This window comes from Vipera ursinii (genome assembly GCF_947247035.1).
Source record: "Vipera ursinii genome assembly, chromosome: 2".
Lineage (NCBI taxonomy): Eukaryota > Metazoa > Chordata > Lepidosauria > Squamata > Viperidae > Vipera > Vipera ursinii.
In genome coordinates, this window is record NC_139513.1 from 40,167,719 (window position 1) to 40,311,897 (window position 144,179).

At 40.4% G+C, this 144,179-nt stretch overlaps 1 protein-coding gene across 1 annotated transcript; it reads right to left on the minus strand.

The window, feature by feature from the left end:
* Positions 1 to 33,857: 33,857 nt before the first annotated feature.
* RYBP (RING1 and YY1 binding protein) lies at positions 33,858 to 91,105 on the minus strand. The gene is made up of 5 exons (XM_083354316.1): positions 90,541 to 91,105; positions 89,280 to 89,405; positions 49,883 to 50,059; positions 49,248 to 49,343; positions 33,858 to 39,052 (listed from the first exon to the last, which is right to left on the minus strand). The coding sequence occupies exons 1-5, from the start codon at positions 90,570 to 90,572 to the stop codon at positions 38,800 to 38,802; spliced, it is 684 nt and encodes a 227-aa protein (XP_083210442.1). The 5' UTR covers positions 90,573 to 91,105; the 3' UTR covers positions 33,858 to 38,799.
* Positions 91,106 to 144,179: the final 53,074 nt, after the last annotated feature.

Here is a 144,179-nt window from a genome sequence, read left to right on the forward strand (position 1 = left end):
CATTTGTCTTCAAATGAAACCAACTCCCAATAGCTCCCCAAACACAGTATTTTAGTAAACCTGCTCTTTCCGTGATATAATGGAAACTAATGAAAACTATCAGACTTGGGGAGGGGGGGGAAACACTCTTTTCCCATGAGTTTCAGGAGATTCATGTTGACTGACGGCAGCCTATTGTAATTTTTTATTTTTACTTTGGAGAAGGACCCTGCTAAAGAAATTTTATCAATAACCAGCTGAATTGGTTGCCTCTGATTTTTTTTTTGCTGCTTTTATGTTGCTTCCTTTGTATGTATTACTTGACTGTAAGTATCAGCAGATGCTGTTTTTACAATATATGTTATGCCATAGCTAAAATGTTGGCAGCCTATTTACCAGATGGATTTTGCCACATGATATTGACTGTTATAGATTTTACTTTACTTTTATTTGTAGACCTGCTATGCCATTAATCTCCATTAGCAGATTGGCAATAGTTCTTCCTTCCTTTCATCATATCAGCTTTGCTATAGCTCCAACATTGCCATCCACAGTACTAAGGCTGTGGTCTACCATTAATCTCAGTATTATTAACATCAGTGCTTCCATGTGATTTAAATATTTTACAAGAATCTGTCCAGATATTTGAAGCTGAATTGAATTGAGAAATATATTTCTAAATAAAACAAACAAATAAATTGTTTATTTCAACAAAATAATACAACCCAAAAACTACAGTTGGTGTAAAACTGTAAAATACAGTTCATCTTGCAATTGCAACTCTGGGAGGCAAATAGGATTAAAACTAACAGAACAAGAATAAATAAAGTAATAAACAACAGCAACACAATAGAACTATAAAGTCTACATGATGTGGGAAGAATCCAGAGAAAGAAATATTTTGGGGGATATTAAAAAGGCAGAATATATTTCTCCAAAGGAATAATGGAGAAGATTTTTAAAAAGGCAGAAACTTTTCCCTCCCCCAAGTCAGAAAACTAGGCAGCGGCCAGCTTTTAGGAATGCAGATGTAATAATCCATTCAGGAAGGTTGGAGCCTTCCAGATAGAAGCTGAAGAGATTAGTAAAACAAAGACCCTTAAAATCTACATACCACACCCAAACTCTAAAACAGGACATAATAGGATTAACCCACCAATGTCAAAGGGGCACACCCAGACTCAGGTTAAAGTACATGACACAGGAAATACAAAGCCTCAAACAGAAAACAACCTCAAGAGCCCCAGAAGGTATAAAAACCCACCACTCCCTGCTACATGTGGTCAGTTTTCCCAGAACAATCTTTCTGTCTGGCTCTCCTCTTAAACTGCAACTTTCTTTCTAAAGCAGTCTCCATCTTGTTTATTCCCAGCTTGGACTGGACCCTGATGAAGAGTTTTCTTTCAACAAAATGTAGCTCAAAGACACCAAAACAATCTTTTCAAGTGGAAATTGCCTGGGCCATGAGTGCTTGTATGGAGTTAAGGCTTCAGGTCCTTTACTTGCAATTGATCAAAGGGACATGGACCCAAGGAAAGCACTTCGGTGTAGTGAATCCTGTGCTTTGGAACACTCTGACTTCAGAGAAATGCCTTGCATCCTTTCTGCAAGGATTTCATAAACCAGTGAAATCCATATTATTTAATCAGTTGTTTGATGGATGTCTTTTGTTGTTTTAGTATCAAAGAATTGTGTATAAACGTTTGTGTGGATGTGTGGGTGTGTTTCAATGTTTCCAATATCCCAGAATATGTATTCATGCAATAATATATATTTCTTTATAATTGTTGCTTCTGCTGCATATTACATTCAAAATGTATGCAGTTTTATAGGCAAAAGCTAGAAAATATTTTGAAGAAGAGATAGAAGTACTGATGCTTTTGATTTTTGTTTGGAGAAGAATATAATAGAATAGAGCTGGAAGGGATCTTGGAAGTCTTCTAGTGCAGCCCCCTGCTCAAGCAGGAGAACCTATGACATGTCTAGCCTCTTTTTAAAAATCTCAGGTAATGAAGCACCCACAATTTCTGAAGGCAAGCTGTTCCACTGGTTAATTGTCCTCACTGTAAGGAAGTTTCTCCTCAATTCCAAGTTGCTTCTCTCTTTGATCAGTTTCCAGTCATTGTTTCTTGTCCTGCCCTGTGGTGCTTTGGTGAATAACATGACCCCCTCTTCTTTGTGGCAGCCCTTCAAATACTGGAACACTGCTATCATGTCTCCCCTATTTCTTATTTTCTTTAGATAGCCAAGCCCAAGTCCTGCAGCTGTTCTTCGTATGTTTTAGTTTCCAGGCCTTTGATCATCTTAGTTGCTCTTCCCTGAATTTTTTCCAAACTCTCAACATCTTTTTTTGTGAAACGGTGACCAAAATTGGCTGCAGTATTCCAAGTGTGGTCTTACTCCTGGGAATATCATGAATAGCAAGGAAACAAACAAATGTATCATTGAACACAGCAGTGCAGAGTTCTCACTGAGAGCACAAATAAGTAAATACATTTTGGAAACATTATGCAAAGACCTAGCTTGTTTGATAAGTACCAATAAAGGAGAATATTTGCATTTTTCTTGCAGACCTTTCATTGCCCAAACTGAGTAACATCATCAGTGTCAATAAAGAGTGGCTTTGATGATTTTGTTTGAGGAATCTGAGGGGGGTTCAGCAATGATTGGGTGGGGGAAGAAAAGATACTGTATTTAGGCTAATAATGCCATCTACAACATTTGGGAAACTATGTATCCTCAAAGAGACAAATAATCTCCATTCACTTCCCCATTTAACTCTTTATTTTATAAAGCTGAACTAGTTTGAGCCAGTTACCTGTTTCATAACATATATTTGGAAGTATTCAAGAAGTATACATGAATGATTGAATGTTTGTCCATGTTTCTTACAACGGAAGTGTTTTTTGCTATTGCATCATACCACATCTACATATATGATACTCAGTTTGCTGTAGTGGTTAAAGCATCAGGCTAGAAACCAGGAGACTGTGAGTTCTAGTGCCACCTGAAGCAGAAAGCCAGCTGGGTGACCTTTGGCTAGTCCCTCTATCTCAGACCTGGGAAGGAAGCATTGGCAAACCACTTCTGAAAAACCTTGCTAAGAAAACTACAGGGATGTTTCCAGTCTCTTAGAAACGAACATGATTGAGTGGAAGAAAAAAAAATCTATGAAAGGAAGCCAGCTTTTATTTGTCTAAGTTTTGCATAAATAGTAAGAGATAATCCTGTAAAAATGTTGATTTCATTGGCACTTAGAGAATCAAGTGATCAATAATGATTTTCAAGGGGCAACCTTTTTTGGATCTGAAAGTTAAAACCCAATCAAATGAAATGAAATTAGCTAAATCATATTTACACCACTGATTTTATCTGAAAGCCTGCATATACTTTGCTGGTTTTGGCCTATTCTCTTTCTTCATGAGTAAACATGAACTTATTCATATGGATAAACAGCTAGGTTACCTTGTTTTAATTTTTTTTCCTGGACTTATTCCCTAAAATTTCCATTTAAAACCACATACTTTTATAGAATGAAGCAGTAGCATAAGCTTAAATGGAATCCAGAAGATGGTAGAGGACAGGAAGGCCTGGAGGAATGTTGTCCATGGGGTTGCGATGGGTCGGACATGACCGCAACTAACAACAACTGTTATAGAAATATGTCGTACTGTTTGGTAAAACTGTCTCACCCCGAGTTTAAGAAAATGGAAGTGTGGATTCTTTCTTTTTCATTAATTCTAATGCCGAACACCTTCAAAACAAGAAAAAAAAATTTCTCTCCCCTGTAAGGGGGGAAACTTTAGGATCAACCAGTGAGACTATTCTATCACTTCTTTTGGAAGCCACATTACACCTTGCTTCCCCAAGAAACAAATAACTTCCTCCAGGATCTGTTGTGTTCACTTCTCTTTCTCTGGAGATGAAATTTTGTTCCACTGCCTTTATATTTCATTAGTTCACCTGTGATGGATGGATGGATAAATAAATGTGAATAATGGTTGCAGAAACTACCTTAAGATTGGATCCACCCATTTAAGTTGTTACTAAATCTGTAAAGGCTGAAAAACACTCCTAATATAAAGAGGGTTCTTCCCCTACACATTTTCCATCACATTTTCATGCCATGCTGTTCTCTTTCATTCATTACTGAATAGTTCATGCTAATCGTTGGGCCTGCTTTACATTACTCTTGGTTCAAAAGCTGCTAAAAATAATGCCATGATTAAGGAACCTTAATAGACTGCCTTAAACCAATAAGCATCACAGCAAACAGCAGGGCATTGTCTAATTATAGGTAGGATGACGGCTGTGCCCTGCTGCAGTATCCTCTCATCTTATATAGAAAAGGAGAAGATTCCGGTCTCCAAGCCAGCTGTTAATGACATGACATTTCCACACTGTAACAGCTACACTGCAAAAAAACACCCAGGTTAATTGTGGCATTCTCACAGCAACAGGAAAAGAATGAGTTACTGGGCTGCTGGATAGTGAAATAACAGCAATAACCTTCTACATTACTCATCACCTGAGGCTGAGCTGAATTTCTTTGGAAGAAAATTGCCGAAATAATTAGGGTTAAGAAAAAGTGCACAAACAAACCTACTACACTCACTAAATCATCAATTTCTAACTCTTTTTGCATTCTTTCAGAGAGGTTCAATGCTAATTCTCAGTAACAGTTATTGTACTATATCATCATGTCGGGGATAGTTGAGATATACCAAGCTTGTATTAATTTGTCTGTATGTACCTGTTAAGATCCATTTGCAAACAGTTTTGATTTGCTGGGGATTGAATGATTCATTCAAATTATTTGTACAAAATGTGATTTCTTATGTACATACTTCATTTCTTATTTTAGCTCCCAAACACTTACAAAATGTAAAATCCAAAACGGGAAAATGTTGATTAAAACAGTAAAGACATAAAAAGACACATGGAAAGGCCAATTTAAAAAGTTAATTAAAAAATGTAAAGTGATCTTTCTGCCCAATACTTCAGAGGTAGTAAAGCCACAGAGCAGATGAAGCTCTACCAACGCCTTGTTGTCAAATAGAATCTGCCAATTATGGCAGTTGTGAAAATGGGGACTTCATCAAAAGAGCATCAGGATCTGAGTGGCTAAGCCATGGAGAAATCAATTTTGGATCAAGAGGGACCAAGCCTCAAGTGGGTTCACATTGCCAAATAAATAAAATAATAGAATAAAATAATAGAATAAAATAATAGAATAAAATATAAATAAAATAAATCTGCATTTCTTTCTAGCAGTTCTCAAACTGATTAAATAAATATTACTTCCAAATTATTAAGCAGGAGAGTTCTGTGAAGTTCTTATAGACGGAGAACAATGAACTTTAGAAGTAGCCACTGCCCTGATTGCCACCACACCATCATCTCTCCGTGGCCTACAGCTTCTCAGTCTTCTCAAACTGCAGTGAAATCCCAAGGAAAGAGATCCTGAGGAAATTTGTCTTGTTGTCCTGTGTTAGGTGGAGAATAGAAGAAGCTTCAAAATTATGAATGAACTTGCATTAGAAAACACCAGCACTCTGCCTGCCGCCTGTAATAATAAATGCAAAAAAATGGAAAGAAATATCACAAGAATCTAAAAAAAAGTATTTTTGAAGGGGAAAATCTTTTTAGGAAAATGAAAATACATAGATCAGTCCAGCAATATTTCAGATCCTCTCTAAACTCATTTCCTTTAATATGCTAGTACTACTCATTTCAACAAACAAGTACCACTCATTTCAATCAACAAAGTGACTGGAAGCTAAAACATATAAAGAATGGTTGCTGGAATTGGGTATGTCTAGTTTAATGAAGAGAAGGACAAGGGGTGACATGATAGCAGTGTTCCAATATCTCAGGGGCTGCCCCAAAGAAGAGGGAGTCAAGCTCTTCTCCAAAGCACCTGAAGGCAGGACAAGAAGCAACGGATGGAAATTAATCAAGGAGAGAAGCAACCTAGAACTAAGGAGAAACCTTCTGACAGTTAGAAAAATTAATCAGTGGAACAACCTGCCTCCAGAAGTTCTGGGTGCTCCAATACTGGAAGGTGTTAAGAAGAGATTGGACAACCATTTGTCTGAAATAGTATAGGGTTTCCTGCCTGAGCAGGGGATTGGACTAGATGACCTCCAAGGTCCCTTCCAACATCATCATCATCATCATCATCATCATCATCATCATCATCATTATTATTATTATTATTATTATTATTATTATTATTATTATTATTAAACTTTTATTCATAAAACATGAAACTCAGTCAACTGAACACTCAAACTGACTGGCACTAATGGTTGACATGGGTTGCTGCCATAGGTATCAACCAGGTATCTCCTTAAAATGTAAGATGTTCCGAGTAGCGCAGTTTTTTGTAGCTTTGCTGGAGTTATTGCAGGAAGCTGCAATTTCTTGATGTATTTTGCAAAGTTTTTGGACATAGTTCCCAAATGCATATCACTGTTACACGTTTCATGCATAATCGCGCAGTTTCGATGGCCAGGTCGTGGTATTTTGTAATTTTTTCTAGTTCTTTTTCTTCGACTCTGGCATCTCCTGGTACAGCGATATCAATCAACTGTACACTTTGGTTCTCTATGACTGTGATATCTGGTGTGTTGTGTTCCAAATGGTGATCTCTCTGTATTCAGAAATCCCACAAGATCTTCACCCTCTCAATCTTGACAACTTTTCCCACCCTATGTTCCCACAACTTTTCAGACACAGGCAAGTCATATTTTTTACACAATGCCCAGTGGATTAGTTTAGCAACCCAGTCATGTCTAGCTTTGCAATCAGTTTGCGCGATTTTGCTGCACTCACATATTAAATGTGAAACAGTTTCAGCTTTGTTGTTGCAAAGTCGGCAATTTGGATTGTCAGTAGATTTTTGTATCTTCGCTTTCATGTCATTAGTTTGTAGTGATTGTTCTTGAGCAGCCAGTATTAAGCCTTCTGTTTCTTTCTTGATGGTTCCCACCTTAAGCCATGCCAATGTCAAGTTGTTAGCACATTTTCCTTCAATGTTTTTCAAATGCTGTCCATGCAAAGCTTTGGTTTTCCATTTATTTAATCTGTCATCCAGCCATTTTTCCTTATATTCTGTCTTTGTTTCTGTTATTTTATAATGCTCTCTGTTTTCACAGCCTGCAGCAATTTTTCTGTACTTTGATTTACATAGTCATTCAAACTTCGTTTTCTTCTTCTACAGTTTGGTGGATATGCAGTAGCCCTCTGCCCCCTATTCTTCTTGGCAGATACAACCTGTCAATGTCACTTCGTGGATGTAGAGTGTCGTGCATATTCAAAAGTTTACGTGTTTTCCGGTCTAGGTGTTCCCAATTCAGCCAATGTCCAGTTGATAATTCCAGCTGGGTAGCGTATCACTGGGACTGCACATGTATTAATGGCTTTAATTATATTTCCAGCATTCAGCTTTGATTTTAGTATTTTGCGGACTCTCCTGATGTATTCTTTTTGTGTTGACTCTTTGACTTTTCCATTCAAGATGTTATCTGCTTCCAATATGCCTAGGTATTTGTAACCATCATCCTTTGCTAGTGCTTTCATAGTACTTCCATTCCCCAGTTCTATTCCTTCTATTTTTCCCACTTTTCCTTGTTGCATGGATAATATAGCACATTTTCCAAGTCCAAAGTCCATTCTGATGTCGCTGATAAATAGTTGAACTGCGTTGAGTATTGATTCAAGTTCAGTGTGGCTTTTCACATACAGTTTTAAGTCATCCATGTATAGTAGATGGTTTATTTTGCCATGCTGGCTTGAGATGTGGTATCCCAGTTTTGTGTTTCGTAATATTATTGTCAATGGAAATAATGCAATGTTGAATAGTAGTGATGAAAGTGAGTCCCCTTGGAAGATTCCTCGTCTGATGTTGATTTCACCAATGTTCTCCCCATTTGCTGTTAGAACTGTTTTCCATTTTTGCATATTTGCTTGCAAAAATGTACAGATGTTTTTGCTGATTCCAAAGTTTTCCAAACACACATTAATCCAACTGTGGGGTAATGAGTCAAATGCTTTCTTGTAATCAATCCATGCCATATTTAAATTTGTTTTTTGTCATTTTGCATTTTTAAGTACCATTTTGTCAATGAGCAGCTGATCTTTTGTTCCTCTTGATTTTTTATAATTTCCTTTTTGTTCTGCAGGATACAGATTGTTTTCCATCAGATGATTGAATACTGAATTTGCCAGTATTCTTGTAAAAAGTTTGAACATTGTTGGCAGACAAGTAATTGGGCAGTAGTTGCTTGGTTCTGTGCTCTTTTCAACGTCTTTCATTATCAAGTATGTTCGACCAGCTGTTAACCATTTTTCACTTATGGCATTTTGAAGCATTTCATCAAACTGGGTAGCCATGCGGTGATGGAGGCTGGTGAGGTGTTTCAACCAGTATCCATGCAGCTCATCCAGGCCAGGTGCACTCCAGTTCTTGACCTTCTTTACTTGTTTTTCAACCATATCAGTGGTTATTACAATATTCTCCATTTTGTTTTGTGTTGCTTGTTTTTGGATGTCTTTGATCCAGGAGGCAGTTTTATTATGTTCCACTGGGTTTTCCCACAGTTCTTTCCAAAAGTTTAAGGTTTTTTCTTTACATGGTAGAACAGTAGTTTGGACTTTAATCTATGACTGATAGAAGATGTGCTGGTTTCTTCTGAACTGGACATTTTCACAATATTGTTTTATGCGTCCTTCATATCTTTCCACTTTCTTTGCTGTTGCTATTACAGGCTGTTTTAGGTTTTCCATGATTTCCGCTATTATTTTTTTCTCCAGGTTATATTTTTTGTATAAACTACTTTTCAGCTTTTCATTCTTTAGTTTTCCTTCTTTCAAGTCTTTCAATTTGCTGACATCTCCTCATAGTTTTTTTGTTTTATTTTCAAGTCGAATTTTCCACTTTGGTGTTCCAGTGGGTTTCTTTTTTGGCATTTTATAACCCAATTCTGTTTGATGGTATTACAGATATTGTTGCAGGATGGAAGCAGTTACTAGTAAGGCCGCCGACGCGGTGGCTCAGTGGGTTAGGACGCCGAGCTTGTCGATCAGAAGGTCGGCAGTTTGGCGGGTCGAGTCCCGAGTGCCGCGTAATAGAGTGAGCACCTGTTACTCGTCCCAGCTTCTGCCAACCTAGCAGTTTGAAAGCACGTAAAAATGCAAGTAGAAAAATAGGGACCATTGCGGTGGGAAGGTAACAGTGTTCCGTGCGCCTCTGGTGTCTAGTCATGCTGGCCACATGACCACGGAGATGTCCTTGGACAAGCGCTGGCTCTTCAGCTTTGAAACGGAGATGAGCACCGGCCCCTAGAGTCAGAAACGACTAGCACGCATGTGCGGGGGAACCTTTACCTTTACCTTTAATGGTGAATTTATCAATGCCAATGGTATTCAAGTGGTGCTCCAGTTGTTTTGGGATTGCACCCAAGGCGCCTATTACTTTTGGTACTACCCTTGCTTGCCTTTGCCACAGTCTTTGTATTTCTATTTGTAGGTCTTTGTATTTTGTTATCTTCTCCTGTTTTTGTTTTTGTTTTTGTTTTTGTTTTTGTTGTTGTTGTTATTATTATTATTATTATTATTATTATTATTATTATTATTATTATTCCTTTGAAGGTGTCAATTGTCTTGGCTTACTCTTGAGAAAAGGACTCTTCCATTATATGAACTTTTCTTAACTTTTAACTTTACAATAGTAAAACTAAATCACTGAAATAGAACTGTTTGAATTTCCCCACACATTCCCATTTAGTGGGCTACAGATTTCAAAGAAGAGGAGGATTTATAAGATTTATACTGAGAAAGATGCCCAGGGAAGAAAGAACAGCTGAAAATGAACTTATCCTCAACTATTAGGACCATATGGAAAGGGTTAAATAGTCCTGTAGCTCTAATCAAAATCAGCCCAGCCTTCCAGCAATATATCAATCTTGCTCCCTCTCACCAAAGCCCAAGGAGCTGGAAGAGAAACTTGTCTTCCTATTGAGGCAGCTGTTTTTCATGTTGTTTTGTATTCGGAGTACTTTTTTTCTCCTTCAAAGTTCGGGGAGGGGGGGGTTGGATTTGGCAGGAGGGTGTATTTGGCTGGTCTGCAAAGAAAATCAGAACCCTGAATGGAAGACTGAACATAAACTTGAACTACGACCCCCATGCTGCCAATTTAACCCAAATACTTTGGGAACCAACTTTAAAGAATGATTGTGATGATTAAACATATTCTGGAAGAAGATTGAGGTGCCAGCTGGCAGGACTTATAATGGGACCAAGATGACATTTTATTTTATAATTGTTTTCTGCTTTGACCGTTCAACTATTTTTCTCTCTTAAGATTATTCTCGATGCTAGGTGGTTTGATGAAAACAACATGAATTCAGCACTACAGTATACTGTATATACTTTTAAAAAACAGACAAGGGAGGGAAAGATAATTGAAATATGACCCAGTTCTTATTTAAGAAGGAAGACGTAGGAAGATTACTAGCACTTTCTCCTTTCATCCAAACTGTCCCCTGGTCTTTTCAAGGTGTTTGAAAAGAGAAATATACAACAGTGGCAACTTCATGACAATCCCAAAGGCAAATCTAAAAAGTCGTTTATGCCACTGCATTGTCCCCAAAACTCTGCCATGGATGTTCCTAACACACTGCAGCAACCCTGAACATCAGGAAAATGAAACAGATCATCTATACATCTTCCAAAAGGGATGCCCATGCAATTTTATCAACTCCATCTGCTACAGCACAACCAATACAGCCATTAAATGGATAACACTGCCATACATCAACACCCCCAATTAAGGAAATACCACCTCATACAAGCAATGCAACAGTAAACAATATTCTAATCAGGAACCATCCAGAGCACTTCCACAAATGCTGAAAGGGAGAGCCACTTGTACATAAACAGAGAGTAAATCCCACTCCCTTCTAGCACTGATGTTGTTACTTAGTTGGGTATTGGGTGATGGATGGGTAATGAAAATCTGTAAGAAAACAACCAAGCTCAGAGAGTACCAACTACTCCACAGTTCAGTACTGAGCTACAAATGTTATTTTCTATTGACACCATTTCCAAGAGGCAATGCATATCAGCTCCTCTACCTTTCAAAAATACTCTCATCTTACTTTTCCTTTGGGGCACATGGTGGTGGCAGATTTATAAATCTATTGTGTTAGCACCTAAAAAAGCCTCTAAAGTCTACACTGGGCCCTTGTATTATTAGGGAGACAGATCATGCCAAAAGGAGATGTCTGGTTTTGTAATATGTCAACTTTCCATTTGCTTATTTTTATCAATTAAAATAATCTTCATGAAATTCAAAGCTAATTTTGACAGGAGGAAACTACAAAAATAATTATCAATCCTTTCAAGTGCTATGCTGAGAATTCAGAAGCACTAAAATGTAGACATGTGCAACACTTTGCATTCCAAGGCAAAAAGGTGCTTAGGACAGACTGGACTGTGAATATAGCCCCTGTCAGCAACTTCTTACACCAAGCATATGCAATCCTGGGAAAAAGACTTTTGCAGGATCCAAACATCTGACAAGCACATCTGAGCCCTTTCTCCTCAGCCCTTTTCCAATTGTCTCCTTTTAGCTCCAGGCCTCCCTGTCTTTTTTTTTTCTAATGCAAGATGTAAATCAGAAAGGAGAAGTGAGTGATTGCACTAGCCCCCACCTAAGCAATTGGAGTGCCATAAATCAAGCCAAGCTAAATAAATAAATAAAAAGTGGATGAATGATGCTCAGCAGCTGGAGCTTTTGCCTGATTGCTATCAACTTCTATAATTCAAATCAGATGCCTACCACTTTTCTCAGCTTTTACTCTAATGGCTACCTGAGCTTCCCAGTCTCACAGAGGAGAAAATCTAAGAGAACTTTCATCACTGCAGCAACGGGGACCTGTTACTTTTGGTCTTCCAGCATTCTGATTTATACTGAGACTGTGTGTGCAAAACCAGAAAATGAGTTTGTTTTCTGAATCTCTCAGAGGGTACATGCCCCTTGGGATTATGTCTCCTGGAAATTTCTTGTATTTAATACCTAACTTCAAGGTGAAGATTGCAAAACCTTACCCTGTGGTGTCCAGGCAAATCCCAGAGCATACTCTCAAGAGACAATATCTCGTACCTACTCAACTATGGTGGTTTAAGACCAGACATGAGCAAAAACATGAAAATCCACCAGGTGTTCATTTAATTATTATTTTTTGTCACTTGTTGAATATTGGAAAATATGAAATGCTTGGAAATTGTGCTCTTGCCAAAGCTGAAGCTTCCCTGAGATTCTTTGGGAGTTTATTTTCTTGTTAGAGTCTTGTCCCAGCAGGAAGTCAATGCTAACTATGCCTTTAACCTCGAGTCAACATCTGACAGAGTTAGCTGCCACATATCTAGCTTCAAATTTGAGCACATTCAGTGCTAAATCAGCTGAAGAAAAATATTTGTAAAGGCATTTGGGGAGAGACATCTGGGGGTGGGGGAAGGGTCTAGAACAGACATGTCAAACACAAGGCCCGGGGGCCAGATCCGGCCCGCGAAGTGGTTTCATGCGGCCCGCGAAGCCATCCTGGAAACAGTGAGGGAACGGCCCCCACTGCCTTGGCCCTGGCCCAGAGACCCTCCTTCTGCCAGAGACCCTCAGATCTGTCCCACTCCTGCCCAGGCCCCCATAGGCACCCTTGATGCGAACGATATAGAGCTGGCCATGCCCACCCAGTAGGCCATATGCACTCTAGCCACGCCCACCCAGTAGGCCATGCCCACCCAGGCCATACCCACCCGGCCCCCTGAGGGCAACCGCAATGCTGATGCGGCCCTCAATGAAATTGAGTTTGACACCCCTGGTCTAGAACAACTTGCTGCAACCAACTTGCCATTACTGCCAACATGCCATGGCCAACTTGCCATGGGACAACTCAACTCGCAGGACAACTTGCCATGGGACAATTCAATGCTGCATTGTTTTCATTCAGTTATTTTTTTATCATTGGTTACCATGTTTTCTTCAAAATTGTAACTATTGTATTTCTGGATTGATTTTATTTTAGTATTGTTGACCACAATTCCATCAAAATTAGATTTTGTATTTGTTGAATTGTCCTGTGGCAAGTTGGCTGTGGTGAGATGGTCATGGCAATTTGCCCCACTGCCCACTAAACATGGTTTATTAAAAGAGGAGCTGTCAACTAGGGGAGAATGAAGAGCTGGCATGTAGGCTAATTCTTCATAATTCCTCTTGGTACAAATAAATGACTTGAGATTGTCCACTAGTGCACCATACAGTTGTTCCTCATGAGGAGACTGCAAGACAGTGGTCTCCAGCAGGTTTAGATGAGGAAAAGCTTTTCTTTGCACAAACTACAATCAATATTTCCTTTTCTAATTGATTTTGGAAATATTTTGTTAACTGTTTTTCAGCTAATAGAAACCTTTGGATACACATGTTTTATAGCACTAAGTGAATTTCTTTGTTTAAAATACAAGTTTAAGTACTTTATAAAAATCTTTTTTGGGGGGGGAACAGCAAAAATGTGATTAGTACTACTATAGTATTCTGCATAGTAGTAGGATCAGCTCAATAGCTTTCTCGCTTTTAAATGAACTTGGACATACTCAAGTAGTTGAAAAGCTCATTAAATGCATGAATTTTTAACAAGCAATCTATCAACATATAGTCCAATATGACCACACTCTTTTTATGGAACCTGAGATATATTTTTAACTTTTCAGTGTTGTTCTGGCTTTTTGTACAATTGCTTATTTGGCCATTGTTCTATTATTTTCCATTTGGTCAGGATAGTTTCAAATGGGAGATCCATAGTTTTAAAAGATTTTCACTGCTGAAAATCTTTTTTTTAACACACTGTACAAAGAATAGCTTTTTGAGACATCTATCTAACATGTCCACCCAATAATAAAACAACTTTCTTCAGATATTTTAGACTCTAATCACCCATATGATTGTGCTGACTAGGGCCAATGGAAGCGAATGTACAATGCACTTTAAAATGCTAGATAGGCTAGAACTGGAAAGTTCATTCATTAGCTCTGCAGGCTGTCCCTGGTGTCTGCACACGTAAACAGTATGATACTGTGTGGCAGGCAAGTTATGCAAACACACATGCAACAGACTTGAAAATGGATATAGAACAGGGGTGTCAAACTCCATTTCATTGAGGGCCGCATCAGCATTGTGGTTGCCCTCAGGGGGCCGGGTGGGTGTGGCCTACTGGGTGGGCGTGGCTAGAGTGTGTATGGCCTACTGGGTGGGCATGGCCAGCTCTACATCGTTCGCATCAAGGGTGCCTATGGGGGCCTGGGCAGGAGTGGGACAGATCTGAGGGTCTCTGGCAGGAGGAGGGTCTCTGGGCCAGGGCCAAGGCAGTGGGGGCCATTCCCTCACTGTTTCCAGGATGGCTTCGTGGGCCGGATCTGGCCCCCGGGCCTTGTGTTTGACATGTCTGATATAGAAGGATGCCCCTTTACCTCTTCAAGCAGCAGTGCTTTGCAAACCACCTTTTTCTGATGCTTTTCACAACCATAATGCTTATTGAGAATTAGGACACTGTCCAAAAGTTTAATGTTTTCCCAAGTCCTAGACTTAGAAAGCCACTCTGAGGCCATTGAGTTTAACTTTCTGCCCAGTAAAATAATTGAAATGAAAGCATTGGTAACAGTGGCTGTTCAGCCTCTGCTTGAACTCATCCTGTAAAAAAAAAAAAGCTCAATATTTCCCTTGTTAATTGGCTCCCCTAACAGCCCCTTCAGCTGAAATCTATTTCCCTGTAAGTTCATTATTCTATATCCTGCACTCTGAAAGACAAAGAACAGGTTGGCTTTTTTGAAAGGGCTCTTTTCTCACTCTTCAGCTGCCTTTTTCTCAAAGTTGAGCACCCCCAGTTTCTCTTATTTTTCTTTATAAGACTTAGTTCCCAATCCACTCATCAACCTTCTCACCTATCTTTGAAGCTCTACTAAAGGGCAATGGCCAGAAGTAGACACAGTACTTGAAAATGGAATCTGATCAGTACAGGATGTTCATGAAAATAAAGCATTCTGTGATTTTAAAAATAAAGGTCTTTTTCTTAACCTGACACGACATAGGTGCTGGTAATGACCTATAAAGCCCTAAATGGCTTGGGTCCGGACTATCTAAGGGAACACCTGCTGCCGGCATCATCTTCCCATCGTCCTGTGCGCCCCCACAGGGAGGGCCTTCTCAGGGTACCGCCGGTTAATGAATGCCGGCGGGTTATTCCCAGGGGAAGGGCGTTCTCTGTGGGTGCGCCTGCCCTATGGAACCAACTACCCACAGAACCTAGGACTGCCCCCGACCTTCGCTCATTTCGCCGGGACCTAAAAACTTGGCTCTTCGATCTGTTTGGTCCAGACTGTGGGGTTGTTAATTTAACTGGGTTTTAGATTTACTCTTGGGGCTTGAATTTAATTTAATTGTTTTATTTGTTTTAAATTTTTTGTATTCATGGTTTTAACTGCCCTGTAAACCGCCCTGAGTCCTACGGGAATAGGGTGGTATACAAATCCAATAAAATAAATAAATAAATGTTGTATAGGTAGATTAGTAGGGGAGTGGTTTCCCACCGGCGGGAAATCCACGACCCTGGGTTGGGTGTTGTTTCTTTGGCAGGAGATTCTCGGCCGGGGGTTGGCTAGCGTCCAGCGGCTGCTGGACATATATTGAGCCACCCGGACGGGGATCCCCAGTTGGCTCCACGTGTATCAATAAACATCACTGTTGCAAATACCTCGCTGTGTGTGTCGTCGATCCGAACACAACAATAAACAAATAAATTTAAGAGTGTGGGGTATGGTATGGCCAATATGCAGAAGATAGCTATCTGTACATTGCTACCCCGAGCTGCAAGGGAGATGCTATTGATATCCTTCTCGCTAAAGGTTTGGATGGGAGAGAACAGATTGAAGTTGCTGCTTGTACATTAGACTTCTCTATTGCCACAAGGATTGTTTCTTGACAGGTAAGCACCCTCTCCCAATGGTGCTTTTCAAGAGGCAACTGGACTTCCTTGTTTTTCTTTGAAGACATTTCACTTATCATTCAAGAAGCTTCTTCAGCTCTGACTGGATGGTGGGGAATGGAAGGATTTATATTCCTTGCAAACAGCTGCTCATTTGCATTCTTTGAGAGAGTCATTCAGGCCACTTGGAGGTTTGTCTGTGTCCTCAGGATCACCTGAGTAGTGAGGTGTGGAGCACCTTCTGTGAAAGAGCAGGTCTGTAATTTGGGTCTATGACAATTTGCCACGGCCAACTCGCCACAGGACAACTCATTGATGCACAAAAGTTACACTAATAACAAAGAAAGGATGAAAAAGGAGGGACAGAATGAAATGTGATTGACAAAAATTAATTTTTAATCTTTTTTGAATAATTGAATAGAATTGTTAAATTGTTCCACAGTGAGTAGTCCCATGGCAAGTTGCCTGTGGTAAGTTATCCTGTGGCAAGTTGGCTGTGGTGAGTTGTCCCATTCCCCTGAAATTTGGAAGTCCTTCATACTCATGACTTCTGCTTGAGTGGCAGCAGAAGCCATGGTCAAAGGGGCTTATGTCTATCTTCATCTAGTGTACTAACTGCATTGCCAGCATGTTGGACTAATGAGTTCTACATTGGGGTGCTCTTTAAAGTCTACTCAGAAACTGCAACTGATTCAGAATGCAGCAACTTGTTTGTTTATTGTCTCTTGCTATTGAGGCACATAACATCAATTATGTGGACCCTGTCCCTGTCAATTTATTTCCAGGTACAATTTAAGGTGCTGGTTTTGATCTAGAAATCCATCTATGGTTTGGCATCCTACTTTTAGCATTTCTCTGAATTTATTAAAATTGGTATTATTGAAGTCCGGGATGTCCTTAATTGCACTCAACTATAGTATCTCTTAATATCGTATTTTAACTGACGTGATATTTGTGCCACATAGAATTGGTTGCAATGGTTACAGTTGATTTTGTAGATTACATTGTTTCTTTCATCCTTCTGTATCTTGTCTTTGGTGCTGGATAATTCCTGTCAGAGTGTGACTATGAGTTTGTTGGTTATTGCTATTCCTAGGGGTTGAAGAATTCTGGTTGTCATTTCTGACACCCCTTGTATGTATGGTAGGGTTAATTTTTGTGTGGTGGTTGGCTATGTGGTGTGTTGTGGTTTAGGTGCTGTATGTCAAAATATGAAGTATTTTGGATACCTGTTGATCAGCAATTTATCTTCTGCTTTTCTTAGTGTTGTGGTGCTGCAGTGTGTCCTGGCCCTTCTGAAGAGAGTCTGGACACATTTTCTTTTGTGTACAGTGGGGTGGTTACTTGTGAAGCTGAGGATCTGGTCTATGTGCATGGGTTTGCAGTAGACATGGGTTTCCAGTTTTCCATTGTCTAGTTTCCTTATGTCAGTAACACCCCACTAGGAATTATCCAGCACCAAAGACAAGATAAAAGAGGAAGAAATAAACAATATAATCTACAAAATCAACTTTGACCATTGCAGCCAATTCTACATGGGACAAACATCATGTCAATTAAAAGCTAGGATCCACGAACACTGGCTGGCAGTCAAATGCCACGATCCCAAGCCCTTAATCTCTACCTACACTGACACCTAACAGCACCAGTTTGATTGGAGCAACACAAAATCATTGGCCATGCTACCACCCGCCATGCTCATGAGTTCATCAAAGCCTGCCAGACAACAAGCAATTCCCCCAACAGACACATTGACCTGCAACCGGCCTATGAACCCCTCAGAATCTAAATCAATTGCACAGCCAATCAGACACAGCACCATTGCTCAACCAACCCATGTAAGCCCCCATCCCCCCACCAGTAGTTCACCTCCCAATGACACTAATCTGATGTAACCTCCTCATCACAAAAGCCATCACAAGACTCTCTGATGACTCACACCTGACCCATCACAAGACCCATCACAAGACACTTACTTGACACACCCACACCTGAAGGCCTTGTAAACTGAACAACACTGAAATCCCTTAAACTCTGCTAAAGATGTTACCTAGCCTGGTAACGAAACATTCAGAAACCAACCCACAAGCTTGTAGAACAAACGTCAGTTTGATTGTTTTCATTTTTTTAAAAAAAATGGGAAGTTATAAGTTCACTAGCCTCAAGCATCAAGTTGTTTTTAAGAATACCTGAGCCCTAGTTTGATTCCAGAAACCTCCTTAGAAGATAGATACTGTATAATAAGTGACTGTGGCTCAGTATTTTGCTAGCAAATGGGTCATTTGCCTAAACTAAGGAATATAAAAGTAAGAGATAGCAGAGAACAAAGAGATGGCAGTCTCCTGATAAATCTGTGCTTTTTGGCCATTGTGTTAAAGTCCCCTAGATATGTTTTGAAAGTTTCAAAAATTCCCACAGGCCCCCAAAGTAGTAATTTTCAGAAAGGGTGCTAGGATTGACTGTTCCACTATCTTTGGTACCTAGTGGGTTAAGACATATTTAATCCATTTTTTTTGCCTATATTGATTTTGTAAAAAAAATAATCAGGACAAAGGGATGTAATGAAAAGTCATAAATCAAAATATCGTTTGGCTAAACCACATTTCCATTTCATTTTCTCCAAATCTCATTCTAAGCTTCTAGTTATTTGAGTCATGGTCTATATACTAAGATTAAAAGTTATACAGCCATACAGTGGAGATGCCACATGGGCAGATGCCGATCAGAAATGGTTGTAGGACATCTGGAAGACAATGGCAAGCCATCCTTAGCTCATGTTTGTGCTGAGATAATGTGCTGTGGGAGGCTACATATAACTCTCACCATTTATCATTCATATCCTTCAGTCCTAATATGCTCATCTTTGCTCTGTTCTTTTTTCATTCCATTTTCCAAGGAGTGGGACTGACAGCTCTCCTATTTTCTCCTTTTCCTTTAAGTTTTACAAGATTTTGCTTGAGTTCTTGTTTTCTTCCATAACCTGAACATAGGGAAGGGAGTTTACTCAATTTTTTCTCTCTTCTTCTCTCTTGGCCAAAATAATATACAATCAGAGAGCCTAGTAACTTATAAGAACTATAGTACTTTATGGATAGCAAACAATAACTCACAGAATCACTGACCCCTAAAGGGGCTGATCTGTTGTTGTGTCCTGGTAAGGTTCAACTTTTTGTTGTAATAAGGTAGAAAAAGAAATAGTTTTTAACTGCATATATGCAGTATTTTACTATTTGAAGTATACTCATCTCATTTGCAGATATGTGATCATTTTTTTAAAAAAAGAGTCTTGATTACTCTTTTTCATTAATTGATTTAACAGGCATATAGGTATCAACTCGGGATTTTGGCTCTTTTGAGAAAGCACTGTGGTGTATAAGGCAAATCTGTAGTTTAAAAACAAATCTACAAAGTGGGATCACTTTGTGAACAGAATACATCTGTTCTAGGTAGGAACAATTGGTAGAGGTTTATGCATGGATTTCTTTCTGTGAGACTCTCGAAGCAGCAGTCAAGTTGTCACTGTAAAAGACGATAATAAAACATACAAATTAAAATATTCATGATGTGAAGTACCTTGTAACTTTCTGTGGAGTCATGTCACCAATCTGCCTTGCCCCCAAAGATTTGTTTCAAACATTTCAAATAATTTGCTATCAAAATTGTTTCGCAGCGCCCTCCTTTATTTTTGTACTCTAATGCCTGCAAATTGTGTTATTGTCACAACATGCTTGTCAGGCACCCATCACACATGACATCTCTGTTACTTAGAAACTCCCTACTGGATTGATAAGTGCTGCTCAATGATTCTTTTTAAAATCCATCCTAATATGAGGACCCAGATTGTTGGGAGCAATAGGCTGACTCTGTGAACTGCTTAGAGAGGGCTGTAAAGCATTGTGAAGCGGTATAAAACTCTAAGGGTTATTGCTACATACAGAAGGCATTTTAGATCTAATCATGATACCTGCCATCAAATCCCATATTAATAAGTAAAGTTCCCATGGGATGAATAGAAAAAAGCAGCAAACAGTGCTACATGTGGTCTATTAGATACTGTTATGTACTGTATCCTGATTTTTTTTTTACAGGAAGCTGCATTAGTTTCCAAATATTTTCAAAGTTATATAATTCATATAGCATAGGGTTTGGCAAACGGATGCCTCCAGATTTTTTTGGCTACAAGTTCTACCAACCCCAGTCAGCATAACTAACATGGTAGATTGAAGTTGAAACTGTAGTCCAAAACTTATAAAGGTAAAGGTAAAGGTTCCCCTGCACATGCGTGCTAGTCATTTCCAACTCTAGGGGCCGGTGCTAATCTCCGTTTCAAAGCCAAAGAGCCAGAGTTTGTCCGAGGACATCTCTGTGGTCATGTGGCCGGCATGACTAGACACCAAAGGCGCATGGAACGCTGCTACTGTCACTACATTTTTATGTGTTTGTCAGTTAAGCACTTTGCAGTGTGCTCTGCAGCTGTGCTGTTATCTTATCATTGTAACCATGATGAGTGTCACATGTTTAACCATGTTTAGGTTTCATGTCTGGCTCTACTACCGTGCGTGCATGTCCAAAAAAAAAAGTTTTTTTTTCTTTCTCTCTGTGCTGTCTGGTGAGATAGAGCATGTAGTCAGTTAAGAGTCTTTCTTTGTTTTTTTTCTGATTAAAGTTTTTTTTTACAGTAGAATATGTTTTGGGTTTTCTTTCTTTTACCTGTTGTGCACCATGTGTCAAATGAACCACGGTTCATCGACCTCTGATAAGGAGTTTCTTGATTTACTCCTTTGACAGTTACCTTCCAACCATAGTGGCCCCTATTTTTCTACTTGCATTTTAACATGCTTTCGAACTGCTAGGTTAGCAGAAGCTGGGACAAATAACAGGCGCTCACTCTGTTAAGCGGCACTCGGGACTCAACCCGCCAAACTGCCGACCTTCTGATCGACAAGCTCAGCATCCTAACCCACTGAGCCACTGCATCCCCCAAAACATATAGAAGCCTCCAGATTTCCAGCACTTGTTATAAACTGTCTCCTTTTAATGACTAGTCAGTCATCTTACTTGCCTTTCGTTAGTTCAAAAGCAGTGTTGTGACAAGGCACAAACAATTCATTCCCCTCTCTTTATAAGGAAACAAATGTGTTTTATAAAGTTCAGCTAGATTTAAAATATGGATAATATGTGTAGGCTATAGAACTCATAGCAAAGTTGGAGGGGTAAAGAAATAAATGGAACTGGAACAGCTTCCGTATTTTATTAGTGAAAACAATAAAAACTAATGAAAAACTTGTGTAAAATGGAAAGGAAAAGCAAGAGATTAAGTCAAGAGAAAAGAGAAGAGATAATAGCACTCTCCAGGTAAGAGGACTACAACTCCCAGAATTCCCCAGCCAACGTGGGCATTGTTGAACTTTTTGAGAATTGAAGTCCATTCATCTGGAGGGTAGCAAGAGGCAAGGAATCTGATATTGCTCAAATCACTATTCCTAGCCAATTGTGAGTATTAGGAGTTGTAATAACTCACCTGGGCTTGAGTTCACCATCCCTCCTCAAGAAAACTGGTCTTCAATAACTGTTAGGGATCCAATTCTGGCTCATAATACTGTATATGAAAAATGACTTACATAAGGAGCATTACTTCATACAAATGTGCAGTTAAAATTAAGAAATGGGTCTCCATATGCTCAAGACTGAAGATGTAAAAGACCAAGTTAGTACTAAGAAGAAAACTATTTTCCCCCCTCATTAGTGATAGATTCCTAATCCGTCTGGAGAGTGAATGGATGGACATGGCACCACTGTCTGTAATAAGCATCTTTTAGTGCTTGAGGATCACCTTTAATTCTGGTAAAAGACAACAGCCACACTGATTAAAGCAAAAAAAAAAATAAATAGACAGGAGAATCCTTTTCCTTTAGTCAGGGACAGGATTTTCATTTCCCTCTTTTCTGTGGGGTAGAAATTTTGGGGTTTTCTTTGATTTTTTTAAAATATAATAAACTTACTTTAGAGCAGGGGTTTTCAAACTCGGCCCTTTTATGACTATGGTCTTCAATTCACAGAATTCCTCAGCCAGTGTGTCTGGCTGAGGAATTCTGGGAGTTGAAGTCCATGAGTCATAAAAGGGCTGAGTTTGAAGACCTCTGCTTTAGAGCTTATGTTTCATTTTTTTGACAATTGTAGAGATCTAGAGCAGGGGTAGGCAACTTTGACTCTTTTATGACTCATGGACTTCAACTCCCAGAATTCCTGAGCCAGCATAGCTGGCTCAGTTGAAGTCCATGAGTCATAAAAGAGCCAAGGTTGCCTACTCCTGATCTAGAGGGCAGAAAAGCAAGTGTTGGATCCTCCTTCCCTCCCCCCAGCCCCATGTTTACACCACCCATCCTGCCTAATTGACTCTGGGCAGTTTACAATAAAACATAACTACTATAGCCTGTTTTCACTATGTCAAAATCATGATTTATAAATCTCAGTGAGTAACTTGAGGCATTGCACAAGCCAATATGAAACAAGTTACCTTATTATTTAACAAGATTTGTAAGCCTAAAGAAGGTATTTGGGAGGAATGTGACCTTTTACCATAATCACCTAGTTAAATAGTCCCCTCACATTAAAAGATGACAATCCTTCCTGTGAAAAAACTAGTATATCTAAAAAAATAGCTCTGGATTTACCTTCTTCTAATGGGCCTTTTTGTTTTCTGAGTGTAAGTAATTTTTTTTAATCCAGTAAATACCTAATCCTAGTTCCATAAACTGAATGAGTATACATATTCCTTAGAAGCACTTTGCTGTTGTTATTCTGAATGTGTACAGGTACCCTCTTGGTGTTATGATAAAAGTCTTGAGTCTCATAGCCTTGTCTTTGTCTGAAAAACATTCTGATGATTGAGTTTCTTGAACATCTACTCTAGTAATCTAGTTTATTCTTATTAAGTTATTTGTTATATTTTTTGGCAGAGCTCTCAGACTCTTGCTGATGCCTGATTGCCTCACGTTATATAATCAGCTTTGTTCATCTTGTTACATCCACATACAATTTTCAAGCAACAAGAAATTCCATGGGCTACATGACTAGGTTTAATTTGCTTCCACTGACAGTACACAGGAGACTTATGCTGCTTTATTTATGCATAAGTAGAATGGGAAGAAATAAATAATGAGGCTTTTCCCCACCTTTGTCTCTGTTTCTAATCACTCCTTCCTTTCATAAAAATTTAGCTCTTACTCTCTTCGTTGTCAATTAGTTGAATCTCTTCTTTAGGCTAAAAAAAGAAGAAGAAAAGAACTGCTTTCAGAAAACTGCTGGATCATTCATTCCAAAAATGTAAGAAATATTCCCATTTCCATTTAAGTATCTTCTACAGGTGAAACAGCAATGAAAAGCTGTGGGCTAGTAGTCATGAAACAATGTTCCAAAATAATAATGGAGCAGCAGCATAGTAGTATGTGTAAAACAAAACACATAGATCTGAACCATGCACAAGTGGACAGTGGATCACAGGATCAGAGATGTTACTGAGTAATGATAAGCAGCATATAAATTTAATAAATACATAAAAATAATATAAGAACTGCTTATTTAGAGGCACCTGCTACTTACAGGCAACCTACAGAAACCATGGCTAACAGTATTTTTTAAGTTCATTTTTTAAAAATCCCTTATATCCTAGCCTTTCTACACAAATAGCTACAGAATGAAACTCCCACAATCAATTACAGCTGTATTCAGTGCATACACAGATGGATTTACTTCAACACAACCTATGAACAAAATAACAAAGATATATTATTCTGATTCTTGGATTAATTATTTTTCTTATAATCCATACACAGTGCAAATTTTTGTATCTGGCAAAGAGCCTGAAAAATATATCAAACAATATACATTGAACAGACAAGAACTACAACTCTTTATAACAACTCTAACTCTGCTTTAAAAGCAGCAGTAAATCTTTTTATTAGAAGGAGGCAATCTTTTTATTAGAAGGAGGCAATCTTTTTATTAGAAGGAGGCAATCTTTTTCTTGCGTCCAAAATTGTCCTCAATGAACATGTCCTCAACTGACTTATATTCTCTCCCAACCCACTCCCCCCTCATCTACTGCCAGCTTGCATGAGGATTAGAGTTTCAAACAATATGGGATGCAATGTTGAATTTTGTTTGGAGCTGAAGAAAAACATCAAATCTCTAAGCTGACCTCAAAACATCAAGCTGGACATTGCAGACTTGAAATATATATGCTCTAGCTTGATATGCAATCCTGGCTAATCAAGTCTGATTCTTGTATACCTAGACGTATTAGCTAGAGTTAAAGGGGGCAACATCAGACACATAAGTCATGCTTAACTCTGCTCTGCTTTTTAATATAGAGGGTTGCTTCAAACTTTAGTGATAAATTAAAAATCTACAGTCCAGTTTGAGATTAAGTGCAGTTATATCAGTGCATGTAGTCAAAAATCAATGTGCTTAGTTAGGCTATATAATAAAGCAAGTAGTAACTGAAATGCTGTCTCATAAAATTGGAAGGTCTGAATCTGAAGAACCTGAAAAACAAAATTAATTTTCAGGGAACTTTCAAACCATCATTTCATTGTTGTTTTTATTGCAGCAGAGTTTCAGGATGGACCCACCCAGTGAAAGTACATGACCAGCTACCTGAGGGAAGTGGGTTGATGAAAAATATTGCAACAAGGACTTCCGGTGGCGAGGCGACGCCAAAGACAGCCGTTTTCGGGCTGCCCGCTCCGCAGCTGTGTTTTTCCATCGTAAACAGCGCCGATCAGCTGTTTAGATGGATTTGAAGCCCCCTCCTCAGGAGAAGAGCTAGCGCTCTCTCTCTCTCTCTCTCTCTCTCTCTCTCTCTCTCTATATATATATATATATATATATATATATATATATATATATATATATATATATATATATATATATATAATGTTTAAGTATTTGTCAAGGCTTTTTGAATGTACCTTGCTAATTAACTCTTTCATTCCTGTTTTGGCCCGACTCAGGGCTTATCCACAGGAACTAGTCAGCTTATGACAGCTCATTATTTGTGCAAATTATTCAAATTGCTAATAAAGAATTTGGGAGGCTAAGATGATCATTTCGAACTCTTTATGTTCTCATCAGTTAGTCATACCCAAAACAGGAATGAAAGAGTTAATTAGCAAGGTCCATTCAAAAAGCCTTGACAAATACTTAAACATACATTTGCCTTGCCTTCCAGCTAATAAAAAAGGGAGAAAGAACCCGTGGCTCAGGACGTTAAAACACTGCCTGATATATATAATCAGCCCAGGTTCGAATCTCAGATAAAGGGTATGACTAACTGATGAGAACATAAAGAGTTCGAAATGATCATCTTAGCCTCCCAAATTCTTTATTAGCAATTTGAATAATTTGCACAAATAATGAGCTGTCATAAGCTGACTAGTTCCTGTGGATAAGCCCTGAGTCGGGCCAAAACAGGAATGAAAGAGTTAATTAGCAAGGTCCATTCAAAAAGCCTTGACAAATACTTAAACATACATTTGCCTTGCCTTCCAGCTAATAAAAAAGGGAGAAAGAACCCGTGGCTCAGGACGTTAAAACACTGCCTGATATATATAATCAGCCCAGGTTCGAATCTCAGATAAAGGGTATGACTAACTGATGAGAACATAAAGAGTTTGAAATGATCATCTTAGCCTCCCAAATTCTTTATTAGCAATTTGAATAATTTGCATATATATATATATATATATATATATATATATATATATATATATATATATATATAGTAATTAAAAGGTATTTAGTAAGATTATGCGTCGTGTTTTATTTTCTTCCTTCATGCACATCATGCATCATCTGAAGCACGGTCCTTTGCCCTCTACTAAGGTGATTTATACCTTGACAGGATAGCCTGTTCTTAATAAACCCATTGTCAAGCTCAAAGCATGGGTATGATGTTGCCACCATTATTGCTTCTCAACTTGCTAAAGTACTGGGGAGGGAGGGAAGGAGAAAATGGAATGCAGGCTCCAGACAACACAAAGTCAGCCTGCATGAACCAAGAACGTTTCAGCAGATGTTTGCAAACACATTTTCTCATAACAATATTTTGACACCCAATTGGACCATATGACCTGCACTAATAGGGGGAGGGAGTATTATATATTTTAACTATATTGAATTGTGCAGGAATTAGCTAGAGCTGGTTTTGCTTCATTCATGCCAAAAATTTTATTTATTTATTTTTTATTTTAATGCCATTTATATCCCGCCCTTCTCCGAAGACTCAGGGCGGCTTACAAGCTTAGCAGTAGCCTTCATTCTATGTATATGCCTGCTTATTAGGGCTTTCACACACCCCCAAGCAGCATTATTACAAAGTCAGCTTAATTGCCCCCAACAATCTGGGTCCTCATTTTACCTACCTTGGAAGGATGGAAGGCTGAGTCAACCTTGAGCCTAGTGGGATGCGAACCTGCACTATGATGTACTCAATAAAGTTTTGCATTAAGAGGTTGGATCATCTTAATGGTGCTTGCTTGCTTGGGTTCATTAGTCAGAACCTTGGCACCCACGATGACTTTTAGTAATGACCTAGTTTATTTCTAGGTACTCACAAACTTATTGTTTAATTACTTTTTCCAGGATATCCCAGTATTGATGTCTAGCTGATTGGTCTTTAGTTTCCTGGATCCATTTCCCCCCTCCCCCCTTTAAAGATCAGAACCACACAAACTCTTTTCCAGTCCAGTCCTCTGGCAGTTTCCCTGTCATCTAGGACTTCTCAAAGATTTCATTTAGTTTAGTTTAGTTTAGTTTATTAATATTTCTATACCGCCCTTCTCCCGAAGGACTCAGGGCGGTGTACAGGGCAAGAATAAAACATAAAGTTACAAAAATTAAAAAGTTATTAAATACATGCCCATAAAAAACAATAAATAGATTAATAAAACCCCCAATAAAATGATAATAAAAACCCCTGCAATCCCACCCTCAGGCCAGGCCGGCTTGTTCGAACAGGTATGTTTTCAGATCGCGGCGAAAGGAGCGAAGATCCGGCGCCGTCCGGAGCTCAACCGGTAGCTGGTTCCAAAGCTCCGGAGCGCCCACAGAGAAAGATCTAGTAGTAACTCACTGATTTGCTGATTGTTTTCAGAATAATCTGTTAAAGGAGACAAATCACGAACTTAATTTACTTGACATGCTTCTTTCTTTTTCATTTTAGTAGTTATTGAAAACTCTTGTCTTTATTAACCTTTACCCACATACTTTGGTAGGAGAGTTGATTAGAGGAGGCTATCCCGTGGTTCTCTTGAATCTCAGAAAGGTGGGAAACATTCATAGGTTAAAAAAAAGATATTGATAATAATAATGGTGGGTAAAAAGTAATCATACAGAGTAGTGCAATCTTGCATGTACCAGCTCACTGAAATATATCTCCTTGAGTTCAGCAGGGCTTGTTTCCAAACAAGGAGCTTGAAAACTACAGTCAAAATCGATTGCTCTGTTGAAAAGGTTGGAAGGGGCAGCTGGCTGTTGATTGTGAAATTTTGAGCTGTGGTCCACCCCAGGGACAATATTTCCCACTATAGCACAACTGTGCATTTTCCTGTTCATACTAGCTGAAAAATCACATAATTTACAGGCGCTGTGCAGGTAACATCAAAGTTACATGACTGCTGCATTCTTCTTCTTTGCCCTGGAGTTTTACAATCAAACAAAAATGTAGTGAATTTCTTAACAAGAAGTAACATTCTAACTTTGGTGGCTGACAGCCTTGAAAATAATTCAGAAGGAATGGTTTAGCCTTCTTAAAAAAAAACAACACCCAGAAACATCACACTTCTCTCCTGCTTGTTAAAGGAGCTGCTTTTTATGAAACTGAAAAAAAAGTGTAGTTGCTTGAAGAGTTACACCAATTTTACTAAGAATCTTCCTAAATCCGTGGCATTTTTATTTAAACTCAAATAAAGAAAAGGGGCTGACAGCTTTAGTAAGGGATAGATGTCCAAAACATATTTAAGCATATATTTTCCCTGCTAGCCATTTTTAATGAAACACTGGAACATCCATGAGAAGATATGAAGAACTAAATGAATATAATGAATAATTATAATGAAGCTCACAAACCTAAAGAAGCAGCTATTTTGAATAATTTCTCTTTTAATTCCCCTCTTCCATGTGGGTTCATCTGGACTATTATGTCTTATTTCTTCATATTGAAACATTTGTCTTGTCCCTCAATACAGATTTCACAAGCTTGCATCTTTCCTGTTTTTAAAATTTAGCCCATCTGACTAATTATGGCCACTTCATACTTTCTTAATGCTATTGGCTCTGCGGCACACAAATGTGTATTACGTAGTGAGTGTCTATGGAGGTTCTCATTCATTCACTCTTCTCATTCATATGTATTATGCAGGGAATTTCACAGTACTTAAGTGAAATCTGACAGCATTACATGCTTCAGATACTTCCAAGTCATCAGCTTACTAGAAGGCCAAGAAACAGTGATGAGAATTTTCTGTTCTAAAGAGTTACATTGAGGAGACAGTTTTATTAAATCCCAGGAGAGCTCCATTTCAAACAGGCAAGAAAGGAATGGCCTTCAAAATCCAAACAGGATACATCAATATTTGCAGTTTTTAAGTCAATGCTTCCCAAATCTGGGTAAAATACCGACAAATGGATAAAAGTGTTTTTTTCTTTGGGTAACAATGCAGGAATCCATTAATGGCTTTGCAACGCAAATGACTGAGCTTTGGTCCAGCAGTCAAAGTAAAATGCTATTCGAAGAAAAGACAGACTATTTAAAGTCCTTCTGGTTAATAATTCATGATGAAAATCCTGTGGTATCTGGGAAGCCATGATGCAATTATTGCCATTTCCAACCATCTACATGCATGAAGTAGGATTTTTCTACTCTTGCCTTCACAAAGAGCAGAAAATAAAAATGGTTTTAGGTAATGAAGGGAAAAGTTTCAAAATCACTTTAAAGGATTGGGGCACAATGGCTCAGTGGTTAAAGATGCTGAGCTTGTCAGATGGAAAGCTGACAGTCTGGGTTTGATACCCGAGTACCATGTGACTGGGTGAGCTCTCGTTACTTGCCCCAGTTCTTGCCTACCTAGCAGTTCAAAAGCATACGAGTAGATAAATAGGTAACACTTTAGTGGGAAGGTAACAACGTTCCATGCGCCTTGGCGTATAGTCATACTGGTCACGTGACCACGGAAGGTCTTCGAACAATGCTGGCTCCCTTGGCTAAGAAACAGAGATTTTTGCCTTTAGCTGCTTTAAAGAAAAAGATGGTCCAAGAGACTTGGGATGTTTTTAGGATATAAAATCAGACAAGTTCAATTTTATTTCTGCCCCCATAGTATGTAATTTTTAATTTACTTTTAGATCTAGGTGCCATTAGAAATGGAGGAATGTAATAATCATAATAATCTATACTTGAATCTGCAATATTTTCTTAAAATTTCAAATTTATACAAATTTATCAATCCACAATGATAAGAAGGTTAGGGTTGTCTATTCCTGCTCTTCGGTTTCAGGTGTTTTTCAGCAATGAAATGTTCAGATTCTCTTTTCCTGGTAAAGATGCCTCATAATGTGGAAAACAACACCAGCCTATTTTTTTACATCTTTTTCTTTGGTCTCTGCTTATAAGTACAGTAAGTACTTTTATTCGAGAAACAAAGTATTGGCACTATATAGTTGTAACCAAAAACTAATTTCCCCTCCCCTGGGTACGATGTAACAAAGCACAATTCCCTTCTCCATTAAACAGTCATAAATCACATTCCCCAATTAGCTTGAAGCTCTCCAGCCCGCCAAAACTCTATCAACTCAGGGCCCAATGACCTTGGGTTCCCACGGCTGAGTTATTATTGTTCTGACTAGCTGGACTCTCATCCACATTCCCCCTCTCAGCATCAACTAACTCTAAAAGCAATAGAGGAAAAATGGCTGCATTTCCATCTGTTGTCAAAGCAAGAACATCCGATGTTAGTAGCATTGACACTAGGAGGAGGAGGAGGAGGAAGAAGGAAGAGGGGAAGGGGAGGGAGAAGAAGTAGTAGTTAACACTTAAATAGCAGCAGGTTATTTTTTTAAAAAATGAAGTAGATGAAGCATAATACATATAGAATAACTAAAGCACAACAAATAAAATATTTCTTAGAGACATTTTTTGTAATCCATTCATTAGGGATTTTTCAGGAAAGCATTCATTTTGAATGTTCTTCCAATCATCATCAAAGTCCTTATTTTGCAAGGGAGCAGTTTTCTGTGAAGATGAGACAGCATGTTTCCCCACTTTCTTTTTAGGCCAGGTGATGGTCTTCTTCTCACCCTCCATTCACCCAAGTGCATGTTGAATTTCTATACAGTATATGCTACTTAGCTACTGGATTATGCTTATATAGCATAATCCCCAAATGGGCTAATTTTCTCATGTAATGGGGTAATTTGAATTTTCCATACAAAATGCAAAGAAGCTAGGGAGGAGAGGAAGAAGCTGTGAAGTTTCTATTGTTTGGTTTCAACTCCCAGAATTGCCATCCAAGAAAGGCAAATGATCTTGGCAGCCAAGAATTCTGCAGTTTTCACATATCTAGATGGCCCAAATTAATGAAAAAGTGCTCCAAGCAATGTAATTCTCTCTGTATAGGTATAATTAAGCAATCAATTGTGCTTAAAGAAAAAATTAAATACCAAAGTTATTAGCAACAAATATTAACTTCATAAAAGAATGTCAATGCAGACCAGCCTTGAGATGTATAATCATATTTTTATACTTAAGACAGAAATAATATTCTACTTTGAAGCTGTATTAAATGCAGCTGCACTAATATCAATTAAGAACAAGAAGAAAAGAGGAAAAAGTGCAAAATGAAAGAAAAAAGGAAAAAAATTGACTTCCTCCCGTCACACAAGGGAAACTTCTATAACTTAACACCTTCTCTAATATTAAAAGTAAAAAAAAAATCCCCATCTCATCTTTTTATCAATAAACATATTGTAAAAAATCATTGTTCAGTCTTAATCAGCACAAAACCATTACTAGAAATAGTAACGTATGTTGCAGGATCCAATCTGCAGTGGTCACCAGGGCTAGAGGTTTAGTTTTTAAATAAAACCTGTGGTCCCAGTGACTGACCAAGATTGAATCCTGCAACATTATCCTGGGAAATGTATATTTGCCTTCATTTGTGAGCAACATAGGTATTTTAATTTTAAAATTCTTTTGTATTCAAACTTACCATTTTCTTTGAAAAATAAAGCAAAAGAGGTCTTCTTTCCCCATTTATAAGCAAATCTTCAAAACCTCATCATTCATTCCTTTTTTAAAAAAAATGTTAATACTTATCAGAACCCACAACAGTTGTATTTTAACCTTGGTTGAATAAGTCAATTTGATATTCCTTCTGTTTACTTTTTAAAAGCTTAATCTTCAGTCTAATCAAAGAATGTCCCACAAGTTGGTTTCTTAATACATTTTTTTCACTTTGCTTCCTTTAGGGATGGCTTCAGTTATTTAACACATCCCTCTTGTAAATCCAAGATAAGAAAACTTTCCAAGTCACTCTTGTGATTTATTATTTGTATGTCCCCTTTAGTTATGAATGCATCCGCCTGGTGTTAGTTGTAAATCCATTGTGGCATCTTTTTCAATGTCACTTTGGTAGTCTAGAATTTTAAAATCCATTTTCAAATCCATGAGACCCATTTTTCTTGTCACTCTTGTAGTCTGGCATTCTTTTCAAAATCCATTTTCAAATCCACGTGGTTTAGTCTCTATTTTATCCAGTAAAATCTGTTCATCTTCTATAGTCTCTGTTAAATACATTCTTATAGTGTCAGAGATTCTTGAAAGTAATTTCTGAGTACATTGTTCCCAAGCAGCCTTAATTTCCCCTGCAACCAAATAATACTGTCCCATTATGTTAACAGGTGTCTCCTCATTTAATTGTAATCCTTGGTTGTCTCTGGTTCCCTCTAGTCAACTTTCAAAGTACCTTCTTGTCTGTTTATTTATTTTCCAATCAATAAAACTTTTCCAAGGGAAAAATTCTTAATAGTTAATTTTAAAATATTCACATATAGTTTTATAAAATTTTAAACAACCCACAGGAATTATTCTTGCAATTCCAGCTGGCCGCTTAGCTTTCCAAAATCAGCGTTCAATTCTCCTTTTCTAATTTCCAAAGATAAAACTCTCTCTCTTTTTTAAATAAAGCTTACATGAAACTTCTTTCATCCAGGGTGGAAGGAAAAGTGAGATATTTGCTTTTCAGGATGTTCACAACATCCAAAGAATCCAGCAATTCCTAAGTGAAATCGGTGAAGGCGCTGAATGGGATGAATTTCCGCTGGATCGAGAGCTGTCAAAACAGTTGGAGATTGCTGTTTTATCAGTAGCCTCTGAGCAAACCTGTGGATAATCCTAGTGGGCTCCTTAATCTGTAGAGGAGCTCCAAAGAATCAGTCCATTCACTGGCTCATTTTTCCACCAGTCGTTAGTTCTGGGAAAGAGCCATCTTCAGTTTGCCGTTGCTTCCCTGGAAGACCCGTTTCATAGTTTTCGTAATTTTTTTATGATAAGCATTATGAGTTTGCTGCTCTTTTCAACCAAGGATTCTTTTATTGCCCTATAAGGAACAACCCCATACTATCCATTCAGGATTAAAACTTAGAGCACTCCTATGAGTCTCATTCATTACTATACCATCTTTTCTTTGGTAGTGGTTGCTCAAGGGAAATTGGATCTAGCAGAAAACCTATATTCACTGGTCTCTGATAAAATGTATTTTCTATCCATTTTAAAATTTTTGTTATTAAATGGCACTTTAGATGGAAACAACTTATGTTTCCCTTCCCCATACTTATACTCATGCTTGTGTCACCTTGTTTTTTCACTCATACTTTTTCACACCATCAGTGAATGTGTTTATTTTTAAAAAAATAAGTTTACGTTCCTGCTTTTTCATTCTTTTCACTTACACTTGAGAATTACTTACACTACAGTCATCTTTTTTCCTACACTATTTAGTTAAAACTATGATTAAGTCTTTCCATGTGTTATGAAATTAAGGTGAGCATAAATGCATTGCAGTAACCCAGGAAACAAGCACCTATACAATGTCAAAATGAATACCCACAACTTTATATATATAAAAAGCTGACCAGTCAACCACTGTAGCACAATCAATGTAAGTTATAAAAAACAACATTAGGAGTCCCAAAGGGGGTGTTCACTGTTGGAGGTGGCTGACTGGATAAGATCTCATCCCCAAGCTGTCCATTTCCTTGGCACTAGTTTTTATATAGCTTTTAAATTTTTAGTTGCTTTCATATTGTATTCTTTTCACTCTTTGTAAGCCACTCAGAGTCAGCTTGTCAAAGAGATGGGTGGCATATCAATTTGATAAATAAATAAACACTACCATACATCAAAAATATCTCAGAAACAACCAAACCACACAGCATCACAGCAGCACATAAACCATATATAGCATCACCTCAACACATAGACCAGCTAAAAACTTCTAGAATGTCTTAAGTAAACCAAAAGACCAAGAAGACCAAGAAAAAAACAAAACAGGAGTCATCTACAACATACAGTATAAGGGCTGTAACAGCCACTATGCAGGACAGGCAGACTGCATCCAGGAACACCAACTAGCAGTCAGAAGACTCAATGGAAACCTTAATTTTGCAACACATGGACGGACTTAACCTTAATTTCAACAAGGAAGCTGTGAGCACCCAAGCAAAAAAACATTAGGGAATTCCTGAAAGCTTGACACTGAGACAAATCAGCCATCAATAGGGAAATAGGGATAAACCATCTTTATCCTTTATTCAATGCACTAAAAAAAAGAGAAATTAAAAAGAAAACAAACACACCAGAATGCCTCCTCTCCAGTTATCAACATCAAGATAAACAGGGATTAACACCAGATAAACAAGCAGTAAACAATATCCTAATCGAGGAACAACCAACTTAATCAAGCAGTAAACAACAGTCTAATCAAGGAACTACCAAGGAGGAAGCAACACCGCCACCAACAATGTTAGGGTAAGCTACTATTTATAAGTAGAAACAAAGCCCACTCCTTTCTGGCACTCAAGATGTCAGATAAAGGAAACAACCAAGCTCAGGATTACATAGATTTCCACAAATTACTTTATAGCTGAAAACCATCATGCACATTAGAACAGCTCAACAGAAATAAACTTCAGATCCCCAATGATAGCATCTACATGACATACTCATTGGATTTAATGATTTATATTTTATACAATTCTTGCCTCTGTAAAAGGGGTAATTCTGACAGTTGAAAGTCTGAATTGGCAGCTGTGACAGGATATAGAAGCAACCATCAAATCAATCTAGATTGTCTGTAGCTTTATTCTTATAGTCCCTACTGTTTGAACTAACTAGATACAACATGGCCAAAAAATAATGTTTCAGAGAACAAAAAATTAAATTTATCACAGTGTTCATTAAGTATATTTCAAAATTTGAACATATAAGTTGCCTCATGACCTTTTCATTTTAGGTACAGGTTTTCACAAATCTTTTACAGTAATGATTTTTTTCTGTACAACTTGAAGAGGATATCCACTTCAATAGAAACTTATGCCTATTACTAATCTGATAGAGCATTGGATCCAACAAGGAGCATGTGGAAGAAAATTCTGTTAACACATGTCCCCAACATATCAGTATTACTAATGTATATGCTTTTGCTGGAAAGAATGAAAAAGTACGCATTTCCAAGCTTGGCACATCATTGATATGATCAAGTACAAGAAGCAAAAGTGTTAATATAAATGGCTTATCTGGATCATCAGTACCCAAAATCATGCAAAATTTTCATACATAAATGTCATGTTAAACATGCAGAACAAAATCAAAAGTTTACCTAGAAAGATACTAGCACAGCAAACTGACTTGGTCCTTTCCTCAACACCAAAGAATAGAAAATCAGATTTAATTAAATGTTACTATTTTATTTGTGAAAAAACTACAAGCAGAATTCATAAATAGACATTTCTATTTAAAGCAAGAAAATGATAAAGTGGCTTCTAATAACAGTCGTGCACATGCCGGTAACAGGAATATATTAACATCTTTTATTTGCTAGACAAAGAGCAGTGTCCAATATAAATTTCCCGAAAACATTTAAGACCTGTGAATTTTTCTGACCAGTTCACAAAATCACCATTGACACTTTTAGCATGAAGATTAAAAACAAACCTAACAGGACTGTCAGCTCTAAAGACTTTACAGAGCAGAAAACTTCCAAAGCGTTATACAAGCTGTCTTTCTGGGCAAATGAAAAATATAGCTCGTATAATACATTAACATAAAAATTCACAAGATAAAATTATGTTTTGACATACTTAAACAAGCATTCTCTATTTGTTTCCAAACAAACAAAGCTAAAGAAATAATGTAACCATCTTTACACAGTAAATTAAGGTTACAAGTCGTACACAAGAACAGAACTGCTTGCGCATTAAAAACTGTTCAGCTCCATTGTCATATGGTAAATGTTGGCTCTCAAATCATTTTTTTCAGTTACATACAAGCAAAGGTTATATAGTCAGCAAGTAATAACTTCAATAATTTATGGTAACAGTTTTTAAAAAGTAGACTGGAAATGGTACTGGTAAGGCAGATGTATTTCTATGAATATAGCCACTGCCCAATTTTAAAATAGAAACTGAAATTGAATAAGCAAAATGCTTTCAATTAAAACTGCCCATCTTAAACATTTTTTTTTGCCTTTCATTGTTCTCTTCGCATGACATATTTAAAATATTCAAAAGAGGAAGTCAAGCAAGCTGTTGTGTGCATGGGTGTGTATAAGTGTAAAAATTTAACTCTGAAAATGTAACACTGTGCTTTTTCCTTACCTGCTTTCTGTGCCACTGGCTACGAAGCGTTTCTGGCCCTTCTTATACACTAATATTTTAAAGCATGCTCTCCAACTACTGAATAGTTAAATGAAATGCAGGAAGTTAAGATAATCCAATTTTTTAATCTCATGCTTTTTAAAAAAAGGTGTTTGCTTGGTTACGACACGACGATAAGAAATGCGGCCCAAGAAAGTTTGAATGCTTAGCTGACAATTTCAGCCAAATGCAGTTTCAATCACTCCACTTGTGCCAAAGATGGATTTGCATACTTTATTCTAACAAGCTACTATAGCACAGAGGCACACATAGGGGGAGAAAAAAAGGAAAAAGAAAACCCAAAGAGGATTTCACTGAATTGGTAAGCCAATGAGCAGCTCTTTACGGTTAAAGCTTTTATTCCCTAACCTAAGGGACAGGTTTCACCCACCAACTCCTGCTGCTTACCCATTGGAATGACAGCCCAGAAGAAGCCACCTTAGGAATGAATGGAGCAGCAATAATTGGAAGGTGATATTCGGTGTAACTGGTCTTCTCAACATGCACACTGCTTCCTCCACCCCACCCAAGGCTGTATTCTAGCAAGCCACAGAAGGAAACACACCATTTGTATATACTGGTGAACTTCCAGCAGACGTGCTCAGAAATTGGGTCTTTGGTGGGAAGGAGCTAAATGCATACAGGCCTAATTCATTCAGATGTAAGTTTCTTTTTAAAAAAATCTGTGCAAATCACACTCATCTGGGACTAAGTTGAAAACATCTCTAAAAATTATTTTTTTCTCCAAAAATAAATTATGGCTGACCAATTTACCCTCCCTGAGATCCTTGAAAGGAATAGTCAAACTTGTAAAAGGAATGTTTACCAATGTTAAAACGTGGATTGATGTGGACTATTAAAAACTACGATAATATTGTATTATCAGAGCTTAAGAAACATCCGTTTTTCCTTTGGTTCTTTTTATTTTTCAATAAATACGTTAAAAATAAGTTTTCAAAAAAGGAAAAGAATAGATATAAGAACAACTGAATGAGAAGCCCATCAAAATGGATGCAGCTGCAAAGGCACTGCTCTGCTACTCTACCTCTTTGAGCAGAATTACTTTATTCAGTTAAGCATAGGTTAAAATTTTCTGACTGAAAAAGAAGTTTATGTTTGCGGCTTTAAAGTGATAAAACACAACCATTTCATGCCTCTCTAGAACAGAAATAATTTATATTATTCAAAGAAGAAATGAGTACAGCAATTGTCTAGCACCAAGTTCTGCCAAGTGGCCTTTGAGAACACCTACATGGTAATCATTCTGATAAAACTAAAAATGGTTACTGAAATTATAGCAAAGCACTCTGGGTCGCCTAAAAAGCACACAATAAGAGTTTGAAGGTATTTTTTAAGTGTTCCGTCTTCTTTTTAGTGTTTTATGCAGAAAAACATATCGGCTAGATAAAACTGTTAACAGAGTTTGGATTTGTAAGTAAACATTCTCCGAATAGCTTTCGAAGCAGGAATTGAAGTCCATTTGCCATTCTGATGCTCCCTTATTAGTTATAAAATGTCTTCACAACTTTAGCTCTCACACCAAGTTATGTTAAAGAGATATGTCTAAGAACTGATGATCCTAAGGAAATGGAATTAAATGAATTAAATTACTAACAAAAAAGCAGAGTCATATATAGAAAATTTGCACTGAAAACAAGTTATGTGACAATAGATCTCGGTTCATGTTATTAATAGGGGAGCACTTATTAAGGCTTGGGACTGCCTTCTATTACAAAAGCTGTAATAGAATATTCAAAAATCTTTCCCATCACCAATATAAATCTGGACAATAAGAGAATGAGATTTGTTATTCAAAATAGGCAGTGTTAATGTGCAGCCACAAGGTACATTAATACTAATAAGCATTTTGAAATTGATGTTATTGTTTTTTAAAAATTTGTACACCGTGGTAGGAAAGGGCTAGAAATTTATTGTTTTCCGATACTCTAACTGGAAATGCTATGACTTGGAGCACCCTCTTGGATTTCAAAAAGAACAGAAAATAAGAAAATAGATATCTATTTTTGTCCAGTACTCTTCAGCCAAAGCACAAGAGAAAAACCAGGTCCTGTTTCTGTTAGAACCTCTGGGAACACTTTGTTGATCTAAGACTGGTTCCAGTCCGGTTTCAGCACTCGCCAAATGGCACTCACTGTCCCAGATCTTAAAATTGCTTAGCTTCACAGTGTTTCAAGCACCAGCGTTTCCATGTATTGGTTTCAAATAACCCTATATATACTTTATTTATATATATATATTTATATATTTATATATATATATATATAATTTATATCAAAACTGATAGTACACAGTATAACTGGAAGAGGGAGATTTGAACTCAAAAAATATGCTTGAAAAAAAACCAAGAGAGTTTGTGAATACAATAAATAAAAACCCTCCTATAAGCCCGCCCTTCCCCTTACATCACATTCCCTCACCCAAAACAAAACTAAAATTGGTGGTAAGATTCATGGAAAAACTGTGCACAGCAGATTTATAAAAAAGTAGAGTCAGGAGCACATCCAATTATAAATGATTGTTAGGAAAATCATATAAAACAATGGAATACATAAACATCAGAAAGTAATTCTCAGGGTGCGAAATTCCTTGTTAGCCAGATGCCCACAGTCAGACCAAAGCGTCCCGCTGTCATCAATTAAGGGAAGGATATCCAAGAAGCATGTTGAAGCACAAGGAGAAAAGGAAGAAGTGGTGGCACTGGCAGCTTTCTCAGGTTGTCCCAGTGGACAGGTGGAACATTTGAATTTCATACCCTGATTTCATAAGTTTCCCACAATTCCATGTGCAATTCTCAGAAAGATTCATCGTTGACTGCTGACATGTCGCCCTTTGGCGTAGAAGAGCGGGATGAGCCCTTGTCTGTGCTCTCGGAGCCCGAGCTACTCTGATTTTGCTGTTCAGATCCAGCACTGGAGGTCACTGTGGACGAAGATGTGGAGGAAGAGCGAGTCTTTTCTTTAAAGTCTGTGATAATTACTGTGACATTCCCTACTGTGACTGCCAGCTGCTGAGCGGTACTTCTGTCCACATTTTTCAGTCTGGGCCTACAACAACAACAAGAACAGAGAAGAGTAGTAATAGCGGCAGCAACAATGGTAACAACAGCAACACAGAATATAAAATAATGGATGAGCCTTCTGCTAAGACACTTTTATTCAGCTTATACAGAAGAATTCTAAAAACTGCAGATGTTCTACATTAAAACAAGAGAAGAAAGAAACACTGTTTTCCCCACCCAGCCCCTGCAGCATCTGATCATTTGCTGTCTTTAAATGCTTAGTCTAAACAGGCCGGGATAGCAGCATTTTCAATTCCCAATGGGAAATGTAGTTTGGGAATCAATTTTGGAGCTCTGGAGTTGTAGAAAATTATTCTCTGTTGCATCCAGCCAGAAGTATAGTAATATGCTAAAAATACAAAGATATAAAGAAAGCTTTTGAGAGTCCCTTTTGGAATACAAACGTTCTGTGCTTGGAATCCTTCAGCCTCTTAAGCTCTTGAAAGCTGCAATTTTGTAAGACAAAAAAAAAGCACCTGCATGTGACAGTGTAAAGGGTCAGGATCTCAACTGTTGCAAACCTATAAATGCAAGTAAAATTTGGCATATTTCCCAACTGCCGGAATGCATAGGAGAAAACCCCCACATAACCTTATAGAAATGGCTTACAAAGTCTTTTCTGAATGCACTGCTGAACACAAGCTATGGGAATATAAATACTGGCCAACAGAACTGCACAATTTTAAAAAGGTCTTAGAACAGTGTAAGTCTTACTATAATCTTAGATTTATGCCATGATATTAAGTAATCAGACCAATTAATAAAGCACTGGGCCACATTCACATATGGTAAAATGTTCAGTTCATAACTTTAATAGAAACGCAAAGTGATATTGTTCATTATTTGGGAAACTAAACAAGATCTCTGTTATCATGTCAGAAAGAAAAAAACAAGGAAGGTTTTGAGCAAACATGAATAGCTCCTTTTAACAGCCAAAATAGTTACTTTAATAGACAGTATAGGTTTATTTGAGAAACAAAGCTTTAAAAGTTAAAATGCTCAAAGTAACTATTATTTATTCAGACAGTAGGAAAAGTATTTTTAGAGTTGCCAAAGTGAGATACAACTCATGATCCACTTGAGCTGGCAAACAGCCAAGCTCAATATTCTTTTGCCAGAAAACATTGTAGACATTAGTTCTTATTACCCACATTAATGAAGTAGCACCTGAAATAATTTGGTAGGCACTGAAGTTGGAGGTGAAAACCAGCACTGTCAACTATCAGATGATTTTTTTTTAATCCCATTTATATCCCGCCCTTCTCCGAAGACTCAGGGCAGCTTACAATCTAAAGCACAAATCAATGTGCTTAGCAGTAGCCTTCATTCTATGTATATGCCTGCTTATTAGGGCTTTCGCCCCCCCTCAGCGGCATTATTACAAAGTCAGCTTAATTGCCCCCAACAATCTGGGTCCTCATTTTACCTACGTCGGAAGGATGGAAGGCTGAGTCAACCTTGAGCCTGGTGGGACTTGAACCTGCACTAATTGCAGGCAGCTGGTGTTACTTAAGGAGGCATTAGCCCACTGCTCCGCCAAGGCTCTATATTTTTGATACTGCAGCTTCTTTCACTGCTTATTGCTATTTTATAGTGTAACAAATGGGATGACTGGAAAACCTAGAAGAAAGGTTGTTTTTCTATACAGACTGCAACAAATGTTAGTTGCACAGGCCAATCACAATGTTTTATTTTTTTTCCATAGAAGTTACTCTAATTTGAAATGTTCAAAGGTTACAAGTTAAGCAAGTAAATAAATGTTTAGAAAAAACTGGGAACCATTTTGAACTATTTATATAATAAATTGTCTATGGAGCCTGATTTGGATCTATTCTTTATATGCTCTCTACATGGGGCTGCCCCTGAAGACCACTCGGAGGCTTCAACTGGTGCAGAATGCAGCCGTGCGAGTTGTGATGGGGGTCTCCCGATACTCCAACGTAACACCTCTACTCCGCAAGCTGCATTGGCTTCCGGTTGCCCTCCGGGTGAAATTCAAGGTGCTGGTGATGACCCATAAAGCCCTACATGGCTTGGGTCCGGGATATCTGAGGGAACACCTGCTGCCAGCATCAAGTTCCCTTCGTCCAGTGCGCTCCCACAGGGAGGGTCTTCTCAGGGTGCCACCGGTAAGAGATTGCTGGCGGGTAACACCCAGGGATAGGGCCTTCTCAGTGGGGGCGCCTGTCCTTTGGAACCAGCTGCCAGTGGAGCTGAGAACTGCCCCCGACCTCCGTTCATTCCGCCGGGGCCTGAAGACCTGGCTCTTCGAGCTCTCTGGCCCAGGCTGAGGATTAATTTATTTTAATTGGGGTTTTATTTATACAGAGATAAATTTAATCTTTTTAAAGTTGGTTTTTAACTTTTGTATTTTTGGTTTTTAATTATCCTGTAAACCGCCCTGAGTCCTCCGGAAAAGGGTGGTATATAAATGTAATAAAATAAATAAATAAATAAATACTGTCATCAAATATGCAAGATAACATTTCAAACTATGATTCAAAAAACTTTTGTGCAGGTCTATTGACTATTAGTCCAATACACCCAATATTAATGAACCAACAAAGGTAAATCTTGGGAATACACAGAACCATGAGGGATTTATATCAGGGGAATCTTAATCCAAGCCATGGCAAAACATTCACCAATTATTTAATGAAATATGAGAATTCTGTATGCTGCTGCAAAAACAAAGATAATCATAGAAATCAAACTCCTACAGTGCCTTTCTTGACAGAAGTAAACAGGTTGTTTCATTGTTTAAAATCAGCCTTCAATCTAGATTTAAAGAGGTTTATATTCCACCAATCATTCTGTCACATAACCTGGATCTCACCAGAAAGAAAAGCACTTGAAAACAAAGAGGGATTCAGAGGCCACTGTGAACAAATGCAGTTCCATTCTTATAGCCAAAGCAGAGGCCCAAACCACATTCATAATACTCAATTACAATATTAACGCATGAGAGGATGTTATAATTTTAAATATATTTAGAAATATTTCTACATAAGGTATAGACAGTATAAAAAGGGCTCCTTGTAAGGGAGGCATTCATTACTTAAGCAGAGGCTTATTAACATGATGCTTAATGATTCTATGACTTTCTGGAGCCACTGAACAAATTGCCTCTCGTTAAATGTCTATTTGCAAAGATCACCTCCAAGGCACTATGATAAACTGTCCAGGAGGATGAAACAACAATATAGTATAATTCAGGAAAAGAGAGAATTCTGAAACTGGGGTAATACTCATAAGTAGAAATAAAACTTACTCAACAGCAATGGGTCAAACAAAAGGAGAGTAGGAGCGACATTATATATGAAAGAAATGCACACATGTATTGATTGATGAGAGCCAGGAATTGGAACATGAGGTTCTTGACAAAAGCATTTGGGTTAACAGAAGGAAGGGGAAACAAAAAGTATTATTGTGATGGTGTGCTACAGACTATCAAGGAGGAACATCAGGATTACACAAACCTGGGACAGGTTACAGCAGGCATGTCAAACTCGCGACGTCACGTGACGTCGTGTGACGTAACGTGATGTCGTGTGATGTAATGTGATGTCGTGTGACGTAACGTGACGTCGCGCGACGTATCGGAGCTTTTTCCCCATTGCCGGCAATGGGGTGGGCGCGGTTTCGTCGTGACGTGTCCTGGGTTACAGAATCTCAAAAGGAGTGACAAAGTAATAATGGGAAATTTCAACTACCCAATAATCGGTTAGAAAAACAACTGGGTCAAGAAGAGGAAGATCTTGAAATTACTCTGTATCTTGCTGACCGTTTCATGTTCCAGAAAGCTAAAGAAGAGACAAGATTTTTCTAGTCCTGTTTGTAATCAATAGGGAAGAGCTGGTTGAAAAATAAAAACAGTTTGAGAAGAAGTCACTTTGAGAAGAAGTGATAGCAACATCTTAAGGTTTAAGATACTATAGAAAGAGAAATTGGAAGACAGCTGTTTGTGCACAGTAGATTTCAGACAGCTAATTTAACAAGCTAGAGAAATATGATTTCTCAGGGAATACATGGCCACTAAGAAGAAGATTAAATGTCTAGACAAGATTAATTACATCTGAGAGTCATCTCAGAACCCTCTTTTTGTGATTTTTGAATAATCATGGAGATCAGGCTAAGCACTGGAGAAGGACAAATATTGTTTCTATCTACATAAAATGAAAAAAATAACAAAGATTAGTCAATGATAGCCATATTACATAACCTTCAGCTAGAACCGTTCATTTAACAATAGTTTGCTTATATGACCATCTTGGAAGAACTGCTTACAATCTTTACTGGCATCATCCCCATGGTCATGTTATCGCAACCCAGAGTCTTAGCAATCAGCTTGTATTAACTATGGTTGCAGTGTTCTGTGATCAAGTAATTGCTATTTGTGATTGTTCATTGAAGTTGGATTTGCTTAACGACCACATGCTTTGCTTAATGGTCATCATAAAAATAGTCATAAAATCAGATTTAATCATGTGGTGACTCAAGTTATGACTGCATTGATTTACAACCGCAGTTCCAGTTCTCATACATAATACTCTTACAACAACAATCCGGTGAGGTGGGTTAAGTTGAGAGGAAGTGACTGTTTAAGGCAGGACTAGACCTCATGTTTTCTATGCCAGGATCTTAACTGTTATACTAAACTAGCTTTGTTTTGGAATTAACAAATTAATTTAAATCAAATCAAATCAAATCAAAATAAATTGGGTTGACAGCTGCCAATCTAAATCTCACCAGGACAAAGTTCAATTTTCACTAGCTCACTGGTTGATTCAGATTTCCATCTTTCCAAAGTTGGTAAAATGAGGACCCGTATTGCTGGGGTGGGCATATGATGACTCTGTAAACCACTGTAAAGCACTGTGAAGAGGCATATATGTCTAAGTGCTATAAAGGTCTGTGATTAATTGGAGGCAACTGATGATTTGGTTCAAAGGGTTCGCCTGCCAAATCCCATCTTGCTCTACTGAGCAGTAATACCTAAGTGAATATAATTAAATAGTTCTTCCCAAATTATTCACTCAGTTCTCAAACAAAACATTTCAAATTAACCAATTTCTCCATATATAAACAGCAGACTAGAAGTTGAATCTCCGAGTGAGATTCAAGGTGCTGGTGATGACCTATAGAGCCCTAAATGGCTTGGGTCCGGATTATCTGAGGGAACACCTGCTGCCGGCATCAACTTCCCATCGTCCTGTGCGCTCCCACAGGGAGGGCCTTCTTAGGGTACCGCCGGTGAAGGATTGCCGGCGGGTAACTCCCAGAGAGAGGGCCTTCTCTGTGGGTGCGCCTGCCCTATGGAACCAACTTCTGATGGAACTTAGGACTGCCTCCGACCTCCGCTCATTCCGCCGGGACCTGAAAACTTGGCTCTTTGAGCTGTCGGGCCTAGACTGAGGGGTTTTAATGTTTTAACTTTTTAAATTTTGGGCTCTAAATTTAATTAACTGTTTTAATTAACTGTTTTAAATCTTTTAACTTTTGTATGGTATGATTTTAATTGCCCTGTAAACCGCCCTGAGTCCTACGGGAATAGGGCGGTATATAAGTTAAAATAATAAATAAATAAATAATCTAAAGCCATCCCAAGCCTATCTATAAATTTCTGTTGTCATGATTTTTAAATGGATAAAATGGTACATCATAGGGCAACATAGGGCAGTGTTCCAATATCTCAGGGGCTGCCACAAAGAAGAGGGAGTCAAGCTATTCTCCAAAGCGCCTGAAGGCAGGACAAGACGCAACGGATGGAAACTAATCAAACAGAGAAGCAACCTAGAATTAAGGAGAAACTTCCTGACAGTTACAACAATTAACCAGTGGAACAACCTGCCTCCAGAAGCTGTGAATGCTCCAACACTGGAAGTTTTCAAGAAGAGACTGGACAGCCATTTGTCCGAAATGGTATAGGGTTTCCTGCCCGAGCAGGGGGTTGGACTAGATGACCTCCAAGGTCCCTTCCAACTACTTCTTCTTCTTCTTCTTCTTCTTCTTCTTCTTCTTCTTCTTCTTCTTCTTCTTCTTCTTCTTCTTCTTCTTCTTCTTCTTATTATTATTATTATTATTATTATTATTATTATTATTATTATTATTTAATGAATAGAAGGTCTAGGGGGGGACATGATAGCAGTGTTCCAATATCTCAGGGGCTGCCACAAAGAAGAGAGAGTCAAGCTATTCTCCAAATCACCTGAAGGTAGGACAAGAAGCAACCAACCAAAGAGAGAAGCAACCTAGAACTAAGGAGAAATTTCCTGACAGTGAGAACAATTAACCTGTGGAACAACCTGCCTCCAGAAGCTGTGAATGCTCCAACACTGGAAGTTTTTAAGAAGAGACAGCCATTTGTCTGAAATGGTATAGGGTTTCCTGCCTGAACAAAGGGTTGGACTAGATGACTTCCAAGGTGCCTTCCAACACCACCACCACTACTACTACTACTACTACTACTATTAGTTATTATTTGCATAGAACTGTATCAAAAGATTATAAACAAAAGGAACTTCCAGTGCTGCATAATGCTAAAGTATTTTCATTCTGTGACTGTTTAATTGCCAGCATCTCATGAAAGGCAAACTGCAATGGCAGTTTCTCCTGAAGAAATAAAGTACTGGAAAATTTAGTTTATCAACTGAAAGAAGCCTTTAAATCAGGGGTCTTCAAACTTGGCAGTTTTATGACTTGTGGACTTCAACTCCCAGAATTCCTAAGCTAGCATGCCTGGCTGAGGAATTCTGGGAGTTGAAGTCCAAAAGTCATAAAAGGGCCAGGTTTGAAGACCCCTGCTTTAAATTAAGCAAGATGTTACCATTTTTGGTGGGCACACTATGTACTTGTTTCATAATGAATTTAGATAGCATTTAAATGACACTAATAGCTATTTCATACACTAATAGCTATTTCATACTACTTTGTAACAAGTAGTTTGTAGCTTCTCTTCCAAATTAAATTATGATGCAATTGCCTTTATTTTGTTTCTTTATTTTCTATATAAGAACAAATAAGAAAATGATTGCACTGTTCCTTTTTTATAGTAAGCAAAAATAATGTTTTATATTTATACCGGCTTACAATTGAGACCAAAATTTCTGTTGTTAAGTGAGTTTTGCCCCACCTTTCTTGCCACAGTTGTTAAGTGAATATTGCAATTGTTGAGTTAGTATCACAGTTGTTACCGTAAGTGAATCTGGTTTCTGCATTGAGTTTTCTGTATCTGAATTTTGATCATGTGACCATGGGGATGCTGCAATGGTCGTAAGTGTGAAAAACAATTGTAAGTCACTTTTTTCAGTGCTTTTGTATCTTTAAACAGTCACCATATGAAGTGTTGTAAGTTGAGGACTACCTGTATCACAGTGAATAATGATTTTGTTTCCTTATCAAAGATGTAATATTAGAATAAGAACCTTTAGCCTCCACAGCCTACAGTGGAGTAGCTCCTACTCTAAGTTACTGAAGAATGGAATGGAATTAAATAAATAAATGAACTTTATTTGCATACCTTGTTTATATAAAGGCATTCAGCCCAAATTCAAAATATAGGGACCTTTTCTCATTATAGTAAGAAGCCAATAATACCCAGTCGGATAGGTATCAAAGAACTCATAAAACATCTATAGGTTGGCTGATCTTGTAGTAGCAAAGGCATTATTAAACTGGCTAGCAATCTCTAAATCCCAGGAAATACAAATTAGGTATTAACCTAGACTTTGATGTGGACCAACAATGTTAACTTGGACAGATTATCCAATTTATACTCTAAAACAGGGGTGTCAAACTGCCGACCCGTGGGCCGGACGCATCACCAAGAAACCACGCCCACCCCATTGCCAGCAATGGGAAAAAAGCTCCAATACGTCACGCAACGTCACATGATGTCGGAGGTTTGACATGTCTGCTCTAAGAGTTGAGACTTCAACTCAACCCTGACAAGACTGAGTGGCTGTGCATTCCGGCATCCCGGGACATTCAAAATGTTCCATCTCTTTCTATGGGGGGTGAGCTCTTACCCCCCGTGGATAGGGCTCGCAACTTGGGAGTCCTCCTAGATTCACGGCTTACCCTGGAAGATCATATAGTGGCCGTGACTAGGGGGGCTTTCGCCCAGGTTCGCCTGGTGCGCCAGTTGCGGCCCTATCTGAACCGGGATGCCCTGTGTACGGTCACTCATGCGCTCGTGACCTCTCGCCTTGACTACTGTAATGCTCTCTACGTGGGGCTTCCCTTGAAGACCACTCGGAGGCTCCAACTGGTGCAGAATGCGGCCGCGAGAGTTGTCTTGGGAGTTTCCCGGTACTCCCATGTTACACCTTTGCTCCGCGAGCTGCATTGGTTACCAGTTTAATTTAATTTAATTTAATAACATTTATATACCGCCCTTCTCCCTGAGGACTCAGGGCGGTTCACAGGGCAGAATAAAATAGCAAATACAAACATTAAAAAAAGATTAAACAATTGCCCTAGTTAAAAACAATGGAAATACAGCGCTAAAAACCCCAAGAAAAATTAAAAGACCAAAGATAAAACAACCCCAGCAATCCCCATCAGGCTAGGCCAGCTTGTACAAACAGAAATGTCTTAAGATCGCGACGAAAGGAGCGAAGATCGGGCGCCATCCGGAGCTCTACTGGTAGCTGATTCCACAGCTCCGGAGCGCCCACAGAGAAGGATCTCCCCCTGGGGGCCACCAATCGACATTCTCTGATCGGTGGCACCCTGAGGAGGCCCTCTCTGTGGGAACGCACAGGGCGCAGGGAGCTTGATGCCGGCAGCAGATGTTCCCTGAGGTACTCCGGCCCCATGCCATGGAGTGCTTTGAACACCGTTACCAGTACCTTGAATCTCACCCGGAAGACAACTGGCAACCAATGCAGCTCACGGAGCAGAGGTGTAACGTGGGAGTATCGGGAAACTCCCAACACCACTCTCGCGGCTGCATTCTGTACCAGTTGGAGCTTCCGGGTGGTCCTCAAGGGCAGCCCCATGTAGAGAGCGTTGCAGTAGTCCAGACGAGAGGACACGAGCGCATGAGTGACCGTGCATAGATCATCCCGGCTAAGATAGGGCCGCAACTGACGCACCAGGCGAACCTGTGCGAAGGCCCCCCTAGTCACAGCTCCTATATGGTCTTCCAAGGTGAGCCGTGAATCTAGGAGGACCCCCAGGTTGCGAGCCCTATCTACGGGGGGTAATAGTTCACCCCCCATAGCCAGAGGTGGAATGTCCGAATAAACCCGGGATGAAGGTATGCAAAGCCACTCAGTCTTGTCGGGGTTGAGTTGGAGTCTGTTCCTCCCCATCCAGACCCGAACCGCCTCCAGTCTGTTCCTCCCCATCCAGAACCTCACCCCAGTTGTCTTTCGGGTGAGGTTCAAGGTGTTGGTTACGATCTTTAAGGCCCTACATGGCATGGGTCTGGGATACCTCAGGGACCACCTGCTGCCGGCATCGACTCCCCTCCGCCCTGTGCGTTCCCACAGAGAGGGCCTCCTCAGGGTGCCGCCAGTCAAGGAATGTCGACTGGTGGCCCCCAGGGGGAGGGCCTTCTCTGTGGGTGCTCCGGCATTATGGAATCAACTGCCGGTGGAGCTCCGGATGGCACCAGACCTCCAAACTTTCCGTCGGGGCCTGAAGACCCACCTGTTCGAATTAGCTGGTCTGGCCTGATGGGGGATTATGGGTTTTTAATTGTTTTTTAAATTTGTATTACTGTTTTTAATTGGGCATGGGTTTAATCCTTTTTTAATTTTTGTATTGTCTTTCTTTTTATATATGCCCTGTGAACCGCCCTGAGTCCCTACCAAGGAGAAGGGCGGTATATAAATCAAATAAACTATAAACTATAAACTATAAAAGGTAATCTGGTATATTACAATTGAAAGTTCAGGTCATCCCTGATGATTAGGCAATAGTTACAAAATGCTCACTTATGATTTAGCACAAGTTAATATTTCACATTTTAATTTACTATATATTCTGTGTGAATGAATGAAACAGAATGAAACAGAAACACTGATAAGATTTAAAGAATTATCACAAATATTGTCACAAGCCTCAAAGACATAAATTAAAGGATGAACTTCAGGGGGGAAAAAACTAAAGAGAAGTTCCTTTATTTCCATAACCTTATTATAATCAGGCAATTCTTTATCTTAAAAAGTTACCTTGAGGTGTGATTTGAGTCACTGGTCTTTGTTGTATTTCCAGACTTTATACTGTTTGCTTCACTAGGAGGATCTTTCACAATATCTGACTTTGGCCTGAAAGAAAGAATGCCAGATGAAAAGTTAACACATTATAAATATACTGGTATTCTGGGAATATCATTCCTGAAACTGGGAGAAATAGTCACCTGGAGGTAAACTTTCATGTAAATATATATATTCATACATTATTATATAATGAATGGAGGTTTTATGCATTACTCATCTAAGAAGAAATGAGAATAACTCAATAAAGTCATATGGACAAGAAAAGAAAAGAAATTCATGCTGACGGTTTTAATAAGAATTATGTTTCTTCCTACTATGGGAAAATTTAAAATTTAACTATGAAAGGAGGGCAGCATCCAGGAAAAAGTCATGTAACTTGAATTAAGTGGTAGAGATAATATAAGGAAGGAGAGAATTACTGTTTGATCACAATTTAGAAACCACTGTAAATTAGGATTAAGAATTTGTCAAAAATATCAGGCTGTCTGGAATTTCAAAGCTGGGAGAACAGGTATGCACATGTATAAGAGCTACAGATACAAATACGTTTGTCTGCATAACTTTTACTGGTTGATCCAGAAACATACTTAGTCTTCTTGTTGGTATTCTTCTTTATAACACTTTGACTAACTTCTTTTTCTTTGTCTGTTTTTTTCTCTTCTTGCTTTTCCACTTTTTCTTTCTTTTCCTTTTTAGGAGGTGGTGGGGTAGCATATTGCTGAGCAACTTGTTGTGCTACAAGCTGAGAATTTATCCTAGGTTTCCTATAAGATAAGGGGAAATAAAAAAGAAATACTCATTATCAGTGACTTTATTAAAACAAACGGGCAACTGGTGAAAAAAATATCAATAAAAGAAGTGTTTTTCCAAGTAAGCAATGCTTAATCTTAACTAGCAAAAGTGTAAGGTCTAAAATTTTAAAACACTGCATTCACCAAAACATTGAACATCCCTTAGACTAAAATAGAATTCTAGCCCATGCTTGTTTTGAAGAACACTCATACGTTTTTCAAAAATATATGAATGTAATAATTTCATTTAAGATGTACTAGTATGAAGTTGTACTCTGTGGGCCACTGAAAGCCAAGAAACCATACTCTGTACATCATGAACTTTTCAAAGTCATTTCATTATTTCGTTACATGAACATTGCTATTTTGTTAAACAACTAAAAATAGAGTTAGTCATGTCTCATTTAACTATAATTCATCAGAGTAAATCCATCTTCCTTAAATTTAAAAGACTGACAATCACAGCTTAGAGTCTGTCAATCAGATCAAAGTTAAAAATAAACAATACATTCAGAGTGTCATAATTAGAAGTCATGTCTCTACCAGCCTCCAACTGGTACTGATTCTGAACAGTACTTTCTGTAATTATTATAACAGACTGACACTTAAAGCTGAGAGCAACTAGAAAACTACAATTTGCAAAGACTTTTTTTAGAATTTCTGCAAACAAAAGACATAACATTGGCCAGTCATCATCACTAAGAAGTAACCACTATGTGGCAGCTAAGAAACCTATAATCCAAGAGTAGGAAAAAATAATAATAAAAAAGTCTTTGATTCAGGTTATGGTTCATTTCTTGGCTATCTTCTGATCACCAGATTTTTAAGGATATGACAGAACTGGAAAAGTGCAGAAGTGTTCTACAAAAATGACTAAAGGCTCAAAAATCTTCCTTTTGGGAAAATACCATTTGGAACATTTTAGTTTGACATGAGATGTTACTGAGGTGTATACAATCACACGTGACTTCTTGAAGATCTGTAATGAAGGAAAACTTGCCACCTCATGTAACAAACAGCATGTTCCCTCATTGGCAGTTTGTACAGACAGAATGCTCCTCCTGATATCTACCTGGAAGACTTTCCTTTAGTTTTAACCCAATCTATTAATCTCTGGAGCAATAGGGAATAAGTTAATTTCCTCTCCTGTGTGACAGCTCTTCAAATATTTTAAGATTACTATTGTATCAACTTTCTCTTCTGTGGGCTAAAAATACCTAGATCTTTTAATCATTCCACACAGGGCTAGGTTTCAAATCTTTCACTATCTTATTAGTTTTCAGCTCCACTAGATATACCAGACCATGAAATCAACCCCACAGGATGTCTACAGCAACTTTGTAGCCCCATTGCCTTACCAACACAGACAGCTTATCTCTGCAACATCATCCTTCTTAGTGTCTACATTAGTACTGCTCCAATGTTATTGTCATTTTTGAATGTGGTGAGAATGTGTCCAGAATTGGACACGGTACTTCAAACAGAATCTAACCAGGATAGAATGCAATACTTACTTCCTGTGATTTGGACCCTCTGCTCCTGTTGTTGCACTCTAATACTTGCCTTTAACAACTGCATTACACTACTGACTTGTTTAATTTGTGGCCTACAAGGATACCCATATACTTTCCATAAAGGTAAAGGTTTCTCTGTCCAGTTGTGTCTGATTCTATGGGGCAGAGCTCATTTATGTTTCTTAGCCAGAGAAAACAGCGTTGTCCGAAGACACCTTCGTAGTCATGTGGCCAGAATGACTATACACTGAGGCACACAGAACTCACATTTACTGTTAAATCAGAATACATCTGGTAGAAGGGCTTACTGCTAACAGAAATCCCAATTCATATTCAAAACAATTCCTTACACCGATATTTTTTTGTAAAATGAATTAAAGACCTGTTAACCAACTACAGGCAGTCTTTCTTGACTTACGACCAGTCACTCAGTCACCGTTTGAAGTTCTGAGAGACCTACAGCAGGGTGTACTTACTACCTGGATTAAAACTTCCAATGATTGTTGCCCATGACATGATCACCCTTTGAGCGGTCATACCATGCAGTTCAAGTGTTGCCCACTCTACACTGATGTTATGTTAATGGCACCTGACTAAAGATAAATTCAAATAAATATAGGTGCTGCTTTAAATTGAATTCCTAATTGGGCAAGATGAAATGGCACTTTCACTTTTTAAGCTTCTTACTTTGCCTTAAATTGGTAAGAATATTGTTGAGAAAATACCTAGCCCACATTTGTTCTCTTCCCGATGCTTCATCCTCCAAATATCTTCTTCAAACTATTCCTATTCTTCATGCTAATTTAATTTCCTTCAATGGGTCCCCTATCCCACTGCTTTAGAACAATCAGGATCTTTGTCTTGAATTAAATCACATTGATAGGACAAAATAAGAACTTTGTTTTCCTTCACAAAAACTGAACTGCAAACTGTTTCATATGCTGAGCAAATAAACATTTTGTGCCTTAAGTCCATCAATCATGGCCAAAGACTTCATAGTTCAAGTAAGTAAAATACAGATGTCTTCAATAGAACTTCACAAATTGTGCAATTACAGGTAGTCCTTGACATTTAGTGCCTGTTCGAGGTTACAATGGCACTGAAAAAAGAGAGTTATGACCATTTTTCACACTTTTGACTTTTGTAGTATCCTCATGGTCGGTCACGTGATCAAAATTCAGACACTTGGCAACTGTCTCATATTTATGACAGTTGCAGGGTTCCAGGGTCATATGATCATCTTTTGTAACCTTCTGACAAGCAGTCAATTGGGGATGCCAGATTCACTAAAACAACCATGTTACCAACTTACAAACTGCAATGATTCACTTAACAACTGTGGCAAGAAAGTTTGTAAAATGGGACAAAACTCACTTAAGAAGTGTTTCGCTTAGCAACAGAAATTTTGGGCTCAACTGGTTGTACAGTGAGAAGTACCTGTATAAGCTAAGAATTAGATATATAACATTTTGCAGTATTATTGTATTTATATCCAAAATATCAGAGTCACAATTTTAAGTGAATTAATACACTTAGGAATGCTATCTAAATTAAAAGAAAGAAAATGTACATGGCATAATATCATAAGCACGAGAGTACAAGAATTTTTGAGACTTTTATTGCTTCAATATACAAAAGAAAAAGTAACAGAAATTTTGAAATACAAAAATGGAAACATCTTTGTATTTCTGTCTTTTTAAAACAACAGAACAAGTTTTAAATACATAATTAAACTGTGGGGACCTTGGTTGTTTACTTGCAGAATTTCATTGCTCAACTAGATAACAATGTCAGTGCTAGAAAGGACTGGAGTTTTCTCAGATAAACAATCAAATAGCAAACAACAACCTAATCATCAGGGAAGACACTTGTATATAAATAAATAAGCTCTACTCCTTTTTAATGTTACCTAGTAGGGTAATGAAATGCAGCAAATAATGAAACTCAGAGAGCATCAAGGACCCCACAGTTCAACTCTCTGCTACAAATATATCCTTCTAAGGTCCCTTCCAACTCTGATGTTCTATGTTCTTTATTCTATTGGTATATCATTAAACTTTCATGATCAGTGTTTCCATTAATTAATATAGGTGGGGTACGATGTTAAAACCAACCATTAGAACAATTTGAATAATTTGACAGACAGCAAACATATTTTGACAATCCATCAGCCACATTGTCTTTCCAAGAGTTAAAAGTTAACTGTGCTGTCCCTTGTTTACAATTCCTGATATAGTACAGAAGGATCTAAAGTCACTGGCATCAAAATGGATTGTGCAACCTGGCAATAAGCCTAACCCTTTTTAACACTTATACATTGTACACATATGAAATGGGTGGCTTGCATCATGCATATTATTCTATAGCTTGTGGGTGCCCTGATACAGTGAGAAGTGTGTGAGATGGTCTTTACAAGTCTATATCTTACCCATTTTAAATTTCCAACAAAACAAAATTGACTACAAATTCTTTTTGCATGCCCAATAAATGTGGAAAAAAATCAGTTGACTAAGTTTTATCTTAAGATCATAAAAATCATACAATGTACTCTTTGCTTTATTAAAAATGCACTATAGTTGGAATAATCCAAACCAATTTTAAAACAAATAATTTAGGACGTTGGCACCTGGGCCATCTGTAAAACCAAGATATATTTAAATGAATACACTGCCACGTTGCAATGATAGGCAATCCAAATTCCTTTTGTAATAACTAAATGCTTGGTAATTAGACTGATCTAATATTTTAATGTCAATCTGCCTCTGACTACAATCAATCAGAAAGATTTACTGCAATTTTCAAATATGAATTATCCCAAGGTATAACTCATATGAATAATGACTGAAATTATATTTTCATCCCAATAGCTGCAAACAGTAAAAATGAAATCAAGTCCCTGCCATTATGCCTAAGCAGTAATTCCGCTCCTAGTGATTTGTGACTTTGTTTCTTGTTTCTACAGAGAAACTGAAGTCAAAGTACATGTTAGTGATAAAACTGAAAGTCAGAAAGTTACCACCCCACCCCATCATATGATAATCACAATTTGGAAGAAGAAAACCTAGCATGCTGTTTTTCACATTTTTTAAATAGCAATCTTCTAAAAAATAACTTAGTTATGAGCATACAAATTCTTTTAAGTCAATACATCTATCTGAAAATGGTATTCATTTTAATATTTACTTTTCCCCACAAACCAGATAGGATTTCTAACCATCAATTTATGTTCATTTTTAATCTGAAATAAAAAAGTCAATATATTTCCACCCCAAAATAAAGACAGTTTCCTTGGTTTCATTATACCAACTTATTTAAACTGTTACTACTGCTACTACAGTTGTGTCAGCAGCATCAAAGTGCTTCCGGGTTAAAAGGATTGATCGATGATATCACCATTACTCAGGGGGACGCCCAGTCCCTTTTCCTTTCTTTCCCCCATTAAGTCGTCCACTGAAATGGTACCCATTTATCTACTTGTAGTTGCCCACTTTCAAACTGTTAGGTCGGCAGGAGCTGGAGCCGCAGCAACCAGGTCTCAAATGTGAGCCAGCCAATCATCAGTGCAGTATCCTAACCTTGTGAGCCACACCGCACTCCTTTTATTTGAACTGTTTAAAGAAATAAAATGCCATTTTTATGGACTGTCATAGAAACATTATAGCTTACAGATAGCATATGATGCTTGCCCTAATTAATAACATATAAATTAATAAATTGTTGAACAATATCATTAATTTTGTATGAAATACATATTATGCAAACCTAGATATATATTCATATTTAGACAAATATGTTTCAAAAATGACTACTGTACCATTTGTCTGAAATGGTATAGCATTTCCTGCCTGAGCAGGGGCTTGGACTAGAAGACCTCCAAGGTCCCTTCCAACATCATCATCATTATTACTATTACTATATCAAATGATATTTTCATATCTGAGATCACTAATACAGGATCTTATTTTTTCTGAATGTACATCCAAAATGTCAATTGATACACTAATATCAAATACCTGTGCAGGATAAATAATAAAACGTAACATCCTCTATTATCTACATACTAGGGTTACTGTTAATATTGCTACATCAACATTTAACAAGAAAATCAGATAATAGATAGCACAGTCAACAGCCTTCAAATTTACATGAATATAATCTTAATTGAAGGACCCTGGGAAAACTATGTAAGATATATTATTATTATTATTATTATTATTATTATTATTATTATTATTATTATTATTATTATTATTATTATTATTATTTAAATTTTTATACCGCCCTTCTCCCGAAGGACTCAGGGCGGTATACAGGGCAATAAATATCAAAATGTAAATACAAAAGTTAAAAAAGAGTTAAAAAGAATTAAATAATTATGCCCAATATAATACAATAATAAAAGTGTGTTAAAACTAAATCCAACCCCAAACCCATCAGACCAGGCCAGATTGTTCAAATAAATAAGTTTTTAAATCGCGCCGGAAGGAGTGAAGGTCTGGGGCCATCCGGAGCTCAACCGGCAAGCGGTTCCACAGGTCTGGCGCGCCCACAGAGAACGCCCTCCCCCTGGGGGCCACCAATCGACATTCTCTGATCGGAGGCACCCTGAGGAGGCCCACTCTGTGGGAGCGCACTGGACGGAGGGAAGTTGATGCCGGCAGCAGGTGCTCCCTGAGGTATTCCGGACCCATGCCATGTAGGGCTTTGTAGGTCATAACCAGCACGTTGAATCTCACCCGGAGGGCAACTGGCAGCCAATGCAGCTCACGGAGCAGAGGTGTAACATGGGAGTATCGGGAGACCTCCAACACAACTTGCGCGGCTGCATTCTGCACCAGTTGAAGCCTCCGGGTGGTCCTCAAGGGCAGCCCCATGTAGAGAGCGTTGCAGTAGTCCAAACGAGAGGTCACGAGCGCATGAGTGACTGTACGCAAGGCATCCCGGTCTAGATAGGGCCGGAACTGGCACATCAGGCGAACCTGGGCAAAGGCCCCCCTAGTCACAGCTCCTATATGATCTTCTAAGGAGAGCTGTGAATCTAGAAGGGACCCCCAAGTTGCGAGCCCTATCTACGGGGGTAATAGCTCACACCCCCCCATAGAAGGAGATGGAATATTCTGAATATCCTGAGATGCCGGCACGTACAGCCACTCAGTCTTGTCAGGGTTGAGTCGAAGCCTGTTCCTCCCCATCCAGACCCGAACCGCCTCCAGGCAACGGGACATCACGTCGAGGGCATCACTGGGGTGGTTTGGGGTTGAAATAAAAAGCTGGGTATCATCAGCGTACTGATGATAACCAACTCCAAAACCACGAATGATCTCACCCAGAGGCTTCATGTAGATGTTGAACAGGAGAGGCGAGAGGACCGATCCCTGAGGAACTCCACAAACAAGGGGCCTCAAGGTCGACCTCTGCCCTCCTGCCAACACCGACTGTGAACGCCCCAGAAGGTAGGAGGAGAACCACTGAAGAACTGTGCCACCCACTCCCAACCCCCTGAGGCGCCGCAGTAGGATACCATGTTCGATGGTATCGAAAGCCGTTGAGAGGTCTAATAGATAAAAAACAATTAAGGTTCTATTTAGCCCTTCTAAAAGTTCTACATAATTCTGGTGTAGATCATCTTATATGCGTGCTTATAGGTTTCTTAACATTTTTGTTCCCAAATTTTTTTAAAAAAACATTATTTCTGCACGTTAGAATATTTTCTGGAACAGCTCAAGTTAAAAGATAAGAGTTATAGGAGCTACAGCGTTGTATATTCATGATATCATGTGTATCTTGCAGGTTCTGGAGTTTTGTTAAAAAAAACTTCAGTCATTCATGCTGAAGAATTCCCATTTACAAATTACAATATGGTGCCTTAGGTTTCTTCAACAGTGTGACCAGGGCTTTTTTTCTCATAGAACGCTCAGAACGGAGTTCCGGCACCTTTTTTGGATGGAAACTTGTAGGGTAGGCAAGGCAGGTTGTATGACATGTGTGAGTTCCGGGACCTTTTTCTCTTACAAAAAAAGCACTGAGTGTGACCATGTATTCTTAAGAGGCTCTCAAGGACCAAGAGTGGCTAGGAAGAAAGTTTAAAGCAGGAAGGAGGGGGTGGGTTCAGGGATAGTAGCATCTTGTCTTATTTATCATTTCTGTAAATGAACTCCCATGGCTACGGGTTAAGTGGTGAATAGCTGTTTCCAAGCTGTCTGGCTTCTCTCCATGAATTCACAGCTGCTTTAATACAGCCGATCGTGCATGTGCACAGCAGGCTCTGACAGCAGCCTGCCAAGCTTCTTCCCTCTGCTCCCTCAGCATTCATCACAGTCATCACAACACAGGCAACCCTGCCCAAACTACCGCCGACACAAACACTGCCAGTTCTCTGCAGCAGCACAGGAAGTGACTGTTTAAGATCTAGGGCAGTATAAACATAAGAAACAAGAAGGGGGGAAAAAGCAGAATATTGCCATCTAGAACAGGACAAGATGGTATCTTCTAAAGAAGGTACTTATCTTTCTTCTCAACTTTTTGCTCCTCAAATTCATTATTCTGAGGAACAGTACTTTGAATGTCTTTCTCATAGAAGTGCTTAATGATTTAGATGTCAGGGGCTTCAATTCTGTCTTGACACTTAGCATCTGCCTAGACTTGTATCTGCAGTTTTCTTGGCAAGATGTTCAGTGGTTTGCCACTGCCTTCTTCCTAGAGTGACTGGCCCAAAGTCACCCTGCTCGATTTGTACCTAAGGCAGGAGTTTTCCACTTTTTAGAGCTTGTGCCTTAAATCACTACACCAAGCTGACTCTCACTTAATGAAATATTACAAACATAGGAGAACCCTACCCAAGAAGTAACTTTTGAAGGTCTATATTAAGAAGGTGAAAAAGGACAATGGTTCAATGGTACATCCTCTTAAACTGAATTGCCATAAAAACTGTTTTATTTCATTGTTGCCAAAGGTTAATTAAGCAGGAGAAAGAATGCAATACCCCAGGCTAACAGCCTTTGTTAGCCTGTTTAAGCAAAAACCATAACCAGGACAAAATCTTCATGAATCCGTGAATCCTAAACTGCCTTCTTTTAACTTACTCCTTTTAAAAACATGTACCTGGAATATATCCAATTAACTAACTAGTCAGATTCATTCTTCATTTCTGAAGAAAGGTTTAAGATTCAAAATTATTACTTTAAGCTTAACAGAATCTGTTACGTTCAGTCAATCTTGTCACATATACTTATCCATTTGCCAATGTCTTTGCAGAATTAAACCCTACTTTACTTCTCTAAGGTACTGTTCATCCTGACTCCAAGAAACAAATTATATATATATATATATATATATATATATATATATATATATATATATATATATATATATATATATATATATATATATATATATATATATATATATATATATACATCAACTTTATTAAAATTCTACACATGAACATTAAAAAATAATATAAAAGCACATAAAGACAAATATACCTGCAAATACAAAACCATAAAATTATACATATTTCTTCTCACTCCTACAGGTGGTATGTACTTTCCTCAATCTTAGAACTTCTATCAGAGGCCTGGGAGTTTGAGAGTTCTGTGCAATATCTTAGCTGTTTGTAGCGTCGCACTCTTCTGGATAGAGTTTTGATGTTATTCCTGGGATCTGTTGAAGCCACTTCCCCCAGCTTAGAAGGCCTGAGTATGTCTACCACTACTGGGATCAGTTTGGCCTTTACTTTCAACATCCTCATTAGTTCTTTCTGCAGGCCTTGGTACTTTTCCAGCTTCTCACAATCCTTCCTCCTAGTGTTGCTATCACTTGACATTAGTAATTCTATCACTACTGCTGTCTTCTGGTCCTTGACTACCAGCCCAAACTCTACAGGTGAAACTCGAAAAATTAGAATATCGTGCAAAAGTTCATTTGTTTCAGTAATGCAACTTAAAAGGGGAAACTAATATATGAGATAGACTCATAACATGCAAAGCAAGATAGTTCAAGCCGTGATATGTCATAATTGTGATGATTATGGCTTACAGCTCATGAAAACGCCAAATCCACAATCTCAGTAAATTAGAATATTGTGAAAAGGTGCAATATTCTAGGCTCAAAGTGTCCCATTCTAATCAGCTAATTAAGCCATAACACCTGCAAAGGGTTCCTGAGCCTTTAAATGGTCTCTCAGTCTGGTTCAGTAGGAATCACAATCATGGGGAAGACTGCTGACCTGGCAGTTGTGCAGAAAACCATCGTTGACACCCTCCATAAGGAGGGAAAACCTCAAAAGGTAATTGCAAAAGAAGTCGGATGTTCCCCAAGTGCTATATCAAAGCACATTAATAGAAAGTTATGTGGAAGGGAAAAGTGTAGAAGAAAAAGGTGCACAAGCAGCAGGGATGACAGCAGCCTGGAGAGGATTGTCAGGAAAAGGCCATTCAAAAGTGTTGGGGACTTTCACAAGGAGTGGACTGAGGCTGGAGTCAGTGCATCAAGAGCCACCACACACAGACGGATCCTGGACATGGGCTTCAAATGTCGTATTCCTTTTGTCAAGCCACTCCTGAACAACAAACAATGTCAGAAGCGTCTTACCTGGGCTAAAGAAAAACAGACCTGGTCTGTTGCTCAATGGTCCAAAGTCCTCTTTTCTGATGAGAGCAACTTTTGCATCTCATTTGGAAACTAAGGACCCAGAGTCTGGAGGAAGAATGGAGAGGCACACACTGCAAGATGCTTGAAGTCCAGTGTGAAGTTTCCACAGTCTGTGTTGATTTGGGGAGCCATGTCATCTGCTGGTGTTGGTCCACCATGCTTCATTAAGTCCAGGGTCAACGCAGCCGTCTACCAGGAGATTTTGGAGCACTTCATGCTTCCTTCCGCAGACGACCTTTATGGGGATGCTGACTTCATTTTCCAGCAGGACTTGGCACCTGCCCACACTGCCAAAAGCACCAAAACCTGGTTCAATGACCATGGGATTACTGTGCTTGATTAGCCAGCAAACTCGCCTGACCTGAACCCCATAGAGAATCTATGGGGCATTGCCAAGAGAAAGATGAGAGACGTGAGACCGAACAATGCAGAAGAGCTGAAGGCTGCTATTGAAGCATCCTGGTCTTCCATAACACCTCAGCAGTGCCACAGGCTGATAGCTTCCATGCCATGCCTCATTGAGGCAGTAATTGCTGCCAAAGGGGCCCAAACCAAGTACTGAGTACATATGCATGCTTATACTTTTCAGAGGTCCGATATTGTTCTATGTACACTCGTTTTATTGATTGCATGTAATATTCTAATTTTCTGAGAATGTAGATTTGGGGTTTTCATGAGCTGTACGCCATAATCATCACAATTATGACAAATCATGGCTTGAACTATCTTGTTTTGCATGTAATGAGTCTATCTCATATATTAATTTTCCCTTTTAAGTTGTATTACTGAAATAAATGAACTTTTGCACGATATTCTAATTTTTCGAGTTTCACCTGTAGTTCAGGGGTTCCTAACCGGGGGTGCGGGATGATATTCCAGGGGGTGTGAAAACTTGGCTTTTCAAAATTATAGTGTATATGCATAATTCGTTGCCGTTATTTCAAACTTTTATAAGGGGTGCGAGAATATATCAGAAGCTTTCTAGGTGTGCGGGGTATAGAAAAGGTTGGGAGCCGCTGATTTAGTTGTTTGACCAGTAGCTGCTTATCTGTCTGGATCTGAAAGTCCCATGGGATCTTAGCATTGTTAGGAATCTTCTATCTAGCTTTGGGAGGGTATAGCCCAGGGGTACGCAACCTCGGCTCTTTTATGACTCATGGACTTCAACTCCCAGAATTCCTGAGCCAGCATGGCTGGCTCAGGAATTCTGGGAGTTGCAAGTCCATGAGTCACAAAAGAGCCAAGGTTGCCTACCCCTGGTATAGCCCAAGCATTGTGGAGATGTTCCTGTACGCAATGCCAGTTCCTTAGGTTGGTGCCATCCAGTGTATGCTGTCCCTATGCACAATCTGCACCCTCTTCCATGGATCTGGTGCTTAGTGCCTGTTCTTGTACTGCTATGATCAGTGTCTCAGTGCTGTCTTTTAATCCAGTCCTTTCCAGCACTGGTAGGATTTCCCAATGTCTGCCATCTCAGTTATCTGTTGATGCTACAACCCATGCAGGTTCTTATCTTGCCATGGTACTTCCTCTGCTTGATCTTTCTCTCATCTCTGCTGCCACCTTAGACATCCCCCCCCTCTCTCTTTCCCTCAGTAACTTATCTATTGTTGTTAGTTGCAAAGTCGTGTCCGACCCATCGTGAACCCCATGGACAACGTTCCTCCAGGCCTTTCTGTCCTCTACCATCTTCTGGAGTCTATTTACGCTCACTGCTTCAGTGACTCTATCCAGCCACCTCATTCTCTGTCGTCCCCCTCTTCTCTTACCCTCAACCTTTCCCAGCATTAGGCTCTTCTCCAGTGAGTCCTTCCTTCTCATTAGGTGGCCAAAGTATTTGAGTTTCAACTTCAGGATCTGGCCTTCTAAAGAGCAGTCAGGGTTGATCTCCTCTAGGACTGACCGGCTTGATCGCCTTGTAGTCCAAGGGACTCGCAGGAGTCTTCTCCAGCACCATAGTTCAAAGGCCTCAATTCTTTGGCACTCAGCCTCTCTTATGATCCAACTTTCACAGCCATACATAGCAACTGGGAAGACCATAGCCTTGACTATACGCACTTTTGTTGGCAGGGTGATATCTCTGCTTTTAAGTGTGCTGTCTAGATTTGCCATGGCTTTCCTCCTCAGGAGCAAGCGTCTTTTAATTTCTTGGCTGCAGTCCCCGTCTGCGGTGATCTTGGAGCCCAGGAAAATAAAATCTGTCACTACCTCCATTTCTTCCCTATCTATTTGCCAGGAACTGAGAGGGCCGGACGCCATGATCTTGGTTTTCTTAATGTTATCTATGGGTACCATCTTTTTGAAGTACTCCTGGATGCACTGGCTTTCATGCAGGACAGTGGCTTTGCACTCATCAGACCTTACTTATCAGACCTAGTGTTGTTGTTAGTTGCAAAGTCGTGTCCAACCCATCGCGACTCCATGGACAATGTTCTTTTAGGCCTTCCTGTCCTCTACCATCTTCTGGAGTCCATTTAGGCTCACGCCTACTGCTTCAGTGACTCCATCCAGCCACCTCATTCTGTCATCCCCTTCTCTTGTCCTCAACCTTTCCCAGCATTAGGCTCTTCTCCAATGATCTTGGAGCCCAGGGAAATAAAATATGTCACTAATCAGACCTAGTATATCTCCTTAATATATTTTCTTAGCCAATGCCAATGCCAATGCCTTTGTTTAGAGGCTTCAAATGTCAGGCCAGCTTCAAATGCCATTCTAGAGCTTCAAATGTCAGGTCAGGTCCTTATATATTTTTCAGTAGCTGAATCTTAGGTTTAGTGCAAGGGAAGATGGGAAGGGACTATCCCCATCCACTTTCCCCTGCACACAATTGCCTGGTAGCAAGCCCAACAGGTTAGCAGCAACTGGCAACTTGAATTAATTTGGTTTAATCAAGAGTTATGCTGTTATTTCTGAATTTAGTTTCTAATTATGTTTCTCCCCCCCCCAGGGTTCATTAGACATGGATGGATTTTTGATTAAATAATATACAATCACTGATGACAATGAATCATCAGTGGCTGGCACTAGTTCAGGTAGTAATACACATAGTACTATCAGTATTAGTTTTAAAACCATTATGCCAGTATAATGAAGACTATTTGACCTTCGGATTCATTTCATCTTAAGAAGTGACATGTCCCAGTGAGAATATTTGCAGAATTAAATCAATGCAAGTTTTGCAACATTCTTAACATATGTATGCGGGAAAACTCACTTGTACTGAAAAGTTATCTCTTTTAAAGAAAAAAAATAACATTGTGGGGAACAAGAATAAAAAAAATGGGAATAAATTTTTCAAATGAGAAAAGGTTGCTAAACTTGCATTGATTTAATTCTACAAATGTTCCCCTCACTTGATGTAACTTCTTTGGATTGGATGAGAAATCCAATTATGCCTGAGAGTTAGCAGAATTAAGTGCTGCAGAAGATGATGAGCTGATAGATATCAGAAATGATATCTATCATTTTCAGTATTTCACTGAAACTGAAATACTCATCAACAGATATAGCTTCATTCTGGTTGACTCTCTAAGAGGAATACCCCATTATCACAAGGGTGGCAATTAAAGTACTTCCTTTCTCAACATCTTATCTGCTTGAGGCTGGTTATTCTGCTATGAACACAATAAGCAGCAACAACAACAATTCACACCTTCAAATACTGAAAGAGAACTTGAGGGTGTGCTTGTCAACGAAGCCACCCTCAAATAAGCAACATCATGCAAGAACAACCACAGATTTCCCACCATTGTTTTTTTTAATAACATGATTAAAAGTTTAGTTACTGAATGTTAAACACAATCTTAATACTACTTCTTTAAAAATAAGTCATCCTGAAAAAAATGATAGTGTCTTGATAATTTTAGTGTGCTGTGAGATTTTAAAGAATGAAAACTACTGTTTTAGAGTAATAATGGATATTAGAACAAATTATTAAAAAGCTATGAAATCACAATTCTTTATGTGAGGATTGATGGGATACATCTTTATATATTGGCAAAGGTTTTCCATTTGCCCAGTTATTTTTATATTACTAATAACAAGCTGATACTTTTAACTCCAGGTGGGGGGAAAAACACTTCCCAAGAAATTGAACTTCAGCTAGTCCTTGTATAGCAACCACAATTGGGACAACCACATTAGGGGAAGTGGTCACTAAGTGAAACTAACTCTGCTTATGATCTTGCTTACTTTCTTTGTTTTACTGATCTACAAAGATTCTTCATCACAGTCTATGAACAGTTGCTACAAGCAGTCACTAAATGAGGACTACCTTATTAGTTCTGAAGGAGCTGGCCGATGTCATCTCAGAACCATTTCATTTTGTTAGATAGGGACCAGTGTTCAAGTCCATCAAGATCCATCTAGATCTTGAACCTATCCTCTAGGGCAGGCATATCAAACTTCCAATGTCATGTGATGTTGCATGGCATATCACGACTTTTTCCGCATTGCCGGCAATGGAGTGGGCATGGTTTTGGCATGACGCATCCGGCCCGCAGGCCTGCAATTTGACATGCCTGCTCTAGGGTATTAGCTATTCCTGCCAATTTAGTATCATCTGCAAATTTGATAAGTTCCCCCCTCATCTACATCATTTATGAAGATATTAAACCATTTTGTGGCCAGCGAGCACATGGGGCCGACGGTGTCTGTCAGCAGCCACAGCCTGCCAGCCCCTCAACCGGAGCACTCTGGTGTTCCACATCCTGCTGTGCATACCGGGCCAGCCGTCCAGCAGCAGGCAGACTAGGGGAGGGGGCATGTGATGCAGACCGCCGGGCATGCCTAATCCCATCTGTTTTTGGTTGCGGTTGGAGGGCAGGTCACTGCTGGTCATCTCCTCATCCCCCTCCCAGACCTTGCCCTTGGCCCGTGTGTGGAGCCTGTTTCCCTCGCACCTTGGCCCCGCCTTGGGCCACCGCTGCCTGGAGGTGCAGGCCCGCCCAGCACAAAGGAGGTAAAGCGGCCAGCTAGGAAGCTTAAGTAGAGGTGGTAGAGCATGCCCAGAGCCAGCAAGCAAAAGGCCACCCCAAGCAGGGAAAGCTGGATCCCCATCGGCACCATGGCTGCCCAGTCCCAGCCAGGATTGCGTGCCTCCCCCCATCTCTGCTGGGCCTAGGCGGCCATGGCCGATGGGGATCCAGCTTTCCCTATTCGACGTGGCCTTTTGCCTGCTGGCTCTGGGCGTGCTCTACCACCTCTACTTAGGGCTTCCTAGCCGAGAGCTTTGCCTCCTTCATGCTGTGCGGGCCTGCAGCTCTGGGTGGTGGCCCAATGGACCTGGGTAAGCGGCTGGTGGCCACGGCTACGGTGGGTACTGAGGTGTGCGAGGGGAATGTGCTCCACCTGCTGGCCAAGAGCAATACCTGCAAGGGGGATGAGATGTCCAGTGGCGACCTGCTCTCCAACCAAAAAGATGGAACAGAGGAGCATGTCTGGTGGTTTGTATCATGTGCCCCCCAATTCCACATGCTGCCGGTGCTACCGCAGTGCTGCTGCTGGAGGGCCGGCCCGATATTCACAGCAGGCTATGCAACCCCTCGTGCCGGACGTCGGCCCCTGCATGCTCAATGGTTCCTGTGCACACACCTTGGGGGCTACTGGGCTGTGCAGGGCCAGGGTGGTGGGGGCCAGTCCCTCGCCATCTCCGGGGCATCCCTGTGGGCCAAATACCAGCCAATCACGAGCCGGATTTGGCCCACAGGCCTTGTGTTTGATTGTGAGGAAAAATGTGGGAACAAAATAAGGTAGGGAAACAACAACAAAAAATGTCCCTTTCTTATCATACCACACTTCTCAGACAATTCCTTTATTTAGTAATAAGCTTGATACCTAGAGAAAGAAGGTTCTATTTTTTCTCCAAAGTAGGTTCATAGTATCAGAGGGCTTGATCTTCTATTCTGACATGGCTGGCTCAGGAATTCTGGGAGTCTACAAGTCATAAAAGGGCCATAGTTGCCCATCCCTATTCTAGTCCAACTACCTGATTAAAGCAGGAGTCCTCATACCATCTCAAATGGATCACCAATCTTTACCTGAAAATTTCCAATGATGGAGCACCCACAACTCCAGGAGGCAACCTGTTCCACTGCTTAAAGCGGAACCCATCTCCACGTCATTCAACATTTGTTGTACTCCGAGTTTCCATCAGCCATAAAATAATGAATGGAATTAGAAAGGAAGGACCAAGAATAATCACTCCTCTGAGACCATTCTAAAAACATTAGGAGACAATGATCTACTTACAGATTCCATAAAACATCCAGTCTAAACTTGATAAACTTGATTATTCAAGCTGAAACAACTCCTGGTATTAGAAGTTGCCATCCCATAACATCTAACAATGCAAGATCTTCTATTAAGTGTATAGCTAGAGTGCTTCAAAAGAACTAAACTCTGCTGTCTATCCCTTTAAATAGACTGTGTGCCAGGAATCAGATTCACTTAACACCTGGTTACTAATTTAACAACAGCAATGATTCACTTAACAAGTGTGGTAAGGAAGGTTGCAAAATGGGGCAACCCTCATTTAACACCTGTCTTGCTTAGCAACAGAAGATTTGGGCTCAATTGTGGTCGTAAGTCAAAGACTCCCTTTATAATTTATCAACTTGTTCAATATAGTACCAAGAGGGGAAAATTACTCCTGTAGGCTAAGACATACAACAGGCTCCAATAACTAAAGTGGTATATTCTTCAAAGGCAAGAACATGTCTCATCTCCACCAGACTCTGATATAAAAACTAATTTATTAAATAATAATGAAGTATTATCTTACCTACAGTATTTAGATGAAAGCTGCTAACTCACTCCAGACTACCCCAAAATTTATTTTAAGGAAAAAGAGACTGACAACAATCTAGCCTCCCTACCAACCTACACTGCCACCCACAGAATTGGCTCAAGTTGCTAAAATCATGAGGAAGTGTCCTCAAGTATACAAACATATGATCCAAAAGAGAGGGAACCTCAAGCACTGCATTACAAAAATGGAAGCAGTCCAGTGCAGGTCAGAGTATACTATGTCAGACAGTTCTTAAGAGAGCTAGATCCATACAACATGTGACTTTATAGAGAACTGACATAAGGCCCACCATAATAAAGGTACCCTAATTTGTTAGAATGTGGTTGGTTGTCAGAATGCAGAGATAATAACTACATATGTTTTATAACTATGTTTGGTGTCATCTTGCTGTAAGAAGACTAGCTTCAAACTGATTTGGCAATATACAGATATTCAACTTGCTTACATGCAGTAGCTGGGGTAGGTTAAGGCAGACTCAAAGATGGCTTAGATATATTGATAATCACCAGTGTGAATGTAACAACTAATGGACTCCTACCATTTAAAATACTATCCGATGTCAGTAAAGATTCAATCAGGATCCTGTATCTTAATAGTCAACGTATACTTCCCATGAATCAGAAGAAAATATGAGATTAGGAGTTTAGGAAAAGCTACTGTAATGAAAGGTAGAAAGTAATGATTTCTTTTTCTCCTGTGCAGCAGCATCATATTTCCTCATAAAACAGGTAATAATTTAGCAAACCACATCTTTTGTTCATGTCATGAGTAAGCCTGTTTTTGAAGCTTTTCTACGTCTCAAAAGAATATTTATTACCTTAGCAAATATAATTAAATGATATACATAGGGAAAACTTTTTAATAGAAATCACATGGCTGGGTTTGGAAAATGTCTTGGGGTAGAAGACAAAACTCAGTTTTTAATGCACCTATTAGTATAACCTCTCCCTTTAACTGGGGTTAATCAGTATAGATTCCAGAACAAATTCCTCTCTCATAATTTCAATACATTAAGAAATTCACATTTTGAAGAACTCTCCTAGCATAGGGGACCTAGAACATCATAAATCTCTTAACATTTCCTGAAGATTTGTTTTCAGTTAAGCACCAAACCATATGTGGAACAGCTGCCAGTATATTAGGAAAGCAGAGGAAGAATTAAACATTTCAGTTTTCCATAAAGTTCTCTCTTTATATTCCTAATTTGAATAAGTACTTCACAGGCTTACTATATTTTAATCTACTGGAATATTTTTAAAAGGAGCATTTACAAAGATGTTCAGATACTAATAGATATGAACAGAATTACATTTTAGAAAATCCTTAATTTTATCCTTTCTATATTCATATTCTCTCTCTCTCTCTCTCTCTCTCTCTCTCTCTCTCTCTCTCTCTCTCTCTCTCTCTCTCTCTCTCTCTCTTTACTATTTCCCTATTCTTTCTCATCAGTCCCTTTAATTTCTGCTGAGAATATACCAGGAAACCAGAAAGGGAAAGCACTGAAATATAGGAATTAAAAGAATTTGGCTACTGAGCTGACTGAGACAAAAATTTTATTCCCAGAAAATCCATAATAGAACAAATACAAGTCAAACTTTAGTTTACCTAGTATTTGGTTACTTGTGGAAAAAGACTGTAACAAAGTCAGGTGCACTTACATTTTTTTTCCAGAGCTGCAAAGTAGCCCTAGATAATTCTTATTTATTTATTAGTTTTTGAGGTTGCTTGATTCCAAAAAGAGAGTTTATAATTTTAAAAGAATACATAATATGAAAAACCCCCACATAAGTCCAGACAAAACAACACAAGAAACAAGTAAAACATTGCAAGGAGTTCCACAAATAATTTTGATCTTTTTAAAACACTTTATAGAAGTTTCTTTGAACTTCACAATGGCTCAGGAATTCTGGGAGTTCAAGTCCACAAGTCATAAAAGAGCCAAGGTTGCCTACCCCTGTCCTAGAATGATCAAATGATCTTACTATTAATACTTGGGCTTTTTAACCTCTAGGAAAAATATTAAGAAGCTCTTCATATATATATATATAAACTCTTTTAAATCTTTTTTCCACAGGGCTCAATACTCTGAACATCTTCTTTAAATATTTCTTTGTTAAGCAGGTCATCAAGAAAGAACCTTACATGACTGCAACTCTGTCTGCCAGCCCAGGGACTTTGGTTGTGGGAAGCTGGCAGGAAAGGTTGCAAATTGCGATCATGTTTCCATGGGATGCTGTGATGATCAGACATCTAGGGCCATTGCCAAGCATCCAAAACATTGTCATGTGGTTGCAAGAGTTCTGCAATGACCAGAACTTCCAGCATCATTCACAACTACCACTTGTTTAACACCAAGTTTGAATGGTTACTAAAAGAGTAGTTGTTAACTAAGGACCACTTGTATTCAATTTTAAATCAGTTACTATTTCAAGACTGTAATACTATATCCTTATTTTATATCTGTGCATTTGACTTTTGTTCCCTAAGTGAAGAATTCAGTTTTTGTCTTTGTTAAATTTCTTACTGGTAGTATTAACTCATTATTCAGTATCACTTTTACTTCTGTCTTCATCTTTTTTTACCTTCTAAAGTACTAGGCATTTGATTGTATTTTTAAACTATGAGTATTTACTAAACATTCCCTCCACCTCTTCATCCAAATCATTAACGAGAGCATTGAAGAGCAATTGATCTAATACCAATCATTTTGGCACCCCTCTTTATAACCCTCATTATTTTCATGAGGAGCCACTGATTACCACTTTTTGGATACTTTTCAAATTTGCTAGGTACTTGTCAGTCTTTCAAGATTTGATCAAGAAACAGTCCCCCAAGAAGACCCAAACTGAGGTTTATATTAACATAATCTTGCAAATCTATGTTTTTGCATTTCTCTTATACATCGGTAAGGTGTATGAAGGACCCAGCCTGAGTCTCTTCATAATATTACCTATTTTCTCAAGGCCCAAGCAATATAGTTCTGTTCTTTTGGGTTTTTTGGAATAGGTTCTGAGTATTTCTCTCAAAGCTATCTACATAGCTTTCTATAATATCCACCTAAATATCATGCCTTCCAATATTTAACTAGCTGGCTAATAAATATGTCATAAGGTGCATGACAAAACATTTCCACAATTTATTAAGGAGTTTTTTTTAAAAAAAAATAAAATTAGTCTAGAAACATTTGACTAATCACATGGGGTGATCTCCCATCCTTGCCCCAGCTCCTGCCTACCTAGCAGTTCTAAAATAAGTGGATAAATATGTACCACTTGGTTGGGAAGGTAACAGCATTCCATGCGCCTTGGTGTATAGTCACACTGGCCACATGACCATGGAAGTGTCTACGAATGTTGGCTCCCTCAGCTAAGAAACGGAGATAAATAAGCACCATCCCCTAGAGTCAGACATGACTGGACATGAGGAACCTTTACCTTTAGCCTCAACTTATGGCTCTAGTGGAACTTAAATTTGTTGAACTCCAACTAAATTACAGCTATAGGTTCCACCTGAATATATTTTTAAGGATACAATCAACAGGAAATAGACACTGAATTCTTAAGATTCTCTACTAACCCACATTCCAAGTTTACAGCAATTGTCAGATTCCCTCTGTTTCACCTTTTCAGGGAGGACTCTGCCATTCTAGTGGGAGAGGGGAGGTTTCACCTGTTTGGGAGGGGGCTAGCGGATGCATTTCCTTTACTTTATTCTGTCTTTGATGTATCCTTTTGGTGTGAAGAAGTGGAAGGAATGGGCCAGGGGCCATCTATCTTATCTCCACTCTGTTGTAAAGGCAAGGTTATGCCTGGGAACCGTCTCTTATCGCTCTGGTTCCCGTAACAACTTTGCACCTGTGGATTGGCTGGAAACGAACTGGATAGTTGGCCTCTAGGGAAGGGCTTTAAAAGGGATGTGTTAATGTGGCGTTCTGCGTGGGAATTCTTTAGATCTTGCCTTTTCTTTCTGCTTTCACTGACTCTCAATAAAAGTTCCTGTTTGAAACAATACCTGTTTCAAGAGTTCTACCTTCTTGGGAGCACTAGCTGAGGCAGGACCTTACAAAAATTTTACCTGGGAAAAAAATCCTACAGAATTTTGTGGATATAAAGATGTCTGCTGGACAAAAGATAATTTTTTTAGAGGACAATATTCTTTTGGATTATATATATATTACATGGAATTTGAAACTAGACAATGTAAATGGATTCTCTGCGCTCTTACTAAGGCTAAAAAACGTGATATTGCAACATTGGAAAGATAAAATGTTTGGACCTGTTCATTCAGTGGATTGAAAACCTGATCACACTTGCCACCTATGAACAGATTTTCTATATAGGTTTTGTATGGACAAGTATAATGAAATATGGCATTTATTTATATAAAATACAACAGATAAAAAGAATAGCTTTATAAATTATTAGAAATTAATATCTATATACTTGAATATTTACATTAGGTAAGTTTATAACTGTGTGTGTATAATAATAATAATAATAATAATAATAATAATAATAATAATAATAATAATAATAATAATAAAAAAAAAAGTTGGAAGGGACCTTGGAGGTCATCTAGTCCAACCGCCTGCTCAGGCAGGAAACCTTATACCATTTCAGACAAATGGCTGTCCAGTCTTTTCTTAAAAACTTCCAGTGTTGGAGCATTCACAGCTTCTGGAGGCAGGTTGTTCCACTGATTAATTGTTCTGTCAGGAAATTTCATTTGAATTGGGTGTTATCATACAAGCAACAACAGAAAGAAATTTTATTATTCATGCAAGACTGCAAGCTATTTTGGACATTTCTATCGAACAAGAGTCAAATCCCTATTCTAGAGACATAGCCATGAAAATTAAAATCTCAATACATCCAAATGTATTTCCAAATAAGGCCTGAGGACAACACTTCTGGCAGTATTGGGTTCCCTATTTACACAACATTCAAGAGGCATTAGTCAATTTACAGAATGTTACATGTTAAATTAAGCACTGTGACATATCATATACATATGCCTTTCAAAATAAGCAATAGATTCTTTTAATAAAATCATCAAGCATGATAGCCTCAGAACACAATTATGTTAAAAATTGCTTTGGGTACATCAAATCTTGTATTTACCTATCCAGGAAAGTGATTTTAAGATATGGAACATGCTCACATCTAGCCTGAAGCTTTCTTGCTGTGCCATTTATTCACTTAAAATTATGACATATCTACTGTCATGGTTCCGATAGATGAGACCGGTAAAAGCAGAACTCCAAAGCAATAGGTTTCCTTAAAGAACGTATTTATTGGCTACAAAGTATTGGCACAGTCAAAAGTGAAACCAAGCCTGGAGTTCCCTCCCAAGCTTTATAAAGTTACAAAGTTGAACTTCCCACCCCAGCACCCTAGGCAGCAATAATGGGACAATTCATTGTTTAGTCCACAGGTCGGCAACCCGCGGCTCCGGAGCCGCATGCGGCTCTTTGACCCATCTCCTGTAGCTCCCAGTCGCCCGTTGCGTGCGCACCTCTTCGAACGGGCAGTGGTGCGCACGCACCTCTCCAAATGGAGTGGCACTACCCGTTCCGAGAGGTGCGCGCGCACCTCTCCAAACCGCCACTGTCCCATTTGGAGGTCTGCCGCGCTCGTCAAACATGAACGAACGTGGCAGGTCTCCAAATGGGACGGCGGCAGTTTGGAGAGGCGCGCACGCACTCTCGAAACTGCTACCGTCCTCTTTGCACAGCTGCTGCATTCGTCCGTGTTTCTTTCAAACGCGGAGGAATGCAGCAGCTCTGCAAACAGGGCGGCGGCGGTTTGGAGAGCTGCGCAGCTCCCCAAACCTCCGCCTCCACGTTTGAAGAGCTGCTGCATTCATCGAACGCAGAGGTTTGGAGGTACCGGGAGAGGGGGAGGGCGCTCGGGTGGCTCCGGCGGTGCCCTGGCTGAAGGCGCCGCCGCAACCCAGTGCCCGTCGCCTGCGAGTCCGTCCCTCCCCCCCGCGTAAGCTGGCGGCACTGGGTAGTGACAGGTGCGTGCAGCTCAGGATGCGGTGCGGGCGTATGGGTGGTGTATTTTTGCTTGTTCTGCGTATGCGCATGCGTGCCCACATGCGCGCGCACATTTTGCGGCTCCAACTTTTTTGTATGTATGACGGAACCGGTTCCGAGTGGCTCTTTTGCTGTTTTGGGTTGCTGACCCCTGGTTTAGTCTAACCTTAAAACTGCTCACACCTCCCCACCAGTACTGTGGCAACTGAAAATGAAGCAAAAATGGCTCTCCACGCTGACAGCATTTAACCCTTTAAAATCCACACACAGCCTCAGTGATTCATCTTTCTTCTCTTTGAAGAGCACAAGGGCAGCTATATGGGATTTAGCTGGCTGAATGAATCCCCTGGCTAAGTTCGTATCAATGTATTCATTCTCTCAGCTCTTTCTACTCCCGGGGGTCATAGAGTACATTTTGGTCTTGGGAAGTTTGGCTCCCGGCAAAACCTCAATGGCGCAGTCAGACATTCGGGGTTAAGGGGGGAGGAAGATGTCACATTCCTTCTCGCTGAATGCTCAGCTAAGTCTCAATATTCGCTTGGGATGAGCTGTATCCCAGGCAGGGAGTCTATGACGGATTTCAGGGTCTCAAGGGACTGCCCGTGGTCCTCATTTGTTGTAGCCCCATGGGTGCTGCTGACTGGGGTGGGAGGCAAAGGTCCCTTAAGCCAATTTTAAGGTCCTTTCTCCATTTTCCCACCACATCATAAGCTGCCACTTATCAAGCCAAGCTAATCCCAAAATTACAGCCTCGGTCATTTTTGGGACCACTATGAAACGGATGAGTTGCCAATGTTCTCCTATCTCCAGGCACATTGGTTTGGTTAGATGAGTGGCAGGAGCTCCCCTTATAAGAGATCCATCTGCTTGTTCAAACCTCATAGCTACGAGCAATAATTTGGCACAAATGCCTAGCTTAAGCACTCTGGGGAGGTTGATTAGGTATCTGGTGCAGCCTGAGTCAATTAAAACATGCAAGTCCATCTGGGCTCCTGTTTTAGGGACTAAGAGCTTCACAGAGTTGGCAAAAGGTGGCACAGGCTGATTCACCATTGGGTCATCTTCTCATCACTGCTATCATAAGGGGCAGGCGTAGACAAGTGTTCAGCCAGGGTCTCATGTTTCCCCTGGGGAGGAGAAGTAACTTGTGCAGCTTGCTCCTGGCTAGCCCAATTTGACTTCTCTTGCAGTGTCTGAGGTTTTCTTTGGGGTTTTGTGGAGGCAGTAGGCACGCTCTTAGTTGAAGGAAATGGGACTGGATAATCAGCTGCTTGGTGTCCCTGACCAGCTCCGCGAATGGTACCGCCTGGCTATAACCTTAGACATCAAGCTGGCTTTTCTAGAGTACCTACTGGATCCCTGATCAAGAAAAGCCAGAGGCTGTGGCAGGTGAGGAGCATTGGGACACCTGACATCTTTCTTGGGTTTGCCTTGGTCTGGATCCTAATGCTGTGGTCTTTGGTAACGGTCCAGCTTTATGTCTAAGGTTATAGCCAGGCGGTACCATTCAAAGAACTGGTCAGGTATCCCCCTGTAGGTCCATGCATGGAATAATTCACAGTGTAAGTCTGCCTTGAAGTGTCAATCAGTGATTGCTCAGACCACTGCCTGATTTGTCCAGCCACCTTTCGGAATTCCCTTATATACTGTTTCGCTGGCCGGCCCTTCTGCTTCAAATTATGGATGTCCTTTTCAGCTTGCAGGGCTTGTGATTCGTCTTCGAATCTGACTTTCAGTTCGCCCATAAACAGATTGATGTCCCACAGTTCTGGTGCCTGCTTATCGTGTAGGCTGGTCACCCATTTGGCAGCTTCCCCTTCCAGGTTCACTGCTATGGCATCAACCATTCTGGCCCCGTCCGGGTAAGCATGTGCATAATGATTCAGGTGAGTCCACACCTCATTCAGGAAGACAGCTTCTCGGGGTCCCCATAAAACATGGGTTTGATGGGGGGCGGGTCCATAGGCCATTGCCCCCAGTAAGCTTGCTGTATGCCTGGCCGCTGGGGTCATGGAAGGGCCCATCCCTGGAAACCCCTTGGCTGGGCCCTTGGGCTGGCAGGGCGTCGGTCTTGCTTGGGGCTCCACCAGTACACTGGGCTCGATATTAAGGCTAGTCTAGGCAGCGGGGAGGCAGAACGAGCCATCGCTATGGGACCGCCTGTCACCTCATCCACTGGAAATCACCTGGCGGGCAACTGGCTCCACTTCTCCCTTCTTGAATCGGTTAAACATCGCCCTCAGGCATTCTGACAGAAAGACTGTGGATGGCAATCAGATACCTCCACTCCCCTGATTTATCCCATCCAGCTGGCCACTTCGCCCTCAACATAGATGAATGAAGCCGTGGGATAAGATCAATGGGAATTCAGCCTCCAAAGCCTTAAAGATGCTTTTCTGCTGCAGAGCAGCATCCGATTGCCAATTCCCTCTGAGGGTCAGTACTCCTTCTTGCTGCGTCAGCCTCTCCGATGGGATCGCCCGGGCTTTCGGCTTTGCTCCAGCTGCAGGGGCTGCACTCTCCGCCTGGGCTGTAGCCTGCATTCCATCAGCTGATGTCGTGCCAAGGCTAGTGGCCGACTCCCCCTTCTTCTCTATCTTGTTATCTTCCCTGAGTCTTTGTCATCCTCCTAAAAGGGTTAGGTAGGAAACTGGGGCTCAGGACTCCAAGTTTTAAAATTTTAAAGAGACTTGGTTTAATGTCATGGTTCCAATAGATGAGACCAGTAAAAGCAGAACTCTAAAGCAATAGGTTTCCTTAAAGAACGTATTTATTGGCTACAAAGTATTGGCAGAGTCAAAAGTGAAACCAAGTCTGGAATTCCCTCCCAAGTGTTACAATGTTACAAAGTTGAACTTCCCACCCCAGCACAATGTCATTAACCACATTCCCCAATAGAATACTTTGGCAGACATTGTAACGGAAGGCTCAGCCTGCCAAAAGTCAGGCAGCAATGACCTTGGTTCCCACGGGACAACTTATTGTTTTGTTGTTAGCTGCGCAGTTGTGTCCGACCCATCGTGACCCTATGGACAACGTTCCTCCAGGCCTTCCTGTCCTCTACCATCTTCTGTTTAGTCTAATCTTAAAACCACTCTCCCCACCTCCCAGTATTGTGGCAACCGAAAATGAAGCAAAAATGGCTTCAGCCAGGATCGTTGCAGTATTGACTGCAACCTACCTTTATCACTCTGAATGACTTACAAATATTGATACAAGTAACAAGCTATTAAAGTACGATTAAGAGATACTAAACACTTTTTAAAAATTCTAAATAGCTTGAGAAAGAATAACAGTTTAACTTTCCTTAAACTATTATCTGAAATATACAGCTTGAACTCCAATGGCAAACTGTTCTAGGCCTAGCCCTTGACATTGGTTTTCTTGCCCACAAAATGTTCAGATTACAAATAAGTAGACAAAGTTCTTATATAGTAAAGCATTGATTAATATCAGAACAATTATTAGTAGAAAAGTTCTAGTCTACCTTCAACACTGTGTGACTTAATACAATGATTTTCTCTCTCTCAACTCAAACTATCTCATAAGTTTATGTGAAGAAAAAAATAGAAGAGAGAACTGAAGATGCTACTTTGAACTCCTGAATAAAAGGGAGGACATAAATCAACAACTTCTGATGATGCAACTCTCCTCTCAGAATACCAAGGAAAACCTAGAATATCTGATCAAGAAAATCAAAGAAGAAAGAGAAAACTTTGATCTCTTTCTGAACATTAAAAAGACTAAGCTCATGACTACTGCAAGGAATGGAAACATCAAAATAGAAATTGACAGTGAATGCAGCCCAGAAATAAAATGTCAGATTGTACTGGGTTGCACAGCAATGATAAATATGAGCCGAATATGGAAAAGCAAGGACATCAGCCTGGCAACCAAACGTAGGTTAGTCCACTCTGTTGTGTTCCCTGCATCTACCTATGGTTGTGAATGCTGAATCTTAAAAAAGCAAGACAGGAAAAAAATCAGTTCATTTGAGCTGTGGTGTTAGAAAGCAGCCAGTAACCAGTGCTACTGTTACAACAAAGGCTAATGTGGTATCTCCACTCTGTATCGTTTCTATTAACAAACTGTGTCTTCAAGAGCTACCACATGAATAATAATTGCAGTATTCTATTCTTAGGATTGCAAGTAGAAACTTCACAAACACTAAGTCTCTGCTTCCAGAAAATGAGGACCATCTGATTTATCAATCAAAGCTAATAAAATGCCCTTCCTGTCATTTATGTAATGCTGCCCAAAGTCAATGCTGAAACCAGCACCAACAAGCTGGGAATTTATTACTCAAGAGAGAAGCACAACTCAGTCCTGATAATATACATATCCTATTTTTTTAAGCCTAGCCCTTGGAATAAGCAATAACTCTTATATTTTTCCAAATCACCTTGTTATCCTACATCCTGGCTTTCTCTATTCATTTATCCTAGTTTAATCCTCGATTCACTGAGAACTTTGGGAAGTGGCAAAAGTGATGCCTGGATCACTGCTAGAAGACGACTTGCAGTAAACTTAAGTTTCAGCCTACATTGTGGCAGTAAGAAAAGTAAAATGCTCTTACATTTTCCCCCTTATTGCATCAGAAGGTTTTTAACTGGCTTGTTTAGAGTTATAACCTGCTTATGTGGGGCAGGGTTATTGGTAGATTTACTCCCTGGCAGTTTCAACCATTTTGCACAGAACTTTGATGAGTAAGCCACTGAGATTCATCAGTGTCCAACTCTTCATAGGTAGGGAAATTGGGACAATATTTTGTTATGTTATATGGAGTTTCTTCTGACCAGCAGACTCATGAAGCAATAGGGTGCTTGCTATTGTGTCTCCCAGCACTTGTGAACAATATCTATGCTCCTCTGTGGAAAATTGTATCTGGTACAGTCAGCGGGACTGAGTAAATAATCAATGTGTTACCATGGATGGGGGTGCTGCTCTGAAAGAGGTTGTTATTATGTCTGCTCCTTAAAAAGACATTCCTGGACCCTGCTGTGTTAGACAAATATTACTCTGTCAACAACCTTCCCTTGTTAAAGGAATACAAATAATCCTTGACTTACAACCACAGCTCATGAGTGATTGGGCAAGACATCATGTGACTGCAATCTTGGAACTCCCAGTTGTGGTTGTTAAGTGATCTCACAGGTTGTTAAGCAGATAAAAACCCAGATAAGGAATATGGAGTGCCTTAGTGGGGTAGGGAAGACACTCGGAGGACTGGCACAAGCCACACAATAGCACCTTTCTCCTCAGGAGCTGAAAATCCTTCCCGCCATAATCCAAGCAGATTTTCAGCCCCTGAACAAAGTGACACTCAGATGCTGCCTGCAAAGGCATCCCATATTCTTTGCCTTACTCTACTGCCTCCCCACTCAGGAGCTGAAAGTTCTTCCTGACAAAATCCAAGAGGGAATCCCTTTGGTCTCTGAAGGCTGGCTGAAAGAGCTCCCTGCCAAAGGATTCCAATTCTGTGCAATTAGACATGAAGGATTTCAGTTCCATGCAAATAGGAACAGAGCTAAAATCCTTTGGTAGGGAAGTGTATCAATCATCAATCAGTGCCCAGATAGGAGTCCCCTCAGCAGGTGGCAGCACTCTGCAGCTTTCCATGTCAGCTTCTCCACTGATGTTTTGGAAAGCTGGCAAAGAAGAACACAAATGGCAATCATATGACTGAGGGTCATTTGGCAATTGGTTAAAAGTATCAACAAGCACCTCGATCACAATTACATGACTGTTGGGGATGTGCGTCCAACATTCTGTAATGATCAGAAGTGCTTTACAAACAGACAAGCACCTTTTCATTCAAACCGTTAAGTGAATGATCGTAAGTCAAAGATACAGAAGACAACTACAAAGTATCCTAAAGAAAATGGGTTATCTGAATACTTTTTAATCAGGGTTCAGGTTTGTGCATGAAACAGATGTGGCTTCATGATAATAAATTGTTTGTTAAGACATGGAGGGGAGAAATATGCCCATTTTATTCTTTTCAGAAGTCTTGGTAGCCTTTGTTATTCTCAAACATGGAATTCTTCTATGTCACTTGCAGAGGTTGGGGATTGGGGTACTATGCTTGGGAACAGGAAAGGTAGTTCAATGGCCTTCAATATGTTTCTCCCAGTGGTGGGATTCAGCCGGTTCACACCACTTTGGTAGAAACGGTAGCTAATTTTTTGTTGCCCAGGCCCAGAATGGACTTCCAGAAGCGGCATCCACACAGAGAACCAGTTGTTCTCGTATTTGAATCCCACCACTGGTTTCTCCGTAGTTAATTCTCTTCCCTCTGTGTTAAAACATCTTCATATAGGCTCTGGGAGAGGACATCTCTAGGTTCAGGGTATAGCATCATCAAAATGCTGCATCATGACCCCAGGATGCAATAGATACAGTCAAAAACTTGTACCAGGTGTGGAGACTTTTAGGATCTGGTTGCGAAGAAACAGGCTGAAACTGAACCCAAGCAAGATCAAGTTATTTGTACACCAAGGGGTAACATTTTTCCTGAGACAACAAAGATCTTCCTAGACTCATGGGTATTGCTGGATAGGCAGGTGAGGGCCATGACTGAAGAGTTTTTGCCTACTGCCATCTTTATTGATTTATTTGCATAGATTTAAAGAATGTTCAACTTCAGATAACTCTGGGTACTTTATATAACAAAAATATTTGCACAAATGAACTGTTTTGTAACATTCAAAAGAATGCTTTCTGAACAACTTTCTAGGAGGGAGGCTTTGTTGATATCAGAATTTTTGCTTCTATTTTAATACCATTTTGATTATTTTATATCTTCTTAGAAACTTGCTTTGAAATATCACACATTATAAATGAATTTATTTGCTAAACAAATTTGTGATAATATAGCAAGCACACAATCATATAATCAAGTTTCTATATTACAATCTTATAGCCACATCATTTTTTTTCTCAGCTATTCTGGTAAACGTTAAATTGATATTTTTGTTTATTATTCAGCAAAATTCAAACCAATTGTTTTCTAAAATATGCCTTCTTTTAAAAATGAAATTGTTTTTATTTGTTATATATTACAAAACTGTTATTTAGAATGAATGGAACCTGCATACCTAACTTATGACATTTTATCATAGGTCAAAAGTTCCTCATTATGGAAGAAATATACACTTTTCCAAATGACCTACATTTTTCAAGAGACCCAATGACATACGGAATCACTTACAAGCCCATGAAGTAGATTGCTGAGTTTCATCATCTTTTAGCTGAAAAAAACAGACTTACAAAAACTAAGTCTAAATAAAAATAAATAGCTTTCCAATCAAACGACCCAGTCTAAGACTACTACTTTCAGGTCACTTGGCTGATTTCTTCTTCCTATAAAGAAAAAGAGACGTACAACTAAGCCTAAAGAAAACAGTTTCCCAATCAAATGACCCAGTCTAAGACTACTGCTTTAAGATCACCTGGCTAGTTTCTTCTTCCTATAAAGAAATCACATGAAATTCTATTTAGATTCCCCAAAGATACAGTAACGTACAGATAGACAACATTTATATACCAAAAACATGGGGGGGAAGTGGATTGAGAAAAAAGGGGAAGATTGAAAAAGGTATGATTGGATGGAGTTAATTACATCCTCAAAAAGAAAGACAAAGAGAAGAAGTTTCAAGTATAAAAGACAATGTCTGGGTACGAACAGATGTGGTGGAAGCCAGGATGAAAAGATATTGGGAGGTATAAACTCAAATTAAATTTATTCCCTTTTCTGTTATTTTCTGCCTTTAATTTCCTTTTTCTTATTAGTTACTCTTCTTCTCCACTTTATATAATGCTGCTTATTCCAAAAAGGAATGGCATAATAGATATGTACCTATGCATAAATTCAGAGTAAATATAAGCACAGAACAACTCCTGGGAACATTTTGAAATACTTTTAGCGTAATCTGAAGGGGACATTTTCAAAGCAACACTTTTACTATTAAGAGCGTTGTGTAGGTTTTAATACATTCTAGTCTATTAATCTTTAGGGCACAGCGGTGCAGTCCTTTTAGATGTTATAAAAATCAGCAAAAATTGTATTTTTTCTTCCTCTTCCAAATGTTCCCATAAATATCTTTCTTATATAAAGAAGCACTTTATGATGAAGACATAGAGATAGCATCCAGGAGATAGGAGATATATGTTTATTTAAGTTGTGGAAACATGTTTCATGTGAAAGAAACATGAAGAAAATGTGCTTACATTTAGTTTAGTTGTTTTTTTTAAAAAAAACATAAAAAATTAAATCTGCAAAGAATTCAACATAGATTTAATTCTGTAGAAGAGCAGGCAGAGCTCTAAGCACGCCATCAGCTTAGAATTCTTATGTTGCTGCAAGTGTTCCAAGTTCAACCTCTTGAATTCTGTTGGCCCTTATCTGCAGCCAATTTAGTACTGAACTTTAAGTTGGCTAGATTCTTGTGTACAGGCTTAAAGCAATAAATCTTTTGAATGTCAACTTAACTTGTATGGTCTTAATCCTTTGTGCCTGACAAATTCTTGACTAAAGTTTACTTCTTAAAAAATGCACAGACTTTATATTTTAATTCACATGCTTCTCCATTATGCTAATTTTAAGTCCACTGAACTTTTATTTTCATGATTGCTTCACTAAATACAGGTGGTCCTCAACTTACAACTGAGCCCAAAATTTCTGTTGTTTAATGAGACATTTGTTAAGTGAGTTTAGCCTCATGTTACAACTTTGCTTGCCACAGTTGCTAAGTGAATCACTGCAGTTGTTAAGTTAGTAACATCGTTTGTCAAGTGAATTGGGCTTTCCCATTGACTTTTCTTGTCAGAAGGTCACAAAAGGGGATCATGTGATCCTGTATAAATACTTAGTCTATAACTAAATCCAAAAGTGATAAGTCCACTTAAAGATAGAGTATGAAAGTTTGCTTGGTGTTAAGGACATACTGGTTTTTGTATGACAAACTGAAGACCACAATCAAAAAATGGAATGATGCCCAATATGGAAAAAACTCCAATTTATATACTATTAAATTATTTCTTCCATCTTTCCCAAACTTTTTTTTACTTATAAACAACACTACTCAATTTATCCACCACCTGTAAAATAAACTTTCCTTAAACTAAATTGTTTTCCTCTATAATAAATTTTAGATAATTTTACAGCAATTCCTGTGACACATACTGAGTTGATGTTTCAATTTTGAACAATGCCATCAGCTTCTGCTTTCTGAATTATCAGTGGAGATTAGCTGAATAGCTTCATGTGGATAGTTTCTTAACTCCTGAAGCTAAAGCATCTGTTGGGAAGCACTCTGCCTTCAAGATTCAGAGAACAAGAAGGAGGCATGTGACTAACAAATAGCCATTCAGTGTTTCCTTTTGTTTCTAGCCTGATCTCAATTAATGAATTTGTCCTCTAAGGTTCTAGAGAAGTCTCCCCATTGTTTCTTATACTATATAATGATGAAACTATCTAAATGAGTAGGATTATTAATTTTATCTTGTACTTTGAAACCAGCATATGGGACTTGTCAAAATACTATGCAACAATCCATTAAAAATATAGACTTTTCACACGTCTCTAGGAAAGTTGTAATCAGTGCTAATAATGATCTTAATTCATTCACTATATTATACTGCTTATGCTCAAGGTTACCATTTTCCAAGCATAATACAATACAAGCATAAAAATACTGCATTAAATCAATTTATTCAAAACAAACTGCTATTAAGTTTTGTATATGTCTCTTTGTGTATAAACAAATATATAAGTACAAAGCAAAAAATCTTTCCTAGTTGTAGTAGCATAACAGAAAAATATTATTTACAAACAATAACTAAATCCAGCCAACATAAATATAAGTATTGTTAATTCAACGTTAATTTGCAGGGTGAAATGTCTAGCATTACAATATGGTTCACCAGATGGAAGGGGAATCCAGAAACTATAATTATGAAGTCATAGGGGAAATGTATAAAAAGTTTGTTTCACACACACACTCTTTCGTATTTTCCCAGTTGCCTGGTCATTTAATATTAGTCACCTCTCCTCATTCTCCAAGCAGTTTTATCTCTCTAGACATAGTTGATGTTAGTTAAGAACACTGAATGATACAAACTGTTGAAAGAGATAAACAAAAGACCAGTTTTCATAATAAAAATGTTACTGTTATCCACTCATGTGCCAAACAACATTAACAGCAGAAGTAAGAGCTGTTCCTTGCACAAGCCACATTCTTTGCTCCTATTATTCAAACGTGTGAACCTGGATCGTTCAGCATTACATAGTATTTTTTAAAAATAGAAAGGGCTTTAAAAATTGTTGTTGGAAGTTTCAAAATCCAAAGTAGTTCCTAACTTATATAGCTGTTCCTGTAATATTACTTAAAATAGTTATGAAACACGGGTGCTTTCTTTTTTTTTCCTCTTGTTAACAGGAAATCCTCTACTTATGACCATTCATTCAAAGACCATTTGAAGTTATGGCAGCTCTGAACAGAAGAATTTGCAGTATGTACCTGAAGTTACAGCTATTAAGTGGCGAAAATCTGGGGCAGGGGTACTTAGTGTTGTATTTATACTGTTTTAATTAGGGCAATTTGTTTAATCTTTTTTAATGTTTGTATTCACTATTTTATTCTGCCCTGTGAACCGCCCTGAGTCCTCAGGGAGAAGGGCGGTATATAAATGTTATTAAATTAAATTAAATTAAAATTAACTCTTCCCACCTTCCTATCTCTCCCCACACATATGCCCCATTGGCTGCCCTGTGCTTCCCGATTCTGGAAGCCTTGCTGTTCTGCATTCATGGGCTCTGTGGCCCTTGCAGGCCTTGCTACTCCCAGCTGTCCTTTACCATTTTCTTCCTGCCACTACTGACAAGACATGCCTGGCCTGCTTCTTTGTGAAGCAGCTGCTGGCTTCCCAGGCCTTCTTCCCAAAACTGTGCCGAGCCCTTTCCTAAATTGCAAGTGGCCTTATTTAAATTGCATGTAGCCTTCTCATGAAGCTTTGGAAAGCAGGTGCACAAAAGAAGGCCCCAGCCGCCCCAGTGTGAAAGCAAGGTTTGTCTTAGAACAGGGGTGTCAAACTCGCAACGCCACATGACATGTCACGACCTATCGACATTTTTGCCATTGCCGGCAATGGGGTGGGTGCGGTTTTGCTATGATGTATCCGGCCCGTGAGCCGGCAGTTTGACACCCCTGTCTTAGAAGAATCTTTCTTTTGCACTGGCACAGGTAAGAGTCTTCTTTCATGTGCCTTCCTTTAAAAAGGCAGGTGCGCAAAAGAAGGCTTCATATGCTGGCATGAAATAAGGACCTGGCTAGAAGGTGCATAAAAGAAGGCTCTCTTCATATGAGGCTTTCTGAAGGTTGAGCCTGGTGGTTTCTTTGCAAGACCTGGGCCAAGGAAGGCATGGCTCATCAAGCTGCAGGAGTAAGAAGATATCAAAGGTCAGTCAGTTGGAGCAGTGAAGCCCAGGGCAGCAGAGACCTTAGTGTTCAGGATGGCAAGGGCGACTGCAGCTAGTACTGGACTAGGGCTTCCAAGGGCATTACATCTTTGTGCTGTGCTATTGGGGATTCCCAGGTTGTTGCAGGTTTGCACCATGCTGTGGAGGCTTTCTAGGGTTCAGCAGCTTCGCACTGCACTACTAGAGCTTCCTACTATAGCAAAAGCACCTAGACTTATATACCTCTTCACAATGGTTTACAGCCTTCTCTAAGCGGTTTACAGAGTCAGCCTATTGCCCCTAACAATCTGGGTCCTCATTTTACTGATCTCAGAAAAATGGAAGACTGAGTCAACAACTTTGAGCCGGTGAAATTTGAACAGCTAAACTGCAATCAGCAGAAATAGCTTGCAGTACTGTATTCTAACCACTGCGCCACCACTAGGACTTTGTGTGATGTGGCTGGTGTGGGCTAGGGTACATGAGGCTTCCAGGGGTGCACGTGGCTTTGCTGTGGCATAAGGCAGAATGCAAGATGGCCAAACAGACAGAGGGAGGGAGTTGATAGGGGGGTAGGTGATAGATGGGCGAGTTGAAGAGAAAGCAGTCCCTTACTTATCAAGGCTTGGGGCGTGGGGGGGGGGAGAAAACGAAGCTCAAAATGGTTTATATTGGGGTTGGTCCTTAGCTAACAACTGACAGAATTTGCGTAATAATAACAACAGAGAGTCTGGGATTGCCATCACTAAGCAATGTAGTCATGTGACATTGTGCTTTATAATTACATCACTTAGTGAAAGGAATTCCACTCACAATTATTCTCATAAGGACAATCGCTATCATTTTAACGTATCACTGCTGTTGTACTGTGTATTTTAAAAATACAATGAAAATGTAAAATTCATCTTTGGTTTCAGATTAATAACACGTTTACATATTTGAATGGAAGTATTTAAATAAGTTTGATATTTAAAGTGCCTAAGATGATCAGAAACTTGTAAAGTTGTAAATTATGATTATATTCCCTTCCCATATCAATACAACAAATCCTTATTTTAAACCATTATTTTATCTAATACTTATTAGAACACTGCAGAATTTCCTAAGTAAAAAAAAACAAGCAATACTTTCACATTTAGTCATAAATACCAATTTATCAACTTATCAATTTATCAACATACCAAAAATGTAGTAGAAAAAGCTAACAACTCTCATAACTCAGTTCAAAATCTATAAGCAAGCATACAAAATTATATAAAACTATAGCAAACCAACACTGAACTGACCTGGTCTACAATACATAGCCTGCATTAATTCCTCCTTATTGTTAAAGGAGTGTAAAAACACAACAAATTATTACATGGGATAAGAAGTAGTTTAATGTACTCTTTAGAACAGCTGACTGCTCTAATTCATATCTCCTGCTGCTGTTACTACCAGATACAAATAGTAACTCTAAGTTCAATTCAGATTTAACTACAAGCCATTTGTCCACCACTTATTCGCAACACATCCCCATTCTTCTAAATGCTACACATGATTTACACAATGCTATACAAGGCATCTCTTCTAAAGAGCTCAATTAATGGACAATATCACTACCCCATCTTCAGGGATTTTTAAAATTCCAGCATAATCAACAAGTGGGGGGGGGGAGGGAGGCACAGGTGCAAGAAGGGAATTCTATGCATACTATTTGAGGTGCCTGTAAGAAAGGCGGGTCCCTAATCAAACACATTAAGTCACGTTAACTTCTCTGAATAATTTTGGAGGAAAGGAATAGAAAAGTCTGTTTCCATCAATCCAATTTCACAAGTCTAAATTTCCTATCTCTCAATCAATATCACTCAATTTGTTAAAGACTGCTATTAATACAAAGAGGCTGAATTAGATTTAAATAATCTTATCAGGAAAGTTTTCTGTATGAAAACATGCAAACCAACTGTCGCATTAGATGTAAATATTCTGAGTAATAGCCAACCAGTGTGGCATTTTGTACTTCAAGTATCTATTAAAAAAAAATAAAATTCCCCTAGAAAACAACTTACGTCATATACAGTAACTCATAATTCCAAGCCACAACTTAAAACTCATATCTTAAGCTCAGATACATACTGTTATTTAAACTGTTTGCCATATTCAGTTTCACTCTATGATAGTTAGAATTATATAGAACATGAATATCATTGTAAATAATGTTACTTTAAATTTGTTTTATTTCAAAAAACATAGTAAATGCATTATACTAATAAAGACACACAGAGGTCCTGTAGTTATACAGATGAGGTGATCAACTTCTGCATCTCACGGAAACATTTCATCAGCTATAATATGGGAGGGCTTGAAGTTTGTTTTACTTTATAAATGCCATTGCTCATGGGAATGAAATCTCCATAATAAAGTCTGCACAGCCCTATAGAAAGGGCTTACAATTATTAATCTCAAACACTGTATATCTAATATACAGAGAAATCACAACTGATTACCAACATTAAAATAAATTAAGACAGTACTTATAACGTTCCTAAAAAAAAACTATGGAGAAAGTTAGCACAGTAGTCCTATATCCAAAGCACACAGAATAAATCGTGGAATGAAAGGGTATTTCACATGAATTCTGTACCCTGCACAAATGACTCATTTAACTAACCCAAAGGATGTTAGATATTGCCCCTAACAGATACAATCTTATTATGGACTATATTTATCTGAGTTATATTTATCTGGGTTACTTGAGGAACTGACTCTCCCCAATTACATCTGCTTGTCCCACTAGACTTGGCAGAGAGGGCATGTTTTGTGTCCCATCTGCTAGGAAATTACATTTGGTGGTCCCAGAAGGCGAGCCTTCTCTGTTGTAGGGTCTGCTTTTGAAATCTTCTCTCACCCCGCCCCCCCCACTCCCAAAATGAGGTTAGCTTCATCCTGCTAATGTTCCACAAGTCCCTCAAGACCTGCCTTTGTCATCAGGCTGGAGGTCCCAGGGGAGGAGGGATATTTTTAGATGGCCCTTTTATTCATTTATTATCTTTCCTATATCTGATGGTTTGCATTTTTAAAAATGATTAAGAATCGTATTTTAATTTTTATATATTGTTTTATTTCATTTTATTGTTGTTTGTCATCCAGAATCCTCTGTGTGAGATGGGCAGCTATATAAATTTGTAAAAAAAATACATATTCATTCCCCAGTCAACTATTCTATTGATAAAAAACACCTAATTACTGGGGAATTAGCTGAACTTTTTTATTCCTGAGACAAAGACCAACCAGACAGAACTTAGGAAAACTCCTGTCCATCTCTTCAGTGGGCTCTTCCACAGCCCTGCAAGGAATGTATGAAAGAGGCAGAAAGAGGTGAGGGTGGATAAGAATCTACCATGAAGAACCAGATAATATCATACCATAACTGAAACAATTGTCCAAAGCAGGGTGGGAGTAGAGAATAAGAAAATAATTGTATTTGAAAGTAATAGCCTTCCAGCCTCCTTCATAGCAGCTAAAGCTAAAAGAAAGAGATCCAGACAACTTGTGACATGTGGTACCAGCATACAAAGTTGATTTACTTGATTGAGTAAAGCTGTCTCAATCATGCAGTGTAAACATAAACACAGACTATATCCATCCAAAAGCTGCTGGTTGTCTATCCCTAAAAATGCAGTCTAAAATGCTAATCTTAAAAATATTCTAATAAAGAAACAAATGAATATCAACAGGTTTGAAAACAAGAGCTACAGGTGGATTCGGTGACAGTACTAAAGTCTCTTTACAATACTTATTTTCACAAGGTTAAATCAGTACTGTTTAGAAAAGTATAAAAGATAAATACATTATCTACAGGAATGTATTCAGAAGACACCAGAAAAGGCCTCATGTCACAGAAAGTTTTCACTCATGTAGGATTTTGATTAAAGTAAATATCCAAATACTGTGAACATATTCTGAACTGTTCCAAGTCACTTAACTCCCCAAATAACCTACTGCCTACAAGTTAAAATTTCAAATAACTATTTCTATAGAAAATAATTAACAAACGTCTGCAAAAACATATGACAATACTTTCATCATTAAAAAAAACTATGAAGATACAGAATAGGTAACTTCTAAACTTAACTATCTGAAAGAAATACCAATAACAGCTTTAGTCTTTTGAAAGAATTTCCAACAATCTGGATAACAATCAGAATAAGAGAAAAGACACCCAAGTTCTCATAAATCTATTGTTATTTCTACAGCACTGTTGTAAATATCATATTTTATATCTAATATTTATACTTTATACTATTCTGGAAGATACAGGGTAAGCATCCCGTATACTTAAAACACATACACAAATCTGATTGTTTACACTCTTCTTACTGGATTATGTAATTCCACATCCAAATATATTGATAAATTGATGTTAATGCCCTTTTCTCTTACCACCTCTTATTTTATTCAGAAGCATCTCTGAAACCAAAATGGCACAGAAAAACCCAAGCTTCCAATTATATCTAAATGATCCAAGAAATACTCAGTAAGTTTTTATTTATAAATGGGCCATATTAACAATCAAACATTATACCTTTACAAATATTCAATTTTACTGAAAGGTCACAACACAAAATGCCAAGTTTAAACTCTCTCTTCCAGTTATTTCACATTGCTACCACTACGGTAAATCAACAAGTCAACTTTATTACAATTAAGAACAAAGATATTCATATTTCAATATGACAATGTACCTTGTAGAGGTGCCTTTCCTGACATCACATATGCTGCATTTGAAGGCTTCAGCGCTGTTTCTAAAGGTGCAAACACTACAATCCCAAAAACCTTCATCAGCTACAGGTTTAGCTTGCCTTTTGGGTCTTGAGAAGTGCATATACGAAGAAGGATAAAGAAGGAGAGAAGAAATAAAACGTCTCAGAAACAAGATAATAAACCAAGGCTATTTCATGTTGCATTCTACTTGCCTGCTTCTTTTCTTTTCCTCTGGCTAAAAAAGTAATCACATTTTTGGAAAGAGGTAAAAGGGAGGGGAAGCAGGAAGAGGTGCAAAACATTTATAAACCTGAACCACCCCGTGCTTCACTCTCACCAGATACATATTCTGCCTTCCCCCATTACTATACCCCTGAGTGAGAGAGGAAAGGATAACATTTCCTCTCAATCTTCAATTCCAAGACAATCGATTTTCACTCAACACGGAGTGCCAGTGAATCTAGAAGGGAAGGGAAAAAAAGGAAGGATGGTGAAAGGCATCTGAGAGGGCTTGAAACCCTCCCTCTTTTTTGTGGGGAGGGGGAGCTTAATTGTACTTTAAAGGATTGTAGGCGTGTCCCTCCATGCGCCCCCTCTGTCTGTCTGTCTGTCTCTTTTACCTTGTTAAATCTCCCTTTGTCTGGAAGAAGTCAGTGTGAGGAGATGTATGTGTGTGAAAGAGAGTGAGGAGCCGCCATAGCTGCTCTAACACCAGATTAGCCCTGGCACAGACACACACACATACACAGAGAGGAACACAAACATTTGCTCTCCGCTTTGCTTTTACACACTCCCTCCATCTTAAGAGCCACCCTGGGCACAGAATGTAGCCTCCCTCCCCTCCCCCCCACGTCTTACCACACAAGGAGCTCCAGCTTCTCCTCCTCTCCACCCAACACCATTGAAAAAGGAGTTTTCTGTACCTGGCTGGAAGGGAGGCAGGCAGGCAAACAAATAAGCTCTCTCCCTTACCCACTTCCTCCATCTTAAAAGCCCCCTCCTCTGCCACTACTATTACCACCACCACCACCACCACCACCACCACTACTACCACTCTGTGGCCTAGTCCCCACACACAGCGCCTCCCCAGAGCATAAGGCGGAGGTGGGTGCTCTAGCTGGTGGCACCCGCGCATACTCCTTTCTATTCCCTTTCCACATTCCCTCCATCTTAGGAGAAGCCCTCTCTCTTTTTTTTTTTTAGCCCGCTCCGCCGAGCGCCCCGACTTCTTTCCCTTCTCACCTGGTCGGGCTCTTCTTGTCGCCCATGGTCATGGATCGGTGGAGACGGGCCCCCTCCTCGCCTCGCGCACCCGGAGCGGAAGGCAACGGGGCTGATTCCTCAGACCAGCAGGCTCCGGCGGCTGCCGCCGCTCCTGCCGCTGCCAGGCTCCCGCTCCAGACTAGGCAGCGCAGGGAGCGCAGCCCCGCTCTTCTCCCCTCCCTCCAAGCCAGGCAAGCACGGCTACAGCGGGCGGAGCTCGCGGCCCTCCCCGGCCAATCCGGGCAGCTCGGCCTTGGGCTCCGCTGGCGCGAGCGAAGGGGAACGTTGACCCCCCCCCCGCCCCAAACACACACACGCGCGCGCGCGCGCGCACCCCCCCTCAAGGCCGTCAGCCGCGGCGGCGGCGGCGGCGGCGAATGGTTCCCCTCGGCGAGGAAGGCAGGTCGCCCCGATTTCGTGCGAGAACCGAGAGGAGCGCGTCGTCGTCGTCGTTTGGGCGGCGCCTGGCCACCCACAAGGCCAGCATGTGACCCCGCCTCGGTTCAGCCGCCTGCCGCTGGGAGCCGAGAAGGTGGCCGGTTGCGGTGCGGACCCGTCCCCCGGCGAAAGTGGTGGTGGTGGTGGGGGGTGGTAGGAGCGGCGGCGGGGGGGGAGGGGGGGAGAGGCGCGCGCTTCGCCTTGCCCTGCGCCGGGCGCGTTGGTGTGTCTGCGCCTCCAAAGGGGGAAAAAGTGCGGCGAGTCGGTCGGAAGTGGACGCGGACGAGCCCGCCGCGTCTCTGAAGTTGCTCGCCCCCTCGCGCGAAGGTGCCTCAAACTGTCGCCCGCCTGCCTCGGGTAGCCCGGATTTAACCCGTAAAGCTTGTCACCTGGCTCGCGCCGTGGCTAGCAGTGCCCTCTCTGACGCTCACGTGTGCCAGGCGAGGGGAAGGGGGGCCCGGCCGACGGATTAACGTGACCGAAGGAGGAACCTTTTTTCCCCCCTCTTTAGCCCCGCTGGAACCTTAATGGAGAGAAGACGTGCCCACCATCACACCTTGATCTCCGGGACTGTGTGTGATCACTCTGCCTTGCCTTCTCTGGAAACTACCTCCCCAAAAGGAGGAGTGGTGCGTGCCAACACTCACATACACTTCGGTAGCCACCGGTACCACAACCTCTAGTCTAGAGTCTTCTTTTCAGTCACGTTTTCCTATTGTGTCAACCTTTGCTCTTCCTGTGTCATTACCTGCGAAGCTGCATTATTCAAGGTTACTCTGCAAGCAGTCCTTGATACGCTGGATGCACGCCCCGTCAGGGGAATTGCATCATGCATGTAGAAGGATAGGATAGGATAGGATAGGATAGGATAGGATAGGATAGGATAGGATAGGATAGGATAGGATAGGATAGGAAGGGACTTGGGAGGTCTTCTAGTCCAGCCCCCCCCTCAATCAGGAGAACCTATACCAGGGGTCGGCAACCTCGGCTCTTTTATGACTCGTGGACTTCAACTCCTAGAATTCCTGAGCCAGCTATGCTGGCTCAGGAATTCTGGGAGTTGAAGTCCACGAGTCATAAAAGAGCCGAGGTTGCCTACCCCTGACCTATACCATCTCAGACAAGTGACTGTCCAGTCTCTTCTTAAAAACCTCCAGTGATGGAGTGCCCATGATTTCTGAAGGCAAGCTGTTCCACTGGTTAATTGTCCTCACCGTTAGGAAGTTTGTCCTTAATTCCAGGTTGGTTCTCTCTTTGATCAGTTTCTAATCATTGTTTCTTGTCCTGCCCTCTGGAGCTTTGGAGAATAATTTGACCCCTTCTTCTTTGTGGCAGCCTCTCAAATACTGGAATACTATTACCATGTCACCGTTCTTCATATGTTTTAGTCTCCAGGACTTGGATTATTTTAGTTGCTCTTCTCTGAACTTTTTCCAAGGTCTCAACATCTTTTTTTGTAGTATGCAGTATTCCAGGTGTGGTCTCACTAGGGTTTTATAAAGCGGTACTAATACTTCGCATGATCTTGATTCTATGCCTCTGTTTATATAGCCCAGGATTATTTTGAACCAGTTCAGGTGGTTAAAATGCAGGAAATTTTAAAATTTCTGCCATCTCAGGATTACATTGTCAGTAACAGGAGAGCCATGTCAGCCTATGGTGGAAAAAACCCAAAAACTTGGTATCACCTTTTCTGACTTACACAGGTTATTATAATGCATAATCAGTACCCTTCTGATTTATGGCAGATACATTTGTCCCATGTATATATGTTTACTTGTGAATATTTTCATCTGTTGTAGAAACTAGTTCAAAATTAGACATACTACTACTAGAGACATGAAGTCAGAAAACCTTGTCCTTAACAAATCACATCCACAAATCACAGAGAAGAAAATATGGCACCAAACTAGCACCTCAAAGAGCTTCTTGGTTTCCCTCAGAAACTGGATATTTTGCATATATTTCTTTATTGCCAGCTAAGCAATAGATACATTTTTATTGCTTATTGCCTATCAATCTGATATCTAAAAGGTGAGAGGCTTCATGAATATTTTTTTTCCTCTCAATGTAATGTTTTGTAACATGTAATCCAAACCCTGGAGTGTGACCTCCAGAAAATTCCTGAAAATTAAAGATTTCAATATCACATAACAGAACAATTATTAAAGCTAATTTAATAATTTTCTTGTTTTGTCATGTTAAAATGTATAATTCTGTGGTAATTTAAATTTCTGTTTAGTCTTGCTTTTCCTTTATGAAATAAGTGTGTAAAACAGTATTTTTTGCTACTAGAGATTTATTTATGTGTAACTTGATGCTGATTTCAGAAGAAGAAATCAGTCGTTGTTTTGCCTAGATTTCTGTCCTCAAAAAAACCCCCCAACCATAATTACCAGTGAAGAAAGTAATCTCCAGAAGTAAGCAATCCTGTGATGCTCTTCAGAGTTCAACAGTGTCTTTGGACTGTTTTACCCTAATCTGAGCTTTATTAATCCTCTCTAAAAGAAGAAAAGTATTCTGGAGATAAAATTTGTAATACATGTTCTCTCTGAATATTCAGTCACAAACTCAAAGACCAAGTGTGACATAAAATCCAAGATTCAAAAAAAAGGGGGGGGGAAGGAAAAATTAATTAAAACTTGCCATGTGGAAATTTGCAAAATGTAGTTACACCAGCAAGTTTACCAAAAGTTTACAGATTCTAATGTGTTTCAGAGGTTTAGGAGATTTGCCAGTATCATAACCACTGCTAAACACTCCTGTGCCAGTATAATTATGCTACCTCATGGTGCCAAATAGAGACAGCTTTTATGCATCCACTTGTGGCCTATATTATGAAAAGTAGACATCCAGAAGAGCCTTTTAATTTTAGCGCTTAATCCAGACTTCAGTCTGCCTTTTCTGTAGTTAAAAGCACAATAAAGAAGTGGAATTTAGTTGCAGATGTGTGCATCTAATATATAATTCTCCATCACATGTTTGTGGAAACCAAATATGCTACTTACCAAGAAAGAAACAATATTTTATTATTTTTGTAAACCTATGTGCCTAATGAACCATGCAAAGCAAAATAAAAACAAAAATGAAATAGAACCATATATATGTACATATTCTATACATAACTAAAATAGGGCTTAATCACAAATAAGTATTCACAGGTTGGAACTAAGGATTTTGTGAAGACTCTTGTTTAACATGAAGTGATATCTCAATAATTTTTTTAAAAAAGAATCTTTTTGTGTTCATCTGGAACCTCTTGTAATAATTCATATGATCAATTGAAAGGAAGACGGTCGTAGCCTAACAGCCTTAAGACCTGGGCCCCGATGTAGACGTTTTAGACCAGGGGTGTCCAACTTGCAACATCATGTAACGTTGCGACGCATCGTGACTTTTTTTCCATTCCTGGCAATGGGATGGGCGCAGTTTCGCCATGACCATCCGTCCTGTGGGCCGGCAATTTGACACCCCTGTTTTAGACTGAAGATGGTTAGTGTTGGTGCAGCACCCCCTTCCCATTTGAATGTGTGGTTTTTAACCTATTTTTAATTATTTTGTAATTTTAATTGTTCCCATATTTTCCAGATCTTATCTTGTGGCAATGAGGGTGGCAAAGCGCGCCTACTTCACCACCCTCATTGCGTCCGCAGTTAATCGCCCGGCCGCCCTATTTAGAGTGGTCCGCTCCCTTTTAAGTCAAGAGACGGGAGAGGACCCCCTACATGGACGGGCTGAGGAATTTAGTAAATATCTGGTGGACAAAATTGCTCAGATTCGGGCTGGTCTGGACTCTGACTGGGCAGTATCTAACGAGAGGAAAATGATGAAGTTGGCCGAGTACATTTGGGAAGAGTTCGATCCTGTGACTCCGGATGAAGTGGACAAGATCATGGGGAAACAAAGTGCCGCCACATGTTTGTTGGACCCGTGTCCCTCCTGGCTAGTCTATGCATCTCGGGAGGTTACACGGGGCTGGCTCCTAGCAGTTATCAATGCCTCACTGAGTGAGGGGTACTTCCCTGCCGCCTTGAAAGAGGTGGTGGTAAGGCCCCTCCTCAAGAAACCGGCACTGGACCCAGCTGTTTTAAACAACTTCCGTCCTGTCTCCAACCTTCGCTTCCTTGCAAAGGTCGTTGAGAGCGTGGTGGCACGACAGCTCCCTTTGAACCTGGAGGAAGCTGAATATCTAGATCCGTACCAATCGGGTTTCAGACCCGGGCACAGCACGGAGACGGTATTGGTCGCACTGGTGAATGATCTCTGGCAGGCCCGAGATAGAGGTTATTCCTATGTCCTGGTCCTATTAGATCTATCAGCGGCCTTTGATACCATCGACCATGGTATCTTACTGCGTCGTCTTGAGGGACTGGGAGTGGGAGGCACCGTTCTGCGGTGGTTCTCCTCCTACCTCTCGGACCATTCGCAGACGGTGTTGGCAGGAGGGCAGAGGTCAAGCCCTAGGCCTCTTAATTGTGGAGTGCCTCAGGGGTCTGTGCTCTCGCCCCTCCTGTTCAACATCTATATGAAGCCGCTGGGAGAGATCATCTGTAGCTTCGGGGTGAAATATCAATATGCTGATGATACCCAGCTATTCATCTCCACCCCGAACCAACCCAGTGATGCCCTCGATGTGATGTCCCGTTGCCTGGAAGCGGTACAAATTTGGATGGGAGAAAACAGGCTTCGACTCAACCTGGCCAAGACTGAGTGGCTGTACATACCGTCATCTCGTTTAGTCCAAGAGGTTCCATCTCTGACTATAGGAGGAGAGATGTTACCTCCCATTGATAGAGCACGCAATCTGGGCGTCCTCCTAGATTCACGACTCAGTTTTGAAGATCATATTGGAGCTGTGGCTAGGGGGGCATTTGCACAGATTCGTCTTATATACCAATTGCGCCCCTTTTTGGACCGAGATGCCCTACGTACAGTCACCCACACACTCGTTACCTCCCGTATTGATTACTGTAATGCTCTCTACATGAGGCTGCCCTTGAAGACCACCCGGAGGCTTCAGCTGGTGCAGAATGCAGCTGCACGGGTTGTGATGGGAGCTCCCCGATACTCCCATATTACACCCCTCCTGCGTGAGCTGCATTGGCTACCAGTTGCCCTCCGGGTGAGATTTAAGGTGCTGGTACTTACCTTTAAAGCCCTACATGGCTTAGGTCCGGGATACTTGCAGGACCATCTGCTGCCGGGAACAAATCCCCATCGTCCAGTACGCTCTCACAGAGAAGGCCTCCTCAGGGTACCGTCAGCTAGGCAATGTCGGTTGGCGACCCCCAGGGGGAGGGCCTTCTCTGTGGGAGCACCAGCCCTATGGAATCAGCTCCCCCCTGAGCTTCGGATGGCCCAAAACCTCCAATCCTTTCGCCGCGGCCTCAAAACACTCCTGTTCCACCAGGCTGACCTGGACTGATAGACATTTTAATTAATTTATATTTAGAATTTTTATTTTTTTTAAATTCTCTAATTTTAATTTATTGCACAGATGTTCTCAATTTTATTTTTTATCTTGATTTCTGTACTCATTATATGTTTTTGTTGTTAGCCGCCCTGAGTCCTTCGGGAGATAGGGCGGGATATAAATCCCATCAATAAATAAATAAATAAATAAATTGGTTTCTATATTGTCATTTTTATTATGTAAGCCATTCAGAAACATTCTGGACAGTGAGATGAGATGATAATAATAATAAATAATAGTAATAATAATAATAATAATAATAATAATAATAATAATAATAATAATAATAATAATAATTTTTATTTTATTTATTTTATTTTATTAGATTTATATACCGCCCTTTCCCGAAGGACTCAGGGCGGTTTACAGGGTATTTAAAACAAGAAATACAAAAGTTAAAAACAATTAAAAAATTACATCAATCCCTGAAAAGTAAAAACTCCAATTAAAATTAAAATTAAAATTCTCAGCCTGGGCCAGAGAGCTCGAAGAGCCAGGTCTTCAGGTCCCGACGGAATGAACGGAGGTTGGGGGCAGTCCTGAGCTCCACGGGCAGCTGGTTCCAGAGGGCAGGCGCCCCCACTGAGAAGGCTCTCCCCCTGGGTGTTATCCGCCAGCAATCTTTTACCGGCGGCACCCTGAGCAGACCCTCCCTGTGGGAGCACACTGGACGAAGGGAACTTGATGCTGGCAGCAGGTGTTCCCTTATATATCCCGGACCCAAGCCATTTAAGGCTTTATAGGTCATCACCAGCACCTTGAATCTCACCCGGAGGGCAACTGGGAGCCAATGCAGCTCGCGGAGTAGAGGTGTTACATGGGAGTATCGGGAAACCCCCATCACAACTCGCGCGGCCACATTCTGCACCAGCTGAAGCCTCCAAGTGGTCCTCAAGGGCAGCCCCATGTAGAGAGCATTGCAGTAGTCTAACCGGGAGGTCATGAGCGCATGAGTGACTGTGCGTAGGGCATCTTGGTCCAGGTAGGGTCGCAACTGGCGCATCAGGCGAACCTGGGCAAAACCCCCTTGGTCACGGCTCCTATATGGTCTTCAAAATTGAGCTGGGAGTCAAGGAGGATGCCCAAGTTGCGAGCCCTATCAATGGGGGGTAACACCTCGCCCCCCATCGTTAAAGGTGGAATGGTCTGGTTAACCCGAGATGCCGATATGCACAGCCACTCAGTCTTGGCAGGATTGAGACGAAGCCTGTTTCTCCCCATCCAGACCTGGACCGCCTCCAGGCAATGGGACATCACGGCGAGGGCATCGCTGGGTTGGTTCGGGGTGGAAAGAAAAAGTTGGGTATCATCAGCGTACTGATGATACCCCACCCCAAAACCACGAATGATCTCACCCAGCGGCTTCATGTAGATGTTGAACAGGAGGGGCGAGAGAATCCACAAACAAGAGGCCTCAGGGTGGACCTCTGCCCTCCCGTCAACACCGACTGCGAGCGGCCCAGGAGATAGGAGGAGAACCACTGTAAAACGGTGCTTCCCACTCCCAACCCCCTGAGACGCTGCAGTAGGATATCATGGTCGATGGTATCGAAAGCCGCTGAGAGATCTAATAGGACTAGGGCAGAGGAACAACCCCTGTCCCGAGCCCACCAGAGATCATTCACCAGCACGACCAATGCCGTCTTTGTGCTGTGCCCGGGCCTGAAACCCAATTGGTATGGGTCCAGATAATTAGTTTCCTCCAGGAACAGAGGAAGCTGATGCGCCACCACACTCAACAACCTTTGCCAAAAAGCAAAGGTTGGAGATTGGACGATAATTATTTAAAACAGCTGGGTCCAGGACAGGCTTTTTGAGGAGGGGTCTCACCACCGCCTCCTTCAAGGCGGCGGAGAAGACACCCTCCTTCAAAGAAGCAGTTATTACTGCCTGGAACCAGCCTCGTGTCTCCTCCCGGGCCGCATAAACCAGCCAGGAGGGGCACGGATCCAACAAACAGGTGGTGGAGCTCACCCTCCCCATGATCCTGTCCACATCATCAGGGAAACAGGATCGAACTCAGTCCAGATAACATGCTCAAGACCGTCCAATTCCTCCACATCAGACTCCGCCCTGTCAGAGTCCAGACCGGCCCGGATCTGAGCGATTTTGTCCGCCAGATGATGACTAAACTCCTTGGCCCATCCCTGTAAGGGATCCTCCCTCACCTCCTGGTTAAGGAGGGAGCGAGTCACCCTAAACAGGGCGGCCGGGCGATTATCTGCAGACGCGATGAGGGCAGCGAAGTAATTAGACTTCGCCATCCTCATCGCCGCAAGATAAGACCTTATAAAGGTTCTTAGCTGCAATCGGTCAGATTCGGATCGGCTGGACCTCCAACCGCTCTCTAGACCCTGTCTCCGATGCTTCATCTCCCGAAGCTCCGCATAAAACCATGGAGCCCAGTGGGATCTGTGCTGGGTCAGAGGTTGCAAGGGTACAACACAGTCAAGTGCCCTGGCGGCCGCCTTTTCCCAGGCATCCACCAAGGCATCGACTGGGCTGTGGGTGAGGGTGATGGGTATAGAACCAAGCGCCATCTGGAACCGTTCCGGGTCCATTAGGCGCCTGGGACGGAACCACCTGGTCGGTTCCGCAGCCCAGCGGTGGGGGGTGGCGTAACAGAAGACCAGCCGCAGGAGATGATGATCTGACCATGACGGGGACAATGGTTGGTGAACCCCCTCCCAGATCTTCCAACCACAGTCCAGACAGGAACACCAGGTCGAGAGTGTGACCCCCCACATGAGTCGGGCCCTGAATTACTTGGGTCAGGCCCATGGCCATCATGGAAGCCATGAACTCCCAAGCTAACTCAGACGGCCCTCCCAGTGAGGGCAGGTTGAAGTCACCCAGAACTATAAGCCTGGAGAACTCCACCGCCAACCCTGAGAGGGTGTCGAGCAGCTCGGGCAGGGCTGTTGCCACACAGCTGGGCGCCAGGTATGCGAGCAACAAGCCCAACTGAGCCCGAGGGCCACATCTCAGGAGGAGGGACTCACTCCTGGCCATCTGGACAATGGTGGTCTCCCACAGGCATAAAGTCTCCCGGACAACCACCGCCACCCCACCACCCCTGCCCTGAGCCCGTGGCTGGTATAGCACACGGAAACCTGGAGGGCATAACTCGGTCAGAGGAACCCCTCCCTCTGTGATTCAAGTATTTATTGAATAAATATGGACAACAGTTGACAACTTCTAATTGCAAGTTCTGGATGCTGCTTGTCCTGATTCAGCTCTTCTGTGTGATTACCTTCTCCATAACAGAGAGACAGGCAGCCAAAAAGTGAAATTAAAGAGCGCCAGTGCCTGCTGCCTTGCTTACAGATGCATCTGTCCAAAGGAAAAAGAAAAGCTCTGCAATCATATTAAGCCTATGTATGGAAGAGACATGTAGGTAGATAAAGGTCTTGCAAACTGCATAACCCACTAGACTCTATATACAATTGCAAATCATGTTGAATATAACAGAAAGGCATTTTGAGAAGGAGAAGAGATTGAGGGACAGGTGAATGGAAGACAAGTTGTATGATGTCCAGAGTTACTTGTTTTGTGATATGGACAGCTACCGGTATATTAATTTGATAAATAAAAACTAAAACTTTTTTTAAAAAAATGAAGGAATAAATAAAAAAGAGAACTAGCATAGATAAGCTGAACTTTGATAAAGATATCACATTTGTATCTTCCTTGAACAATAAAATGAAAGGCTATATACCGTAACTAGTTATCAGGAAGAGAAAAAGAGGAACTCATGGCAATTTTGGCAATTGTAGGAAATAAATAGTGGAGAGCCATATGTTCTAAAATAAGGTAAATTCAAGCATGGCAGAATTGTATGAAAGATTTAATCTGCATTCAGAAGAGGAGTCCTTTCACGTGTTTTTGCAAATGGCAAGTTGTCCAGCTGGTGAATCTTGCAGAGCTGTTTGGGTGGTCAAACAGTCACTATAGGAAACTGACTTTGGACTTTAAATTTAGAGCTTATTTTGCTCCTCTTTCCAGAAAGCATCTTGTAAAACTGTAAATAAAAGAGTTCACAAAGAAACTAGAATTCTGGATAATACTGATAAGATTATTTGTTTTTCCCATGATACAAACCCTCTGAAGAAGAAATACTAGAGTAATGAGAAATTGTATCCAGGAATAGATTTGGACAAGTCCATTCAAATAATAAAAATGTCAATTCATACCCTCCTTAACTGTATGTTAAACATCATTCCATACAAATGCAGAATAACTGTGAGATGCACTAGTATGCCTGGGAAGACTACAAGAACAATAATTTATCATTCAAAAAGTTGTGGCTTTTTTCATTACAACATTGAGCTTTCTTAGCAAAAGATTAATTATGTAGTTCTTTTGTCTTCTTTGTTCTTAGCTAATATTATAATATTACTGAAGGCTTGCCAACCCTTCTTATGAGAGTGTAATTTCACATGATTTATAACATATGTGACACAAGGTAATTATTCTGTATATGAAACACACTCTTAATATGTAATTTTTAGAGCCAGTTTTGCGTGTTGTGTTTTTATCTAAGAACTTGATTGTGCAACTTTACGTCTGTCCAGAGATTTCAATTTTGATTCCAGAGATCAGAGAACAATTCTTAGATTAATATAAAGTAGGAATGACTGTGATCTCATGTTGCTATTATCAAAGGTCACACTTCTGCATCAGTGACTTTCACAGGATAGTATAAAGTGCTGCCATTCCTGTTGATTTATGCTGACATTTTAAATCCATCTCTCAATTCTGCCAAAGTTCACTCAAGTGCTTTTCCTTACCTGCTGAGGGGGAATCTTGTCTGCAAAAGGAGAGAAAGATGATTAGGCTCACCAGAGATGTTTGGATTTTGTTTAGCGCATCTGTATTCCCAGTCAATTATGTTTTATTCAATAAGCTATTTTATGCAATACCTTGTGTGGGCTAATGCATATGCTAGCTGACTTTTCACTTAGCACTATAATGGAGTGACAGTAGGACTATGATATCTGAGCTGCAAAATTCCAGATGTCCATTAGACTTTTGGGGGTTCCCCCCCATGCTAGCTAATGCTTGTCTAAATTTTGGCAATCCGTCTATGGGAGCCTTAAATGGAGGGTCTATGGATTAGCTAGTAGTTGTAAGTGTTTTATACCTGTAAAACACTTATTACCTTTCAGTGAGAGACGGGCACTGGGATTCAGCGGACAGAGCATTTTGTTGTCTTCAATCAACATTGAGTATAGATTCTTAAACCAAAAAAGGGTTTTTGAGGCAGATTTTCTCTATCGGGTCTAGAATTCAAATCTTCTGCCCAAACCCCTGGAGAAGCCAGCAAGGTAAAATTAGCAAATTTGTGTGGATAGAAACATCAGAGTTCTTTTATCTTTTTTTCAGTGCTGCTTTGCTTAGCTGGGTAGCTTTATCATTATTTCCCTTCTCTGCCCTTCTCCCTCTTTGTTTTGCTTGCTGGATTTTCAGTTAATGATTGCTTACTTTGGTATGGAGATCTAAGTCTAATGGCTGATAATATATTTTTCAAGTTCTTATTTGTTGCCTTTATTAAAAAATAAAGCGTTGAGTTTGTACTAAATGCCCCTGCTTGGACTTGGTAACCCCTACTTAAAAAATAAAACTGGAACAATTTATTATGTCTTGTCCTGTGGATTTCCTAGTCATTTCCATCCAGGTTCCATAGGAAGGACACCTCTGTATTTAAGAACAGATGGTAGCAGCTTAACTATCAGCCCAGAAGGGGAAATCTTACTGGGAGGGAACAGCAACACCTATACCTTGGGAACTTTTTTTAATTTCTTTTAGTATATTCCACCCAGAGTCACATTCATGTCATTGCGCAGCTATATAAATTTGATAAACAAACTGAAAGGGATTGATTGAAAATAAGGCATGTTTAAGTGTGTATTAAAAGGGACGCGGTGGCTCAGTGGGTTAGGACGCTGAGCTTGTCGATCAGAAGGTCGGCAGTTTGGCGAGTCGAATCCCGAGGGCCGCGTAACAGAGTGAGCACCTGTTACTCGTCCCAGCTTCTGCCAACCTAGCAGTTCGAAAGCACGTAAAAATGCAAGTAGAAAAATAGGGACCACTACGGTGGGAAGGTAACAGCGTTCCGTGCGCCTTTGGCGTCTAGTCATGCTGGCCACATGACCACGGAGACGTCTTCAGACAAGCGCTGGCTCTTCGGCTTTGAAACGGAGATGAGCACCGGCCCCTAGAATCAGAAATGACTAGCATGCATGTGCGGGGGAACCTTTACCTTTTTAAGTGTGTATTGATGATAACTGGCTACCTCACAAGATTCTGCAGGCCCATGCCAAATGTATCTACAAATATCAGAATCTGTGACACTCTATGGAAGCAAAAAGTTGGACTTTGAAGAAGCAGAAAAGCAAGAGTATTGATGCTTTTGGTGTAGACGAAGTCTCCTGAGTATACTAGAGAGAGCCAAGAAAACAAACAAATGGATCATCAAATAAACCAGTTTGTGCTGTGCTCACTCACAGCACAAATACCCAAGCTCAAATTATCCTACTGTGGCCACATTATGCAAAGACCTAGCATTCTATTGAAAGCTCTGAGGCTGGGAAAGAAGATGACCACAAGCAAGCAGCTATAGTAGCAATGGTGCACTACTGGAAGACCTGAAAGGCCTGGTCAGGGACAGATTGTCATGGGGGCAAAAAATCGTATGTGTTTGCTACAAATAGGTATCCACTTGCTGGCATATAATCAATCAATCAATCAATCAATCAATCTCTAAAAAGGTTAGTGTATGGTTCAGTGAGTTGTTCAAATGCAGGAAATGGCATTGAACAAACCATGATTGTTAACCATGGATATGTATTAACACACTTATCTCTCAATGTTGTCTATCATATAAAGCTTTTGTAAGAATAAATTGAGAGATAGAATATTTTGTGTAAACTGAGCTCCTCAAATAATAATAATAAACCTTTATTGTCAAAGTACAACATGTGTACATTGAGATTAGCTGAGCCTCCCCCTGTGCTCTCTCCCCCCAACACACAGTGATAACAAACCCTCCATCCCACCACACTATGTGAACCAACTACACCACACACCGGCCTCCCAAGTCAATTCTGCATAAGATTATGTCCCATTTAAAAGCCTAACAGCCCACGGATAAAAGCTATTTTTCAGCCTGTTGGTACGGCTGGCTATATTCCTATATCTCCTACTGGATGGTAGGAGAGTAAAGAGATACCGTCCAGGGTGTGAGTCATCCCTGAGAATCTTCCTCACTCTTCCAAGGCAACGAGCCCTGGAGATGTCATCCAGTGGTGTCAGGGAACAGCCCACAATGTCTTGTGCTGTGCTCACTACCCTCTGTAATACTTTCCTATCCGCGGCTGTCAGACCAGCATACCAAACCACAATACCATATGAGAGGACGCTCTCTATGGTAGACCGGTAAAAGAGGGTCATTAGCTGTTGTTCTACCCTGTTCTTCCGCAAGATCCTAAGAAAGTGAAGCCTCTGTTGGGCCTTTCTAGCCACCTGGGTTGTGTTAACTTTCCAGGTCAGATCTTCACAGAGGTAGACTCCCAGAAATTTAAAGGAGGAAATTCTCTCTACACAGTCCTCCCCGATGTAAAGTGGGGCAGGTTCCTCCTTTTTTCTCCGGAAGTCTAACACCATCTCTTTCGTCTTGCCGATGTTTAGGTGCAAGTTGTTGTTATGAAAGATAATGAACCTGATTGCTTTAAAAACCACCATAGAAAACATTCTGAAGATGCCTCTAGGGTCCTCCTTCCTTATTTCAAATATTTCTTTATCAGAAATACGGAGGACTATACAGCTTTCAGGCTATGCAATACATCAGCAGTACCCAAAGTGCGTATAGTCAAGGCTATGGTCTTCCCAGTTGCAATGTATGGCAGTGAAAGTTGGACCATAAGAAAGGCTGAGCATCAAAGAATTGAGGCCTTTGAACTATGGTGCTGGAGAAGACTCCTGCGAGTCCCTTGGACTGCAAGGTGATCAAGCCGGTCAGTCCTAGAGGAGATCAACCCTGACTGCTCTTTAGAAGGCCAGATCCTGAAGCTAAAACTCAAATACTTTGGCCACCTAATGAGAAGGAAGGACTCACTGGAGAAGAGCCTAATGCTGGGAAAGATTGAGGGCAAGAGAAGAAGGGGACGACAGAGAATGAGGTGGCTGGATGAGGTCACTGAAGCAGTAGGCGTGAGCTTAAATGGACTCCAGAAGATGGTAGAGGACAGGAAGGCCTGGAGGAACGTTGTCCATAGGGTCGCGATGGATCGGACATGACTTTGCAGCTAACAACAACACCTAAGCTTTGTGGCTTGGTGGCCTTTCTGGGGAGGGGCAGAGGGGAACTGGGCCACACAAGCGGTGGGCCGGTGCACAGGCATGTGAGTGCCTGCCAGCCCGCTGCTTACGTAAGTTGAGCTGTACACACACATGCACACTCCAGCCAGCCATTCACACAGCCCAGTTCTGAATAGGCCACAGCCCAGTAGTGGACTGAGATCCAGGGGTTGGGAATTCCTGCAATACATTACTTCTGGAACAGGATAATCTTCCTCCCCTTTCCTTTAATTTAAACAGATGGTAAGTAGCATCTGGCTGATCTTCTCTGAGCTCAGCAGCTAGGTCTAACTAGGGACTAACTAATACTTGAATTGCAATCAATCAAGAAAGCTCATACATTAACCCAGGGGTGTCAAAATGCTGGCCCATGGGCCGGATGCATCACACCAAAACTACGCCCACCCCATTGCCGGCAGTGGGGAAAAAGTCACAATATGTCGTGACATGTCACGTGATGTCGCGAGTTTGACACCCGTGCATTAACCTATGGCTACCATACCTAGGCTGCAAAATCCAGGCAGCCACTAAATAGCAGCAAATAGTAACTTTCCTTTTGCTGCCATCTAGTGACTTCCTGGATTTTTGCAAGCTAAATGTGGTAGCCCTTCTGTAGGCTAGATTCGGGGGGAAAAAAACATCCTAAAAGAAGGCAGTGGTGAACCCTCATCATCTTGTTGTCAAGAAAATGGCACGGCTTTGTCCATATAGTCCCTAGGAATCAAAAGCACTTTTACTCTCTTCCTTAAAAAGAGCATCCAAGATGTTCAGCCATTTTGTTGTGAACAGTCTTGATGCCTTGTCTGAATAGAAAAAGATAGAAATCTGATGAATTAAATGCTGTTAACTGTGTCCCTTTGGTACTGACTTAGTAGGACATCTGAACCTAACCGTTTTGGTTTGTGAATGATGATTAAGATCTGATGGATTGTTCAATAATTTTGGTTAAAACAAAACATGGCTGAGTATGAGATATCAGCCCACCCAACAGAAATTGATTGAAATTAATAATGAAATCCAGCCATGTATGTTTATCTATACATGCAAAGGGATTTACATCTGAGAAACCATTATGAATATCAGATCTATTATTAGAAATGAAATTTAAGATTGAATCCTATGCATACCAATTTGAGAATAAGTGCTATAAAATACAGTAGGAATTACTTTTGTGTAAACACCACCAGTTGTACCACATATTATGCACCTTTTTATAAAGCAATAGGACCTCCTTTCCACCAAGAGTGAAATGAGGTACCCATGCCACCTTGCTTTGTCCTGCTTTGATCTCCTCTGCAGACTCTTCTAGAACATCCTCTGGCACTCCAAACAGCAGGAAGAGGCCATGCATTTCATCAAGGTGAATCAAAGTGACCTCTCCCAGATCTAGGGCATGATTACTATACTATAGGTTGTGCAAACCCAAGCAGTTGTAATAATTCAATAAATTATGAGTAAACATGTCATGAAAACACAGTCTCTTGGTGATATCTCTTCTGTACATAGATATCTATGAATTCTATGGCTCTTTGAGTTGCATCTTTTATTTCTGGAAATCACTGTCCCTCAAGAGAAGAGTTTTTTTCAGAAATTAAACCAAACCTTTCCATAGAAAACAGTATGCATTTGTTCATTCATTCATTCATTCAATGTTTATAGCACATCCCAGTGCTAATGGATTCTGGGCTGGGTACAACAAAATCCCCTGCCTCATGCACTAAAAACTCATATAAATAATCTAAGGGCCAAAAGCCCACCTTCACCTATTGTAAAAAATAGTTGTAAAGTTGAGGCCATCTTTTCTCTGGGAGAAGAGTGTTGCTTGCCCTTCAACTCATGGACCTCATGAGGAGAAAGCCCACAACAGGTCCTCTCCAAATGGCTAGGCTGGATGGGCAGATCTGAGTTTATCAAGACTTCACCTGATATATACTGGTGCTGTACTATAAAGGGCTTTAAAAGTGATAATGAGCACTTTTGATCGCCATGATATAAAAAAGATGTTGAGATTCTAGACAGAGTGCAGAAAAAAGCAACATGGATGATTAGGGTACTAGAGGCTAAAACATATGAAGAGCAGTTGCAGGAATTGCATATGTCTAGTTTAATGAAAAGAAGGACTAGGGGTGACATGGTAGTAGTCTTCCAACTTCTAAGGAACTGCCACAAAGAAGATGGGGTCAACCTATTCTCCAAAGCCTCTGAAAGCAGGACAAGAAGCAATGGATGGAAGCTAATCAAGGAGAGAACCAACTTAGAAAAAAGGGAAAATTTCCTGAAAGTTAGAACAATTAATCAGTGCAACGACTTGCCTCCAGGACTTGTGGCTGCTCCATCACTGGAAATTTTTAAGAAGAGATTGGACAACCATTTGTCTGAAATGGTATAGGGTTTTCTGCCTGAGCAGGGGGTTGGACTAGAAGACTTCCAAGGTCCCTTCCAACTCTGGTATTCTGTTACTCATCCCTGATGGAGGTCATTATCTCTGTGCCATAAACAAGTCTGAATCCTGAATGGAATGATTCAGATAATTTGTTTTATCTATGATCCTCTGCAGCTGATTTGCTACCATCTTCTCAACTACCTTTATGTAAATTTTCATATGAAACTGTCAAGATGACAGTTTTAGAAAATATGTAAGTTTTCATAATGAAAAATTGACTGACCATTATTGCAGAAATAGTAAAAAATATAAGTTATTATTTATGGAATTGCAGAACAGTTCATGACTTCCTTATTGCTTGTGTGTTCCTCTTTTATACAGTCTAGTAGCCCAGTAATATGTACCCAGACATCTATTTACATATTGCTTAACCATCTATTTAGGGAGGGCATTTTATTGAATGTAAAACATTTTCTAACTGCTTCACATAATTTTTTTCTGACAGCTTTTTTTAAGAATCCCAGGTTTTGTTCCTATCTTCAAAAATGGAAACCATTACAAATAATAACAGTTGAGTTATAAAAGATTTTAAAACATGTCAATATCTCAGTATCTATGACACTCATATAAATTTTTAACGTAACTTTAAATCATTGTTTCCATAAACTACATTATCTTTTTAATGTGTTATTGCTTTTGTTTGGTAGATTTAAATCATTAGAAGTGTGTTTGTGTGTCTACATCCATCCATATTCATTAATTTAGTTTTGCCAACAGAGTAATATTATGTATATGTTTTAAGTATGAAACATTACCAATGCTTCATCAAAGTCATTTACAGTAGTATTTAACCTAAAAACAATTATGGATACACATTGTAGCCTGTATTTAAGTGAAATAAAATGTTGCTACTAAAAATGTATGATACTCATTAATATTTGTCAGACTTCCCCAATCAGATATTGTAACTATAGCCTCCCAGGGAACATACTGACTGCTGCTACTTCGAAAGCACCAGGATGGAGAAAGCAAACTTAAGTATCTTCTACATTGTTAAATCAGTTCTACACATTGACCAAGCCCAAACATCCATCTGGCAGTTTTATGCAATTGTTAAATACCATTCCAAAATAAAAGGTAAGATTATGTTACAAGCTCATGGAGAAAAGATCTTTCAGGGTTTATTAGCCAGAAGAATTCTGTGTCCAGATATAGCATGCCTCACTGTCAAACTATATGGGTTGCCAAACTTAGGACAACTACTACATAGCAGCAAGAGTCATTCTCTAGGTATTTACTTTTCTCTACAGCTATCCTGATTTTAGCAACATGGATCCTGTAGCTTTAAGACAAGATGAAAGCCATCCCTGCCATTTCAGTTTTTCCATGCACAGAGGCTACCATTCTTCAGTACAGATTATTGGCCTAGATAGGTGTTGACTTAAGTCAGGAAGCTAATTGCTCTCTTTTAATACTGTAAGTAGATAATAATTAGATGTGTGGTCCAATCAGTATTTCCATTGCAAGGATTCATAATATTAAATTATGGAACATACAAACCAGAGCTAAGGTCCACTATTGAGACTGAAGGAGTGTGCAGATGGTAAAGGCACTCTAATGCAAATCTGTGGTCTCTTTCCTATTGAGTTTGCAATATTGCAGCCTGAATGTCGCCTGTGTTTGAATGAGCACCTTGAGACTGCTCTAGGGAGCATAGGTCAAAGTTTAGTGATGTATGTAGTTGTCTCACTAATGGGCCTTATTGATTATAATCCATAGAAACAACAAAGAGCTCTGACTCCTCCCCCATCCATTGTGATGCCAGCAACCAAGAAAAACTACAGTGGCCTTTGAGCCCTGAACAATTTGTAGGACAGTCAGGCTCTCAGTGTGAATCGACACCAAGGCAGCTTATAGATTGCTGCAACAGGGTAATGGAAAATGATAAATGGGTCTGAGAAGGACTTCTGAGGCAATGATATCTAGAAGCAAAAATGCAAAAGGAAAACAAAACCTGTTTAAAAAATGATTTTAGGTGCAAAAGAACCCAGTGCACTGGGAATCCAGAGTAAAATGGAGATACTGCATCCAGTTTTGGTCACCATGAAGTAAAAAAGATGTTGAGACTCTAGAAAGAGTACAGAGAAGAGCAACAAAGGAGACTGGAGGCTAAAACATACACGGAATGGTTGCTGGAATTGGGTATGTCTAGTTTGGTGAGGAGAAGGACTAGGGGTGACACGATAGCAGTCTTCCAGTATCTCAGGGGTTGCCACAAACAAGAGGGAGCCAAGCTATTCTCCAAAGCACCTGAAGGCAGGACAAGAAGCAATGGATGGAAACTAATCAAAGAGAGAAGCAACTTAGAACTAAGGAGAAATTTCCTGACGGTTAGAACAATTAATTAGTGAGACAACTTGCCTTCAGAAGTTGTGAATGCTCCAGCACTGGAAGTTTTTAAGAAGAGACTGGACAGTTTTTAAGAAGAGACTGGACAGCCATTTGTATAGGGTTTCATTTCATTTATTATTATTATTATTGTTGTTGTTGTTGTTGTTGTTGTTGTTGTTGTTCCACTTAGCCAGCTGAACCAAGAGGCACACAGAAACATGTTAGCGAGGCTTGTGCTGAAAAGGAAACAAGCAGAGGGCTTTTCTGTTCTAACTGTTCTAAACATTGGCTTTATTTGCAATATAACACTCCACACGTCAAGTGAAAGTTCTGGTGTGATAGGATTGGCTGTTCAGCTTCAGCATTTTTGTGTGGGCCATAACTCATTCAGGCAGCAATTGGACAGACAGTCGTTCCTGGGAGAGTCAAGAGATGGTAATATTTTGTGGTAGAGATGCTGGTAGTGAAAGACCTATTTAATCCTATAGCTTGTGCTAAACCATAAATTGTTTTAAACATAGTTGGTTGAATAAGTAATAATTGGCTGGAATCACATAAAAAGTTTGTCAAGCAAACCCTATCAAAATATAACACAAGATGTGAAATGAATGTCTTCTTACCTTATTCTATAATCTGTAGCCAACAAGGTCACTGTGTATATGCAAACTGATTTGTTGCTCATTAGTGTTTATCCTATAAAACAAAGATATCAATAAAGTCTAATTTTAATATTAAAATAAATGTACACAGGAAAAAGAATTGTTTGTTTGCTTTTTCCCCCTCCTTCACTGTATACCTTGTTTTAATGATAAATAAATTGCTCTGTTCTTGTAGGTCTGGCTTTTTTTTTTTGCCTCCTTTAGGCCTTTCCACATGACATACAACTGGAAATTGGGGAAGTCATAGTATTTTGGGTGAATATAAAAAGTAGGTCAGTGGACCCAGCCATAAACGTTTAATAAACTAGATTTAATTTAAGTAGACACTCAGTCAATAGAAACAACATCCTAGAGGGGACAAAATAGAGACTCTCTAGGCCAGACATGTCAAACTCGCGACGTCACGTGATATCGTGCAACATATTAGGATGGTTTTGTCATTGCTGGCAATGGGGTGGGCACGGCTTCTGGATTACGTGTCCGGCCCACGGGCTGGCAGTTTGACACCTCTGCTCTAGGCATTCAGTGGCTCTGTATGTTTTCATCCTTTCATAGTTACTCAGGGAGATGTAAAGGGGTAGAAATGGGTAGGACGTCCCAGCAGTATACAAGGTGGCACTAATCACAATTGTACCGTCATGGATTTCTGTTTTTCTGCTCCAGTGGAAAAGAACAATAGTCAATGAGAAGGAAAACATTTAGATTCTTCACTTCCTTTTATAAATAAGGCTGTAAAAATGTTAGCATAGCTACTGGATAACCGAGTAGTCATATATTACCAGTGCATGGAATTAATGCTATAAACAACCTTCCTATCTGAATATGTCCTTTTGTAGGCACATTAGTTCTTGGAACTGACACATATTATGGAGAAAAATCCTAACATGAAGAAAGTGGAGGAAGAATGGTAGAAAACCACTGGGTGTCACCATATAATGTTAAAATTAGAACCCATAATCTCACTCCTGCTTTCAATAATCAATAATCAATCTTACAAACAAATAAACAAATACTTGATTTTAGCTTGTAGACATTAGCAAGATTTCTTGAAGGAATAAACCTATTTTTTTCCAGTTTTGTCTTTTCTCAACTTTTCTGACAGTCAAGTTTGTTCCATCTGCATTTTACCCCTTCTTTGATAACTGCAGCTGCAGTGGGCTCCAAGTATAACAAACAATATGTGGTCAGTATATAATACATATCAGAAATAGATTTGTATTGGAAAGGCATATAATTCTAACATTCTTTCAAAAGCAAACAAATCACATTCCAAAGCATTTAAGGACTAACAGTAAATTTAAGACAAATATCTTCAACCTTTCAAGACCAGTGGGTGTATCTGGAATTTTGAAATCATATTATACCATAGGTTTTCGATAGAGGAATATATCTGTAGCTCAGGGTTGAACTGTAGCAGGGATCTTCAAACTTGGCCCTTTTATGACTTGTGGACTTCAACTCCCAGAATTCCTCAGCCAGCGTTCCTGGCTGAGGAATTCTGGGAGTTGAAGTCCACAAGTCATAAAAGGGCCAAGTTTGAAGACCCCTGAACTGTAGGATTAGTATGCTTGCTATTGTGTAGTGAGTTCTTCGAGCAGGAAAGGAGACAAGGCAAGTGAGTTCAACAAAGCTCATGGTTTATTGCTTGCAGGATCTGAACTGAGAATTGGACTGCAGCTTGCAGCAATTTATAGTCTGGCCCCTAGGCAGCAGCCAATAGGTTTAAAGCAACCCATTGCCACCTAGGGACAGCCAATAGCAGCACTGGAGACCTGGAGTTTGGGTTGCTGGAAAGCCATTCACTGCTCCAGCTTACTACGTGGTGTTACAACTGAGCCCAATACATAACACTTGCACTGATGATGTTACCTAGCTGGGTAACAAAAGGTCTGCAAGCAAACAGCCAAGTTAAGAAAACACCAAGGACCCCACAGTGTAGGCTTTTGCACAACTTTCATAAAATGGCTGCTGTACTAGGCATGACCAATCACATTTCTTACCAAGAAGACATACTGATAAATTTTCTACCCACTCCTCTGCTTTGCATTCACTTTTCTGCGCTGCAGTTGCCACCATTTTATGTTCAAGGTGTTATGTATTGGGCTCAATTGTAACACCACGTGGTAAGCTGGAGCAGCTAACGGCTCTCTAGCTACACAGACTCCAGGTCTCCAGTGCTGCTATTGGCTATCCCTAGGCAGCAATGGGTTGCTTTAAACCTATTGGCTGCCTAGGGGCCAGGCTATAAATTGCTGCAGCCCAATTCTCAGTTCAGATCCTGCAAGCAATAAACCATGAGCTTTATTGAACTCGCTTGCCTCGTCTCCTTTCCTGCGTGAAGAACTCATTACACAACACAAGGAATGATCAAGAGGCATTCTTCAAAGTAGAGATTATGCTTAAAGCTATTGATTTGCTTCATAGGAAGTTAGCTTTCCATTTATTTATTTAAATTACAATGATCAGAAAGACATAAGATATATATGGCAGGGAGTTTGACGGTACCTAACACTGAAGCACATTAATATATGAAACATATTTTGTTTGATTTTTAAGAATTAGGGGTATTCTTTGGAGGGCTGCTATTTAGTCTTTTTTGTTTTTTAAACTTCTTTCGTGTTATTTGGAAGATATAACATTTGGACTTCCACCTTCAGTTTACATTCTTTGTTGTAGACATACCGTACTTCTGCAGTAAACTTGGCTTGTCACAGACAAACCACAGCTGCTACTGACACTGTGTGCTTCAATTAAAATTCAATTTTAAAAGCTCCTATCCAATATTTAAAAAATAAAATTTAAAACGATCAGATGGAGTTCATCTACATGCAACCTTCTGCATCGCCATCTCACCACAACCCCAATGGAAAATCTCATTTTACATTTTTTTGTAAATAAATCCCTGAAAATTCTATTAGGCTGAAAGCAGTATGGTACCTTCATAAATCTATATTCCTATAGAGCTATTTGGTGTAGCAATTAAGGCATCTGGCTGGAAATGTGGGAGACTGTGAATTCCAGTCCTGTATTAGGTTCAAAGCCTGCTGGCTGATCTTGGGCCAGTCACTTTCTTTCAGCCCTGAGAAGGAAGTAAGGGCAAACCACTTTTGAAAATCTTGCCAAGAAAACTGCAGGGAATTTTGTCCAAGCAGTCTCCAGGAGCTAACTTGAAGACAAAACAAACAAACAAAAGCAAAACAAGCAAAAAAAGAGAGAGAGAAAGAGCAAAACCCTACTCTTTGGTTAAAATATCCTGATTTAGAATTGTGTACTGCAGTAAAAGCTATGGTTTATAAAATAACCCAGAATTGAGAGGAGTTGCATAAAGTCTTTACCCTTAATTACAGTGATAATGTTCACATTAAGACAAAATCAAATAACAACTTTATGGCTTAATGTGTCACATGACACACATTGTTTTAGAATAAGAGTTCCCCAGCCTTTCTGGGTTGGGAACCCAGAGGAGGGGAGGGGGAAAGAGGGGATGATTTTGTGGGAGGGGCAGGTGTGTGTCTGCATGAACACCTGTTCCTCATGCGAGTGGGGCCGAGCACCCATGACGCTCACATGAGTTGAGGCCCCAAGCCCCCACGATGGTGATGCAAAGGGTCCCCAAGCCCCCTCAGTGCTTGTGTGAGTGGGGCCATGAACGGCTATGATGCTAATAAGAGTGTAGCCACAAGAGCCTGTGGCACTTGCATGAATGAGGTTGTGTACATGTGTGCGCACCAGCTAGCCACTCACATGGCCTGGTTGGAAATAGCCCACAGACTGCCTGTCGCCTGCAGCCCACAGGCTGGGGAGCCCTGGTTTAGAATATAGGGTTCTGTAACTGGAACTAGAAAAAGAAACAAATTGTGTAGCCTTACCTAACTATTGCTATCTTGCTTTTGTAATCAGCATTTGCGTCAGGGACAAATTTGGGAAACGTACATGGATGTGATGTACTGAAGGAGGGAATAAGGGAGTGTACAGGAATGATTGATGTCTTCCTTATATTGTAATAATTCTGTTGTCTGATTGTCATTGGCTAACAAAGTTTGTAAAGCAATATTACTAACTTTCTAAGGTGTGGCACTTCTGAACGCAACTGCTGCCAGTGTTCAGATTGTGTTCCCACCCAGGACTTATTTTGATCAAAAATAAAGTGCTGTACCTTTAAAAAGCCTCTGCTTGAGTTTTCATGATTGGATTTTTATGATTTCTCAAGTTTTGCCAAGGGCCAGTGACCTTACAAGAAAAGTTATGTAGGACTTGTTTCAAATTTTAATTTATGAAATTATCATCTTTCCTTCTCAATGTGCTTTCTTGCTATTCCTGATAGGATTATTAGCCACTTATTCAGTGGTGGAATTCAACAAGTTTGCACCACTTCGGCAGAACCGGTAGCTAATCTTTTGTTGCCCAGGCCCAGAATGTACTTCCGGAAGCGGCATCCACATAGAGAAACAGTTGTTCACATATTTGAATCCCACCACTGCACTTATTGCTGCAGCTGATTCGAGAAACCATAGCATACAAAAACTCCTCTTCACAACCTGTTTTCCTTGTTACCTTCTGGGAGGAGGCTTCGTGGTATCTGTAGCAGAACATCCAGATTTAGCAATAGTTTCATTCTATTCAGCATTAACCTTGTGAACTCTCAAGCTTCCTCCTTCCATTATACATTCAAGATGGACAGTATTTAATATTTTATTGTTATGTACTGTATATGTAGCGGTGTGGGTCTATACATATGTTGTATATAGTATGTTTTAGGTGTGTTTCATGTATGTGTTTCACTTTGAGAGCGGGCAACTAAATTTCATTTTTGATATGTGCCATTGTGCCCACAGTAAAAAATGACTATAAAGATTATCTTATCTTCGGTTCCTGGTGGGACAATACTGGAAGAAGGATAGTTTGCCTACTATAGAAGAATGGGTGTTTAAAGTTTCGAATCTTGCAGAAATGTCTAAGATTTCTGCTTATTTGAAGGATCATTCACAAGAAAGATATATTTCAGTTTGGAGGAGATGGATAGATTATATTCAGAATAAATATGGGACTAAAAAGTTCCATTTAGCTTATGAGTAGATTTTAGAGGGATATTGTTATTAATTTTAGTGTTAGTACTTTGCATGTATCTATGTTAAAGGGGAGTTAAAGCACATTATGAATTTGGTTAATTTTATATTATGGATAATTTTTAGTTAGAATATGATTATTATAACTATAACCCTGTATTTAGCTCTGGGAAGTGGGGGGGAAGGGGGTGGTTTGGGGTGGGTGGGTTTTGGGGATGTATTGTAAAAATTTTTTTTGTAAAACTCTTTAATAAAAAAAAGATTATCCTATCTTATCTTATCTATCTTATCTTATCTTATCTTATCTTATCTTATCTTATCTTATCTTATCTTATCTTATCTTATCATCTTATCTTATCTTATCTTATCTTATCTTATCTTATCTTATCTTATCTATCTCATCTCATCTCATCTCATCTCATCTCATCTCATCTCATCTCATCTTATCTTATCTTATCTTATCTTATCTTTAGGTCCAATTACAGCATTTCTAACATAATTTTAATTTCTACAAATGGTAAGCCTGCAGACTGTTTCCAGCTTTCAGCTAAACAGCAATATTCATGATTGCTAAGAAACCCCTTAATATAAGATGTAGACAAAACTAAAAAAAAAATGGTAGAAAAAATATTACCAAGCAAAATAAAAGAAAGAAAGCAAAAATTAGTTTCATATTGCACATTGCCTTAACTGAGCCCATTTCTGCAGTATCTTCTTAACTTCAAATCCTATTTGGATATAATTTTTTTCTAGCATGATTTATTTTGCCCTAGAACAACAGAATTACTACAGCTTTTATTCTGGAGATGGATAAGCCCAGTTATCTTCCATTTTCAAAGAAAGCCCTAGTAATCAAGACAGCAGTGAGGTTATATCTACTATACGCAAAACTACATACCGTACTTAAAATTTACAGATTATGCTGTGCTTGGAAAACAAGGAACAGAATGTTAGAGTAAACAAAACAAAACTTTCTGGCACAGTTAAGAGTCACAGGGCTACTTTAGACATTCCTGTGATAAAAACTAGGTTGTCATAACCATGAATGCAAAAGAGATACTTGATCAAACAGAAACTGTGTGCAGCATATAACCTCAACAAACCTTTCTCAGAAAAGTGTTTTAAAATATAAACGGCTATAATTCCACAGTAAGCTGCCCAAACTGGTTGATTTTTAGATGCATTGGGACTGCAATTCCCATAATTTTCTAATGTTTGGATTTTGTGTAGGAAATTGGGCTCGGACATGAAGTAGGAGGGAGTCCAGTTTTCTCATTAGGGTTCTAACTTACTTCTCAGGAGAAAGCATCAACTTCTCATCTACATTTTCAGTGGGGTAATCAAAACTGTTGAATATTGAGTTGCGAGGAGGGAGGGTTTCATCTATTTCTTGGGGATTGTGGTGAGCAACCTGGCAATACCTTGAATGACCAGTTTTTCAAACTTCCCACCCTAATTCTCAATGCTGCAGAGAAGAACTTGCCTGTATTCAACCCTTATTTCCCCAATAAGGGGGAGATTGTCTATACATACATTTATATGCATTTTTCTATATTTGCAAATATATTAATCTAGTGTGAAGCTGATCTCAACTCTTCACTTTTGGAAATATTCCTATCCTCTATGATAAGCAGGGCTTTTTTTCTCATAGAATGCTCAGAACGGAGTTCTGGCACCTTTTTTGGATGGAACCTTGTAGGGTAGGCAAGGCGGGTTATATGACATGTGTGAGTTCCGGCACCTTTTTCTTTTACAAAAAAAGCACAGATGATAAGAAAATGACTGATGAATTAGAATGCTCAGATTTCATAATTTGTCTAATGGTTAGGGCATTGAGCTAAAATTTGAAGAGTATGAGTTCTAGTATTGTCTTAGGCGTGAAAACCGGTTGGGTGATTTTCAGCCAGTTATTTTCTCTCAGATGAATCCACTGTTGTTGTGGGGAAAAATAGGAGGAGGAAGGAGTATTGGATATGTTCACCAGCTTGAATTATTTATAAAAATAATAAAGGTGGGATATAAATAAAATATAAATAAATAGTTTCTACTTCTTTTTGGGGAATGCGGTGGCTCAGTGGGTTAGGACGCTGAGCTTATCAATCAGATGGTCAACAGTTTGGCGGGTCGAATCCTGAGTGCCGCGTAGCAGAGTGAGCGCCTGTTACTCGTCCCAGCTTCTGCCAACCTAGCAGTTCGAAAGCACGTAAAAAATGCAAGTAGAAAAATAGGGACCACTATGGTGGGAAGGTAACAGTGTTCCATGTGCCTTTGGCATCTAGTTATGCTGGCCACATGACCATGGAGATGTCCTCGGACAAGCGCTGGCTCTTCGGCTTTGAAACGGAGATGAGCACCGGCCCCTAGAGTCGGAAACGACTAGCACGCATGTGCAGGGGAACTGTTTGGTTCGAATTGACGAGGACTCAGAGTGGTTAACACTGAACGAGTTTATTGAATACACAAAGTCAACTGTCAAATGTCAAATGTTGCAACCCTTTTATAGAGAAAGCGTTTGAACTGTAACCAATACAAACAGTCTGTTTTCCCGCTCCTTGGTTGTGGCGTCCAATGATTGCACCTTATTTTCCCGCTTTAAACCTTGCAAAGCTGCACAGTGTTTGCAATCTCTTTCATGGCTTATTGCTAACTATTTACATACACAACACCCCTTACCCCCCAGTTGGTGTCATTTCTTTACAAAATCCATTAGGTATTTTGGTGGCCTATGTATTCTAGAAGGGTATCTGTTACTTTGGCTGCTAGGGACCCTTCTTCCTGGTTGACTGCTTGGCTGCTGGTTACCATGCTGGTTACTACTAGACCTGGGCTCAGGGTTACTGGCTTCAGATGTACTGCCTTGTGTATTAGGTTGTGTTTGGGATTCAGTTGTCACTGGCCTACTTCGCAGGGGTATTTCCCAATCAATTGGACTGAATTGTTGTTGATGGGCATCAGGAAATATGTCATCTTGCCCAACCACTACACCACTTTCTGGCCTAATGTTATCTGTACTGTTTGCCCTTACTGAGCTTTGGTCCCCCTCAGCTGGCACACACCCACTAGATCTTTTCCTCAGCTGGTCTATGTGTCTTTTACAGATCCTATTCCCTTCCCCCTCAATGATGTATGATAGGGGACCTAAGATTTCAGTTACCACCCCAGGAATCCATTTATCCCCTTGGGCGTAGTTCCTGGCCCAAATCAAGTCCCCCACTTCAAATGTTCTGTTAGGAATGTCTAATTCAATGTTTGGTTGGAGTCGGTCAGGGTGTAGTCTGTCCAACTTGGTCAAGATTTTCCTTCCCCACCTCATTTCAGCTGGACTTTTCCCTGTAGCCGAACAAGGGGTTGTGTGTTGAGCCAACAAGAACTCAGCTAGTCTCTGATGCCAGTCACCTCGAATGATTCTTTTAAGCGCGTCCTTCGTGGTCCTCACGTTCCTTTCAGCCAATCCGTTGGTGGAGGGGTGGAAGGGTGCAGAAGTCTTATGCTTAATCGAGTTGGCCTTGAGGAAATCCTGAAATTCAATAGATGTGAATTGTGGCCCGTTATCAGACACTATTAAATCCGGCAACCCATGAGTGGCAAAGAGGCCCCTTAATGCCTGTATTGTTCTGCCTGCCGTTACTGAACTGACCGGTACTACTTCTAGCCATCTAGAGTAGCTGTCGACCACTACAAGGAACGTTAACCCCTGGAAAGGTCCAGCGAAGTCAATATGAATCCTGGACCAAGGATTCCTAGCTAGCTCCCATTTATGTGTGCGGATGTGTTGTTGTTCAGGCCTGGAACGTTGGCACAGATGTCAATTGGCAACGCATTCCTCAATGTCTTGGTCCAATCCTGGCCACCACAAGTGACTCCTAGCCAGGGCCTTCATCCTTACTATTCCGGGGTGTCCCTCATGCAATTCAAATAGAATAGCTGATTTGTGGATTTCTGGAATTACTACACGAGTTCCCCAAAGTAAGCAACCCATATGAACTGATAGTTCATCTTTCCTTCTGAAAAATGGACTGTATTTTACGTCCGGGTTGGCGTTGGGCCAACCGCTCATGACCCAGGCCAATACTCTCCTTAAGATGAGGTCCTTATTGGTTGCCTCAGCTATGTCTTTAGCAGTTAGGGGCAGATCAGGAATATCTTGTAGGGACATTACTTGTCCCACTGGGGCAGGGTCCTCCTCTGTTGTGCTAAGGGGCAATCTGCTAAGAGCGTCTGCATGACCCATGTCCTTACCTGGTCGGTATTGGAGGGAAAATGAATATGCTGAGAGGAAAATGGACCATCTCAGCATCCTGGGAGACATAATTTGGGGAGTCTGTTTATCTGTGGTAAACAGTCCCAGCAGGGGTTTGTGGTCTGTCAGTATTGTAAAGTTCCTGCCATACAGGTAGTCGTGGAACTTTTTAACTCCTGCCACTATGGCTAAAGCTTCCCGGTCAATTTGAGCATAGTTCCGCTCTGCCTTGGTTAGTGTGCGGGAGTAGTAAGCAATGGGTCTTTGCATTCCCTGGGTGTCTAAATGGCTGATTACTGCCCCAACGCCATAAGGCGAAGCATCGCACGCCAGGTAGATTGGTCTGTTTTCTATAAAGTGGGTTACAGTTGAGCTACTGGAAAGGATATCTTTTAAGGTCTGGAAACTCGTTTTGTGCTTGTCTTGCCAATGCCAAGGGGTCTTCTTATCTAAAAGCCTGTGCAGTGGTTCTGCAATGGCAGCCTTATGTGGCACAAAAGTGTGATAAAAATTTACCAAGCCTAGGAAGGCCTGTAGCTCAGCCTTGTTCCTTGGTTCAGGCGCCCCTTTTATTGCTTTAATTTTTTCAGGGGTAGGGTGGACTCCGCTTTTGTCAATCCTGAACCCCAAAAAATCAGTGGATTTAACCCCTATGCTACATTTTTCCTTTTTTAATTTTAATCCAGCCTTTCTAAATCTACCCAGTACCTGTTCCAGTCGCTCTACTAACATTCCTTCATCTTTTCCAGCTATTAGGACATCATCAAAGTAAGGGCATACTCCAGGTATGCCCTTTAAGGTCCTCTCCATCACTTCTTGAAAGATGCCTGGAGCTGCTGCAATTCCAAATTGCAGTCTGTGGACTCGGAACGCCCCCTTGTGGGTAACAATTGTCTGTGCCTCTGCCGCCTCTTTGGAAACAGTCAACTGTAAGTACGCATGCGCCAAGTCGAGCTTGGCGAAGATGGCGGCGTCCTGGATCGTGGCGAGGACCTGCTTCACCGTCGGGACCGGGTAAGCATGCTTTTTCATTCCAATGTTGAGGGTCGCTTTGTAGTCGGCGCAGATCCTCACATCCCCATTGGGTTTGAGGGGTGTGACGATCGGCGTCTCCCACAAACCGCCCTCGACAGGTTCTAAAACTCCGAGGCCTACAAGCCGGTCGAGCTCGGCCTCGATTTTTTCTTTTAAGGCAAAAGGTACCCTCCGGGCCTTTAGCCTGATTGGATTTACTGAGGGGTCTAGGTTAAAATTAATGGGGGGCCCTTTGTACTTGCCTAGAGATCCATCGAATACGTCTGCAAATTCTTTGCAGACGGATTCGAGGGTCTTATTTCTAATCACAGAATTTATTCCCCCTATCCAAATTCCCAGGGCAGGAAACCAATTAAGCCCTATTAAGCTAGTCCTATTCCCCTCCGTAACTACCAAATCTAAGACCCCCTTAAACCCCTTAAAGTTTACTCTAAGGCTGGTCTTTCCTTTTACGATTATTGGACTTTTTTGGAAGTCCATTAATTGAATATTTGTTGGACTAAGTGGAATTCTTTTTCCGCTTAGTTGTTCAATTTTCTCAAGGGTTTCAGTGGAAATTATCGACACTGAAGCCCCAGAGTCGATTTCCATTCTGCAAGGAACCCCTTGCAGAAGGACTGTGATTTTTAATTTTCCGTCCGGAAAATTGTGCCCCCTTCCCTGCCGTTTCCAATTGACTCGGGCCACCTCCCTTAGGTTTGGAAATTTCGCCCGGGATCTAGGGGTCTCCTTGCCACTAGCATTGGGGGTTACCTTACCCTCTGGCCACACATCGACTTCATTCAGACGGGAGTCCCGGACGCGGTTTCTGCAGATGGCCTGGATGTGGCCGGTCTTGCCGCAAGCCCTGCACTTGGCGGTGCGGAATCGGCAGGAAGCGCGGGGATGGTTGCCGCCACAGCTGCCACATCGGTTCTGGGTGTCGTTGTCGCGCGGTCTGGTTGCGGTGTCCCGCCACGGTCGTTGTGCCCCAGTCGGTGGTCTTTGCGGTGTTGCGGGTTGTTGCCGGCGGCCGGGTTCGGGCCCCTCGCTTCTAAGTTGTCTGGGTGCCATCTTTCCAAATCGCCTGGAGACTTCGGCGATCTCTTCCTCCCACTGCTGATCCACCTCCCCGCAGTCCACATAGCCCTCTTGGTTAATTTCAGGTGCTGTCGCCATGCTACTGCGGGGGGGTCGCGATACCCGGTTGACTCATACGTTAGGAGTTCGTCGAGCACTTCCTGTAAATCGCCGGTAGGTTTGGCGATTATTCTATTTTGTAATTGTTCATCGCGTAAGCCCAGCACGACTCTGTCCCGAATCCTAATTTCTAAATTATCGTATTTGCAACGTACTGCGGCTTCCCTGACTGCAGCGACGAATTTCTGTATGGACTCCCCCGGTCTCTGATTTCTCTTCTCGAAGATGCGCCGCCAAAAAAGTTCGGACCTTCGGGGAGTAAAGTGAACCTTTAGTTTTGCAAGGAGGTCGGCATAGGGCACGCTGGAGACTGGTTGTGGCTGGCACAGCCCGACAGCGACTCTGTAGACCGGTGTGCCGCAAATTGTCAAAAGTGCCGCCGCTTTTTTTCGGTCGTCGGTGATTCCGTTCACTAACAGGAATCCTTCGACCTGACCAATGTATTCTTCCCAATCTTCGGGGAAGTTAGGGTCAAATTCCTTCAGTGACCCGATTTGCGCCATTCGGAGAATTTTTTTCCTATTCTGCCGCGGCCGCTCGGTTGACTGTGACTCGCTCTGACTTTGCCGCCTTCACGACAATTCTTCCTAGTCTCTGGTCTTCTGTCAATCCCACCTTCGTCGCCAGTTGTTTGGTTCGAATTGACGAGGACTCAGAGTGGTTAACACTGAACGAGTTTATTGAATACACAAAGTCAACTGTCAAATGTCAAATGTTGCAACCCTTTTATAGAGAAAGCGTTTGAACTGTAACCAATACAAACAGTCTGTTTTCCCGCTCCTTGGTTGTGGCGTCCAATGATTGCACCTTATTTTCCCGCTTTAAACCTTGCAAAGCTGCACAGTGTTTGCAATCTCTTTCATGGCTTATTGCTAACTATTTACATACACAACAGGAACCTTTACCTTTACCTTTTTGCCTTACTTCTTTTTAGTAGGAATTACAAGATTGTAAAATAGGGAGTTCTATTCTGTTTTTTAAAATAGATTTCATTAGGAGTTTTAAAGGAAATATAAAAACTAACACAAAATAAAACAAAGAAAGAGAAAGTCCAGTGAGAAAGAAGTTTTCAATTTCAGCAAATATAAGTATGATTACAAAATTATCCCTTGCTCTAAGTTTTTTTTAAACCCTCACTTTTTTATTATCTATATTTTTCTAATCATCAAAACATAACTCATGAATGCATTAGTTTTAATTTCATAAAAATGTCTCTAATGGATTTCCAGTGAAATATAAATGTAGATATTGCCTTTTCATTGATTAAGGAAGTTTATTTAGTCATCTCTGCAAGTTCCATCATTTTCACCAACTATTCTTGGTACAGTAGTATTAAATCTTTCCACATTTGAGCATTTAGTAGCCTCACTGCAGTTGTCATATATAAAAACAAAGTTCCATGCCTTTTTTCTAGTTATTTGTCGCTTAGTCCCAAAAGAAAAGTTTTTGGTTTCAGTAGCAGTTTAATATTAAAAATCTTCTGAATTAAAGTATGTATTGTAAAACTTTTTGGAGGTTTTTTAATGTCCACCAAACATAATAAAATGCCCTTTCATGTTCACATTTCCAGTAAAGATAAAAAGCATTTTTATATAGTTTATACAATTTATCTGGTGACAAATAACAGCAATGCATCATGTTATAAAAATTATCTTTAAAGTTAGAACATAGTGTAAATTTAAGTTATTTCAGTCACATATTTTTCATTGTTCCATTTGTATATTGTAACTAAAAATTTTAGCCCATTTTATCATACAGGCTTTCAGTTGTTCTTATTTCAACAGAAGTTTTTCTGATTTAGCAATAAAACATTTATCTTTAGTATATAATTCTGTTACAAATTGTCTTACATTGTTCAATACCATAAAATCTTTTTTCCACTTTAAATGTTTCTTATAATTGTACATAAGAAAACCATTGATGGGGATATCTTCCTATGTCAAATCTCCTCTTGATTTTATTTTATAATCTCCTTGAGAAAAATGTAATGCATCATGGTAAGTTAGCCATTGATCATTTCTCGTTTATAAAACGCTTATTGTGCTGAAATCCACAAACATGTTTTTAGTCAAAACCTGTTTATAATTTATTCTGTACACTAAGAATGGCTACCTGACATGATGATTTTTGAAATCTACTTTACACATAGCTTTGGCCAACCATAACTATCTATGCCACCCAAATCTCAGATCATGTCCTTTTAACTCCAGTAACCTTCTGTTTCTCAACAATACACATTCTTTCATCAAATTAAACAGCAGGCAGTAAAATATAATTTCAAATCTGGTAGACCCAATCCTCCTCTTCCCTTTTCATCTTACAGTACCTTATATTTAATTCATATTTTTTCCCTGCCATACAAATTTAGATATATCCTTCTGCCATTGTTTAAATGATACATCAGTTGTCAAAAAAGGCATTGTCTGAAACAAAAATAACATTCTAGGTAAAACATTCATCTTAATCACAGAAATTCTACCCAACAGTGACAATTGTAATTTGTCCTATCTTGACATATCTTTTTTTATAATTTCATTCCATGTCTTAACATAGTTATTTTGAAATCACTTACAACTTGTATTTGTCATAGTTATGCCCACGTATTTTACTTTCTTTTCAATCTTAAGTTCTATTTGTTCTTAAATTCTAGGTTGATCTTGTATTTACATATTTTTATTAATATCTTTGTGATCTGTTTATTGATCCTGAAACCTACTCATACACCAAATTATTTTGACCAACTGTATTCTACATGTGATAAAAGAACCTGGTGTCATTTCAAAATCTTAAAAACAAATGTTTTTAAATATAATTTTAATTGTTATCATTTTCATTTTATCTGTAATACTTTTTGTTTTAATTTTAGTGGCAAGTTATTATTACAAACAATGGGTAGAATTTACCCTGGCTGTTGTATTTCCAAATTCTTATATATGAAGAAAAAACTTTTTTGTATTGTGGTGACCAGAACTAGAAGCAGCATTCTAAAAATGGTTCACCGGCTGAAAAAAAAATGCTTCCCACTGGCCCAATATCATCACCAGATGGATTCATAATTGGCTGACCAACCACACTCAATGGGTAGTCCTCAATGAAACTATATCTAAATGAAGGGAAGCATGAAGTCAGGTACCTCAAGGTTTTATCTTAGGCCCAATAGTCTTCAACATCCTCATAAATGACTTATATGAGGGCATACTGTAGCAGGGGATTTCATTAAATTTGCAGACAACACTATGCTGGGGGTGGGGGTGGAATAGCCAACACTTTAAAAGATGGGCTCAAGATTCAAAAGATATTGGGCCCTATCCAATAAAATGCAATTCAATGGTAAGAAAAGTAAGGTCTTACACTTTGACAAGAAAAAACAAATGCCCAGGTATTAGTACCTGGTTCAATAACAGCAGCAGCGAGAGGGATCTAGGTGTCCTAGTGGACAACCACTTAAGTATGAGCCAGCTGCCCAAAATAAGCCAGTGTGGTCCTGCACTGCATCAACAGAGAGATAGTATCAAGATCATATGAAATGATAGTACCGCTTTATAATGTCTCAGTAAGACCACATTTGGAATACTGCATCCAGTTCTGGTCACCACAACACAAAAAAAGATACAAAAAAGTGCAAAGCAACAAAGATGAAAAGGGGTCTGGAGGCTAAACTGTACAATGAATGATTGAGGGAATAGAAGGAGTAGGGGGTGACATGATAGCAGTCTTCCAATATTGGAGGGGCTGTGACAGAAAAGACAGCCAAAGCACCGGACGGCAAGACAAGAAGTAATGGAGGGAAGGTTAACAAAGAGAGATCCAACCTAGAATTGAGGAGAAAATTCCTGACAATGAGAAAAAATAATCAATGGAAAGGCTTGCCTTCAGAAATTGTGGTTGCTCCATTACTGGAGTCTTTTAGAAGAGATTGGAAAACCATTTGTCTAGAATGGTATAGGGCCTCTTTTTCAAGAAGGGGGTTGGACTAGAAAACTTCTAAGGTCCCTTCCAAATCTGATATTCTATGATTCTATACCAAGGACAATTGATGATAAATGTTACACAGATTGATATTTATTTATCACATTTATAGAGGTGCCCATCTCATGTAGTGATTTATACATAACTTCATCAATAATTACCAAAATATACAAATCATATAACAACAAATACTAGTTTTTTGCTGTAATAAAGAGAGATTTCGCTGTATGTGGTGGATGTACAACCCCCCATCATAGAAACTAGAGGAAAAAAAATAGATCATATCCTAAATCTAAAATTTGAACTAAAACTACAACTTTTGGCAGTGATTTGTTCTCTGAACTTGCCGTTTAGCTCTTGAACATTTCATTATCAAACTAAATAACACCTACAGCAGGACTTTGGGTGAAGGGTTGTGTTCCATTCCATAAAACTACAATTATTCTTATTAGGTATTATTCCAGAAAACATAAGTGGGGGGAAAAAATCAGAATTTTCTACAATACCGTATATGCACAACAGAACTCTAAACAAAATCAAGCAAGAATGGCTCCCATATATACTATACATTATGTTATGTATTGGGCTCAATTGTAACACCACATGGTAAGCTGGACTGTACTGAAACAGTATTGGAGCTATGATGTTAACTGTCTTGTGTACTATAATGGAAGTCTATTCATTCTGGCTAACTGTTGCTCTAAAGTAACTTGTACTGTTTTACAAAAGTTGCTATGATGTTAAGTCTTGTAACTTGTACTATTTGCCAATTATTGCTATGATGTTTGTCTGATCTAAGAGGGGAGGGGTGTTATGTATTGGGCTCAATTGTAACACCACATGGTAAGCTGGAGCAGCTAACGGCTCTCCAGCAACCCAGACTCCAGGTCTCCAGTGCTGCTATTGGCTGCCCCTAGGCGGCAATGGGTTGCTTTAAACCTATTGGCTGCCGCCTAGGGACCAGGCTATAAATTGCTGCAAGCTGCAGCCCAATTCTCAGTTCAGATCCTGCAAGCAATAAACCATGAGCTTTGTTGAACTCACTAGCCTCGGCTCCTTTCCTGCATGAAGAACTCACTACACAACACATTACACAGCAGGACAAATTTAAACATTTGGAATATGGTTTTCAGGAAGAAATTTATGAAACATATAAAAATAATAGATGAAAGAATTTAAATGGATACTAGCAATAATTTTAATGTTTAATGTAAAGTATAAATACCTTGTTAAGGTTGATAGCAGGGGAAAGAAGGGAAGGGAAGGGGAGAACGTGTAACTAGAAAGTGTTTCTATATTGCTTTTATTTATGTTTTATTTATGCTTAGTAGTTATTTTTTTCTGTTTTTCAAGAATTATTACCCAGTATATCTAATTATCTCTGTTTTCCTTTGTATTTCATTATTCTAACAATAAAAATATCTTTTAAAAAAACACAGTCATCATTTGACAGTGTTTTGTGCAAAATAAAGGGGTTGTTACAAAGAAACTGCTTTAGCTTTAATTTGGATCTGATTGTTACGGATTGACTCAGAAGTATAAAGATCAGGTTATTGGTCTTTTCTGTAAAATTAATGAGTTGTTAAGGCAGTCACCTAACTCACATAGGTCACAAAACATTGTCATAACAACTGCTCAAATTGAAAGACAGGTCTATAATTGTCAGCACTCTTGATTAGTGTTTAGGGTTCCAACTAGCTAGCCAAGTAGCTTCCTTTCCTAAGAGGAAATGTCATCCCATTCATTTGTTTTGTTCTCTTCTCCTTTCCCTTCCCCCAAACCAGTATGTTGTGGATACTGAAAACAGACATCATTGGTTTGTTTTGGGGACTCCACTCTTTCCCCTTTTTCTGTACTTGTGTAGAATCCCCCAAAGTTAATATGCTGTCTTCTGAGTTACAGCATTTAAGTATCAGAGGAATTGATTACAATAAACTATATGTATAATAATAAACAAAAAGTCCTTTGCTTTCTACCATGCTACATGCTGTCAAGAAAACTAAGGTGTCTTGTTCAAAATGGCCAGCCACCTAGGAATTCAAGAATTTGAAGTCCATACAGATGAATGATGCCCATGTAGATTTTGTTGTTGTTGTTAGTTGCGAAGTCATGTCTGACCCATTGCGGCCCCATGGACAACGTTCCTCCAGGCCTTCCTGTCCTCTACCATCTTCTGGAGTCCACTTAAGCTCACGCCTACTGCTTCAGAGACTCCATCCAGCCACCTCTTTCTCTGTCGTCCCCTTCTTCTCTTGCCCTCAATCTTTCCCAGCATTGGGCTCTTCTCCGCTGAGTCCTTCCTTCTCATTAGGTGGCCAAAGTATTTGAGTTTCAACTTCAGGATCTGGCCTTCTAAAGAGCAGTCAGGGTTGATCTCCTGTAGGACTGACCGGTTTGATCGCCTTGCAGTCCAAGGGACTTGCAGGAGTCTTCTCCAGCACCATAGTTCAAAGGCCTCAATTCTTTGGCGCTCAGCCTTTCTTATGGTCCAACTTTCACTGCCATACATTGCAACTGGGAAGACCATAGCCTTGACTATACGCACTTTTGTTGACAGGGTGATGTCTCTGCTTTTTAGTGTGCTGTCTAGATTTGCCATGGCTTTCCTCCCCAGGAGCAAGCATCTTTTAATTTCTTGGCTACAGTCCCCATTCTGTCCATTCAGGACCTACCAGAATTTCCCCTCCATGCTGGGGACATTGCTGCAGAAACAGCTACAGATAGAACACTTAGTAGAGTGCTTTCATGGGTACACACGGGGTGGTTAGATAAGTGATCTTGGAGCCCAGGAAAATGAAATCTGTCACTACCATGTAGATTAGGATGGAGAAATGTAGATACTATTTTCCATACATTTTAGTATTTGGAGACATCCAACTGATCACCAGTTGTTGATTTCCAAGTATTGATCACCAGTAACATATGTTAGTATAGATTTAGGAAATAGAAAGAATGTGAGATATTGGCAAGAAGGGTATAAGAATATTAAGGGAGAAAGACCGACAATAAATAGCTCAGATTAAAAACATAAACAAGGGACAGATTTTCCAGATTGTAAATGCACACATGATATTCAAAGCAATACTTGTTTCTGAGTCAAGAAATACAAACCTTGTGACATCACAAGGAATTGTGAAGGTATTTTATAAGAGCTAGAACAAATTAACAACACATTTTTGTTAATGTATGGGAAAACTTTAGCAAAAATGGAAACACAGAAACCTGCTGAATTAAAATTGTATTCCTGTGATACCAAAAGCTGATAGCTTTACCGCTAAAGGTTTTATTCTTTTCTGTTTGCTTTTAACATTCAGTTATGCTGGGGTACAAATGCTCTTCCAGGTGTTTTTCAGTTACAGATCCAAAAAGTAATGAGGAGGAAGGGGATTATATTGCTCTCTGGTTTCTCTTGTCAAGGCCCAAAAGGGAAGGAACCCTCCCTGCTCTGATGCAGTGCTCAGTCTAATTGCTAATAGCAATTCTGCTTAATTAGATAATTAGATTAACTACCCAATTAACAGAAATTGTTGTTTGACAAAGACAGGTGGAAGCTCAGAGGTAATGAGAAAGATACCCTGTTTCTCTTCTAGTCTTTAACAGCCTAAAAGTCCCAGTGCCCTTTCTAACTATTTGCCTAGGCCTAAGGGATAGAATTAAAGAGACAAATATTTTACAAAATAAAATTAAATAAAACACATTTGTCTCAAAAGAGAAACTCCTCAACCATCTGAATTCCTGAGGAGGGAGTGAGGATAGAGGAACCAGCTATCTCCAGTTATTTCTGCCTGCCCAAGAAGAGGATACTCCAGATCCTGTCTATTAAACAGTACCAGTGTAGCAGAATCCACTGCCCTGTGGGTGGGAATGGAACAACTTGCCACAGCCAACTCATTGCGGCCAACTTGCCACAGCCAACTTGCCATGGGACAAGTCACTGAGGAACAATTTAACAATTTTATTTAATTATTTAAAATAAATTAAAAAATCATTTTAATTTTTGTCAATTATATTTCATTCTGTTCCTCCTGTTGCATCCTTTCTTTAATGACTCTATTCCACCATTTCTTTGCTATTAGTGTAACTTTTGTCCAGCGACAAGTCGTCCTGTGGCGAGTTGGCTGCGGTGAGTTGTCCCGCAGCGAGTTGGTCATGCAGCAAGTTGGCCATGGTGAGTTGGCTGTGGCAAGTTGGCCGCAACGAGTTGGCTGTGGCAAGTTGTCCCATTCCTGCCCACAGGGCAGTGGATTCTGCTGCATTGGTACTGTTTAATAGACAGGATCTGGAGTATCCTCCTCTTGGGCAGGCAGAAATAATTGGAGATAGCTGGTTCCTCAATCCTCACTCCCTCCTCAGGAATTCATATTGTTGAGGAGTTTCTCATCTCCCATGTCCTGGGAGACTTTCAGCCTGATGACTTTTAAAAATCCCTGAAGACCAGGCTCCTCTGTTGAACATTGGGAACATGTGTTAATATGTGTGAGGTTAGGTTCTGACCCAACAGCTTTTAGGACTTTTGATGTGGATTCTTTGCATTATTTTTCTTTTGGAATTTTAACTATTTGTATTTTTGTTGTTTTTACTGTTGTCAAGTGCCCAGAGTGCTGAGAGGATGGCCATTAAAATGACGTACATGCATACATACAGAAGGCTACAGATCATGCTAAAATTCTTCTAATGGGAATCCTGGTAGTTTGGAGTGGTGAAGCTTTTCTTGCTAGAAAGCCACAAGGAAAGGAAAGTTGCAGGTACCAACTGTTCTGCATGCAGTAACACTGCTGCAAAAACACAGAAGCGGTTCCAGCGAATAAAGCAAAAGAAAACAAGACAAAAAATGGTTAAGCCAATTAGTCCACAGTATAATTGCTGTAGCAATTCCACAATGATTCAGAAAATCTCCAGCTTTAATAACTGGCCAAAGAATATTTTCATGGTTTGCTGAAAATGAGAAAAAGCACTAGTCAAATCAAAAGTACTGTAAGTATGGTTGGAATGATTCTTTGGATATGGAGCATATACTGTAAGAATTTAACTTTTCACTGTTTAGTATCTATGAAATCTTTGGGATTGCAACCTCCAAGGAATTTAGAGCGTAGCTGAGGGAGCATGCTGGGAGTATGATTTTGGAAGGCAATCATCATATTGTGGAAAATTCAAATCTGCGTGTTTGCACATGCTTATCCATGGTTAATTAAACCAAGATTCATGGAATTAGTCCGATTTAGGAGTTATCACAACAGTGAACTATAAACTAACCACATAGACTTGGTTTGGACAACACACTAACTGAAAATGGAGTTGGCTGGTTTGTAGTTCATTGTATTGTGCACAGTTGTTGCCAATCCATCTGGCTCAGGAGGAGTCATATAACAGCCATAATTATAAAAATGGTCTCCTTTGCCATGGCTGCCATCCGAGTATCCAGTGACAACTAAAGTACTCTCAGCTGTGGACCTGATGTTTCAGAGAAATGCAATTTATTCAGAGCAAGCTGAACTGAGTGATTGTTATATATTTTTAAAGAATTTGTTTTTTATATGTCCATTTTAGCTAAGTCATTGGTTCACCCATTACTGGATACACAGAGAATCTTTAAAACTTTATGAGACCTGTCTCTTTGGGTCTGTGCTCATTAAATCTAATTTATAAGGTTGAGGTCATCTTCAGACAATCTGCCTATTGTAGTATGGTTGATATCTAAAAGCAGCAGGTTCATGTATAAAATTGTCCTGTGGGCCCTGAATTTTTATGTACTAATAGTGTGATAAGCTAGTACAAATGTCTCTGTAGTACAGGTTTTAACACAAATCAAGCAGAAGTATAGCCATCTATCTGCAGTTAGTTTAGCAAGGTGCAGCTTTCCCATAATCATCACTAACATTTCCCCATTGAGGTTTGCAAAATAATTACATACTTGTCTATGTGAACCCCATATAACCACATGAGAGGTGGCTAAAATTGCTGAAGTGAGTTCAGCACCAGTTTCCTTTCCTAATCTAGTATTTACATAATAGTTCACTCTAATTCTTCACAGGTATTCTGGAACAGATAACTGAGAGAATATATATATATATATATATATATATATATATATATATATATATGTATGTATGTATGTATGTATGTATGTATGTATATATATATGTATGTATGTATGTATGTATGTATATATATATATATATATATATATATATATATGTATGTATGTATATATATATATATATATATATATATATATATATATATATATATATATATATATATATATATATATATATACTGTATATTCCTGACATGGATTTAAATAGACCATTTAACATTGCAAATATCTGAAAAATATATTCAACTTTTCAATCCCTGTAGGGAAGCCTGTCCTCCAAGAAATAGCCAAGAAACTTACCTTAATCTCCTTCATTTTATGGCCAGTTTATTTTTATTTATACTGGGGTGGTGTCATCCAGATATCAGGTTCAAAGTTCTGGGGTATCTTTACATTTCTTCAAGTCGGTGTTGATTTCTAGCAATTGTCGTGACAACTCCTTGTAATTTTCTTGGCAAGATTTCAGAAGTGCTTTGCTTTTGTCTGCTTCTTGCTAGGACTGAAAGTGACTGGTCCAAAGTGACCCTGCTGGTTTTGTGCTTAAGGTGAGACTAGAATTCATAGTCCCCCAGTTTCTAGCCTGATTCTAACCATATCTGTGGTGAGGAATGTGAATTTTTCTATTAATATCTTGGTCAATAGGGTGTCATATTCTATTGAAAACCAGTGCCATTTTCTCCACAATGCTTTTCTCATTCCTTACTCATTCTTCCCCCTAGGGGAAATAAATTATTTTCTATATTTAGCTATTTAGATGCATGTAGTCCTATATCTTACAACTGGTTACTCAATCTTTTGATGCTATGATGGATCCCCTAAAAGGTACGTTTCAACATTCACATGACTGCATTTTGGGTGCTCAGCAAACACCACCACCCCCATTTAGGGTCATTTGTGGTGTCCTGTGGTCACACAATTTATGATATTCTTACCCCAAACTGGAGTTTAGTTTTGGTGTTCAGCAACTATGAGGTTGCTTAACGATTGTGGCATTGGCTTAACAAATGCTGATTCAATAACAATGATCCACTTAATGATTACTGCAAAAAAAGATAGTAAAATCAGGTTGGTCATGTGATTATCTGCCTTATTACCATCACAACTTACAACAGTAATAGGCATGCTCCATTTTGGCGGTGGGGACTACCTCTACAATGATTTAAGAGAGAACTTCTCACATGCAAGATTATCTGTTTGTGCTTCAGGAATATTCATATGGGTCAGTTAAGTTTTAGCATCTGGGAAGCAACTCCAAACTATTTTCATTTCTATTTTGCTTAAAACAGGCCAAAGGAGAAGGTTAGTTTAGTCTAGTGGTTAGAGTGCTGGACTAGTGATTGCACATCATGAGCTTCCCTAGGCATAAAAGTCAACCTGGTGACTTTGGGCCAGTCCTTCTCTCTTAGCCCAACCACCTCACAAGGTTGTTGTTGTGGAGTAAATAGGAGCATTATGCCCAGCATTTGGAGCAGTATAAAATGTAAATAAAATAATGTTAGGGATAAGAACCTAATTTAGACCAAATAAAGTGGTATGTGGAAGTTTAATCTATTGTTACGATAAGAGAACCCTTGGAAGCTGGGCTCTGTCAAGTGGTTAAAAACTATACCAGAAGGAAAAAAGAGCTGGATTGAAGGCTGGACATATAAACAGAAAGGAATGTTACAGATTCAAAAATCAGTCAACCTATCAGCAAATTTGTGGAAGATCTTGGTAACTAGTCACTTATCATGTTTCCCCTAAAATAAGAGCATCACAAAAATAAGCCCTAGCTTGATTTTTGGGGGTGGGCCTAATATAAGTCCTATCCCCAAAATAAGCCCTAGTTTAGGGTGAGGCGCATGCCTAAAAATCAAGCTAGGGTGGAGGTGGGGGGGGTGGAGTTGCTCCACACGTTCCACACCTGCTTACTGTTGCAGCCAGGCCTCCCATGTCCTGTCACCTCACCTCGCTGGTCCTCTTCTTCTGTGGCCGCTCGCTGCTGTTTGCACGCTTCACCCCCGGCCTCCATTTTGCCTTCAGGAAATGCCTCTGCAGCTGAGAATGGAGTTGACGCGCGCAGCAGCCCCCTGGCCTCCATTTCACCATCAGAGGCCTTCAGGAAATGCCTCTGCAGCTGAGAACTGAGCTCCTGATTGACGCACGGGCTGGGCATGGCTGTTGGTGCCATCGCTGTGAGGTGAGACAGGGGGAAAGGCATCTCCTGAAAATAAGACCTGCTGCCTCTTTTGGAGGCAAAATAAATAAATAAAATAAAAATAAGACCCGGTCTTATTTTCGGGAAAACATGGTATAGGTAGTGTGTGCTTTTGGGGCACATCATTCTCTCACATACGTGCAATAGTCATTAATGGCCACCACCCTGCAGTTAGCTAAAAATCCACAGGTTTCAGTGGCTCTAATCATGCCAAGTTCTGCCTTGGACTGCAGCCAGTTTGTGGCAAATGATGATACAAACACCAGCACGCTAATTCTGCCTGTTGACAGAAACTGGGCACAGCTGAAAAACACTGCAAAATGCAGAGTGTGGGAAGGAGAGCTGTTCCAGCTGGTGCAGGACCAAGCGGGAGATCTTTGGAGAGTGCCTTTCCTCAGCTTCTGGAGCTCCAGTTTCATTCAAGGCCTTCCCCAACTGCAGTTCTGAATTGATTCCAGCTGGAAGGCAAGAAAGAAAGAAAGAGTTTCTATAAAACTGATCTAAACACACACATTGCACCCATTTGGGAGAGGGTGGGCCACCTTGGAGTCAGGCTGACTGAGAATGCCATGAGATAGGATGAGGCAACCCCGCCCCCCTCCACCTTCCACAGGCTTCCTCAATAGAAAAGAAGAGGGGTCGCCTTTGTCATATGGAGAGTGACTCCTTCGCTGTTTTAAGAGAATCTTTTACAGGAAATGGCTTTTTATCATTTTCATTAAAACGGCTCTCTTGGAAGAACAAATCGGGTGATTTGTTATCATATAAAAGCTTAGGAAAGATTGACTGGGAGCGGTGGGCCTGTTAAAAAACAGTAAATTCCATACCTACAGATTGGGCGGGCTTCTTACCAACTCTGCCATGTGGTAAAAGCACAAAGTTTGAGGACGATATTGTGCAGTTCATTGACTATAAGGTTTAATGCAGACTTTGTGGGCAAAAGTCCCCATCAAAAGCTCCTGATGTCCAAAAATCTATTCTGCATTCAGGTATACTTACACAAGATTCACACATAATTGCCTGGGCACAGGGACTGAGGGGGCTGCTAGTCATGACTGTGTCTCCTTTGCACACATCTTAGTCTCATTATAGACCTAGAGCTAAATGTGACAAGCTAAATGAGAGCCAAGATTGGCTAGCCTGCCTGCCTGCCTTTTCTCACTAAGTCCATCCCTTTCAACTAGGTTAGTCCTCCAGAGTTGGGGATGTTTGTGGCTCAACGTCTCTGTTTTCCTGATGGACATTTCCTTCTTTCCTTACTCTCTCCATCCCTTTTGCAGAACCCCAACTTGATACCCTCTCCCTGCCTTGGAGAGATCAAGTTGATGTAAGACTCAGACTGATGTAAGACTGATATCAGACTGGAAGAGCCTTGATGGCACAGTGGTTAGATTGCAGAATTGTAGGTTAACTATGTCCACAATCTGGAATTCGATCCTAATGGACTCGTGGTTGGCTCAGCCTTCCATCCTTCCAAGGTCAGTAAAATCAGGACCCATATTGTTGGGGGCAATATGCTAATTCTGTAAACTGCTTAGAGAGGGCTGTAAAGCACTATGGAGCGGTATATAAGTCTAAATGCCATTGCTATTGCTAAGACTACACAATCTACACCAAAGTTACTTGACCTATACAGGTATGAACATCATCCAATCCTCTTTCTAGTATCTGATTTACAATGCTCTTCCACACATATACAATGACAGTATTGTATTCCATACATATACAATAACAATAGCCAAAAAAGAGGTGGAAATGAAGAACAGCTCTAAACCAGAAATTAGAGAACAAGCAGAACCCTTTGAAGGGACCTCTGCACATTATACAGTATATGCTCCTTAGCTGAATCAGACTAGGCTTTTGCAGCACAAGGCCTGGGATGGAAATAGAGTGAAGCAGGAGAGAGAGAGAGAGAGAGAGAGAGAGAGAGAGAGAGAGAGAGAGAGAGAGGGAGGGAGGGAGGGAGGGAGGGAGGGAGGGAGGGAGAGGGAGTGTCTTTCAGGTGCCTGAATGTCTGTTGGCTCTTCTGAAGGAAGGGAGTTGAATAGGACACTTTTGGGTGACTGAGAAGAAGTGAGAGAGCAACTTAGTGAGGTCAAGCCTGCTACAACAGTGACAAGAATAATGACCTTGTAATTCTCTGTTCCATTTCTCCTGCCGTTGCTTGCTGTAGCCTGTGGGTGATGACCAAGTTGCCAGCATTCAGGATGCCCCATCTGGCAGATTTGTCTTGGAGCCTGGAGAGATCCTAAGGCAGACTTCCTCACCAGATGCCTCTAGAGATGTTGTCCAGCCAGCATGGTCCCCTGATTATGATGCAAGTCATAGTTAATTGGAAATAACAAGGCATATTTTATGACTAAGACAAAAGGTAAGACAGGAACAAAGTGAACAGTATTTGTTTCTTCCTTTTAAATGGCAATTATTAATAATGCAACTGCATTTTAATAGATTTTGAAGCAAATGTGTTTGATCCAATAGGCAGCATTTATCAATCTGATTACCACCAAAACCTTCCACAACCCCCCAAGTACATGGTGGAAAATTATGCTGGTTCCCTACTGGCCTTGAAACCTAATTTTTAGCATGCTGGCAGTTCTTTTTCTTCATTAGTCATTATTGCTTAATAACACTGTTGCATCTCTCCAGAGCAGAAAATTGACAGAGTCACATAAGGTATTGGTGAGGAGCTCAGCTGGCAAAGAGGCACACTACATGGACCCTTATTCACACACCCCTCGTGTGGAATAGGTTGTCACTAATTTGCTCACCCAAGAAGCTACAGGAGTCAGCTGCCCCTTCTAAAGTGCTTCACCCTATGTCATGTAATGGACTTGGCAGCAACAAATGCGTGGTACTCTGGGTTTGGGTTGACTGACAGTGTGGAGCTGTGCTGTAATGGCACACCAAGGATAATCATGGTTGACACCTAAGAAAAGATTACACATATAGGCTATCCATTCATTAGGTCATTTTGCTGGGAGGCGCTCTCATTAAATGAAATCACAGCTGCTCTCTGTAAAACCATATTTTAGATATCCTGGCTAGAAAGATGATGAGCCAAATTCTGTCACCTCTACTCTCAACGGGAGCTTTGTAAGCCTGATTCTCCTATTTGTCTGTGTGACATTGCTGAGAAAATTTTTTGGTGGTGTGTGGGTTTTTTTCCTGGTCTCCTTGTTCAGATTTCCTTCTCTTTATTATTTCATCTCCCCTCCTTCTCAGATTGCTATTATCGCAACACAGTATTGCTATAGCTTATAAATCTTGTTAAATTCATCTTGCAGCTGCATAATATTCTGCAAGTAGGGGCTATAAAATATTTTGCCCAATAAAAGTGTCACAGAGAGCTGATAATGCCACTTCGTGATTTCTTTAACCGAAAAGGGAATAATGAAATGCAGCAACCCATCTGAATAATAAATAAATAAATAAATAAATAAATAAATAAATAAATAAATAAATAAATAAATAAATAAATAAATCTTCCATTAACTACCATAACTGAATGTGTGGACATGGATTTTGCATTTAATGAACTTCCATGTCTGCCCCCCACCACCACTCAATGCTATTTTTATTGAAAAATCCAGCATTTACAAACCTTTCCCAGTCTGGTGGGATCTAAATTTCTTGAGTGACAGTTTTTCAGATTTCCAGCTATTCCATATTTCCGCACTGTGATATTTTGCTCAATCTGGGAAAAATGCAGTCCTAATGTAGATGCAGGATTTTTATATGTAAACATATCTATTTTTCCCTACTGAATATAAAAACTATTACCTAATCTAAATACAAACAGTTGCAATAAAGTAAGCAGGGGTGGAGTAGGCAGTAGTCTTTATGTGCATGTCTCTCTGTGTGAAAAGAGTCTGTACTTGGTTATGATTTGGATACACATTATAGCAGAAAATAACACTGGATTTCATACTTTCAGCAAACCAGATATGATTATACTTGTACTTACGTATTCCTTTCTATCACCACCCCTTTAATGGTTTTTTAAATTAAAATATGTATCAAAATTTTAAATCCAAAATTAAAATATTTATTTATTTATTTAGTGTTTGAATTAGTCCACGACTTTGATCAAGACTTGATTTAGAATAATCTTCAATGCCTGAGCACTATAGAGTTAAATATATTTCCAGCCCATGGAAATCTTATTTTTAGATTTCTACACGTACTTATTTTTAGATTAACACAGTCCTAGTCTGCATTAACAGAAGGACAGAATCAAAATCACGTGAAGTGTTAATACCACTTTACAATGCCTTAGTAAAACCATACCTGGAATACTGCATTCAGTTTTGGTCACCACAATGTAAAAATGATGTTGAGACTTTAGAAAGAGTACAGAGAAGAGCAACAAAGATGATTAGGGGACTGGAGGCTAAAACATATAAGGAACAGTTGTTGGAATTGGGTATGTCTAGTTTAATGAAGAGAAGGACGAAGGGTGACATGATAACAGTGTTCCAATATCTCAGGGGCTGCCACAAAGAAGAGGGAGTCAAACTATTCTCCAAAGCACCTGAGGGCAGAACAAGAAGCAATGGATGAAAACTAATTAAGGAGAGAAGCAACCTAGAACTAAGGAGAAACTTCCTGACAGTTAGAACAATTAATCAGTGGAACAAACTGATTTCAGAAGTTGTTAATGCTCCAGCACTGGAAGTTTTTAAGAAGAGACCATTTGTCTGAAATGGTATAGAGCAGGGGTGTCAAACTCCCAGCCCACGGGCCGGATGTATCATCTGGAAGCCACACCCACCCCGTTACCGGCAACGGCGAAAAAGCTCCAATACGTTGCGCGACGTCACGTGACGTTGCAAGTTTGACATGTCTGGTATAGAGTTTCCTGTCTGAGCAGGGGTTTGGATTAGAAGCCCTCCAAGGTCCCTTCTAACTCTGTTATTCTGTTATTTTTTTTATTTAGGGGGAGGGCTGCATGAGTTCCCACTCATATTTACTACAACACACATGAACCTCCAAGTAGCAAAAGTCCTGTTTTCTACTTGCAATTTTCTGAATTGTAATATTTGTGATGCTACTTGTATTATATTACTTTATATATGATTATTATGTGCCATTCAGAGTCTTGAAGTAGCATATAAAGCCCAATTAAGAAACACCATACATACTCATAGATAAATCCTCAATCCTCAATTTTTAACTAAAATACCATGAAACATATGTCACCCAAGGATAAATCAATTCAAGTTTTCATTAGGCAACTTGTATTTTTAATTTTCCCAGTTGGCTTATCTGCTTATTTTTCATAGTAATTCAGTTCAAAATTGGAGAGTTGGCTTATCAGTGGATGGACTTATTTGTGATTATATACAGGTGCTTTAAAAAGGGATTACCTTATATACTCACAGATAAACCTATCTGCAGATAAGCCAGACCCAATTTTGTCAATGTGTTTTTGAACCTAAACTGAATCATATCTGGAAACCGAGGGTTTCCAAGCCGCAAGTAAAAAGCCGGGCCGGCGGACATTTGACAGTTGACAGCTGTCAAATGGCTGCCCGAAGCAACAACGCATGCGCACCGCCCCGCCGGCCGCCATTCCTGATGACAGCTGTCAAGAGGCTGCCGGGGGCCCAACGCGCACGTGCCGGATTTGACAGTTCCCGGAACTGTCAAATCCGCAGTTCACACTTTGGTCCTCCGAACTGAGCTAAGCGCTCAGCTGAGAGGAATTCCCCGACAGCCGCCGAGCTGTCAAAGTGCCGCTAGCCGATTGGCCGTTCTCCGAGCGGCGGGAAAAATACTGTTACCTGATTGGTTATGTTTTCTGACAGTTCCCTATATAAACCCGGGTTGTTTTGACAGTCAGCTGCCGGGAGCTGAACCAAATAAACTTATGAATCTTTGCCTACGGTCTCGCGTCTGTCTTTGTAAAGACAATTCACCTGGCGACGAGGATGGGATCCCGGTACTATAGAGCTGCCTGCTGAGCCAAGTCACACCGCAAAGGAGTTCCGATCCCTCCCACTGACAAGTCACTGCTGAAGCCACTTTGAGGGCAAAGGAACCCTTTCAGCAGCTTGAACAGTACTGTGGACCCAGACCCATGGCAAATTTAGGTCACGTCAGAGAATTCGACGTCTGCCATCCCGAGGGATGGGAGTCGCACTGGGGACAAATTGAAGGCTACCTCGTTGTCAACAAGATAACGGAGGACCGCCACAAAGCCGCAGCCCTCCTGTGTCTCAGCGGGCCCGCCGTCTACGACATCGCCGTAGGGCTCTGCAGCCCAGACCCCATCGCGACCGTCCCATACGCCGTGCTGACTGACCGCCTCAGCAAGCACTTCATGCCCCGTCGGTCCGAGCTATACTGGCGCCTCCATTTCGCCCGCCGCCGCCAGCAACCAGGTGAAACCACCACAGCCTTCATCGCTGCGGTTCGTCACGCTGCCCGCAGGTGCCAATTTCCCGACCTGGAAGACCGCATCAGAGACCAGGTTATCGCCGGTCTCTCTAACGAGCGGCTCCAGCGGAAGTTGGTAGCCAGACCCACGATGGACCTCGCTCAACTCACGTTAGAGATCATGGCCTACGAAGACAGCCACCGTGAGGGCTCACCAGTGTACAGAAACAGCCTGGCCGGTTCAGTCCACCACACCGGGGAACCGGACGACGAGCAACCAGGGACCTATACCGGCGTCGACGACATCATGTCCCGCTTCAGCAAAATGAGCGCCGACCACGGAAAGAACCGCAGGCCATTCAGGCCAGCCGGTCCGGGGCCAAGACCCACCGCCACAGGGCCAAAACCGAAGTGTGCCAGCTGCGGCGGGGCTCACGCCAGAGCCACATGCCGTTTCAGAAACACCAAGTGCCACGGATGCGGGAAGACCGGGCACATTCGCTCCGCGTGCCGCAGTTTGAACCGGGAAACCCTCCACGAGCTTGAGGAAATTCCGGCAGGTAGGACCAGGGTCCCTTCCCCCGCCAAAGAAATTCCCCAGCCCTCAGTCTTGTCCATTCGAGCCAAACAAAAAATCTCGCCCATCCATCAGTTACAACCCAAAATTAAGATTTGGGTTAAAATTCAAGGGGTGCCCTGCGAAATGGAGGTCGACTCCGGTTCCTCTGTTTCAATAATGTCTTGGGACACTCTCAAAAAAATTGGGTTTAAAAATAGACGCCGTATTCCCCTGCAGCCCTCCAAAATTCTCCTCGCAGATTTCCAGGGGGCCGCTATCCAATTAAAGGGGCAGGCACAAGTAAAAGTAGAATACAAAAAATTCCTTGGGCATTTAACGATCCAGATCACTGAGGCACCCAGGTCCACCCTCATCGGGTTAGACTGGTTCGAGGCTCTGGGCATCCACCTGGAGGGCACCAACCGCATACAATCCCGAACATTAGAACAGGTCTGCCAGGCGTTTGCGGACGTTTTCGACGGAACGCTTGGCAAATATACAGGCACCCCTATAGACCTCAAATTAAAACCTGAGGTAGGTCCCATCCGCATCAAGGCTAGAAGGGTCCCTTTTGCGCTGAAACAAAAAATCGAGGCCGAATTAGACCGTTTAGTCAGCCTTGGGGTCCTGGAACCAACAGACGGGGGAACCTGGGAAACTCCCATAGTCACACCAGTTAAACCAAATGGTGACGTGAGAATATGCGCGGACTATAAGGCGACTCTAAACCGCGCATTAAATCCCCATGCATACCCAGTGCCAGCTGTCAGGGACGTGCTGTCAGAAATTGGGTCCGGCTCAATATTCGCCAAACTCGACCTAGCGCATGCCTTCCTCCAACTACCTGTCACCCGGGAGACAGCTGAGGCACAAACCATTGTCACACACCGAGGCGCTTTCAAGGTGAACCGCCTCCAATTCGGCATCTCAGTGGCTCCTGGCATCTTCCAGGAAGTCATGGAGAAAACATTAAAAGGAATCCCAGGTGTATGCCCCTATTTCGATGACATACTCATCACAGGGGAATCAGAAAACAACTTAGCAGACAGGCTACAAGAAGTATTATTAAGATTTAGGAAAGCGGGGCTAAAACTTAAACGGGAAAAATGTTCTATAGGCGTCCCATCTGCAGATTTCTTAGGCTACAAAATTGACTCGCAGGGAATCCACCCCACGAACTCAAAAGTCCTTGCTATCAAAGCCGCCCCTACCCCAAAGAATAAAACCGAGCTCCAAGCTTTCCTTGGACTTTTAAATTTTTACCATGCCTTCCTGCCAGGGAAAGCAACGATCGCAGAACCCCTCCACAGGCTGCTCGACAAAGGGGCAGCCTGGCAGTGGACAACAGCCCATGAAAACAGTTTTAGAACACTCAAACAAATGCTTTCCAGCAACGCCACTATTTCCCACTACAAAGAAGACAAACCCCTCTGCCTAGCCTGCGACGAATCCCCATACGGGATTGGAGCAGTTTTAAGCCATTTAGACAGCAACGGCACCCAAGCCCCGGTGGCATATTATTCCAGAACTCTTTCCAAAATGGAAAGAAACTATGCCCAGATAGATAAGGAAGCCCTGGCAATTGTGGCGGGAATAAAAAAATTTCACGATTACCTTTACGGCCGCCCCTTTGTAATTTACACAGATCACAAGCCACTGTTAGGACTATTTACCTGGGACCGTCAAACCCCCCAAATCTTATCGCCCAGGATGTTGCGCTGGACAACATTCCTCGCAGCATATTCCTACCAACTAATATACAAGCCAGGACACCAAATGTGTCACGCTGACGGCCTCAGCAGATTGCCCCTACCCCACACAGAACCAGACCCGGCCCCAGCAAGCAACATCCTAGCTATTCAAGAACTCCAAGAATGCCCACTGACAGCGAATGATATCGCTGCCGCAACTTCCCAAGACAAAACACTTAGCAGAGTGTTAGCATGGGTACACACTGGCTGGCAAACCTCCTGTCCAGGCACAGAATTTCAGCCGTACTTCTCTAGGCAAAATGAGCTAACGTCACACTTGGGATGTTTGCTCTGGGGATGCAGGGTAATCGTACCACTCAAACACAGACCAAAAGTACTGCACACTTTACATGAGGGCCACCCGGGCATAGTAAAAACAAAAGCCCTGGCCCGCAGCTACGTCTGGTGGCCGGGAATAGACCAAGACATAGAGAAACACATCGCTGGTTGCTATTTGTGCCAAGAATCCCACCCACTCCAACCCAGAGCTCCAATTCACAAATGGGAACTCACAAAAAACCCCTGGTCCCGCATCCACATTGATTATGCCGGACCTTTCCAAGGGCAGGTCTTCCTCATAGTTGTAGACAGTTATTCCAAGTGGCTGGAGGTTCTCCCGGTTCACAGCACAACGTCTGCCGCAACCATCCAAGCCCTCAGGGGAATCTTCACAACACACGGTCTCCCCGACGTTATTATATCACACAACGGCCCTCAATTTGCTTCTCATGACTTTCAGATCTTCACGAGGAGCAATTGTATTAGGCACTCGACATCGGCTCCCTTCCACCAATCGTCCAACGGCCTTGCGGAGGTTATGGTGAGGACCACCAAAGACGCCCTCAAAAGAATCATCTCGGGGAACTGGCACCGTCGCTTGGCACAATTTCTCTTAGCCCACCACGCTACGCCTTGCACCTCCACCGGCAAAAGTCCGGCCAAACTTCGATGGGGTCGCCGCCTGGTGACAAGGCTCGACAGACTCCACCCCGACAGACCGGCAGCCGAATTGACACCAAACGCCCAGCCTAAAACATTCACCAAAGGTCAAAAAGTTTGGTCTCGAGATTATGGGGGAAGGGATAAGTGGGTTCAGGGGGTTATCCTGGACCAAACAGGACCATTATCATATACAGTGGACACTGGGACTGGACTTACACAACGCAGGCACACAGATCAGCTCCGACCCAGGTCACCACCCAACCCCCCTCTGCAACCGACTCTGGGTGAGCCTGCGCCAGCCGACACCCCCGGGCCCGATGGATTTTTTCCCTCCCCAGGACCCACAACCGCCTGCCGAATTCCACCCAGAAATAACTCCTCCGGCTTCGCAACCCGAAGGAAGCACCCTCCGCCTCCGACGATCTAGCCGAGCCAGAAGACCCCCCGCATACCTCACGGACTTTGAATGGAAGGGAAACCCGCCGACTGCCACAACCCCT

Excerpts from the sequence above, each read along its gene's own strand:
- RYBP (XM_083354316.1), bottom strand. The coding sequence starts at position 90,572 with ATGACCATGGGCGACAAGAAGAGCCCGACCAG. Across the intron at positions 50,060-89,279 it reads AGGAAAGGCACCTCTACAAG|GAAACCTAGGATAAATTCTC; the intron begins GTACATTGTCAT and ends CTTATCTTATAG. Across the intron at positions 49,344-49,882 it reads AATACCAACAAGAAGACTAA|GCCAAAGTCAGATATTGTGA; the intron begins GTATGTTTCTGG and ends TCTTTCTTTCAG.